At 38.7% G+C, this 107,725-nt stretch overlaps 6 protein-coding genes across 10 annotated transcripts; 4 read left to right on the top strand and 2 right to left on the bottom strand.

The window, feature by feature from the left end:
- The first annotated feature begins 7,756 nt into the window (after positions 1–7,756).
- Positions 7,757–46,664, top strand: LOC127365234 (potassium voltage-gated channel subfamily H member 7-like). Of its 3 annotated transcripts, XM_051403120.1 has the most exons (15): positions 8,182–8,750; positions 9,120–9,350; positions 18,006–18,161; positions 24,679–25,116; positions 26,524–26,735; positions 28,602–29,027; positions 31,827–32,226; positions 32,452–32,651; positions 34,233–34,485; positions 36,912–37,147; positions 37,782–37,869; positions 38,036–38,197; positions 39,718–39,874; positions 42,724–42,904; positions 43,534–46,664. In XM_051403120.1, exons 1-15 carry the CDS (start codon positions 8,675–8,677, stop codon positions 43,840–43,842), a joined length of 3,525 nt encoding a protein of 1,174 aa, XP_051259080.1. In that variant the 5' UTR covers positions 8,182–8,674; the 3' UTR covers positions 43,843–46,664. The 3 variants fall into 3 exon arrangements, with proteins under 3 accessions (XP_051259082.1, XP_051259081.1, XP_051259080.1); XM_051403122.1 differs by lacking the exons at positions 34,233–34,485; positions 36,912–37,147; positions 37,782–37,869; ... (2 more) ...; positions 42,724–42,904; positions 43,534–46,664 and adding an exon at positions 32,817–33,029 and having other exon boundaries at positions 7,757–8,750; XM_051403121.1 differs by lacking the exons at positions 36,912–37,147; positions 37,782–37,869; positions 38,036–38,197; ... (1 more) ...; positions 42,724–42,904; positions 43,534–46,664 and having other exon boundaries at positions 7,758–8,750; positions 34,243–34,442.
- Positions 46,665–47,757: 1,093 nt separating this feature from the next.
- Positions 47,758–58,128, top strand: ifih1 (interferon induced with helicase C domain 1). Its single transcript, XM_051403123.1, has 16 exons — positions 47,758–48,302; positions 48,559–48,733; positions 48,926–49,063; positions 49,526–49,588; positions 51,584–51,810; positions 52,501–52,711; positions 53,791–54,008; positions 54,543–54,644; positions 54,749–54,872; positions 54,984–55,199; positions 55,580–55,836; positions 55,933–56,082; positions 56,193–56,354; positions 56,797–56,990; positions 57,082–57,175; positions 57,573–58,128. The coding sequence occupies exons 1-16, from the start codon at positions 47,868–47,870 to the stop codon at positions 57,774–57,776; spliced, it is 2,970 nt and encodes a 989-aa protein (XP_051259083.1). The 5' UTR covers positions 47,758–47,867; the 3' UTR covers positions 57,777–58,128.
- Positions 58,129–58,637: 509 nt separating this feature from the next.
- fap (fibroblast activation protein, alpha) lies at positions 58,638–67,776 on the top strand. 2 transcript variants are annotated; one of them, XM_051403124.1, is made up of 26 exons: positions 58,643–58,993; positions 59,203–59,281; positions 59,715–59,804; positions 59,915–60,009; positions 60,108–60,182; positions 60,297–60,349; positions 60,487–60,559; positions 60,822–60,942; positions 61,018–61,172; positions 61,282–61,379; positions 61,493–61,622; positions 61,770–61,808; positions 61,897–61,995; positions 62,097–62,167; positions 62,265–62,318; positions 62,596–62,720; positions 62,896–62,946; positions 63,683–63,781; positions 64,173–64,242; positions 64,341–64,535; positions 65,789–65,843; positions 65,918–66,017; positions 66,629–66,687; positions 66,768–66,840; positions 67,042–67,115; positions 67,310–67,776. In XM_051403124.1, exons 1-26 carry the CDS (start codon positions 58,991–58,993, stop codon positions 67,409–67,411), a joined length of 2,238 nt encoding a protein of 745 aa, XP_051259084.1. In that variant the 5' UTR covers positions 58,643–58,990; the 3' UTR covers positions 67,412–67,776. The 2 variants fall into 2 exon arrangements, 1 of the variants encoding a protein (XP_051259084.1); XR_007885158.1 differs by lacking the exons at positions 67,042–67,115; positions 67,310–67,776 and adding an exon at positions 66,239–66,311 and having other exon boundaries at positions 58,638–58,993.
- Positions 67,777–68,348: 572 nt separating this feature from the next.
- On the top strand, positions 68,349–69,931 carry gcgb (glucagon b). The gene is made up of 4 exons (XM_051403993.1): positions 68,349–68,428; positions 68,549–68,654; positions 69,126–69,281; positions 69,584–69,931. Exons 2-4 carry the CDS (start codon positions 68,560–68,562, stop codon positions 69,702–69,704), a joined length of 372 nt encoding a protein of 123 aa, XP_051259953.1. The 5' UTR covers positions 68,349–68,428; positions 68,549–68,559; the 3' UTR covers positions 69,705–69,931.
- Positions 69,932–72,141: 2,210 nt separating this feature from the next.
- slc4a10b (solute carrier family 4 member 10b) lies at positions 72,142–95,512 on the bottom strand. 2 transcript variants are annotated; one of them, XM_051404496.1, is made up of 26 exons: positions 95,138–95,512; positions 93,942–93,983; positions 88,404–88,485; positions 85,882–86,034; positions 85,631–85,769; positions 84,993–85,153; positions 84,600–84,785; positions 82,999–83,087; positions 81,612–81,769; positions 81,385–81,472; positions 80,623–80,769; positions 80,428–80,531; positions 79,755–79,929; positions 79,461–79,594; positions 78,889–79,134; positions 78,633–78,738; positions 78,133–78,294; positions 77,765–77,878; positions 77,463–77,624; positions 77,070–77,321; positions 76,784–76,852; positions 75,767–75,940; positions 75,127–75,246; positions 74,978–75,045; positions 74,767–74,869; positions 72,142–73,321 (listed from the first exon to the last, which is right to left on the bottom strand). In XM_051404496.1, the coding sequence occupies exons 1-25, from the start codon at positions 95,183–95,185 to the stop codon at positions 74,797–74,799; spliced, it is 3,252 nt and encodes a 1,083-aa protein (XP_051260456.1). In that variant the 5' UTR covers positions 95,186–95,512; the 3' UTR covers positions 72,142–73,321; positions 74,767–74,796. The 2 variants fall into 2 exon arrangements, with proteins under 2 accessions (XP_051260456.1, XP_051260457.1); XM_051404497.1 differs by lacking the exons at positions 93,942–93,983; positions 95,138–95,512 and adding an exon at positions 93,458–93,627.
- A 2,425-nt stretch (positions 95,513–97,937) lies between these two features.
- On the bottom strand, positions 97,938–102,690 carry tbr1b (T-box brain transcription factor 1b). The gene is made up of 6 exons (XM_051404498.1): positions 101,879–102,690; positions 101,462–101,616; positions 101,128–101,249; positions 100,661–100,819; positions 100,244–100,305; positions 97,938–99,482 (listed from the first exon to the last, which is right to left on the bottom strand). Exons 1-6 carry the CDS (start codon positions 102,568–102,570, stop codon positions 98,639–98,641), a joined length of 2,034 nt encoding a protein of 677 aa, XP_051260458.1. The 5' UTR covers positions 102,571–102,690; the 3' UTR covers positions 97,938–98,638.
- Positions 102,691–107,725: the final 5,035 nt, after the last annotated feature.

Here is a 107,725-nt window from a genome sequence, read left to right as displayed (position 1 = left end):
CTAAAAGTGCTTGTTTTTGCCACTTACAGGTGTGGAAACGATTTTATATAACTCAGCCATTTAAATCTTACCAAATCTACCAACATGGTAGTTCAACATGGCAGCCCATGGCATCTGTTGATATAAACATCTCATTATAAGACAACAAATACATAACAACTCTTGTTTTTAGGTGAATATACACCAATATAATGAATACATACCTATGAATATTATATTCCATTTCTGCCAATAGATCCTTCTAAATGTTACACACCGAACCTTTAAAGTTATGCATATAATGTCTGCTTTGAGTGACAGGTGGGGGCCGTCACAGGCGGCTGTTTTTAGTAACCGGATATTTATAAATTAATAATTAAAAAATTGAAATACAATAAATACAACAATATCTGCCTTAGAAATTATAGTAGAATAAAACCAACACAACATAAAATGTACGGCTATTGCATTAGATTGTATTACATGGAACAGGTGCTCTTTTAATTGAATTCTACTTAAACATATTTGACTATATATATATATGCATGCATTCAAAATGGTGAAGGCTGTGAGTGACATGCACCCCGAGCTCTTCCTCATCTTTCCTTGGACAAATTTTACATATAACTGCATCTGCATCACTGATACCAGACTGGATGATGGGGAAGATCAGAGAGAAGTACAGTATAGCACAAGGGAATAACCATTAAAAGATGCGTTGACAGGCTGTATAAAAACAAATGTTTCTCCTTTGAGGAAAAAAGCTGATAAGCATAATTCAAAGGTTCAAGCCCCCCCCCCGGTGATTCATGATAGTTACATATACAACAAACATTTGCTTGTGTGGTGGCTGCATAGTGGAAATGCATTCATGTAGCTGCCTGTGTTAATATCTGTATGGACTATGAATCTAAACTTTATAAGAAGTACTCTTATTACTAGTATTTTAATATTAATTTTTAAGCATTTCTGGCTTATAGGTGAAGGAAAATTATCATAGAGGTTCAGTGTAAGGTTTGAATTAGATCTGTGTGATGCATGATGACATCTGTGTTAGTTAGTTAGTTAGTTAGTTAGTTAGTTAGTTAGTTAGTTAGTTAGTTAGTTAGTTAGTTAGTTAGTTTGGGTGTTGAGAAATAAATTTTTTTATTGGCTGCCCTCTGGCTGTGGAGTCAGACTGCTTATAGTGAGAGTCCCTCTTGTGCTCTGCCAAGCAGACAGAGAAGGAAGAGATGGGGCTTTTCTCTGCCTACAGACTAAACATAATACATAGCCTCAAACTACTGTTATCAAGTACACAGTGACATAAAAGGTGACATTTTGTAATACTGAATGGACTTAAAGCTCTGTCAGTCATATTTATACTGTTTATATTTTAGCCAGCTCAACCCGTTGCTCAAAATATGTATGTGTATTTTATAATACCGTGTTCACTTACTGTAATTCACAAGCACAGCTCAGTTATGATCAAAACATTAATAAGGACGACACTGAAAACCCAACATTACCAGGGGGAGAGGGGAAGTGGCACATTGACTGGGGCACACCAGTTTCCATGGTAACCTCTGATCACAGAGGGATAACTGAAATGAGGTAATCACTTCATTGAGCCCTGCCAGCCCTTTGACAACAGTGGTAATGAACTGCTCCTCCTAAAACTTGCCAAGAGGGCGGCAATAGCTGGAGATTTTCCACATCTTGATGACATTTGTTTTACAAGTCTCTCACAGAGATCCAGCGAGGATGCTGTCGCTGTGTCCTTTAAGGATATACTACTGTTGATGATTTGATATTTTAAGTTGTGAGAGGGGTCGTTTTCTGACTACGGACATATTTCCTATTATTCTGTCGACATTAATCTACTCAGCAGAAAACAGAGTGAGAAGCTCCAGAGTAGCAGAGACATCTTCATACTTACCATCAGTATCTGCTGTCAACACAAATGCTATTAATATAAATGTATTAACGCAGCAAATTAGTTAGCCTTTCTAAAATATTTATGGCTTTAAATTCTTCTAACTTTTCACATCTAAAAGATGTGTTTTTGTTTGTTCCTCCGATTGTAGCGGCAGTAGCCAGAAGATATGCAGCAGTGGCTGTCTATTTGCTCTTAAATTATTAATCTGCAGTCGGATCAGAAGGTCAACAAAGTGATTTGGAAAAGCGTTCTTTTAGTCAGCGTCAGATTTTAATTGGCGACATTTAATTATCCATAAAGGTAAACCATTACTGGGAAAAGTCCAGCGACCGTGCCCTTTGCATGTCATCTAGCATTACACTGCCCTGAATAAATGATCTATAATGATGTTTAGCTAGCCTGGAGAGCTATTTCCACTGGAGGAAAAAAAGGATACTGGTGATGACCTCGGTGGAAACTCCTGCTATTAGGAAAAGATGAAATGCTTTAATGTCAAAAAGTGTTTTTTTTTTTTTACATGCAGTCTAATCATTTCAAAGTGTGAAAGAAGATAATCAATTAATGTCAGTTCTGATCCTCATTATCTTTTGTTGAGAGAAATTATCCTTAACTGGAACTAATATTTCCTATATGTTTATTTGCTGGATGCTCCAATGTAATCTGTAGTTTCCTTTAGCAGGATTTGTGTAAGCTTTATGTATCAGGACTAATTCTCCTTCCCCTGTTAGTCTGATAAACAACAATGGATGACCTAAAGAAGATGCCTGGCTTGGTGATGAATCAGCAGTCACAGCCTGGACAAAGGCAAGTGACACTTCATTGTCAGATGACTTTGTAGCCTATTTGTGGGTGACAACATAAGGTGCTTGTGCCTAGAGAGTCTGCAGCTGCATTGACACTGGGCTCTGCACTAGTTCCCTCACACTAGTGACACAAGGGACAGATGCTGCAGTATTTCTGACCCTGCAAATGTAAACATGTGATACAAGGTGGTTCAAAACAATCGTTGCACCCAGAGGCACCATGAGAAAATGAAAAAAAGAACAGTTGATGTTTTATTTTAATGTTTTACATATTTCCATGTAATTTTGACAAACCCTTTCTAAAAGCACATTTTCACCCTATGTGAGTGGTTAAAAAGCTCTGACCTCTGGCAGATTAAATGATATTGTGAATTCACATACTAAGCCAAAAGCGCAGGGTGGCCCTTTTTCCATTTTTTTTCTCTATTTTTTTTTTTTTTTCTCATTGACGGCAGATGGTGGAGAATGTGTGCAGTGGCATATGGGGTAAGGCACAGCAGCAAAAGCAGCAATAGCACTCTAGTGTTTTGCACTAGTGGATTATTCTCAGAGACAGAGCCATAATGGTTTATATGGACAATGAGTAAGCCCTGCAACTGTGCTCCACGGGTGTTTGTGTATGGGCCACAGTAGTGGAGAGAGTAGAAGGGGTGAGGGAGAGGAAAAGAGAGAGACAGGCAGAGAGAGCTATACTGCCGTGAGACCTGGATTAGGCTCTGGACAGTGGATACTGCTGTGGCTGCAGCTGTTTTTCAAATTGCTCTGAATTCTCAGAGATTATGTGGAATGAATGAATGGATGACCGAATGAATGAATGGCGGCATGATCTTCAAAACAACCATACAGTATCCAGAAAGCTAAGTGCTGGAGTGATTTGAAGCTGTACGTTTTACTGTACAGAAACATATCCCATGATTTATTTTCGGGTGAAATGTGGTGCAATGTAATGCAATATGACACAAGGATGATGCAGAAATTATGTTTCCACATAGTTGAGCTCAGCTGAGAAATTACAATCTCTGCTGGAGCAGGTCGACATTCACTTTGCTGCTCAAAAGATGGATGTTTTCTGGCACGTAAGTTTGAATCTGGGTTCTCCTTCTTCACTAAAGCATCGTCCTACCTTTTGGAATCACTCACAGCTGAAAGTATTGTAACACGACAGACCAATTACTAGTCCTTGAGCCACAGAGTGATGGATGTCATCATCTTACTCAGTCACAGTCACTACTACCTATCACTGATGGAAGACTTAATGTATCCGAGCACCTTGTTTGATTTGCACCATTTGTAGATAAAAGATCTGGCAGCACACAACCATTAGAGTAAATGTTCTTTTAACATCATCATAATAAGACCTGTGTGGTATGGGTTTGGGGTTTCACTCACTTTCACTCCGCATAGTTGAGTAGAGTGTTGTCTTTTCATCAGATTGCTGATCCCAACTTGTATCCTCTTTACAGTAAATTGCACAACTGTCATTTCAGATAAAGTATTTAATGCTGCTACTGGACATTACATCATACAGTATAATTCTTTTAACACTCGCAAACCACTTAAAATTCAGCACATGGTAAAATCTTAAAATCGTAGCTAACGAAAGCTAGCTAAAGAATTAGAATCTCTTTGTTAACATCTGTTCTTTTTGTCTCAGTTACGTGAGCTATTGAAGACAGAAACGTAGCTCTGGCAGAATAAGATATCTTTATTTCAAGTGTAACTCACATGCATGGTGCAGATGCACTGTGAGATGAGAGAGCACTCCAGTATATCCTCACCCAAGGGCACACAGCTCTCCATGGGATATTGTTTCCCTTGTGTTCACCTCTCAGTAAGCATCACCCCTCACCCACCCATTGCTACCCTTTGCTTTTACCGGTCAGCATATATGTCAGTATTAATCAAGTATGTTTCTAAAACTGAGATACATACAACAATGATATTTCTCGCATAACTCATAACACTGTAAGTAATAGTTTGGACTCCGGGTCCCAGAATGGACCATCAATCACCTGAACTTTCGTCCTAAGATGCAAAGCTCAACAAACAACAGAAAAAACAGAAGTCATGATTTTCTAACTTAATTGTTATTGAGTAATGGCCGACCTCTGAGAGGTTCAACTGTAGCTGTGTTGTGAGAAATGGATACCAGCTGTAGATTGGCTTAATGCAGCAGTGATTTAATAAAACACAGCAGACCTAGCACTGTGGCCTGGGGAGCTCTGCGTTTATGGGTACAGGAGGAGAAAACACTACAAGAGGATCTTGGTTCTTGAAAAGTCACAAAATTGCTATCTAAGCTGACTTCTAAAGTAAACTTTTTCCTAGAGCAGTGCAAAATAGGAGAACAGATGGTGGCAGAAGCTCTTGCCCCAATCTTCTGAATGTAGGCCAATAATAAAACTGAAAAAAAGAGAATAAGACAAAAAAAGGTTAATTATGTATTGAAAATACTGAACAATAGTGCTTTAACTAAAGTGACAGTTAGATTCAAATTAAATACGCAAGTCATCTTGATATTTATGAAATATGTATGATCTCTGGGAATAATCATGTTTGTATGGTTGCATTCATTCAATGTGTTCTCTCAGTTTGAATTGGCCAGATGGGCTCGAGCTGAAATACTGAGACAGATGTTTAAAGGCTGTTTTGCATGAAGCATACATTTTCATTTTTTCACCACCTGGGTGTTTTCACAGATTAGCTGAACTTTTATTTCTCTGGTTTACAAGCACCCATTCATGGAAATTCCATGAATGACAGACAAAAAATAATTTGGAGAGAAAGTGTGTTTGTTTATGTTTGTTTGACTGCAAACAGGCAATTGCACATCAGTGAACTTTACCAGCTTTTCCCAACCTCCCAGAGGATACACAGAGTGGTACTGAAACTGCAGCACCATGGACAGCGACTCAGTCAAACTCACCTCATGCTCACTTTCTGGAAAGTTGTGTGGAAACATATACACATATATATGTAGGATCCCCAACACAAAAAAAAAAACTGCCAAACATACAGTATGCAACCCATTTCATGAATAAAAAAAATCCAACTCTAAATGTGTCTCAAGTTACGCAAGTATTGTATTGTAACTACTCAGTGCCTAGTGTATTCATACATACTAAAATTGTAGGGAAACCACTAGGTGAAATGACAGTAAAAATGTTCTCAAGAAATGCTTTAACATATTCTACCTTTCATGTATTATGGGATAGTATAGATTTTGCTATTACTTATATAGACTTGTTTGACAAGTCAAGAAAAAACAGTCCCAAAACTTGGCTACCTGCACAGTGTGACTGTAAAATCTAATCGATTCATCCAGTAAAATGACTAAGTGGGTGCCTAACAACATTTATTACAACTTTTAGTGCCCTACATTAAACATTGTGCATACGCTTCCATCAAAAAAGTAATATTTTATATATAGCCTTGAATCAAATGATTGGCTGTAATTTTAGAGTGTTGCTAGTCCTGCTTATATCACTGAGAATCAACAGTCCAGTCTGCCAGTCTGTGTTTTAGACCACCAGATATTTTGGTTCAGTCTGCAACTCGCATCATGTCCCCATATAAAACTGTGGGCAGTTGATTCCAGCACACAAGCTCAGAAGACTGAATTGATGCTCCATAGTAGCTCAGCCTGAAGGACAAGAGCCACTAAAAGCTATTGTATGTATTTTTCTCCTAAGTTGGTGTACCAATGCAGTACTCGAAAAACAGTGAATGCTGGACTAAGCTAAAGCCACCACTGAAAACTGGATTTTATATTTATGTGATTCACAGGGATGACGCATCAGTGCTACAGTGACGACAAGTCTGAACCATCTAAACTGAGCACTAGTTTAAATCTTTAATTCAAGTCGGCCTGCTAAGAAAACACTTCATGCCTGAGCTCTAGACTTGTTGCTTTGCAAAATCTTCTCTGCACAGTTTTAGAAAAAGATGATTGGTGCTGAAAGATTTCAGCCCACATTTGCCAGATATAAATATAATCAGGTTTTCCATCATCACCTGGATCCATCATCATCCTCTTCAGCACCATAGACAGCAACTTTAAGGAACTCTTGGTAGTCATATACCTGAACCGTTTTTCAGTCATTCAGACTGAATAGACCTCTGCTTGGGTTGAAGCTGGGTCATCAACACTATGACGTCATCAAACTACATGTATAATGAACTGTTACGGTGTGATTTTGTAATTTGTGTGCTGCCCTTGCAGGTGTAACAAAACTAACAGGAGAGTGGGGGAAATGCCAATCAAGTACAGTCTGTACCCTCCCACGCAGCCCTGAGAAAAGGCTGTTTCAGGTAACAAATGGAAAACAGTGTACTATAGGTGTATGTACAGGACCTTGGATGGATTTGTTTGGACAATCTGTGTAGAACTTGTATAGCGTGTTCACAGAAATATTCTTTAAAAACATTCAGAAGGAGGCACAGAACATTTCTGATACCGAAACTGATTTTTACTTTAACACATTACTTTAAGCTGTGGGAGGGTGTTTAAATCTCTGATCACCAAATGATTCATGCATAAATGCTACAGATGGTAGTTTAATCATTTTCATATAACAATGGCCATCAAACATAAGCAGCTGGTCCTAATGTTCAGCACATTATGTATGAGCTAACCTAAACTTGCCTTCAAAATAAAACAGTAAAACAGTATTGCCATTGCTAGTAATGTCTTTACATAAGATGTATTCATATTTATGTAGGCCTATATAAATGTTTATAATATGTATAATCTTAATATTTATTTAATTAATGAATCGTTATTATAATTATAAATATTAGATAAAAAAAAAATTCCATTGATTTGTAATTGACCCATTATGAGATGAAATTATTTTTTTAAGAAATAAGCGTATTAGCATTCTTGCTGACAGTTAGATGAGAAGATTGACATGTCTGTCTAACTAACAGCCAGTTAGCTTAGCCTAGCATAAACACTGGAAACGGAGGAAACATCTAGCCTGCCTCTATCAATGGGTAACAAACCCCGCCTACTAACAGCTATAAGGGGACCAACAAGAGTGACCAACTCACTGCTGCCGGCCAAGAAATAGTCCACCACACCCGGTAAAACCATAAATTTAATTATTTTCACACTTTTTTTGTAATGAGATATGTTAAATAGTGAGCTAGGCAAGAAAGCAAATATTTGAATATTATATTAAGTATTCAATATCACATATATATTATAAGAATATCCTTACATTTACCAGTGTGCTTAGACACATACTGAACTCAGTAACCAGAAAAGCAAAACTAAAGAACAAGTTTCTGCATCCTTTTTTTGTATGGTATAGTACTATATTAAAGCACTGTGTGAAAATAGAGTAAAATTACAGATATATGTATATTACTGGTTATAACCAGCGCTTTTATAGCAGGAAACCACACAAGAAGTACCCCTTCATTGTATGTATACTGTACTTTATCAGTCTTTCCTTAAAGGATCCTGTAATACACAGCATATTATAAGGCATACATTCCAAATGTGCGCATATTCCGATAATGCTCAGTGCACAAGGCTGGGACTTATCCTTACCCGTTATCCTTACCCGAGGTGGAAGGGAACTAAGCCCCCTGGGAGCAACGTCACTCCCTTTGGCATATCAACCACTGTCCGCTGCATGCGCCCAAACACACCACCACAGAGGACGTCAGGATCGCACCCATCCTCAACAGCGAAATGCTTTGCGAACTGAATGTAACTCCAGCAATCCTCCCCGATTCCGTGCGTTTCGGCGAGGAGACATTTACATGCTCCGGCATACAAGCAGGCTAAAGAACTCCTCGGCGAAGTGGGAAGGTCATTTGAAGTGGGAAGAGAGCGATCGCGTCGGCTATGGTCTGTGATGAAGGAAACGGCACGAAGAGCCAACATCTGTAACTTCGGGATTTACTTGTAAAGGCGCTTTTTCTTTTTTTCAACGGGAAATCGTGGGATATTCTGTGTATAAACATGCCTGTAAGAAGAGGTCACGTTGCGCCACAAAACACATTCCTTGGATTAATTATTCGGAAATTCGAGGGTCAGAGTAAGTATCTTCTTGATGTGCAATTTCTGGTACGAGAGAGACAATGCTATAAAGTAAATGATTTGACAAAGTAAAATGACGACAAAAAATTAAGTTTATCTTGGGATAAAATTGCATAGAAAAACATGTTAGGATGACTTTCTTCCTTAAAAAAAAATCAAAAGACTGAATTGTTGAGTTTTTTGAATGAAGTTCGGTGAACAGAATCATTAGTAGGTTGCTTATTTTCTATACAGTGCCAGTGAACTTAATCAACTTAATTGATGATTGGTTCTATTTGTGAGGTGAAACCATGGTGCAAGTTCTGGGGGAAGCTGTGCCACAACACGCAAGTACACAGTGCATACTTTTTCTTCTTTTTTCCTACAGACCGCAAATTCTTGATAGCCAATGCCAGGGTGGAGAACTGTGCAATCATATACTGCAACGATGGCTTTTGCGAGATGACGGGCTTCTCGAGACCGGACATCATGCAGAAGCCATGCACCTGTGACTTCCTCCACGGTGACCTGACCGACAAAGAGGCCATCAGCCAGGTGTCCCAGGCTGTGCTCGGGTCCGAGGAGCGCAAGGTGGAGATCACCTACTACCGGAAGGATGGTGAGTCAGTGTCCTGGCACTAAAGTGTGGCTTTTCACAGCAACTCCTGGTTCTTTTTTTGCTCCCGAAAAAGCACCTTCTGCAGCTCTTCACTATGTCTACTTCTTGATGTGGCCTGTCAGTCTGTTACTAACCAGCCTGAGTCAGTTACAAGATGTGCTTCAGACTTTAACCCTGATAGAGGAAAACAGAAAGAGCAGTCAAGTTTATGCAGGTATTGATGTGAAAGTAAAGAGATCCACATAACTTTGATCCCCCTCATGCATCCAGAGGGGTTATGAATAAAGATTTCATAAGACAGTCCAAAACCAAAATATTATTCTAAGAAAAACACATTGCTCCATTTCATATCCACATCTAAACAATAACACATTAGAAAATGGTTGTGGTGTGAATATTCTATCATAGTACTGTCATAATGTTTGGTTGTATACATTACAAAGGAGGTATAATAGTCAATGTGACAGTCTCCATGTGAGAATGTATTGAAAACACAACACATTGAAATCTTTTTGCCACCTGCTTTGATTCATAGCATCATGTGCCTGGTGTGACACAAAAGAAAAAGTGTGGTTGCCAAAATTATGCTGTGCCCCTCTTCTTAGTTTTGATTTTAACACAGAAATAGAAACAGCAGTAGGTGCTATGTCGGTTGGTAACATGATGCACAGTTTTTGTGTTTTGATGGACAGAGTGAGAGATGGTGGTGTAGAGACAGAGCTCACATGCGGTCCTTTTAAAGTTTATTATTCTTTATGTCTTATGGCTTTACACTTGTCAAATAAAATACACTTGCTGTGTATATGAAGATCCATGATTCATTCAGCCATTTTGTGGTTTGCAGCAAAGGTGTACAGCAGATTTAGCAGACGGTGGATCAATCCGCTTATCTGTAAAATTGCTGTACATGTGATAGGCTACAGCTTTGCCAGCTTTGCATAAAAATGCTCTCCTTTTAAAGCTGGACCGGTGTTTGTCATTCATTTTTGGCCAATCCTATGTCCTGGTATGAATGGTGCACTGCAGAGACAGCAATCCTGAGTCAGAGGGAATTAATACGATGTTACCGCTCAGTGGCATAAATCCCCGGATTGACCACCTCCTGCCATGCTCTCACATGAGGTTTTTATGGTCAGCATGACATAGCTGTACAGAGTCAAGCCAACAGTACTCCTGTTACAGAATAGCACAAGAACATGCTTTTTTATATTCATTTTGTGCCAGTGTTTACACCAACAGAGGCCAACATTGGTGTGATATAGGTGCTTTGAATTCCTATTATTTACTCTGTAATAACTTCCAAGGCATGTACAGAAGCAACAGCAGTATATGAGGAGTCCCTACTGGAAAAAACGAGACGTGATGTTTTATTTAATCATAAGGAGCCAGGGCTTTAATTTTTCATTGTGAGTTTGATTAGATTCTAGGCCATGGATACATGTTTAATCTACCATCAGCAGCCATCAGCCAAGGCTGGGTTTTTTTTTTTTTTTGCTTTGTTTTTTTGCTAATCAGGAAGAAACCAAGAGCCAGCTGCTACACTGTTAAAATAGATTGTTTCAGAAACCTGCAAGACAATTACACAAAACACTCAAGGGTCTGTTTGTGAGAGCAGGAACAGCTTGCTTTTTGACAAGCGGGATTTTAACTTTCATTTAGCTTCCCATCCTCCCATCTTATTCGCATGTGCTGTGCTCCATTGAAATTGCATGTGTCCATGTAATGTCTAAAGTATGGTGGATGGGAGCTACAGAAACCTTCAAACATAACCGTTTCTCTCTGTCTCTTCACAATCCTCCCCGGTGTGCATCACGGCTTCAAGACACAACTCTTAATACTCCTCGGAGGAATTTACAGTGAGCGTGTGTGCTCATGAATAAAGATGTCAGGGCTGACAGTGCTGTGACTGGGAATGAGCAGCTTACAGAGTAAATGCATTAAACTGATATGGAGGACACAATACACACGCTCCCACTGCTATAGGGGAATGAAAGATTCATGGCATCCTTTAGAGCGACGGCCATATTGATTCAAGTCGCTCTTCAAAATGAAGCTGATGGGTGGAAAGTGGAAGTATTCAATGTCTTCCCTCCGAACTGTATTTCAAGTTATCAACCCTCATGCAAATCATTTAATCCTTTGTATTAAACCCCTTCCATGTTGCATGCACTGGCTGTACGTCACAAATCACAAAGGAATGTTTAAAAAAAAAACATATAATAAACCAGCTTTAGCTCAGATATGTTACCGGTATTCCCTGTTTCTCTTTCTCCCTGTTCAGTCTAAATATTGGTTGAATTATGATGTGCAGTGTGTGACATAGTATAGTTTGTTTTTGTCCATCAATAACTGCTGTGGGAGATCTTGGGGGAAAAAAAGGAAGGTCAGGATTTGAGGAAGCCGTGTGACATCAGGAGCAACAAAGCTTTGGCTCCTTTCACTGAAAAGGCATAAAGTTAAGCTGCTTATGCGTATGCTTCGAAATTAAAAGTAGTGGAACAAAGGGGACCATGGGAGCACAGCAAAGGCCTTCAGCACAGGGGCCTTTTTCTTTTTTTAATTTTGTGTTCCCCTCTATGTGAACAACCAAGACAGGTTGTGAGAAGAGATACCACACGCGCAGTCTTCCTCCAACGAGGATACATAATCAATGAGTTAAATGCTTTCCCCTGATGGCTTTGCAAAGCTATCCTATTCCACGGGGTGTAATAATACTTTGTACCTGAATGAGTGTTAACAAAAGGAAGCTGACACCGTGCAGAGAGAAGTTAAATGGATAATGGCTACATAACAGCGGCAGCTTAGCTAACCGTGCTGAATGATCCGGGACATGTGGTATGCGTGGGTGCAGGGTTTCATAGGTGACTCCCCACCGAGGGGACTGAAGGGCCGCGTTCCCCCGCTGAGGGTTTAGTGGCAGGGGAGCGAGACGACAGGGGGACGCGGAGTGTCTACAGTGCACAAGGCACAAGGTGTGCTGCAGGACACTTGGATGACTACCCTTCAAAAGAGCACATCCATTTTTCATCATGCTTAGCCCTCTTTGATGTCTTGCAGTATGAAGTGAAACACATACAGAGCTTTCCTCATCAGGTTTCATTTGTTGAAGCTTTTCCAAGTAGATGTAGCAAATTAAAAAGCACACAGTGAAACTTTCCATCTCAAAGAGAAGATATGTATATCACATCCATTACAGGAACATATTTCTTTACGTAATGCATGGTTTGGTAACATTGCTGATCATAATTAAGATGTGAAACAAGTTTATTGGTAAAGGAGGAGCTGATGGATCTTTGAACATTATAACAATACAGGTCTCACTTTGCATTGGATAGGAATGTTCATCCACAGACTATTTTTAACTCATGGGATGCTTGTACTGGAGGTGGTAATCTAATATTCCTCTCCATACCATCTGTGTTTTTCTCTTAATCATCTTACTGTATGCTAAGTGCAAGTTGTACCATCCATTGCTTTCAATCCAGCAAACATTTGTGCCAAATTTAACAGACTAAAGGATCACAGAGCAAAATATCATGAATTGATAAACAAAAATGAAATATAGTTTGAGCAAGAGCTGCTAGTTATCCCTGATGGCTCTGGAGACACTGATTGAAGATGAAATTAGGCCATGCTGCGTAGCTTACAGCGGTCTCGCTGAGGCGAGATATTGCCACAAGACCCAAGGACTCTAAACAAAGGGTTAGCTTGCATGGCCTCTCCCAACATGCCCTAGTCCCGATTGGCTATACCCCAGTAACATTGCGTATTGGCTTAAGCAGAATAGCCTTAAACGAGAAACATGTCAGATTTCATTATACAAGACTTACTACCAGGCAGTAGTCTGGGGCTGTACTGTTTAAAAGCTGCAGTTGTGGATAGTACATTGGTAGGAAGATATAACAACAAAAATCAGCGCTCAACAATATTACTCATGTTTCCCCCTGAAGTAGATCAGCTTATGCAGATTAATACGAATCCTCAATACATCAAATTTAAAAAACGGGGTTCAAATAAGAAATAGCTTCTCTTATTTTGAGATAAGATTTTAAAATGTGTATAGCAGTACTCGTACTACTACATAAACACTTCTACTATATATTTATGTATCTTCAAGACATCTTATACTTTCATCACAACTCTGTTTGACCTGTGAGTCATTGTAAGAGTGGCCAAAGGATCACTTGATTAAGCAGCAATGTTTTAATAATTGATGATGGAAATAGAATCTAGAGTAATGAAATTTCCATCATGAAAAGGGAGCTAGTCTTAATACACTGTCCATTCATTCAAGCAGGTGTAAATAACATTTCTTGGCTAGCAGGGAAACACTCTATATAAAGGTCAGGGAATTAATGGACACACACTGGCACAAACTGCTCTCACTGTCAATGATGTTAACCATGTCCAGCAGCTATGGCTATGTTTGGACAGTATTGTTGTGCTGATTTGAGTGTTGCAAGAGAATAGGAACGTTGGATAGCCTAAAACCAAAACGGTCAGCAGTCTTCGGTAGCACGCATACTGTACACCACAGCTTATTTGTGTTCATATGACAGAGCCTGCTATATGGTACAAGAAAAGACACATTCACGAATTTTGTGTAATAACTCAGTTCTGTATATTTGCTGTGCTTTTCTTTATTCCATGTATGTTCTGCCAAATTAGTGAATGTGTTTCCTAATTTCCCAGATGAGTCCCCATTTTTCACAGTCTAAGAGCAAAGCTGTTACAATGTTAGATTTAATCGCTTGATTTAATTTGATTTAATGAGTTGTATGCATTGTCAAATTGAAGTTTTTTCATTACCATGTGCTTTTTTCCCCCCTACGTTGCAGTGTATGCTTGTCAAACACTAGTTTGTACAAAGTAAGACTAGTACTGTACAAAGAGTATACCCGTTCAAAAAATCCAAAGGTGGGTTGAGGAGTCTGCCATAATGAGGGGCATGAAACATACAAACAAGATGAGGCACACTTTACTCACTTGAAAGCACAACTTGAATGAGTTTAAAATGCCATGCAATTGATGATTAAAAATAAAACACACACTGGAGATGAATCAGTGTATTCCCTGTTGAGTGTTTGTATCTCCAGTGCATGTTGTTTACATCGTCAGTTTCTATTCTGTTGTTTTTTTTTAAGAAAAATGTATTTTCATAAATCCAGTATTATTTCACAGTGAATCTGGAAAAGACCATAGCTTCTCATAAAACTGTCTGACGGTTTTGTTCATCTTGACACTTCAGCTGAGAAGTCATGTCTGCCAAGGCAAGTTGTCAGTCAACAGAGAGTAGCATCGCAGATTTAGAAAGTGGGATCTCTTCCATCTGAATTCAGTTTTTATTCACATAGTATTCAATGGCTTGAGTTTAACTTAAAATGTAAAGATTGATTTTAATTGTATTCACATCACAAAATGTTTGGTAATGACTTATGGTTTAGACACTATGATTTTTACGTGGTACTATATGATGAATCAGTATTTTCACTGGATAAAACAATTAAGATTTTGTTGAATAATTATATATAAGGAGGAAAAAATCACATCAAAGGGTGATCATTTGGGTTCACATCATTTTCCCCAACAAAAGACCTTCATTAGTCTCTTAACCTTTGTTGAAGGTCATAAAGAAGATGAATAACACAGTTGTTCCCAATCAATAAGTGAGTCTTTCTTCAGGTCATGAGAAGCTCTGCTGATCACATGGCTTACTGCCACTGATTTTGGGTGGAGGGAAGAAAAGCTCTCCCTGTTTTATTCGCAAATAGTTCCTTTTGCAGGGTAAGAGCACTGAGGGCAAATATGCAAGTTTACAGAATAATAAAGAACGCAGTGATAAGAATATATCGTCAGATCAAATTTAGAGCTTCCCAGTCTGCTGATTTAAAATAGCAGTTATAAAGAAGCTTTCCTTTGATCCATTTTGGTAGAGGTGACATTCAGCAGGATACCAGATGAGAAGAGACCCCCATGGTTTAGCCTTTAAGCATGACCATTGTTTCCCCATCTGGTGAGGAAAACTCAAGCCCAGAAATGTTTCTGCTGAATTTACCATCTTGGCTGTCCACAGAGACATTAGTATAGATGTTCAGCGTATTACTCCTATTTCTTTCCTTTTACAGATGGGTGATTTTGGTGTTGGCTTTATCAATGATAATTACTTTATCATTTATTCAGCATTTTATTCACATTTTGCATTTCCTTACAAATGTCTTACATTTTCTAAAATACTCTGTCAAGAAAGAAATATGTTTTAGAGAATGCATATATTTACACGTAAGCATACAACCATGTAGCAGGGGACCCCTAATACTGCATTTAGTACACAGGTTATTGCTGCTTTCGCAAAACTTAAAACCTTTGGCAGGCAGCAAAATTTTGATCAAGTGTACTGACAATGGAGTAAAAAGACATAATTTTTTCATATCTACATATAAACAACTCACTTCTGCTCTACATGAGGCTGATGATGTATCAGACAGGGAAGTCTAAATATTTAATAATGTTTAAAAACATGGGATTTGAAAACTACAAAAATGTAATATGCTTCAACATATAATTTCTTCTCTTGAGTGGCTTGTTAGAAAGGTGGAGGTACAGTATCTCAATCTACTTAGACATACTGTTCCCAATATATTGAAAACTCACACCAACTATATAACTATATCATATTCACATTTTGGTTGAAAAAGAATAAAGAATATGTGGTTAGAAATCTGACATTAGATGATGATCATTAATGATAATAATAATCACTCCCTTAATTTCCCTGTCACCACTCCAGTGTTGACTTCTGAATAAAGGAAAAAATGGCCCAAAAATAACATCAATAAGTACACATTTTTGGAGGAAACATTTTAAGGATTTATCACTAACAAATTTAATTCCTGCAGGATTTATCAGATTGTTAAAAGTCGATAGTGAATAACTCTCTCGCTCACTTAGTTTCTCCTTCACTGTGAAAAATAAGCATACTGTTGAATCAAACAGATCAAAGTCAGAACCAAAAACGTTTCCTTTTATAGAAGGGACAATGTAGAATTAAGTGAAGGCTTTCTGGGAAATGCAGGAAAGTGCTTTTTATGAAAAAGGGATTTTCTGGGGAGGACTCACAGTTCCCCAGCCCTCTAAGCACCGCTCTTCTACTTTACAACATAACATAACCAGGCACCCATGACACCAGACAAGATGGGTGTGGAGTGCACACCCGCTGGTCTCATTATCCACATACAGCACACACACAAGCGTTTGCACTACCGTACAGTCCAATACAGTAACATTGAATTCTACCTGTATTCTCAAAGTAATCTCAAATACTGTCCATTCTTATGTTTTCCATTTAATTAAAATCACATTATCATATTGTCAGTGGTGACAGTGCAGCATTACTTCTGGGAGTTTTGATGCAGAAAACCTTCCAACAGAACTCTGGCATGTTGAGGCAGACCGAGCTTGTTATATTTAGTCAGACAGCAAGTCTACTGCTAATGAATGCTGCTGGCAGGGTGTCTGTGAGCCCTGCGGAGATTACAGTGAACACTGGTAATATGTGTCCTCTGTGAGTAGGAGCAACACAACAAGCCAGACAAAAAGACAGACAGACCTACATAGGAAGACAAAGGGACAATTAGCATGTAAGACATTTTGATTTTATGGGCTAGACAAGAAATATCACTATTGGTTTTTTTTTTGGTTTTTTTTAATAATTGAACTTTTTTGGAAAATATGTGATGTGGTTTTTCATTAAGTTCTGAGAATTTGAGTAATTTCAGAGATAGGAAAAACATCAAACAGCTTTCTCCCATACCAGAGATGGTCACTGTGATATTGTATGTCACCCCAGCTGTATAGTAGCTCTTGTGCTGCTGTTTAGGGTCCAGTGAGTAGAAGGTTTCATTGGTGAGCAGTTGTGGCCGCAGGCATCAATAGCTTTCACTAACACAGCTAGAACCAATGCAGTTGAGAAACTGAGGTATTCTTGGCTCAAGACTAAGTTTAGATCACAGATTGTTTGCTGCTCCAGTGCCCCACATGATTCACTGTTCTGGTCATTATTCCTATGAGCACATTGCAATCCTCTAAATTGGCTGTAATCTGTCCTGCCTGTTTGATTTATTCTACTAAACCCTGCTGTCTGCATCGTACTGTGGCTCTTGCATTATATTTGTCCAATTTCTGCAAGCTTTGTCATTTTCATGCAGTGTATTTCTCATTAAAATACAAGTGGTGCATCTGAGTGGGCTCACATAGACATGCAACACACATGAGCGCACACATATACTTTGTTTAACCCCCAGGATTACTTATTGTATCCCAACTATTTCATTTGTTCTGACATGCAAGACTTGACCTTTAAATCGGATCAACTTCTCCTCAGTTTTCCCAACATTCATGTAAAAGCAGAGAGAGGTGTTAGTCATTTTTTATTTTTCTGTTTAATTAACATTCTAAATATTGGTTTCCACAATGACTTGTCTGATTGTGATAGTACTCCAAGTTGATACATTTTGTTTGAGCATAATGTTTTTTTGTATAGTTTTAGGTTGAATAAAGACATCTGGGGACATACTAACCGGTTTAAAGATTACAGGCAGAAGGATAATGTATGATTCTTTTTCTTTTTGACACTTTCTGACACTGTTTCTATTTCAGGGTCCGACTTTCAGTGTACCACGCATATAATCCCAGTGAAAAATGAGGAGGGCGTGGTGATGATGTTTATCTTAAATTTTGATTATGTCGTGGATGAGGAGAGTGACAACTCCACAGAGAAGATAAGCCCAACATCCCCTACAAAGTCAGACCAAAGTGAGTATTTGATATTACATTCTTTCCTTACTATGATATAAAAGTACCTAAAAAGCATTTCTATGTAGCAAAAAAAAGGGACTATTTTAGTCTTTGTTGGCAGGGTATTTTTTTTGTTTCCTTTTCTTAATTGTTTTATGTAGAAAGTTATTCTACGCCAGTATTTTGTAGGCAAAACAAATCATGACATAGTGCATACGCATGGAATTGCATCTGTCATGCATTTGTTACATTTTAATCAAATTTTTTTTTTTCAAATTAAACCTGCACATTTTGTGAGATGGCACCATTCCTTCGAGCAGCAACAAGGACCTTTCATTTTGTGTTGATTCTGGTGGTCCTTGTGGATAAAAGCGGTAGCGTTTCTACCCCCTCATTTCATTTATTTCAAGAGGATCACGACCCAGTGGCTATCTACAAACAGCCAATCTTCTCTCTGATGGTCTCTTGTGCTTGTGTAGGTCATAAAGAGGCATCAGTATTAAATTGAGACTGTTTCATAACGAGTCAAAATGTCCTTGTAGTAGGTAAAAACAACTAATTTCTCACTCCTTTAACAAAGGGCGGTTGCATAAGTGGATGGCTGCAATTGAGATAATTATATAAAATAGCCTCTAGAAATTAAGAAATTAAGCATTAGAGATTTTGATTGGTTGATATGCTCAGTGTAACCTCCAATCATGTTTCCAAAATAGTGTGCAGTTTGCCAGTACAATGCAGTTTGAGTGGTATGCTTACGTAAGCTTATCTTGTGAAATATGTTTAATTCTTAATCGTTATGTCTGTTCTATGTCTTTTTGGGAGAGCAGCATACACTTACACTACATGCATGTACTGCCCCCCTTATTTTTTTATGTGTGATGTGTGTCAGTAGGTGTAAATGTCAATGAGACATTCCAGCTCCTCCCTGATTGGAGGCACTCAGCATCTCTTCTCTGACTGGAGCTCAGCTATCCACTTCACTCAGCATGAATTCCTCCAAGGCACTGGCATTAGGCTTCTGCTGTACTGTGTGTGTATGTGTGTATTTAAGTGTGTGCATGCATGCATATGTGTGTGCACGCGCGTGCATTCATGTGTGTATCTGCTTATGTGTGAGTGAGTTCCTGTGTCCGTTGCTAGCATTGCTAATCAGAGCTGATTGCTTGTGACAGTGCTTCAGCAGGGGGACCTGTGGGTAGATGGGCCAGATAAACATATGATGTGACTTTACATTACAGAGTCTTGACTACATGAACACATCACACATAAAGTATGACGTTACCATTGTCTTTGGTCCTTACATGACACCAGGGAATAAAAGTGTTATTTTAAGCTATATTTGGTTTGATTCAGAATTGCAATATGGCCAAAAGCAATATGCAAATCGCAGAAAATGTAATTCTTTGATAAAAGTAAAATATGTGAGAAAACAGAATTATAATGAAGTACTCTAGTCTGAAGAGATGCCCTGGTATACAAATCTTGTTCTCCAGTTTTAAGAAAACCTGTTTGGTACAGACCCCGTCATCATGATTTTAATATTTTTTTCAGTGAAAATAAAATTTGTGATGTAAAAACTATCAATACCACACTAACTGGGAATCATATCACATTCTCAACGTCGGTTTAAGTAACTGCAATATAATTATTTGATGTTTTTACTATATCACATATCACAACATATTGTCTTTCATATTGTCCACACCACATATTTCGTATTTCTTCAGATGCGTACAGCAAATACATTTATTAGTAGTATTTAACAGCATTTAGACCATAACTCGACACAAAAAATTGGCACTGGCAGCTTTAAAAATTTAATTACTTTCAGGTTATCAGGCCTTTAAAGTAGAGTGACAGAACTAAATAGGACAAACCTCTACATCAGCTCTTTCAAAGTTGTTTATTTAGCATTTTACCTGAAATGATAAGGAAAACATTTCCAAAAAGCCTAGCCATACATTTTAGTGTGGCAGCCTGTAAAAAGTGATTTTTGGACATTGGAGGGCTAATTATGATCCGGTGCTGACAGCAGGCAATAAGCCTGCAGGTGTCAACTAGCACAATATTGAGCCTGGAAGAGAGTAATCCCTCTTTCCCTCAGCTGCCATCTAGAACACACCATTCAGCAACCTCAACATGCCTTCGAGGACCAAAACTAGAGACAATAGTTAGAAATTACTCAGCACAAAGATACACTGTTCAGTGCACAGAAACTTATTTTTACTGTTCAGTACACAACAGGATGCATATCATACATTGTACAATACAATTTACTTTCAGTTAAAACTTTAATTATAAAGGTTCCCCATCACTATGTTTACTCTCTTTTAATTATTTAACTCTAATTTCATACTGAGTGATATTCCAGCTATGTAATTGCTGCTGCACGCAGTGGAAATTATGCTTTTACTGCAGCGACTCCTGAATGGGTTAATTATACATATCAGTAAGAACTAACTAGATGCTGTTGTGGAAGAAACATATTTAAGCCAGAGAGTAAATATAGAAATCTGACATTTACAATCTTGTCAGTGGTTGCCTGAAACTCCATTAGAATCAATGAACATTCAGGATAGAGGCCCAGCCAAGCTATTTTCTTTCAATACTCAAAGATTCAAAGGATCAGAAGGTCCACTCCAAGCTCTCTCCTCATCCTATCCCTAAGGGCAAGCCCAGACACCCTGTGAAGGAAAGTCATTGGAAAGTGACTGCCTATACAATCTAATTGTCTTGAATACTACCCACAGCTCATGAGTATGGCTGACGGCTGGAACATAAGTCAGCTGGTAAAACAAGAACTTCTTCTTCATATTCAGCTCCACTTTTCAACAGTCCCATATAAAGTCCACATCATTGCCACATCGATCGTCCTGTTAATCTTACACTCCATCTTGCCCTCACTTGTGAACAACTCCTTCCCTTGAAGTAGCAACTCACTCTCAGCTCAAATTGCAACAATCCCCTGTTTTCCAGCAGAATACAATGCTGGTGCTGATTTTCATCTTCGCCCATTTACACTCCCAGTAACAAGAACACACATTTATTTTGGGGAGAATAGGTCAACATGTCTTCTTAAGTATTAGGATAAATCAACCCCCCTTGTAAAGCATTCTCAGTCATCCAGGTAATAGCGTATTTGGAAGTACTTTATCATTTCCAGGAGTTGCTGTTTTATTCCGGAAGACATTTCATCACTGAACCAAGAGATTTAATCAGTCCACTCTCTAGTATGGAGTGCCAAGTAGGTAAACCTCTTTAGATCATTTGCACTTAAGTCACACAAGAGTCTTTCTGGCCACATAAGTTGTTAAAATCACATGACAGTTAGCCTATGTGTGAGTCAATCCCATGAATTAGGGTGTGAATTGCTTTTAAATCTTTTTAACACCTCAGAAGAGATGCCAGGACAGCACTGTAAGCTGCTAGTGAGCCTTTTTTTTAGGAAAGCTTTAAGCAAGATCTAGTGAAAAAAACTTAAAATAAAAAGATTAAATAACAGTCATTCTATGCATAGGTGGAGTGTCCATGAAACTAAAGAGGATCTTCCATAAACACAGCATCCCTGAGTTTTACAAACCCAAACCCAGCAAATCCAGTCCACCCTAATGACCATACACCCAGATATAAGCACAACGATGTTTATACACAATCTAATAGACCCTTTTTCACAGCAGCCATTTTGACATGTAATAGGCATTACCATTGATACTAATTCAAGTTTTGTTTCATTTAGTGTAGCAGAGTCTTTTCAGTAAATCAACATGCACGATAGCAGCACCCTGACTCTGTTTGACCTGAATGGAACGGTACCTTAATTAGTTTAATTGGTAACACCTGTGTTTACCCGACTATTTCATGTCAAAATGGCTGCTGTGAAAAAGGTGTGTTCAAGCAGAAATGTACAGACCATTGACAGTATATATAATATACTGGGTACAGACCCATAAATCAGTGAGACAAAACAACCAGTGAACAAACCCAATATGGCCCAATATGAGAGAGCAAATCTTAAATCTCAGCAGTCTACCGTATATAAACAACAATAAGGGACACTCCTTTGAGGACACCAATGTAAATATTTTTGGCAGAGAAGACAAAAGGTTTAAAAGGGGAAAAGCCACCTATGTCAAATTGGAACAACCAACTCTGACCAGAGGAAAGTGAGCAATAACAACTCAGCCACCTTGATGTTCCTTCCTTGGCTGCTGTACTCCTTCATACCTATAACTCTAAAAATTGTCATGACTCTCATGTGATGTGAAGGTGTGAAAAACCAAGAAGTTTAAAATCCTTAGAGACCCCACAAATCAATAGAATTGATGAAGCCTCCTGAATGAGTAGTGACATGTCTTCGAACCTAAAATAGCAACAACTCTGGTTGTCTTTGATTTTGTCTGTGTGGATACCAGATTCACCATTTCTCCCTCAGATATGTACAATGCATGTTTACTCACTTTACATGTTTATAGAATAATTTTTATTATTAATAAGTTTTACTGAAGCTAAAGAATGAGTTGGCTTTGGTTACAAGCACAATTGCCCCTTCACTTGAAACAAGACAGAGTCAGTCAACAGCCATATGCTATCAGCTCAGCAGGTGTAATGTTTACCATGTTCAACATATTAGTTGAATGTTTTAGCTACTTAGCAGTAAATAGAAAGTACAGCTATTACAAAATACAAGCATTGAGCTGATGAAGGTGCACAATTAAAGGACTCACCAAAGTTCTGAGGGGAACATTAATGTGTTTACCAAATGTTATGAAGCATGCATCTAATAGTTGTTGAGAGGCTTCACTCAAAAATACAAATGTCAACCCCATGGTGGCACTAGAGGAAAAGTCAGGGAGCCAAAAAAAAAGTCAGTAGGCTTCATCCTTCAGGGACCATAACTATATGTACAAAATTGAATGCCTCTTCTTTAAAGAGTTGCTGAGATATATTTGTCTGGGCCGAGTACCAACTGACACGTCAACAGACCGTCATTTCCATCCCTAGAGCCATGCCGCTACTGTTACTAAAAATAAAGCTCTTCTCTAAGTTGTTCTCCATTAAATTTCATAAAAAAGAAATGTGACAACACTTTACATTTAACAATTGTATTCCAACTGAAAAAGTCAAATTATTTTAAGTATTAGTAAAATATGGGTAAAGTTTTTATAGTACTGTGTAATGCAAAATGCATCTGTGTAGTATAGTATGACTATATATAGTCATATATATATATAGATACAGTATATTTTTAGGACAGACAGACAATATATGTTCTGGTCATGATGCCGTTATAGAAGGGCTCAGTTGTGATCATTTGTACTACAGTGATTTACATTGCTCAAGGATATTTTCCTTAAGCCACTCTAACAACAAACCACATCTTATTGGGTTGATATAAGCCAGACTTGTCCATACTAAAATATGTTATATGAGTATTATATAAGCATTCAGCCAGAGCAAAAGTACAGATAACGCAGTGTCCCTGCAGAGAAAAGAACAGCATGGTTGTCCATATCTCCTGCCAGCTCAGGATGTCATTACGTTCCTCTCCAGGAAACTTGTTGAGTGTCATGGCTCTATTGTAAGCTGCTATAGTTGTAACATCAGCACATTTGGCCAGGGAATGGAAACAGATGGCAGTGACATTATGTAAGGAGGGTGCTGAGGGATGGGTGCCTCACGAGCGAGGCAGGGTTCACTTTAACTCTCTTTCTATTGTTAATGAGCCAAAAGTTTCACTCTGTCCTGAGAAGTCATTAACATTTGCTTCTGAGTCCATTCTGAAAATGCGCCTTCTGTACAAGAAATGGGTTTCTGTCTCAAATCAATGAGGCATAATAAATCAATGGTGCTATCTTCTCTTTCTGCTTATGGGCACTGAAAGGAGATATGTTGCAATATGGCTAAAACCAAATCTCTTTTGATTTGTCTTCATTTCATAGTTTAGTGCAAAATGTTGAACACAAGGGGATACAATGTTCAGCTAAAGTTTTGTGAAAGATTTGAAGTTACAAAAGATTTGCCCTGTTTGCCTGGGGACGAATACAGTATAGACATCTTATAACAGCTTAAACAGCTAAAAAAAGTAGACACCCAGCACTCCTGAGAAACCAGAATCAAATTGTGTTAATTTTAGTATTCGTAGCAGACGTGTTTTAACACCTGCTGTTCTCAACGTAGGGCCTCTGTGTACTTTTTTCATATCACTTTTGTCACTACAAAAGGGAAGCTGACATACAAAAAGAACGAAGGTAGGCTATACATTATAACATAATAGACCATCATATAGTCAGGGATATTAGTGAGGGGCTCCACTGGTTCCACTATCATGACCTGAGCAATTACTGAAAATTGGTCTGTGATTTGAGTGTTTTATCAGTCTTCACTTACAGACCTATTCATATGTTTTAAGCTGAATAAACCTCTTATCCAGCAACAAATTTCATTTTTCATTCATACAAAAATGATGTTATGCTTTTGAGATGTTTTTATTGTATCAGTGCTGTACACTAAAATTGTATTCTTTCTCAATTTTTAGGGAGGAGTAGATTCTTCCGCTTCCGCCAGGCTGCTTTGAGCTTAATGAATACCAACAAGCAATCTCTTCCACAAGAGGACCCAGATGCTGTGATGGTGGACTCGCCCAAAGAGAATGAGGACTCAGTAGCCCTGCAGAACTTCCCCTCACCCACCAAGAGCCTTTGCAGTCCCATTGAGGCTAATGACACGCATGGCCTCATTGGCTCAAGCCACCACTCTTCCCAGGCTAGCATCGGTCCTGAACCACTTGACCATTCATCCCCTAAACTCCCCTGGGAGAAGCTGTACCAGACAGAGCAACACCAGACCTCTACCACCCTGTCAAACACCTTCCCCAGAGGCAGTATCAACAGCATGAGGCGAGCCTCATCCGTCCATGAAATTGAAGGCTACTCCAATTCCAAAAGCGCATTCAGGGATCGTCATACAAATGAAGGTATGTACTACAGTGACTACTGTTAGTAAAGCTTATAGCTCCAATCTGCAATTAGTGTACACTGGCCCAGACATCACATTATATGAGTTTGCATTAGAATGCAGACCAATGTTAATGAGACCATATAACACTGTAACTTTACTTTTTGCTGTTATCTTTTCCTTACCGTGTATAGGTTTATTAAAATGTTTTTTTTTTTCTTGATTTGCTCTGTCCATATGAGGCTGCATTTAGACAATGGTAGCGATGTCAGAAGTAATCATGTATTTCTGCCCATGATTTCATTGCTCTGTGCTGTTTTGGAGCATGACTTTGAAGCAAGGCAATCAGCATAAATGCTCTTCACAGATCCACTTTTGGTGGACAGGTTGAGTGGGTTTGCTGCACTTAATTATGTAAAATGGTTGTACTTGTACCAATGTAGTGATTTTGTCACATCAGCAGTCTATAAAATCATATAATGTGATAATTTAAGCTTCATATCTGTTCTCATCATATGCTAATCAAAGCATTTTAAAGTAACCTGCATGAATGGATGTTTGTGTTATGTGATACCATGGTAGCTCTGCTAATGTGCTTCAAGCTACACACGCCATTAAGCACACAGTATCTGTGGGAAAATCCAAAACAAATGCATTGCTATCCATAGGCCATCATAGTGTTAGGTTACAGAAATTCTTACTCTGTACTCAGTAGCTTTGTGTTGCCACACATAAAATTTCCTAAAATGATTTTTAGCAAGGAATGCACTTACTCCAGTACCATACTGTTCGCAAATGTGCATTGATGCAAACAGGAGCACTGTGGGTGAAAACTTTGCTTTTAGGAACATGTAGAATTGCAAGGCTTATGTCTCTAAATGAATCACCAGTTCTTCTAAATTGGTAATTGGTTCTAATTCACAGCTAAGTAATCGACCTTATTCTGGAAAACATAAGATAGCTGAGCTGTAGTCCATTTCCCATTTGCAAAAAGTAGGCTAGCTAAATATTCCCTGTAGCTCCTCCACTATCCACTGATGCCAGAATACATTAGTCAGTGGTACTATTTACTTGTAGGCTGCTACTGCACAGCTGGCTACATCAATACAGATCTTATATATTTTATAATCTTACATACAATTATACAGAGCACTATGTATCACTGTTATGTTACCTAAAATACATAAAACATGAAAATTAATCAGTCAAGCTGTCCTTTAATCTTTGTTTAATCTTTGTCCATGTTTGCAAAACCAACAACTGATATCATTATTTCACTAAAATATTAATTGTAATTGCTTAAGCTCTTAAACTGATTTAAAATCTTATCAATGGATAGTTTGAAATATTGTATAAGATTTTGTGAAATGTAAAAATAAGTTTACCAAGGGTACTAACGTGACTGTTCTCTGTTCTAAACCAATAGGCCCTTTTAATCACATGAAGTCCAGCCTGCTTGGCTCTACCTCTGATTCTAACATCAACAAGTATAGCACCATCAGCAAGATCCCTCTGATTGCACTCAACTTCCATGAGGGGACTGATAAGAAGACTCACTCTCCACCAACATCTGAGACAACCATCATAGCACCAAAGGTCAAAGACAGAACTCACAATGTCACCGAAAAAGTCACACAGGTGAGTCAGGAAGTCCCTCTTTGTTTGATATTGGAGTATCTTCTGAAACATATGAACTTTATGCTAGCAGCTTATTGTCATGTGGCATCGGCAAATTGGTCATTTTGAAGGTGGAACTGAGGCAAAATCTTGAGCCACAATCTCGATAATCCTTGGTTTTGAATTTCAAAGATCAAAATTGGTGGGGTGTATGGATGCGAAGCTGGCAAATGGATTATGTCTTTGTCACTGGACTAAGGACTTTGACTGTAGTCATTGGTTGGGGGTGCCTTCTGGGAGGGTTGTGGGATAGCGTGATATACTGATACACAGAACATGATATAGCCTGCAGGTGAAATTTCTTGCTGGCAGGTGAAAATAAGCAGCTGGTGATTCCCTGGCTACCCAGGTCAACAGTGGAGCAGTGGCATTAAGGACAAGAGTGAAGGGTAACTGGACATTCTTAATTGCTGAGAAAGGACATTCCACTGATCCCTCATCAAAAAGAAATTCATCTTTTTACGTGCAACCCCAGATGCATGTTCATAACACCTCTGCTGGGATTCACCAGGGATTCAGTTTTTTTGTTCAAGGACAGTGCAGCAGGACCAACACTTCCTGTCATATGGATGAAACAAGGGCTATCTAGTGGCACAATTACATGTTGACGAGACTAGCAGCGCAGCTGATGCCAGCTTGCCAAGGACGGTTAAGCATGCAGGCATTTGTTGCAGTTTTGATTAGTGAATATAATATAATGTGAATAAGTTTCATCTGATTACATTGAACAGAAAACCAAAATAAATATACCTATATTTTTGGGATAACTTTAATCATTCTGAAAAACTCTAGAGGTAGGTAGAAATAGCCATGCACAGCAAATTTGAAAACTGTGTGTAGGTCAAACTACAACAAGCGAGCAATGTTAACAGTAACCAAGCACAATAGAGGCCTAGAAACCTTATATTGAAAGTTCTTTCAACAATGCTTTCTCATTCATAAATTAAGACAAACTATCATGATTAAATGCTCTCCCCTCCCTGCTGACTTTAGCTTGGAGACACCACTGAGATGTGAACACTGCATCTCCTTCCTGACTGTTAGCATGGGGAAATCTATAATTCATGTGTTGAAGATAGGGGGAATGTGCTGAAATGAATAGAAAGACCTGCTGCTCTCATCTTCAATCCTGTACTATTTTCTGCCATATAGGGACCCCACTCTCTTTGTCTGCCACTGCTTATTAAGCCAAAAAAGGGGACAGCTTGGCCTTCCAGAGCACACTGAATAATTTACAATCCAGTCAGAGTTCATTCATATGAGGAAATTAAAACAAATGTTTGGTCATCAAAATATAAGTTGAAAAATATCTATTGGAAGAGGTTTAGACAGCATTCCTCCACTTTATAATCTATACAGTAAATGCTTACAGTTTTTTACCAAGAGTACAGAATGTGCCTCTTGCAAATGTGGAACAAGTCAGTGGCACATTATTCATGTGGCCAGGACATAGGTGATGTACTTGTCATACTAGGTGACTGCCATTACCTAATACTGTTTGACTGCAGAGCACTTACATTAGTGTCTCCGTTGCTGTCAAGTCAGTCCTTGAAGTGTGTGAGCTGGTCCTGGTGGGCTTCAGTGATAATTATCATAAGAATCGATCAAATTGTCGAAGGGATGATCAACAAAACAGATAGCTTTTTTGACCCACAAAGAGAAATTCAATTTATATCAATTTAGGCAGGTGACAGAAAATCCACTTTTCATATTATCAGTGATCCTATTCAACTAAGAGGTTAACCCCCATTAAAATTAAGTAAAGGTGGAGTGGTCCAATCCGGTGTGTTTCTTTACTGTTCTGATCCTCTCTTAACACTCCTCCAGGTCCTGTCACTCGGAGCTGATGTGCTGCCAGAGTACAAACTCCAGACAGCCCGCATTGACAAGTTCACCATCCTCCACTACAGCCCATTCAAAGCTGTGTGGGACTGGCTGATCCTGCTGTTGGTCATCTACACGGCAATCCTCACTCCCTACTCGGCTGCTTTTCTTCTCAATGACCAAGGGGAGCATAAGAGGCGTGAATGTGGATACTCCTGCAGCCCTCTTAATGTAGTGGATTTAATTGTGGACATCATGTTCATCATTGACATCCTCATAAACTTCAGGACCACTTACGTGAACCAGAACGAGGAGGTGGTCAGTGATCCAGCTAAGATAGCAATCCATTACTTTAAAGGCTGGTTCCTTATAGACATGGTGGCGGCAATCCCCTTTGACCTTCTTATCTTTGGCTCAGGATCAGATGAGGTATGTTATCTCTAATGCATATATATTTTTTACCTGTTTTTTTTTGCTCCCAGGGAGCTTTACTGCATATCAACCCAGCCATGCTTGCACTGTTATCCATTCACTAAGTCCAGACTTGTGCCCCTGGGCCACTACTTAAAGCCTGAATCTTTCTGTCTCGGCTCTGAAGGATTACTTTAAATTGCATGTTTGTTTGTTTTTTTTCTTTTTTTTTTTCTTTTTTTTGAATGGTCCCATTCTAGAATCCATTTACACGGATTAATGGCTTACCAAATGGCAATCAATGATGCATTTATGTGAGGAGCAGGCCAACAGGGCTGTGCGCACAGCTTACATGCAGATGTGAGATGGCCATTGGTAGGCTGGCTGCCAGGCCTGCTGGCTTGTTTGTTGGTAGGATATGTCCCCTCAGGCTCTGGATCCACTTCAGTGCTTTATCGTGCTTTGTAGGCACTCCATTACACCAGAAAAGCTTGTGATTATAAACCATAATCATCTTTTCGACCACCGCTGCTGCTGCTGAGTCAGTTGAGTGAATGACAACAAATCAAAAGGAAGATGGACATTTGTTCCTCTCACAACATAGTGTAACAATCAAATCACAGAACTGGCCTGGCAAATCTGCACAATTAGTTGCAAAAAACATAATTTTTTGACACTATTACACTATTATTTTCATTTCAAACACTCAAAAGGGAAGACTAGTCGTTTCCCTTTCAGGTCCATAAATAGTCATATACCGTGATAACATGCTGATACATTACTGGCAGTCATAGCTTTACAGCTTGGTGTTTACAATTTTCAGACTGAACGTGCAAAGTCCCGCTCAACTGCATTCCCATTCAGAAAATAAAGGAACAGAGACAGTGGCAGATGGTTTTCACAAGGCTCATTTAATTTAGCAGCTTAATAAGACGGTTTTAACCTACAAGCGCTTAAGTAAACCTTTTGATTAGAGCTGGGAACATATTTGAAATAGATTTCAATCAAAGTCTTGTTGCTTTCAAAACGACTTAGTCTTGCCAGAAGATTGAACGTACTGTGAGAGGCATTATGGAAAATTGGTACCATGCAGTGATTTGTTGACAATCATAATTATTATAGAAATAGACAAACAAAAGATTTATTTCAAGCTGTTTCACTGTGAGTGCGGAGGAAAAGAAGTTGAGTGCTTTGTCCCAACTTGAACCCCTTAAATGTTAGAGAGAGTTCCCATTAGAGAGGAACAGAGAGAGAGGGAATTGGGGTTGTAGTGCTGTACAGCTGTGTTACATAATTGCTTGTGCAGGTACATTTAAGACTTAATTGAACTTTCATTTGATTGTAGAGTGCAGTGTGCTTGTAGGTTTATCCAATACGAGATTTTCTAATTAGTTTTTTTTCTGGTGTTTTTAGATAAGTTATATTTGTAAACCCAGCAGTAAAACAGGCATATATTATCATAAGTTAAGAAGCACAAAAGCTACTGGTTTTCCTTCAAACTCTAAATTCAAATTAAGGGCTAACATACCAATAGACAAAAGTACTCATACTGATGGGTATTTTGAGTTTCCAATACATAAAGGCACCAGTCAAACACACTTAAGGCCTTTTTGTGCAAAACCATAGTGCTAACTATCAAAAAAACAGAGACATACATCAAGTTGTGAACACCAATAATTAAAATAAATAGATATTTAATTCTATTTTTGGAAGACCCAATTCATACATAAATGCAGCCTACTGTACATGACATAGCTGTTTTGGTGCTGCCAATTGTGGTAATTCAAAACATTTGCTGAAGGGAATGTTTGTGGTCATGGGAGAATAAAAAAATTTCAGTGGGATTACAAGTACTAGATAGGATACAGACCCAGACCACTAATGTCAAATGCAAAGGCTTAATTTGACACAGGGCAGATTGTCCCAAAACTGATCTTAAAGGCAGTGCAACAGGCAATAATTTAGGCCTTCATCATGGATCTAATTTCAAAAGAAGAAACCTCACAGTATAGTCAAATGCCATATGTTATATTGAAAAAAACATTCTTTCCATGAGTTTTTATTGTACTCCGAGTCATAAAAGGCTATGGAGATGTGTCTCCAAAAGTAACATAATGTAATAATGTAGTTTTGCTGTGCAGAATTATGAATGACAATGCTTAATAATGTCTGGATTCAAAAATAGTGAAACTATTGTTTAAACAAGTTTAACTTAATTCAGTAAAGAAACAGAATGAGGAAAATGTCAGATAGGTTTTGTTTTTAATTTGTCTTAGAAAAAACAAGATTAAATACAAGACTAACTGAGTGGTTAGGAAGGAAAGCCTCTCTCGTGTGCAGACATTAACTACACTTTCAAAGGTCATTCAGTAATTGTCAGGTAGATGAATGACCATGCTAATGGGAATGGTGGTTAGTGTTGCTAAAACCCTTCTTGATGACACAGAAGCAGCAACAAACTCCCAGGGACCCACAGAGTGAGTGTTCCTCCCTGTTCGGTGTTGAATAAATGAGAATTTATCTGTGGGCTGCTTCTGTCTTCACTTCTGTGTTCATTTGCTTTTAACCCAAGAACTGTGGGGAGTTGCCTCAGTAGAGTTAAAGAAACTCATTACCTAAGTTTGTGAACTGACTCTTAGGATTTGTCACAACTTTAGATTTGTCTGCTATGGCAGAAACGCAATAAATATAATAGTTTCTTAGTGAGAAAATTGCATGCCAAATGTCCAATGCTGAAATGAGATGCATGTTATTGTAATACTTCTACAGTATTGTTAGTCATATTAACATTCAAACTACTACTGTACATCTTTTTAGACCACCACTCTGATTGGCCTGTTGAAGACAGCTAGGCTCCTGCGATTGGTGCGTGTAGCCAGGAAGCTGGATCGCTACTCTGAGTACGGTGCTGCAGTCCTCATGCTGCTCATGTGCATCTTCGCCCTTATTGCCCACTGGCTAGCTTGTATATGGTACGCCATCGGCAATGTGGAGAAGCCCTACTTGGAGCACAAGATTGGCTGGCTGGACAATCTGGGCGTGTCCATAGGGAAGAGATACAACTACAGCGATCCTAGCTCGGGTCCCTCTATCAAGGACAAGTATGTCACAGCACTTTACTTCACCTTCAGCAGTCTGACCAGTGTCGGCTTTGGAAATGTTTCCCCAAACACCAACTCAGAGAAGATCTTTTCCATCTGTGTCATGTTGATTGGATGTGAGTATGTTATGGTCTTTTTATTTTCCTTTAGCATAACTTTATTCTGCTTTTATCTGGCACAGCACTTGACATAATTGAAGACATAAACAAACTTCACTGTCTGTCTTTATAGCAGCATTTATCCAAGTTAACAGTGTGTCTCTGTGGGTAAAGGCAATAAACTTGCAAAGCAGTCTGTCGAATGTAACTTACCTTATTAATTGATCATTGCCTGTATTTCAGCTCTCATGTATGCCAGTATTTTTGGAAACGTCTCCGCCATCATCCAGAGGTTGTACTCCGGTACGGCCCGCTATCATGCTCAAATGCTACGGGTGAAGGAGTTCATACGCTTTCACCAGATTCCCAACCCACTGAGGCAAAGGCTGGAGGAGTACTTCCAGCACTCGTGGACCTACACCAATGGCATCGACATGAACACGGTAAATAAAAAGGACCGCCATCATTAACCTACTGCTGTAACTGGATAGGATACCCAAAAAAATGAACTGATCGTGGAAATACTGTACATGCAAGATTCTAAAAAGCGCTTTCTCTCTCTTCTCTGCTTTTCATCTGGATTAACATCTCTCCATTGGTAAGAGCAGGAGGTACATATTTTTATTTCTTGTCATTTAAATGGCTAAATTCTGCACTGTTTAAAATAACAACCTCATCATCCTGACGGTGTCAACATTAAAAATTTAAAAAGTATGATTCCTGTGTGAATTCATCTCATTATTATAGTTTCATATGTTTATAAAGCAAATAAATTATATATTTGGGCAAAATATGTCAGTGTAAAACTACTAACATGCACTAAAAATGGCACTAATATTGTCACAATATAATATAATTTTGTCTTATTTCAATTCCATCTGAAATTGTATTTGCAATAGTTTTATCATCAACATCTGTTTGCAATCAACAAACTTCGTGCCTTGCCAAAAAATGTGTTCACCTGTGTCTTGTGTTCTTATTTATTAGTTTTATGCTCATTCTCGCTGTCACGTTAATTCTCAAGTAATTTTGTGGATTTTGGTAGAAACTCTTTCTCAATTTCCCATTAGTTCAAGAAACAAAGGTTTAGGCATTTAGGAGATAACCCAAGAATAAATGTTGTGCTGTGTGTCAATCATATAAATTAAAGCATAACATTCCCATAAATTAGCTTCTTACCCATTGCTGTGATTTATGGATCTACCTACTTAAAAGAATTGTTTTAATTAGCCATAATCTCATAATGATGAAATGGCATAACAATGTGATATACAGTAGCCTATAAAGGAGTGGGATAAAGCATAAAAGTTGTGATATTAAATGTGGTTAGTGGTCAGAAGAGTCTGTTTTTCTACTTTAACAAGTTATGTAAAAATAATAATGCATGCAGTTAATTCTTTTTTTTAAGCTGGATGTGCACATCAAAAGACTGAATTTAATCCTTGGCTCCTACAAATGAAAGGATTTAGGGTATAAAAACAGCGTCTTTGTTTGTTTGCATTTATTACACAATTCACTTTATCCTCACTTTAATATTATGTGTTACCAGCTCAAGAAAAGAAAGAGACGTAGCCAAAACTGAGCGGGCATGCTGCTGTGTCTTTAGCTCAGGGGGCGGTTACATAAATCCAGGTGGCAGTTATTTTTACATTCAACATTTGTTATGAAAACCCCACAAAAAAGCAATTAATACATCTTGATATCATTCATATCAATGCATCTTTATCAAGAGACAGTTTCTGCTCTATTACACTTGAGGTTTCTCACGATACACTAAAGATGTGATGTATATGCATCCGGCTGTGTTTAATAGTCTGTGACTCTGTAATGTGTTTATCATCCCATTCCCCTATAGCTGTGCTATTGTCAGGCTTCATAACAACTTCTCTTTGCAAAAGTGCATTCATCTTAACACATTTGCTGCTTCCACCAGGTCACAGAACGATTATCTAAATGCATCTTTTTGAGGATATCAAACCAATATTTTATAGCATTTTACTCACAAATTTATGTTTGCATCACAGGTATTAAAAGGTTTTCCTGAGTGCCTGCAGGCGGATATCTGCCTTCACCTCAACCGGAATCTTCTTCAAAACTGCAAAGCGTTCGAAGGAGCCACCAAAGGCTGCCTGAGGGCCTTGGCCATGCACTTCAAAACCACTCATGCCCCTCCTGGAGACACCCTGGTCCACAGCGGTGATGTGCTCACCGCTCTCTACTTTCTGTCCCGTGGCTCTATTGAGATCCTGAAAGATGACATTGTGGTAGCCATCCTGGGTAAATACAATCCCTTATTGTTCATGTATAATAATGTGCAACCTGAGTATTAGGTGCTAAATGAATAGAAGAAGAGACTGTTGTGCATATGCTATGAAAGCTGAAATTGTTATAGGTGGCGAAAGCTCCAGAGTTTCTTATTTGAGCCAAGATAGATCGCTTTTTTATTTGACCTTTTGCCAGTGCCCATCATCTGTATCATGGATGTAGCAACAGTGTCTATTGCTCTCAAAACCTCACCCTATCACAGGGAGGTGTGAACAACGGTAAAAGTCACCTCCCTATTGTACCGACGATCTCTCAGCTGAATGTCAGCATCAAATCTGTTGAGACAAAGACAAAACCGTTGTTCCACTGCTTTGGGTCTGATCTTGAAAATAACTCAGAGATGGTTTTATCAGTTTGCATTATATTGTTAGTGCTATCAGTATGCTAAGATTTAGCTTTTTGTTTATCGTCAAAGAGGAAGCACTTACAGAAAGGTTTATATCCACATGTGAATTGAAAGTGGATTCGATGTATAATGTCATGTCATTTCATTTTGCAGGAACTACTGTGCAAAGTAATGTTTTAGACAGAGAATGTGGCTTTAATACACACATGGATTACCACTGTTGACTTTTGTGAAGAGTATTAATTATGCCGTTTGTTATGATTGATCGAAAAATATTGAATTATTGATCAAGCTAAGCTCCTACTCTGCCCAGGATGCTTGATATTTTCAAAAATGTGATGAGCCTGCTGTCATAAGCTCAGGAAAGGATAGGTAGTGCTGTTCCCCAATGGACACGCATTATTTTAACATAGTAATACTTATAATGGAGCTAAGCATGACATCAAAGAATTAACTGTTATAATGTGAATCCTTACGTGAATAATTTTCAAGTCATTACAGCAGCTAAACCACATCATGTTCACACATTTTGACAAGAATGGCAAGGTGTGCTTGCCGCCCCCCATTTCTGTCCTCTGGGCAACAGGGCTGTGCATGTGGCAGGTTTGAGACTCTGACATTTCTATTAAGTGGCTCCATGAAAGGTTGTTTGGCAATTTCAAAGAACATGGTGAAATAGCTGCCACTTTTTTGACAGCAAAGGGAAATGAGTTAAAGCTGCAAAATATAGATTATTAAAAAAGGGCAGTAAACTGACAAAAACAATTGCCAGCTCTAAATGTATTAATAAAATTTTTCCTTAGTAATATAGTAATACTGAATACTCATTACTCTTATTTGAATAAAGAGTATTTATCTTTTTCCTCACGGGTGAACCACAACCAGGTGCTACAGGCCAAGCCTGGATTAAACTTGCCATTATTCATGAGATGAATGCTCTCCAAAGCTGCACCTGACAGAATGGGGTTTAAGCTTAGCAAAAGCTGCTGCATCACACAAAACCCATTATTAACAAACACACTGGAAAAGTCAGTGATCTCATAGATCAGCCCAGTTATATTTCATACAAAAATAACGCTCTATCAGCACCATTTGGCTCCAGTTTGTTTGAAAAAACTTGTATGTTGCTCAGGGTGTTATCACCTCCCAAATTACCAGAGCCTCTAACAAGGTAGCGGTCAGCTGATAGTGCTAAAGCTTTTTTCCCTCTCTAATGATAGCGAATCCAACAAGGCTACTAGCATTGTTCCACAGGTGAGGAATTAGTGTCTTGCACTGCCATCCAGGCTAATGACTATCTAAATCCTTGTGTTGAAAGCTGTATGTGGGGGGAGAGATACACCACTCTGTGTGAGGCTGTCCTCTGTGGTAGAAAGGTGTCCGGTGCATGCTGTGAAAGGCACACTGGCAGCCAACATATCATATCTCTTTCTCCTGAACCCCTGCTTACAGTGTTGGCATTTAGTGAACCCCGGGACCAACAAAGGGATTTTTCATCACAGCCTTTAAACCAGACCTCTAGTGCTTTTTTTTATACAAACTTGACCCTTATTACAGTTTTTATTCCCCAGTTTGAAAACTAAGCCTGTGGTAGATTTCATGACTTCCTAGATGTTTGCAGAGGAACTGGCTTCATTACGCGATAGCATTTATCAACATAAAAGTCCACAACAAGTGTGTCAATCACAATCTAACCCTCCTTTCCCTCCACATCAAAGTTGCTTTGAGTTAGCAGTTATTCCTCAGCGTGAATAATGGATCAAAGATAGAAAGACAACTGATGCACAGGCCTTGGGAGAACATCTACACCGAGAGGAAAGGCTGTTTGATTTTTATTATCCACAAAAACAAACACGTCTGGTTCCCTTTACTGAGAGCCTGAGGAACAGCAAGATAAGTCCCCCTAGGAAACATGACATAAATTCTTCCTTTCAACGGGCATGACTACTTGTAGAAGTAAAGCTGACATCTTTTCCCCCATCCCAGCGAGCCTTTCAAGAAGATTCATTGTCTCTGTGTGTGTTGATGCCAGGAAAAAATGACATCTTTGGAGAAATGATCCACCTCTCTGCCAAGCCTGGGAAGTCCAATGCTGATGTGCGAGCTCTGAGTTACTGTGACCTGAGCACCATTCAGAGAGAAGATCTGCTGGAGGTGATAGACATGTACCCAGAGTTTGCTGACTACTTCTTCAACAACCTGGAGCTTACCTTCAACCTCAGAGATGAGTCTGCAAAGGTAGACGATGATGTAGACCTACATGTGAAGGTAGTTAATGCTTTTTAACAAGTGTGGCTGCCCGATCCTGCCCAACAGAGATAAGAAGGAAACTTGTTTGCTACTTTTATCATCAATTCTGGGGGATATTCTGTGTTTAATTCAGAATTTTATTGATTAAGACTTTCTCCAAACAAGTTTTAACATCTTTTGGTTGCAGTCTAATGAAGTATGCAATATGGTGATTCATATGTACATCACACCTATAAGCATGTGTGAGACATGCATGGATATGGTCCATGTATGTACATATATAGCAACAACAAGCACGATTTTCAGATAACTTGAAAATGTAAAAAAAAAAAGTATAATGTTACAATAGCTAATACTGAGAAGTAAGGAATTTTTAAATAAAAGAAAATGTAATAATCCATCGTAACATTTCATTTTTTCCAGACCTGGTAGTTAGTAGCTAACAAGTGAGACATCCTGTTTCCTTCTCATCTCTGTTGAGAGTTGCCCAATACACAGAACGGATCGGGCAGCAACAACAAGTATTCACACTGACTATGGGGATTCACATAAATACTTAAAATTAGATTAGATTGTATTAATCTTATAGCAATGAGTAATATTGACCACTAATTGTTTTAACGAATCGATTCTAATGCTCACATTGCTGCAGCCTTCAAGTTCCCAAGATTGTGATTCAGATGGTGAGGGCACTAAGAGCACTAAAAGAAGGATCTCTTTCACACCAGATGTATCTAAAGGTAAATTAATCTGCACAGGTCCAGTACAGCCTCTTTCCACATGCTTTGTGGTTACAAATTTGTTCTTTGTTATTGTATACTGAGTGGTGTTCCCTGAGGACATCTATTCCATACGGAATACAGTACAGTGTTATTCCACTGACTCCTGTTGATTGCCGTTCTACAGGGGAAAACAAGGAAGTGGGGAGAGATGTGGAGAGGGAGAGGGAGTCTAACTCGTGCCTAAAGAGATCTACAGAAGTCCTGGGTACCTCTCCACTCAATGCCGCAGTCCTGGACTCAAATTTTGTTGTCAGAGACAACGTGGAGAGAAGACCATCTTTTGAGGGTAATATATTTTCTTTAACAAATGAATTATTTTGTGATATTCTTTACTGTTTTGACAAGAACTCTTAAATAAAGTGTTGCTAGGGGATCCTGGGTGGTGCAGGGCAATAGCATAATTGGTGGATCATGTCCTCATGTATTGCTGCAATAGCGATTCCTGTTGGATGGTTGGAACAAATGTGTGGAGTGGGTTTAGTAAGAGATCCATGAGGTTAAAGGCATATCTTACTCCAAAACAGACAATTATAGTCTCCCTCAACAGGTCAAGGTAAATGGTTGAATTACACTGTTCCCATTACTAAGTAATCAACCAGGAATGTGCACTTGCATAGACAAAGCAGTGATCTCATGAAAATTAAGGAGAAAGATGCTTTTTCACATAGTGCTAATGTTGGTCTGACAAGTACCACAGTACTGGGACATTAGCCATTCAGAAGAGGGAGAAAAAAATGAAACATTTAATGGTTGAGTTGAATCACATCAACAGCTTAATATAATTATCATCCAATTATTATACACAGTCAATACAAGTCAAGCATTACAAGCTTGACAAAGGCATTTTTTATTTCATGGCTATTGAAATGCATAGCGTCATATTTTTTTGTGTCCACTCTTTTACATATCAACAACAGCCAATCCACTGACCTATTTTATACAATAGAGACACAACTATGACACAGGGGTCAGACAGAGATGTGATTCAACTCTCTTGTAATTTAGGAGGTCTTTGCTGTGCAGTTTCATGTGTCTAATATTCACAGCTGTATAAGGGGGGGTCAAGCTTTAAATCTAAATACATAGATCTGCAATAATAAGTATCTACCTTAAGCAGTATGATTGCTATCAATCTGCAAACTCAGTCGTTCCAATGAAACAGAAGTGAGTCTGGGGAGTCTGGCAGAGATCTAAAATACACTACAATAACTGACTATGATAACTTGATATAGAAATCGCAGGACTTTGTGTGGGCATAGCACATCCCACTGACAAGAATGGCAAGCCAAGTAGTACAAGACAGACAGTTGGAGATATTGAGGGAAATAACTGAGTGACACACTGGAGGTGTTGTTAATCTCTACTGCTGGAAGGATAGAGAAAATAAGGTGGCATGAGGGCAGGGGTAAGTGCCATCGTAGTGAAGGCACACACAACCTATCTATATGACACATCACACCACAGTAGTGCAAACCCACCTGCTGGACCAGATAGTGTAATCAGAGAACTAACCATCTCTGTGTTTAAAATCACAAAAGAGGCTCCATACATATCACTGAACTGCCAGCTGAGCACTAACATGTGTCTAGGAGAGATAACAGCAAGGTTAGTTTGCTACTGGAAAACACTGCATTAACAATTCTCCCAGCACAAGGGCATGATGAATTACAACAAAGAACCTACACGCAGCTCTCCTGTAGAGATTAATTACATTCTATTTTAGTGGGGTGTTTTTTTGTGCAGTGATGACGTTGTTCTGACCCACATGTTAGGATGTAAAGCATGCGTGTTGGTTTGGCTCTCCAGATCTGTGCTGTGATAAATGGGCCTGTAAGAAGCCTACGGACTTCCTGGATGAGTCAGCACAGTTCCAGGAGCTGAGAGAGGACGATAATTCAGCCAGCGAAATCACGTATGGAGAGGTGGAACAGCGCTTAGGTCAACTTCAAGAGCACTTGAACAGGTATTTCCAGAGTCAGCACACAGATGGTTGATCCTCATTTTAGTGTTATAAACTACAAATTACCCCAGAATGTGATTTCTACCACTTTAAACCAGTATATGATGAAAGTAATTCTGTTCAAAGGCGTATAAAGTGTTTGACTTTTTTTCTTTATCATAGCTTTATCATCATTTGAGTCTGACAACTCATTATTTGAAATTGCATCATACTGGGTTGCTACCCTTGCCGTTAGGACCCAGTGTAACACTTTATCAGACACAGGATAATTGTATACAGATAAAGAAAGAGCACAGTGCTTAGACATTAATACATGAGTACTAATAATTCAATAATATAATAATTTAACACAGGGGGCCGTTCAGCACTTTAATTACATTTAAGTCCAGTATTGTATTTTTACTTTTATGATCTACATTTATTTAAGTAAATAATCTAAATGCTTCTTTCACTACTTTTTGTCTGACAAAGTAGCCTACTGGTGTGTAATCGGCTAAAACAGTTGAAACTTTGACTTTATTGATTCTTTATTTTTACAACTCCATTTTTGTTAAAAAACAAAACATGTTGACTGTTCTCAAGGAATAAAACTTTTTCCTCAAAATCAATGTTTTACTGAAGTGGGTGGTGCATTTGTTGTCTTTACCTGAATGGACACAAATAGATGCACCTGTATTGTGTAATAATGTTTCGTAAACTCCATCAACTACAACCTACAACACAGAGAGCCAGGAGGCACAGTTGACTCCATAAACCTGGAGTCTTGCACCTCTGCTGTAGCCTGCTGTGACTGGACACAGTTCAGTTTGTGCATGGTTGTAATAATACAAAGTAATATACTCTGACTGCCTGTCTTTGTTGTTTGTCATTCAAACACAGACGTTTATTTCTAATTCAATGGGAATTCCCAGAGTTACCAAAGACACTAAATATGTGAGGCTGAATTTTGGGAAAATGTGTATAAAATGCCTTAAAAAAAAATAAAAACATGGAGTTGGAACTGCATATTATTCAATTTATAAACAAACAGAATAACTTCACTTTTCTTTTCACACCAATTAAGGGCGTGAAAAAAAAGTTAAATATAGGGTTCCCCCATCGTTCACATGTAAACATTCACATTATAACTGCTGATCTGAAGATTGACATAGCAGCAGCTGGTGTACACTACCACCGAGTACGCTAAAGTCGCACATTTTCACATTTGACACACAGTGGTTTAAGTCTGTTTTTGAATTGTGTTATTAATTCAGACTTTGTCACTACTTCATGTCTTCTGAAGTTGGCTTATTAAGGCTTAAAGGCAATATATACAAAATTTGCTTGCCACTAGATGTCGCACTAGATCCGAGCATCCGTGCTCACGGACAAATCAAATAAATGCTCAGACAGGTGCGACACAGTCTGTGTAGAAATTTGTAAAAGCACCTTTTTAGGCGCAAGGACATGGCATTTTTATAGTTTATGATCATATTCTGAGGAAGTAAATTTGTGATTAATCTTATTAATTATCTTACCATTACATTTTCAGTTGGTGACTTAATGATTATGGAGTGCTTTATTTTTTTAAGTTGTCACCTCCCACACTGTTAAAAGTAAGCTACACTTCCCAGTGCGATCACTGGCAATGTGTAGTTCAATTGCCAATGTACATGAGTAGGTGGAGGAAGGCAACTAGCTGGCAGAAGCTGTTGTCGGACTCAGAGTGGGTGGCTGGATCTAGTGGAAGCAGGATGTACCACTGTAGAACCAAAACATATCAAACTTAAGAATGGTTTGTTACAAAATGTTTGTTTCAGTTTGCAGTTACTCAAAACCCAAAGACCGATCTAAGTATATCTAAAACATCTTGGAACAAACTCGAAAACTCTATAGATTGACTCACTGTGATACCTTTTCAGAATAAATACATTGGATTTTAGTCTCATTATTTTCTGTAGCAGAGAACCACATTGGCCATAACAACACACCTGCACCCAGCAGGCCACCTGAAATAGACACACAAATGAACAGCAGGTGGTATTTTTAGCTGGAATTATCACAGAGAACGAGAAACAGCTTAAGGGTGCCTGAAATACTGGACTGGCTCATTTTATTTAGCACAAATAAGACATTTTATCCAGTGCACTCTACCTGACCTTGTTTTTCCCCCTAATGCTAGCTGGCTGCAGGATGAGCAGCACTTCTCTGTCATTTTGTGTTTTTGTGGCTTTGACTTGTCTGAAAGGATATGACAGGAAAAAAATGTTGGTGCAGCATTCTCTTCAACAAATCCATATAAATAGCCAAGAAAAATTCAGTTTGGTGCACCTGCAGTGTCTACTGTGTGACTGCTTTTACTTTATCCCTCATCACTCACAACCTGGAAAACAAATGCTGCCTCACTACAGTAGAGCAGCACAGTAACCCAGGAACATAACACGTGACCATGTCTATGTGTATTAGAAGGAATACAGGTAATTAAAAGGTTATTCAGCATTACCCGATTTTGCCTGATGCCCTAAATATAGTGCTTGGATGGAATCTACTCATAATTAGATTGACCAAATGAGTGTGATACAGTCATTTCCACAGTAAACGCTGCATTCACACCTCCCACACAAAGCTCATTATCACTCCTAGCAAGAGCAGCGTCTTTTCGTCTACTACTCTGGCAGAATGTGTGTCCATGCCTTAAGCAGCTCTTAATTTGTCCACCATGGAGCACAAGCTCCATCTAGTGCTCAGTGAGGCACAACTGAGTGTGTTTTCAGCCATTACATGATCAGACTTTTCAGCATTCAGCTCCTTTTTTTTGTGATTGCCTGTCTGTCTGTCTTCCTCACTGTGTTCCCTTTTCTGTTCTTTTTTAGGCTTGAGTCTCAGCTGATGTCAGATATTCACACCATCCTGCAGCTGCTGCAAAGACAGCCGACACTGGGACCTCCAGCCTACAGCACTGTGACTGCCAGTCCGGACTATCACAGACCTGCCGTGAAGGTCCAGCCAGTTGCTCTGACTACAAGCCATTTCTTTAGCCATACAGGAACTCAAGTAAGGAGGTTTTAGGAGGTAGAGACTGTTTTACACACACACACACATACACACAATGAGTTATTTTTGCACATATGAACATGAAGCATTGCATTATTTCTGGCAGAGCACTGATGCCGTGCATCAGCTGGTTTTTACAATCACCAATCACATTCTCACCAGTGATGTTCGAGGAGACAATGAGGCAGTTTCTATAATCTTACAAGCTCCCACTGTTTCATAATGCTTTGCTCCTACCTGCCTCACACTGTTACTGCTGAATGTTGTGATTGATTGGTTTGTCTGGCACAGTATTTGCCAGAAAGTCTGAACTATCAGAGCAAATAAACACTGAGCCATTGTCACATGTTTTCTCTGACTGATCTCGTAACTGACACCATCTGGTGCCATATGGCTCACCTGGTAGAGCTGGTGCCCCATGTACCAACGCTGAGTCCTTTCTGCAGCGGTTAAGGGTTCAATTATAACCTACATTTTGACAATTCCTTTTACTACAAATAGGTTACACATTTGAAATGTACTGAATGACTATAAAATGTTGGATGAGATGAATAGACCTGCTAAATACAGGTCAGTTTACCTCAGTTTGGGCAACTAAGTTGTATATATTCTGCCACTTTTCTTCTTAGGGCCCCAATCTCAAACTGGAGAGGACCATTCAGGAATCCAAAGACTCCCTGTCGAGCTTGGCCAACATGAATGCACCCATAGAGGACAGCCTTACAGCATTGCTTGTACAAAGACATACAGAGCCACAACAACAACAGCAGCAGCAACAACAACAGATCACAGGGCATCAACAATCTGCATTGATCCTTCTTCCAACTGAAACCTCATCCACCTCCTCCTCCTCTTCATCCCCATCCCCTTCTGACTCCAACCTCAACACCACTGGACTCCACAGACCTGTCTCAGACCCAGAGTTTCCAAGGCCATAAACCTTACGTCTGCACAGTGTTCTAATATCTGGGTTGTAATGCTGTAATTACTAAGTAGCAGCTATTTATCAGCATGTTGGCACAGACATCTGTATTGTTAATTTGTAATGGCTTGGTAATAGAAGTAAGATGTGTTTTTTTTCATTATGCATGTGGATAAAATACTGTTTGCTGCAGTTAACAGTGTGTTAACAAACTGTTTTCTGCGGTTATCAGTGTAATAACAATGGTTACATATTGTAACAGTAGTTCTATCAATACAGAAGCCCTCTGATGGACTCTTTTAGCATCATCACTCATCTTTACAGATAGATTCATATGCTCAAAATGTACATGCCCCAACCAATCAGGATGAACCTGTTCAACCACACATGGAGTGTCCCTGTAGGAGATTTCCTCATTCACTAAGTCTACAGCTTCTTAACTAAATTCTGCTTAATCGGCAGGGATGATGGTTAAAGGGCTCCACCTGGTTGTGATAACTAGCACTACAACACCTAACTTTCTGTCTCACCAAGGCTTTGTTCTCTAATGGGCTCTAGTGGGCTCTGTACCTCTTCTTGTGACTCTGTTGCAACATTTTATGTCCCAGCACACAACTGGTCACACCAACAATAGAGTCAGCGGTAAAGACCACCACATCTGTCCTACTGTTTGCAAATCTGGTCTCCGTACATTACACTGTAACACAGGCACCTGTGCACCAGTCGACCTACATTCAAAGCTTTATTAATGGACCCAGGCAGGAAAAAGTCCTGACAACTTTGTCCCTCCCTCCATCATTACTTGCTAAGCAAGAAGAGCTGACTGACCTACCTCACAAATGACGGGCCCCAATGTCCCGTACTCGAGGCATCACTTCATCACAACATGTGGGTTTCTTCCTGGTGTTAGACTGGCTCCCGAACATCCAGGCCCTACCCATCACAGCTCACCAGTCTGTGCACCAGATGGAGGATGGAGAAACAAACCAGGAAGTGCATGCACTGTATGACTCAAGCCAACTGCTCCTCAACATCCCCAGATAAGGTACCTATGGGTGCTGAGCGTGCTTGGCAAGGATCCGGGGAGAGACCAAAAACACAGACTTACGGCAAAGACAGACACTAAGTCAAACAACTTTTCCTTGGTACTGAGCGAAGAGAAAGACGAAAGTAAGCAGAAAGCAAGGTAGAGGGGGCATTAAAAGGCCACACACATAGGTCACCCCACTGTACATAAGAGAGCTGGGGCGTCCAGGATAAACACTGCCAGGAGAATTCCTGTCCATCGACTAATATAATTGTGAAATGCGTTTTGCATAGTTAACAGTGATCATTTCTTTGGACAGGAATTTGCCACAACCCTGTCAAGCTTTTTCCCACCCTTCCATGCCTGTAGTCAGCAAAGAGAAAGGTTATCCCTCCAAAAAACGTGTCAACAGAGAGCAGCTACTGTACCACTCACTGCCAAAGTGGCCCTAGAGAACGGGCAATGTAATTAATCACTCAGCTTCCTATACTCCCGTGTAACAGCAAGTAGAGATGGAGGCCACGTCTAAAGATTGTAAATGCTGCCACCAAGGCAGTCTGGCAGCTGGTGGACAAATACATGTTGTCCAGGCATTTTGCAAGTGCAACCTGAGACTTGGAAGCAAGAATGTGAGCCAAAGCAAAGAGCTCGTACTCCGTGTCCTCATTTCCATTGTGCATGTATGAATACCTAAAGCATTAGGAAAATGATGGGACAGTGGCTGAAATCTTTGCATAGCACCTGACTGTGAGACACTGACAACGCCATAGGTGGAAACACATTCTGTAAATTTCCTCCACTGGGACAGAAGATCTTGCCGGATACTGACCACATGGACATCCTCAACAGTCACTGATGAACCTATAAAAGCCTGTTAGAGTATAAAGCCTGAGAGCAATACATATCCAGACTACCACAGGGACTGAGCCTGCATATAAATTGATTATACAAACGATTTCCTGCAGCTAGTGTTGTGTAATACAGCATTATTACAAAGGTGTGAGAACAGTTTACTTATCCTTAGTTGTATGCCTGTTTTCTCTGAAGTGTGACTCAGGGGTTATGGACAATTGCACTGCAATACACAGCACAGTATCAAGTATACTGTAGTTTTCTTCTTTAAACAATGTGCATTATTACTGCGGTCACTGACTTGCACCTACTGTACAACATTAAGCCAACAGAAGACACCATACATGCTTGTCCAGGCATATCATAACATGCAGATTTAATTCTGTTCTAATTTATTCTGCTGTTATCCCAGAGCTAGGCCTCTGACAAACAAGTATGATGTAGGTATTTCTACAAGGCAGTGCATGCATTATATATATGTGTGTGTGTGTATATATATATATATATATACTGTTTTGCACTGCTTATGAGTCCAAAGTAGCACATTACAGTATAAAATGATGTCAGCATACTTGTTTCTTTTAGGATGCACTGAGAGGGTGGGTTGGGGGAGGGAGGATTGGGGAACACATGGGAAGTTAGCACTTGCGCATAAACAGGCCCCAGAGAGGGTCTTGTGCCTATACAACCAATCCAAATGCTAAGTCAGCATCTTCATGTATAACTGACATAACATCAACGATTCATATCGTTTCCCCGTACTGTTTTTGTTGGCAATGTAAATTAAAGATAAAATGTTGTTAGACCATTGTTAGAAAATAAATACATCATATTGCCAGATGTAAAAAAAAAAAATGTATTTTTTTTAACTGAGTAAATTATATGAGAAAATATTTAGCAAAACAGTAGTACATATGTTTGATTTGAAGCTGTGGGAGCAATAAATGAAAACACACTCATAGCTGTGTCACTGGTTTTCCCTTTTCTTTAAAGACCATATAACTGTCTTTACAATGAAAATACTGCTGTTACTTATACCGTGTGAATTACCCAGGGGGCTCGGGATGAGAAGATGAAAGGCCATGGATTATTGATTTGTGCATGCTTTGTTGTGCTTGTTGCTAGCAGAATTGTTGGGTGGAGGATGATCTGTTGTCAGAGAGCCCAGACCGCCACCACTAGAATGAAACTAACTAGTATAAATTGAGAGGATACTCATGTAAAGAAAATGAGCTATACATTTGGCTGTGGGTTGTATTATATAAATAAAATAACACATTTTATACATTTCAGTTTCATTGTGTATAGAATTGACTGGCAAATATGTCATTGTTGCCTTTGTAAAAACAGAACTAGGCATGCTGTACACAACACTAAGCGTTGTTGAAAGGAAGATTTAGAGCCCAGTGGCAAAACCACAATCAAGTACTTCAATATTACTCAGATTCTTGCACTAAAACTTTTAGTAAAAAAATAAATAAATATGTATTTATCAAAAGTTCTGCTTCTTCCCTTTCATAGTCTTAAATTATTGATTATTGAAGATAACCTGCAGTGTAACACAGTAGGGTTCCATGTCTGACTACTGCCTTACGTTGCTGGGTATCCATAGCAATATATCATTATTCATGAGTTTTAAGTTTGTCTTATAGGTCAGTGTTGGTCGGCTAAGTTACTAGTGGGCCTAACTACAGTTGTTGAGTATTGCAGTGAGAAAAATATGTCCCTTACAATTAATATTTCCGCTTCTAAATAAAAATACTCAGGTAAGCCTTTAGAGGTGAGAGTAAAGGAGAAGTCAATCAAACAGTAAAGTTCCTAAAATCATTTTATAATATTATATTGATATAAATAAAGATACACAAATACCTCAGTCATTATAGGTCACTGTTAGAATGATATAAAACAGTTAAATATCTCAGCCAGGTTCTTTAAAACTGCCTGCAGGCCTTGGTGTGCATGCAAAGACCTTCCTACTATAGTCCCATACTGACACCTAGAGGCCAGTTTCATTCTGGGGAGTTTTGGGAGAAACGAAAGTGAAAGAGCTGACATTTCCTCGACTCAGTGAATCATCATTTGTGTTTCTGCCAGTAGTTCTTTGACCGATCTGGAGCTGTTGTACAGTGTTGTGATCAGTCTTATCGGTTAGGAGGGTCGTAATGGCATCTGATAACGATGAGGTGAACGTGACTGTCATTGAAGAGTTCAGGCCGAGGTTGCGACAGTATATTGTGGTGCAGCGGGTTCTGGATTACATTGACTTTATCGAAAACGACCAAAAGGAGCGGATCAGACAGAAAGACAGGACCGAGGGTAACGGGGCGGCTGTGGATCTCCTCATTAGCTCGGTCACAAAGAAGCCACATTCACCCGGCTGGTTCAGGGCATTTGTCGACGCCTTGGTACATGCAGGTTGCGAACATGCAGCGAACTACGTACAGGCCAAACTCCCAGACCCTGAAGTGGAGGCAGAGAATGATTGCTGCGTCCGGCTTATACAATTACTGTTACCCAGTCTTGTGGATATGGACAGTAAAACTGTGTGCACACAATGTTACTCTGCGGAGCTACTCACCCAAGATGACACTGAGATTGTAAGTACTCAGATTCCCACCTTTCCAAGAGAATAATGAGTCTGAAAGAGTCACAATGTTGCATTTACAGTTTAGTGTGTTCACAACTTCAGTGTGTGTACTTATTCCTGTTCGACTTGCTTAAATAGAAAGTTAAGAATAGATGTCTTTGCGGTCACTGACCACAAGATGGCAGACAAATGCACTCATCTGTTTTTGCAGAGGACTGAACTTCACTCTCATTGCATAACTCCAGTCATAATGCTCATGTTTCTAGATTACAGCTACAATAGAAAACCAAGGAGGACAGAGTGGAGCCAGTGAACTTCTGAGAAGAATCGTGAGATGTCCACCAGGATGGTTTTCTAAATTTCTCAATGTTCTGCGTAATACTGATCACAAGCGCCTGTACAATGAGCTGAGTGGAGTCTCACCTGACTGTGACATGCAAGGTGACTAACTCTGCTGGAGCACACACCCATTACAGGAAATAGCATTATTCAGTCTTGTGTTGGATAGAGAGAGATCTGTGCATGAGTGACTACAGCGCTAGATATACTTATTCCAACTTTGTTATACATTATTAACTTAGAGGTTATCAATTATAATAACTTCCTGTGTCTGATTTATTTATTTCTTACCAGGCTCAGATGAGAAAATGCTTTCACAGAAAATTGGAAGTGAAGCTTGCACAGAGGAGATGTCAGCAGGAGAGGAAAGCTGTGATAGCATACAGTATATGGAGACCAGCACGACCGAGAACCCTCAGGATGAAGCCACAGGTGTGACAGATCAACTCTGTTCAAGCATCAGTGAATCTATGGATGTCAGTAATAACAGCTGACACAGTAGTCAGTGCATTTTGAACAAATTAAGTGAAATAACTGAATTTGGACACTCATACAGTCCAGTAGGCAGTTTATGGTTCAGTTCACCCAAATCACACAAAGCACATATCTTTTCACTTAACCCTCAGTGGTGTTTGTTTCATTTTATTGTATGGTTTTGTGGAGACATGAAAACTGTTTGTTAAGTCAACACAAAACATAAACGAGTCAGACATCAAATGTAATTTAACAATTCTTTAAGGACCACACACAAATTCAATCCCCTCTTTTGCATTCCAGAGGCAGGAATGGATATCTCAAAGCCTTAGCAACTAAATCTGAAACTATCTGTATGTTTAGACACCACTAGGGTACTTATCCAAGATTTATCTCCTGCCTTCTTTGATATCTTTTCAGACCTGTACGAGGGAGCAAGCGTTGAATCAGAACTGCCTAAGAGCTTGGAGCCTTCACAAGCAGGTGGGACTGATTCACTCTCATTCACCCTTGATACTGTTGATGATGTTGAAGTATTTAAAGTATGTTAGTAATCTAAAAAGCTTGTTACTGTCCTGCCTCAGTAGGCCACACATGAAAATATCATGCTCATCCATTCTGGATCTGTAGATGCCCTTTTCGTTTCATAAAGGCAGATTGAGTGTGTTTGGAATGTGTTGTAGGTGGAAAAATTTCTCCGTCCTCCCTGCCTGACACCAAAGAATATGTTTCATGTGTGTACCATGATGAACCACGTAGAGGTCAAAGAGGACAGAGCATAGCCAGCGCTTCAAATGAAAACCACATGCAGCCTCTATATTGTAATGTAAAGGAAAGGTTTAATTCAAGACTCTGTGGAGTGGGGCCTTCCTTTACACCTCTAGGCTTATATCATGCTTAATTTGTTTATGTCAATGGCTACTGCAGCAGCAGCATCTCTCATGCGCTGTACTCATATAAAGCGCCTCTCTGACATTCACATAAAAAATGATCGCTTTAGGGATAATCAGCCCAGAGCAGAGAGACGCTGCACAAAAGCAGAGACATGTGGACTAATGAGGCAGTGGAAATTATTTTATGAAATGAAGTAACAGCGGAAGTGTCTTTTATTTTCTTAATATGAGGTTACAGCACAGTTTGTCTCATTAATTTGAGTAATGCCATGAGCCTGACTAGTTGGCCACAGTGCATGGTTTCAACAGATTACATTTGCTGTTCCACCAGCCTGTGAAATGAGTTGCATGTGCAGAACTATTTGTGGGCCTTCTGAAATTAGCTGAGTAGCACTGAATCAAGTTGAAAAATAAGCCTAAGGGTTTCCTTTTCTTATTGCAGTGGTATTAAACATAGCTGATTGTTGACTTTCCTTTTCTAATAAGTTTAATGTCTGGGAACTGCTGGTAAAAATTCAGTGGGCTACACAGGCCACTGTTTACTTCTTATTGTTGTTAAAGCTCTATCTCACCATCGGCACAGACCTGTATTTATTTCCATGCAGTGGCTTGAAACAGCACATTTAACCTCTGGCATACCAAGTCTGAGAAGGAAAATTAAAAGCTGTCTGCACTGAGAAAAAGAGAACTTTCTGGGGGTTTGAACTCATAACTGGGGGGTAAATGTAGAACTCCAAGTTGAGGGGAAAGCGTAGCCGAGAGGGGGGTACATGTGCATTGTGCACGGCGCCTTAGTCATGTTTTATCCCCAGCCTAGACAGGGTAAATGAGTCATAGCCTGCCAGCGACTTAAAGTCTGACTGAAGTGGATCATAGTAAGTCTGCTGTCCTTGCAAACAGGAACTTAAGACAAAATGGTGCCACAATAGACATCAGGAACAGGGAAAACATTACTGACATGTGAAATCATGCACTCAGAAGCAATTTGAGAAAATCTTGATGATGACTGATAAATACCTGCAGATGTTAGCTTGTGCAGCGAAATGCACTGCCTGACGTTTGATTATTTATTTTAGGAAATTTTTTTTCTTTTTCAGGTTTAGATTTGTAATGAGGTACTAAAAGGCCAAATTACATTGTATTTGTACTCGAACACTAACATCTGTTGCACACATTGCCCTGCTTCTGGCACAGTTTTTGAATCTTTGGACTTTATGGTTTGGATTAAGCAAATAGGATACAAAGGTGTCTCTCAGTGACATGATAGTGTTCATATCTTCATTACCTAAGACTTGTGGTTCATAATGTGCTCCATTGTGGTTTAAAATCAGTGGGTTAGCAATGAAAGTGCAAAATCAGTCTGAATGCTTGGTGTTTATGTTTTAAATTTAGAACATATTCCACAAATTCAGCACATACATAATGCTTCTCCTTTTTAATAGCAGCATTAAGAAAACATTATATTACAGGACTTTAACCACAAACAATGACCAGCACTGTCTTTTCCTGCTGGTAATGCCTGTAATAGTGGGTTGCTGACTTGGACACAAGTTTTATCTGTGTGAACCTCTGTTCTGTTTTACAGATGGAGCTGACTCAGAAGCAGCAGCCAGAGTCCCAGAAAAAGCTGATATTGTTCTTCGAGATTATCAGATGGAGGTCGCCAGACCTGCCTTGGAGGGGAAAAACATCATCATATGCCTCCCGACAGGAAGTGGTAAAACCAGAGTTGCAGTTTATATTACCAAAAAACATTTGGACGGCAGGAGAGCAGAGGGGAAATCAGGGAAAGTAGTCGTCCTGGTGAACAAGGTACTGCAACCCAAGTCGGCTACACCTGACTCACTGTATGGCTTTTTACTATTATGATAACCTACTTGTGTCCCATTCAAATCCAAAGAAAACATTCTGTCTTTCAGTCAATTTGCACATATGGGTCAGCTCGCCACTAATTACATGGCATACGGTTTAGATATAGCCCCTGCACTTTGTTACGATTTGGCCCTGCATGTGATCTGCTCCGCACTGGGAAAAAAAAATCTCTTCTGAATTAAAGCTTTTCCAGCTATAAAACGATTGTGTGTTCAGTTTTAAAACAACTTGAGAAATAGTGATTGTATGTGACTGAAACTGAGCCTAGTGGTTCATTCTTCAACACTGGAAAGAACAGAATAATAACTTCGGTTAGTTGTGTGTCTGCTGAAAAAGGAGTGTCTTTTTCTCATCCTCAAACAATGAACAACAACATCTTCTAAATCATTCCACAAGTAATTTGAAACCCTGCCTTAACCAAAGCGAGAAGAAAAAAAAGTCCCAGACATATTTATCTGTGCCAGACTGTTGTCAACAAATTCATAACACTGTAGTTACTGTGATCATAAACAAACAAACTCAAATCATTGGTAGTTTTGTAGTAGTATAAATAATGCAGACATATGTTTATTTTTATTTTTCATTTCTATTCATACATAATGAAATTGAATGTGCTCTTGTGCCCTGCAGATTCCTCTTGTTGAGCAGCATTATCTTGCAGAGTTCTTGCCATTTTTGAAGCATGCGTATGTAGTGGAAAGAGTCAGTGGAGACTCGCAGCTCAAAATCTCCTTCACAGAGATTGTGAAGAAAAATGACGTCATCATTTGCACAGCCCAGATTCTGGAGAACTACTTGGAGAGGTCTAACAAAGGAGATGACGAAGGGGTGAACTTAAGCGGTATGATTTTAGTTAACAGAATCCAGCATGACACAAGAACATAAAAAAAACTTTTTCCTGCCTCAGTTATTTCCTCTGGTTTCAGCAAACCTAAAAAAAAACAACCATAAAAATGAAATAAGGTCACAACATATTTACATTTTTTGAAAAAACCTTTAGTTAAAATCTGTCTAGGCTCAAACCATAGATACTGACAGGTATTGGAATAGAAAGCCACCCGGAGGACTCATAACATTTCCCCTGATAAAACCTGACAGGATCTTGTCAAAGTCTTCCAGCTCTGCTGTTCACTCTTGTTGGCACTCACCAGTCCAAGGTGGAATAGCCACCTCAGTGGAACATATGCTGTTTGTTGAAAACGCCTGAGAGCGTGTCCTTTTTTTTTTTCCTATCTCCTAGCTTTCCAGGCCACACGTCTGTTCAAGCCATCAGCGTGTGGCTGTTCAAATTCACATGAGAGTTTCTATCACCCACAGTACATCAAGCTGCCACTCTCCATACTCTTTCCCTCCAGGGACAAATTTGTATCACTCTGGTTAAACTTGTTGATTATTATAATTCACCTTGTTTACACATTTGTAAAAATGAAAAAAACAATACATATATAGTTGAATCTATTTTTGAAGTAGACAGTTTTCTAGCGTATGCTATTGTGTGGCTTAAACTGCAGTGTCAGGTTCCTAGAAAAGAGCTGGTTTGTGTGGGAGGATCTCTCATACAGAAAGATGTTATAATCTGTGAGTGAAAATCATCTCTATTTACTTGAGAGACGTAAATAAATGACACAAAGATAGCTCTGCTTGGTTGAGAAAATTGTAGTGTTTCTTATGATGTATGCAATTTTGTCCCTGGATGATAATGGTAGAGTGAGAAATGCAGAAATGTAAATGTTATTGTTTTAAAAGAGCAAGCCAAGAATCTCTGAAAACACAATTTAGTCTGCTTGTTGTGATCCTGCAACCCTGGCACTGCAATAAAATGTATCTTTTGTTCCTCCGTGTTGCTTTTTACAACTAGCATATTATCCAGACGACTACCATGTACAATACATTAGTTGATATGTCTGTTGTCTTTTGTAGATCTGACACTGATCGTAATAGATGAGTGTCACCACACTCAGAAAGGAGGAGTCTATAACCACATAATGATGCGCTACCTGAAGCAGAAGAATAAGAACATGAGGCTGAAGAAGGAGCAGAAGCAGCCCGTCCCCCTCCCTCAGATCCTGGGCCTGACTGCCTCACCAGGGGTCGGGGGAGCCACGAAAATGGAGAAAGCTGAGGAGCACATACTGCGTGTAAATACCATTCTCAGCATTGTGTCTGCACCTGTGTAGACAAGAATGTTAGCACATATTAGCCTGTGTGCCCAAAGTAGTAGCTACACTTTACAATCAAATGCTACTATAACAACACTAGAGACTGTGGCTTTAAAAATCACTGAAGATTTGAACTTATTTTGACATCAGATTGGATTACATTTTACAGCTGTTTTAATTATGTCATGACGGATTATATTCACATGCCACCATAGACCACCTCATCTTCCTTTTAGTTTCACTTTTTCATTTTGTGTTCATTTAACTCCCAGTTTCTCTGCCTTCTGAGTCATCTAGGATCCTGTTCATCCAGCCAAGCTGTTTCCAATGTTCCACACTGCCCCTGCACACAAGGGCAGCCGTAAAGTTTCCTACTGCTACAAAAGAAAAAATTAAAAACAGCCCTTTGGCTTTAACTGTCAGGCATGCAGAAATGTATTAGAAATAGTGTGTATTACTAAGAGGTATGGTTTTGATTAATTCTAACACTGTAAATCTGTGTCTCTGTCGTAGATTTGTGCAAACTTGGATGCTTCCAAAATCATGACACGGAGCCTTGGGGAGTTCACAAAGGAACAAAGGAAAATAGTTGTAACTGTTGAAGACAGAAAAGAGGTACTTGTGTTTACCAGGAGGATGTTTTTTTTATTTAATCTTGTAGTCTAGTTCTCTCTAAGCAGTACCCATAAGAGTGTTATATAACCAAATATCCATTTCAGGATCCCTTTGGTGACGTAATCAAGAAAATTATGAATGCCATTCATAATCATGCTGAGCTGAGCCCCAACTGTGACCTTGGCTCTCAGAGTTATGAACAGTGGGTTGTTCAGAAAGAGAGAAAAGGTGAGCAACATGTTTATCTTCACAGATATTTACCCTTTGTTCAGTGTCCCTTTTTGATAACAAATTACCTGTCTTGTAGGGATCTAAAAACTTTGTCTTGATCTATTTTAGCTGCAACAGAGGAAAATCAGAAAGTGCGGGTTTGCGCAGAGCACCTTCGTCAGTACAGCGAGGGCCTCAATCTCAGCAACACCATTCGCATGCGTGATTCGTTCGGCTTCCTGAACAAATTCTACGACGAGGAGATAAAGAAAAAGACAACACCAGACGAGGAGCAGACCATACAAATCACAGATACTGAGAGATTCCTCTTCAATTTATTTAAAGGTACTGGCTTGATGTATTACCAAAGAATTGAAACAATGACGTTCTTGAATAATGTTATATGTTACAGAATTTAACGCTATTTGCTTTCTTGCCGAGAGATGAAAGGATTGATATCACTCTACTATCTGTTTGGTAAATGTACTGTAAGGCTAGCTGCTGGTTAGCTTAGCTAAGCATAAAGATTGGAAACAGAGGAAAATGGCTATCCTGGCTCTGTTCAAAGGTAACAAGAATCAGCTTGCGGTATGCGAATGCGGTATAGTCCTTCTCATCTAACTCTATGCAAGACAGCGAGTAAGTGTATTTCTCAGAATGCTGAATGAATCTTTTAATCTTTTAAACATCATTTACCAAAATTCCTTGAAATCTATGTCTCGCAGACAACAAAGAAGAGCTGCAGAAGCTTGCAGAGAATCCAGAGTATGAAAATGATAGCCTGTCAAAACTAAGAGCAAAAATTCTGCAAGAGTTCAGCACTAGGGATGCGGCCAGAGGGATCATTTTCACCAAAACACGTCGCAGTGCCATTGCTCTAAGTCAGTGGATTCAGGAAAACCCCAAGTTTGCTGACATTGGAGTGAAAGCCTCATATGTCATTGGAGGAGGAGACCAGAGCGTTGTCAAACCTATGACCTCTGTGAGTGCACTTTACATTGCAAACTGCAGTACATTTGCTTCTAGCATCAAATCCAATTTACATTTAACCTTATCAAAACAAATTTGTGTTAATCAGGCAGAGCAAAAGGATGTGTTGACCAAATTCGGCAATGGTGAAGTCAACTTGCTGATTGCTACAACAGTGGCAGAGGAAGGTCTGGACATACCAGAGTGCAATTTTGTTATCCGATATGGCCTTGTGACCAATGAGATTGCTATGATTCAGGTCAGTGATTTCAGTCGTCAAATGTATGTCACTTCTGTGTCCAGTAATTAAGGCATCATTATACTATTACAGTAAAATATTAAAGTGGTTACCACCTTTACCTTTTGCAGGCTCAGGGCAGAGGAAGAGCTGAGGACAGCAGTTACACTCTGGTCGAGGTGAAGAACTCCGGGGTGGCTGAAAAGGAGTGCGTCAATGAGTACCGCAAGACCATGATGAACAAAGCCATTGACAAAATCAGAGCCTTAAATCAAGCGGACTATGACAAACGGGTATGTTCACTTCAAACTGTTTTTAAAGGGTAAGGGTGGAGTAACAGCCAGGAGGACCAGCATGGAAGTTAAACAATGCACTGTTGTGGACGGGGACAGCAGAAAATCTTATTTTAGCCCCCTAAAAAAAGCCCCAACTAAAAACTAACAACTATCAGTTTAAGTGCACACTATATTTAGATAATTTTCACCGCTTTCCCTTGCCGTCAGACAGCTCTTTCCAACGGGAAACCAAAGTCGCTCTCTCCAAAGACACCATACTCCTTTGACAGTTGAAAGCAGTTATTTTACCTTGCAGAACACAAGTTCCTTCTGCAAGGTAGAATTACTCTTAATACACTGACAATGGATAAAGACCTCATTCACACCCACTTGAAAGATCAGAACTAACCCTTTAAACTGAAACCCATACTGTTCTCAGTGATGTTTTTCCTTTAATCAGATCATAGAGTTTCAGATGCAGTCTATAATGGAGGAGAAGGTGAGAATGACAAAGAAGAAGCAGAAGGGCGTAAAGAACGAGAACCCGTCGGAAGTGAAGTTCAGCTGCCGAGGCTGCAGCAAACATGTCTGCACCGGCGAAGACATCGAGATCATCGAAAATATGCACAGAGTCAATCTTACACCAGAGTTTTGGTACAAATTACTTGACTTTTACATTATGCTCTGATGATAAATTGATCCAGAATCAAATCAAACACTTATTTTCTTTTTTTCTTTTTTACAGTGAACTTTTCATTCAGAGAGAAAACACCACTCTTCAAGAGCGACTTCTTGATTATGAGACCAATGGCTTCATAGCATGCAAAGACTGTGGGCAGGTAAACGTATTTCAGGATTTTCAGTTGTTTTGGGAAATATGCTTATTTTCTTTCTTGCTGAGAGGACTGATACCACTTTTTGTGTGTGTCCATTCAATATGAAGCCAAGTGCACCATGGCAGAGAGACTAGATTGTCTTTTTAAACAGAATAAAAGAAAAGGGGAAAATAACTCAAGACCAGTCAGAGAAAATGAGTCAGAAAATCATGAGATAAAACTTCCTAATCTTTTTATTTAAGCCCATGACTCCCACATGTAATTAGTTTCTGGTTTATTTTTTGTTTTGTTTGTTGAAATTATATTTCAGATATGTAAACATTAATTTGTGTTGCCATTGAACAAGCCTTTGCTTACTCGATGCAGGCTTTTATGTTTTAACATCTGATTCCCGTTGCAGAGATGGGGTTCCATGATGCTCTATCGCGGGATCGAATGCCCATGTCTCCACGTGAAAAACTTTGTGGTGACACTCAGTGGAAAGAAGATAAGCAAATGCACCAAGTGGAGTGAGCTCGCCATCAAGTTTTCCGCCTTTGACTACGCCGAACACGCAAGCAAAATAGCAGAGAGCTCCGATGAAGAAGACTCTATGACCTGCTGATAATCTCCTAAACACTGATTTCTGTTCTTATCTCAACAAAGTGTCTTGCACTGCGTGAATTACTGCACCTATTCACCCATTTACCCCTGGTTAATGCAATGTTTCCTTTTGAGTGCTACACTGTCAAGATAACTGGAGTCACTGGTGGATGTAAATGTGTGCTGCAAACAATTTTGTCCAGTGCATGTACAATATTTCTATAATTTTATTGGTAAATGGCTTATTTCATAAATATGTAAAATTGTCTAAATGTAAATTTGCCCTGGGATTGTTGGTGTATCGGCCCTCTACAAATTGAATTTACAGCTGAAATTCTGTAAAAATCATTTAATAAAAAAAACATCCTCTCAAACCCCTGTGGTCTCGTGAGATTGGAGCCACTGAGCCTGTGATAGCCCCTCAGAGTCCACCTGTCAACACACATGCAGACAAACAAGGGCTGGTGAGTTTCCATTAAATCCAACTGGTAATGAGTCACTACAGTGCCAGTCAGAGCAGTTATTTATAGAACTATTTTTTTAAAGATTAGTTTCCTCATACAGATAGATACCTGTGTGACAGCCTATGGCTCTGACTGTCTGGGACATACAAACAGGGTGCAAGTTGTACAAATCCTAGAAACATAAAAGTGTGCCCATTATCTGTCTTTGTATTATTATTATTATTTTACTGCATTTATATTCTAATTAATTCATCTACAATATAATAAAAACTGCCCCTTCCTTGAGAGTGAAGTGAGAAAAACACTATTATTATGGTTATTTTCACAACTGGAAAATATGAATAAAAACACACACTTGAATTAAACTGGGAGGTAAAGCTCTTGCCGAGTTTTTCCTGCTTTGTCACATTTGCTGAGAGTGAATGACTTGCGCCGTCTGTGAAAAAGCCACTTCCTAAATACCAGTAAGTTGTGCGCTCTTGGAAAGTGGAAAGTTGTGCAGGCTGCTGACTTCAGGGAGTCATCTCTGTCTGGTGTCGGACTCCTCTCAGGAATGCAGCGGGAAGTGTGAGAAGCACTAAAGTAAGACGGAGCTTTAGTGTAAAGCCACTGTTAGGCTTGTTTGGTTTTTTTTATTGTTTTTTTTTTTGTATTGAGAGCCTTTGTTAACGATGGGCTGCTTGACCAAGAAGTCACTTTAAACTTCACATCGTCCCTTCAAGGATTATTCAAGGGCTGAGAGCTTCACGACGACTACTTCTTCTTCTGCACCATGGTCAGTAATCGATTTACCATCAGCTTCAGTAGTTGGGGGGGGGGGGTAAACTTTAAATAAAAAGAACAACATTTGTAAATGCAGGATGACTTACTGTGGACTGCGGTGGTGAAGCTCGTTGTCGGGAGAAATGAATAGACCTTGAGCAGATTTCTGTTGTGTGATTTCTGTGAGGATTTCTTTTGCAACTTTTGTGTCACCTTTCACAGGGCTGCAGCAAGGTGCTGTGGGGGGTGGTAGGGGCTGTCGTCATCACGTTAATAACAATCCCAGCAGTTTATTTCAGCAGTAAGTTATAGCTCAGGCCTGTTTGTGCATGTCTTTATCTCTGTGTCTGTGCTTCCTGTTCGAGTCCAGTGCGTAAATAACCCTAAAGCAGCTGCAACTTAAAACCATTTTATTCATGAATTAAATTCCAACATACTTTTTTTTTTTGTAAGTAGCTTGCATTTTTATTATACTTTTTTTTTTTTTGCATCTTATTGCATTGATTTGATTCATAACCAGCTTGTGAATGAAAGGAGAATGACGATATGATGAATAAATTCCTCTTATGTGAGTTATCACTGTAAAAGTAGGCAGCTGGTTGCAATTCTTATAGCGCCACCGCGTGACGCACTGATGCATTTTATTTTACATTTTACATTTGCAAACTTTTAGTTTTTCTAATACAGTCAACAAGCACTGGTGCCAACTAAATTAACTGTGTGCATCATTTCAGAATCTGATGGTATCAAAAGGCCATACACCTTTGAGGATTACTTCAATGACACCATTAGGTGGAAATCCTACAATTTGTATTGGATATCAGGTATCACTAATATTGTACAGGTTGTTCCTTTGTCCCAGATGATATATGAATCTTCATATTGTGTGCAAATCTCTCAATACAGGTGTATTGATTTTCTTTTATATCTGCAGACAAGGAGTATCTACACAAAGAAAGAGATGGAAATGTCTTCCTCCACAATGCTGAAACAAAAGAGGAGTCACTATATTTGAGCAATTCAACCTTTGTAATATAGCTTACATATATTTTCACATTCTGTAATAATAAACACTATTTTCTGAATCCTGAATAACTCATATTTTACACTAATATTTAATCATTTAGGCTCAAGTGGATGCCAGTGATTACATGTTGTCAGGTGATTATAAATACATTGCTTTTGAAAGCAATTACACAAAGGTGAGAAACTCCCAGTGAATGAAACGTTTTGACTTTTTGTTCACCGATAAGTTTGATCGTAGAAAAACCTAATAACAAAAGTCTGAAACAAGTTTTGTGTTTGCAATCCGACAGAAATGGAGGCATTCATTCACGGCCTCTTACTCCATCTTTGACAGGGAGAGATCGTAAGTTGACATGTTTTATTCTGATAGTATTACTAATGAACTGCAGGATATAACGGACATTATCTATGATTATATGGACAGACATGTCATACTAGTAGGCATTGATCACCATAAATTATTTTAATATTTCTTTCCAGAACATTTGTTATGCCTGTGAGTCTTCCGACTGTTGTGCAGTACTTTGCCTGGGCCCCAACAGGAAACAAATATGTAAGTTTATCACAAATCATCACGTAGCCTTGTCTTCGCATTCAGTTGAAGTGAACAATATCACAGCTACTTCAACATTACTGGCTTTGAAATATGCTGCCCTGGTATGTGAGGAAACACAGGACTTGTTTCATTTTGCAAAATAAATATCAGGTCCAGCAAGACTTCTGTAGAACGTGTATTTGATGAGGCAAAGTTATGAATCTGAGGTGTGGATTTATACTAAAATCATCAAAAACTATAACTACATTTTGTTTTGAAGGCTTACGTCTCAGACTTCAACATATTTTTCAAATCCGATGTCACTGCTGAAGCTGTACAAGTGACCTACAATGGGAAAAAGAATGAGATCCTTAATGGTGTCCCTGACTGGGTATATGAGGGTAAGTAACGTTCAGTTTTTCAGGTGTGCGTCTATTGAAGATGGTTACAGATTTTTTTTTCTCCAACAATTTCAGAGGAAGTGTTTGCATCAAACGGGGCAATATGGTGGTCAACAACCGGAAAATTCTTGGCTTATGCAGAGTTTAATGATACAGACGTCCACAGAGTGGAGTTCTCTTGGTATGGATCTGAGCAGTATCCTCAAACAGTGGCTGTTCCTTACCCAAAGGTGGGGAAAAAGGAGATTAAATGCAATATTATGCACTGATATTTATTTATATAGCACACATTATATGGGCATCATATAATATTATTTATTATGAATGTATTTGGTGCAGGCTGGATCACCCCTTACCAAGGTGAAACTGTTTGTGGTTGATACCACAGATCCATCCCGCCGCACACAAGTGGTTGCCCCAGCTTCTGTTGCTTCTGGGTCTGTATATTCTTTAGTTGATAGCATCACTTCAATCAAACACAGGCAAATGCAATGTTGTCATGTTCTGTCTTATCTGAAAACCTTGTCACTCTCTATTGCCTTTTGCTCAGTGATCACATTTTGTGCTCAGTGAACTGGCTTACAGACGAACGCGTCACTGTGCAGTGGCTCACAAGAAAACAGAATTACGTGGTTGTACAGACGTATGAATTTGATGGAAGCCGCTGGAAAGAAACACAGGTAGATGGGACTTCTTGTGGTTACCTGTCTGGTCAGGAACTCATGAATGTCTCCAATCAGATTATCTCAAGGCATAGACATATGTATTGACTTAATGTCCATGTGAGTAAATGCTAATTAACTTTAATAAATGTCTCTACTCTGTAGAAATTTGAGCAAACAAGCAAGACAGGATGGGTCGGCCATGTAAGTTCCAAAAAGTTCCCATCATAGATTGTTAACTGTCAATTAATTGTTTAATGGTGTGTGACTATAAAATATCACCTTCTTTCAGTACGTGCCCTTACCTCTTTTCTTTGCTGAAGATAAACTCAGTTTCTACAAAGTGATGAGTGACTCTCAGGGCTACAAACATATTCATTATGTGAAAGATGTAAGTATTTTTCATTTATATTTGTGGATAATATACTGCACGGCAGCTTTCCTCATGTCTTTGGTGTTGGGTGTTATACTCACTAAGGGCATTTCGTTAAGGGCAAAGCAACACCTATTACCTCTGGGAAGTGGGAAGTCATCTACATATCCAAATTAACCAGAGATGCCATGTGAGTGATGATACCATACATATCTGGGAGAAATCTACATAAAGAATATTAGAAAGTAAAGACATGTAAATCTGACTTGTGAAATTCTTTTCAACAGATATTATGTGAGTAATGAGTACCAAGGAATACCTGTGAAGAGAAATCTTTACAAGTAAGAAATTCTTCTTATCTGTGTGATGGTTAAACTAATTTGTTATATTGCTTCTTTTTTAATTTTATTCACTCAGCATTTTACATTCCTAATTAGTTTTCATTTTGTACCAGTTAATTTCCATGTACGTGTGTATCTGTGGACCCCAGTAAGACTAGCAAACACATTAGTTGAAGCTAATTGGGATCCTATCAACAAGAGCAAATTGTATTACAATATTACAACGTTAGCATGAACTGGCATAAATTGAATGAGTTGCTACTTGTTTGCTTATCAGGATTATGATTGGAAGCAGCCCTTCTGCGCCTCAGTGCCTCACCTGCGGCCTGAATGAGGACAGGTGTCAGTACAACTCTGCTTACTTCAGCTTTGATGCCTCTTACTTCCGAATGGACTGCTACGGTCAGTTACCCATCTACATTTCCTCTTAAGCAATGAGTCATCCACGGTCTGTGTGTTGGGATTTTCTGTGGTGGGGAGCATCTGTGAACAATAATCTGAGCTAAAACAGTCACTTCTGAAGTTGTACAGAAGACTTGATGTATAATCAACAATTTTCTATTTTTGTTTTTATCAGGACCTGGGTTTCCCCGCTACGCACTAATGGACAACAGGGGCCCAGGTGCAGGTCTGTCTACTTGAACAACAACATTTTAATTAAACTTGCATAATTTTACAGTTAGTTTATATTATCATCTCACTTTGTGTGTGATATAAATGTACACAAATGCAGTGTTGTTTTTTTTATTCAGTTCTGTACTGACTGTCATTTGTAACACATAATTAAATGTACACCAGACTTTCTGTTCTTGTAATCAGAAATAATAATAATAATAATTACACAACGGTTAGGGACTGATACACCTCTCAGTGTCAGGTAAAGGCCATCATGTGTTTATGATGATATTTTAAACAAAACCTCCTCTCTTTGGCTCTATTTCAAATTGTTGTTTGTTGTTATTTTTCATATTTTCACACATTAAAAGGCTCATAAAGCTTAACAAATCTGCGAAAATGCACATTTTCAAACCATACTAGAATGCTGAATGTTTAACATTGTGCATTACAGGCTGTCCCTCATGTTATTTTCATGCACTGGTCATAGTTTGTAAGCACATGTTCAGTTCTGTATAGATTGACTTGAACATACAGATACAGAAAAAAAAAAAAAAAAAAACATTGTCTCATGAGAGCCCCAACGAATGGAATGGCCCAACTCCTATTTTGTGTTCGCCACAAGCGACAGCCCGGCCCTGCTGCATACAGTGTATATATATCAGGGAGGTTTAAGTTCTTAAAGGTTACAAACAGTCTTTGTGCACATCAGTAATTTCCAGTTGTTATTCTATTACCTTGTTTTTCAGAGCTCTCCGTTCTTGAGGACAACAAGGATCTGGAAAATATTCTGTCACAATTCCTAATGCCAACAATGAAGTATGGCACAATAAAGGTTGCAGGATTTGGTGAGACAATACATGTTTAAATATCCCCTCCAGAATCGTTGAAGACATATAAAAACTGCTTTGAATAATAATCTATGATTTATATGTTATACATATTTATGCAGATAAATATATGAAAACAGCATTCTAGTGTTAAACTCTGTCTATACATCATTCTGCACAGTGAAAATCAAACATACATGTGAAGTAACAGATACATTTAGATACACATTTGTCATGTAGGGAGCTTTAAATTAGGTTTTACTTTGGTGGATTCGTGTTGAGGCATCTTGTCCTCTTATTGTAGGACATCTTAGAACAGAAACAGTAATATTTATCTGATGTTGGAATGAAACCTTTGACATAAATATAAACGTCTTTTTAACATTTAATAACTTTTTTTTGCCAACAGATCTTTGGTATCAAATGATGTTACCTCCAAATTTCAAGAAGTCTAAAAAATATCCTCTTCTTATTGATGTGTAAGTAAACAAAACTCCTCAGTGCTGCATCCAAGTTAGTTAGTTAGTTAGTTAGTTAGTTAACATTTAATAATACATGCTGTTGCTGACCTGTGCAGGTATGGTGGCCCCTGTAGTCAGCGGGTCGACTATCGCTTCAAGCTGAACTGGGGCACGTACCTCTCCAGCTCACACGGGATCATCACAGCCAGCTTTGATGGAAGGGGAAGTGGTTACCAAGGTGATGAAATATTGCACGCAATCTACAAGCGCCTTGGAACGTTTGAAGTTGAAGATCAGATAACAGCTGTGAGGTAAAGTGTGTCTGAACATTCAATCGGCTGTGCGATATCACATGCACCCAACTGTATGATAAGCAGTAGGCAGTTTGAGGGGGGATTGCCTCGCCCTGGTTAATCTTCTATTCCCCCTCTCCATCCCCTAGTAGCAGAGAGTGTGCTGAGGGTTGGTTTAGTTGATTATTATTATTATTATTATTATTATTTAGTCTAGTCTGCCTAACTCACTGATCCTTGAGGTTTTTGTTGTACAAGTGTACAATAACCAGCACCAATGGGTAGACATACAAGCATACTTACATTGAGTGTATCCCCCATGCTTTCCCTCAGTCCGCATACACCCAAGAAAAACAAAAAGCAATAAACAAAACAACAAAACATTATTTATTATAGTATACCTCATATATAATATATTCAAAAGGTAACAACTTAAGTGTGTTAAAAGTTGTATTCTGGATGTGCATAAATATAATAAAATGCTATTATTGATGTGCCCTTGAATACTCTTGTCTACCAAAATAGTACACTTGTGCGAGTAAGAATCTATGGCCCCAGCTGTGGCTCTGAAATATCAATAGCCTAACTGAGCTGTGTATTGATAAATACAGTACAATACAATGGACGGATTTGTTGTTTCTCTCATTCACACACTCTTGTCAGTTCGTCTTGGAACTAAAATTGGCAATGGCGGCGCGCATGGTTGCATCGGCTTACGGCTCTCCATTTCACTGTATATAGCACCGTATTTATTTTGCAAATGTACATACTCCTCAGGACTGTGCACCTTCCCATCCTTTTTTGTACTATTTATGTCCTATGTTTATATTGTGTATTTTTTATACTGTTTTTGCACTGCTATTGGAGTTGGCTTTTTAATCTCATCGTACATGTGTATAATGACAATAAAGGTATTCTCTATTCTCTATAATATTCTCTATACTATATACTATAAATACTCACCCACCTCACACTTCACCTTCATGATCAAAGTACCAATGTGTAGAAGAGTAAGAGCAAGAGCATCATAGAGACACACTGCTGCTTGTACTATTCCTATTATATTACTTCAATGTTTTTATGATCATTCAGTAGCGTCTGTGCTGCAAAAAAATACCACCCCCGAAACCCTGTTTAAGGTCAACATATCACTGACTGATAAAGAGCTAAGTTAATGCCTCCTGTTCATAAGAAATTATAAAAGAAAAAGGCAAATATCTGATTTAGTGGATATCCAAGCTAACAACTAATAACTTATTTCTGTGTTGTAGGAAATTCATTGACATGGGTTTTATCGACAAAGACAGAATAGCAATATGGGGCTGGGTAAGTTGTTGATCTTTTTATTCAGTGTTTTTCATTCAGTGCATTTACTAAATTTAGCCTATTCTGATCTTCAGTCTTATGGTGGTTACGTCACCTCAATGGCCTTGGGTGCAGGAACTGGACTCTTCAAGTGTGGAATAGCAGTTGCCCCAGTAGCCAAGTGGGAATATTATGGTGGGTGTACATACTTTCCTCCTTACACATCTTTTCCACAGTGTACTTTAAAGAGAACTCCACCGATTTGTCATTGAACTTTGACAGTTTGTTTTTTAAGTATCAAAATTGATGCAGCAGAACCAGAGATATCTTTTTTATTCCATGCATTTGTCTTCCTTTTCAAAACCTGGTGCCTACATTACCCACAATGCAACTCAACCACCAACTGTCCAATTCAGGTATGCTAGTAGCAGCTAATGTAGCCTTGATCCTTTAGCCTCAAGCAGATGAGGAGCAGGCTACAGGAGTCTGGTAATCACACTTCTTTCTAACGCCACATCCCCAGATTTTGTTTTGAACTTGTAGTCTTCTTTCCCCCACCGACTTGAGGCAGTTCATCAGACTACAGAACTCCCTCTGTCTCTTTTTTCACATATGCAGTAGTTACTCCTCAAGACCTGTAATCAGACTTTGATGTGTAAAATCAGTGGAGTCCCCTTTGAGGATTCAAATCCTTATTTAATTATTGTCAACTTTGAAAACCTTTTTCCTTCTGTTGAATGACTGTGAGTGTTTGTTTAGTATGTACTGTACAATTGTGGTATCAAAGTTTAAGTGCTCTTTTGCAGATGCTGTGTACACTGAACGCTACATGGGCAAACCCACGGAGAATTCAGACGCTTACAAAGTAAAAATTATACAATATTTTCAGTATACTGCACAATTCAGACTTGAAACATACAGTTAAATGTATCTTTTATTCAACAGAATTCCTCTGTGACGGCCAGAGCAAAGAACTTCAAAACAGTAGACTATCTACTGGTTCATGGCACAGCAGATGGTACGTTCAGTCCGTTCAGTCCGTTCAGTCCGTTCATCCAAATAGTCTTCTTTTCAGTTTTTGAGCATGTGCTAGCCCTGCTTCACAACAGTGTACCAGGTAATGCAGTAAAGCCTTGCGCAAATAGACTCTGTTTGCCTTGATGGAAGACTTGAGCTTTGATGTTCAGTCACGTACTGAAAGTACTGCTTTTTCCTGTAGACAATGTCCATTTCCAGCAGGCGGCACAGATCTCCAAAGCTCTGGTGGACGAGCAAGTGGACTTTGAGGCGATGGTAAATATTGGCTCAGGGAAGTGGGACTAATATTGGCCTTGATGGTGTTGATTTAATGAACGTTTCAAATGGGAAAAAAACGGCCATGTCTTATTTTTCACTCTCTAAAATATGTATACTTTTAAATGTGTATAATTTGATAATGTTACATGGAATAATAATTAATTATAATCTGATTTTGCTGTTAATTTCAGTGGTACACTGACAAGGACCACGCTCTCAGGGGATCAGCTTCTCGTCACACATACACCCTCATGAGTCACTTCCTGCAGAAATGCCTCCTTAATCCCAAATAGATGTGAAGAATGTGACAGCATTTATAGTGAACATTACCACAGTTTTGTTTAATTTGTGTATATTTTATCTTACTGATATTCTGAAGTGTCAGGTTGAACTCTGTTTTTATGTGCAATGGATGTTCGATTGCTCGTACAAATGAGTATTTGTATTTTATATGAAATTATGGAACATTTGTCAAAATATGTGACATTTAAAATATTCTAAAAGCCACTGCATGCATTAATGGTTGAAAACATTCTTTATGTGAATATGACGACATACAGAAGCTGAGTTGCACTGCACTGATTTGTTGTGGAGTGTTATCATTTGTGTTGCTGTCATGTTCTAATGAAAGTGAAATAAACATTGTTTTGAAATATAACAGTTTCATTATTCATTAAGTATATTATATATATCCTAACTGCATAAACATAGATTACAGTTCAAAATTATTACATTATCAGAATCAGAATTAGAAATACTTTATTAATCCGCGGGGGGAAATTTGTATATTATATTCATCCAACATGGTCATACAGAGAAAACTGGAAAATAGTATTAAAAATAAAATGAAAATATACAGTAGCTTTATTGTTTATTCTTGTTTAACTATACTTTAAACAAAAATATTTCAAATATCTGACAGTTATTGTTTAATGACACCGGGACACAGTATTTGAACACATATGGGTGCCTGCTTTTGTCAGTATTTATTTAGAGGTCATGTTTGATTGTTAACACCTAAAGCAGCAGCTTTTAGCTCTCAGATATTGCTTCTTCTTTTTTCTTTTTTTCGAACAAAGTCAAATACATTTAGTTGACTGAGACGGAAGCTGACTAATGGGTTGAGAGTAACAGAAGATATGCTGAGGGTTTCTGTGACGGGGTAGTCACCTGGGAGAAAGCTCTTCAGCTCCTCTATATAAAACTGAGCACATCAAGAAGGGACCATGAAACAGCTTCAGAAGCCAAGAGAGAGCCAATCAACGCACTTTACAATCCTTCTTTCAGACGCTCGACAGAAAGGAGCACAGGTGGGTTTATTTTTCCTCCTCCTTTCATCCAGGATGTCAAACTAAGTTTTTCTTTTAACATCTTTTATTACGCTTTATTGAAATATTTTCTCTCTCTTTCTCTCTTTGCTCATATTTCAGAAGCTCAAACAATGAAAAGCGCTCACTCCTTGGCTGGACTCTTGCTCCTCATCATCATCCAAAGCAGCTGGCAGGTGCCTGACCAGGATACAGATCGAAACTCCATGTAAGATCAACTCAACTTATTTTTCCTTTTTGTTTGTCTTTCGTTTTGTGTTTGTTTTAGTATTATTTCATGTATGGGCATTCTAGTGTTTATGTTTTAGTTATAACGTGGTGCTTATTGGGAACTGTAGCACTTGTTGATGCTAAACTAAATTTACAAAAGTATTGCATAGTGCAATTGAATCTTTTGAACAAGGATCACAGCATCAATGAGATTTTTTTAAAATACTACTAGATATGTATATTGTATGTAGTGATTGGTAGATGAGAATGATGAAGCAGTGAAGACTTCAGCAAGTAGAAACCCTCTTGTGGGACCCTGCAAGAGAGGGGAGGGGCAGAGAGGCTAGGGCACGGAAAATTAGAACAAAAAAGTATGCAGGTCAGGTAGGCATTTACAAACATATGACAGGAACAGGAGTGTTTGAGATGAGATTGTGTGACCTTAAGCTTAATTATCTATCATTTCTAGGCTATTGCCTGACAACTCTATGCTGACCGAACCTATTGAGCTCCCAAACATGAAGAGACATTCAGAGGGAACGTTTTCCAACGACTACAGTAAATACCTGGAGACAAGAAGAGCACAAGACTTTGTCCAGTGGCTAAAGAACTCAAAAAGGAACGGGTGAGTCTGTCCTTTTTTTATCAGATCTCTTCAACTTGGTGTCATGCCGTGAAATTATATTAAATATAGAGTAAGTCAAGTCTGTAATATATTGAGAAAACCAAGAGTTTAGCTTTAATTCCATTAATACTGATTGATGTATGCCTCTTGTATTGGATCAGAACCATTGCTGTGATTTTAAATCAAATCAAATTAATTCCAAAGCCATGTTTTTGTCAAAATAATATGAATGGGACTCAGCCTTTTGCAACACAATTACAAATACAGTTGACCATATCATCTAAATGTGTCCCTTCCTACAGGAGTCTATTTAGACGCCATGCAGACGGCACCTACACCAGCGATGTGAGCTCCTACCTGCAGGACCAGGCAGCCAAAGAGTTTGTGTCCTGGCTGAAGACTGGCCGAGGCAGAAGAGAGTAAACTCAACCAGAGCGCCCCAACAGCTCCCTGAATAATGCAACAATTCACACTGACTCTGTGCTATTATATGTTTCATAATCTGTACTAGGCTTTTTCTTGGTCATGCTATTAAATTCCCCTCATCAGAAGCTAATTTTGCCTTCAGTGGTTGAAGGAAATGTTGTCAAAATGCAGAAAAGTTAGTATGTTTGAAATGTGTCCCAATCATAAATGCTTTGTGAAATTTTTATCAAGCATTCACATCATGATTCATTCTTTTCACACTTCACATTTTGGCATTTTCATCCTCACATAAATTTGTAAGAATATGTTACGATCACATTATTGATCTAAATTGCAACTTCGATAATTACGTCTGTAGATAGTCTCAATTTTCTTATTATTCAGATAAAAGTCATATTTAGTTTTCAATAAAGAAATGTGTACAATCAATGAGTTCCCTCTTTAAAAAATCAATTTTGATATATTGTTTTAACAAGAATCTAGATCCCAGTGTATACATGTACATCTACATACATAAATCTACATGAAGATGATGTTTTTGGCACAGTATCCACCTGTTTTTTAATCAATAGTAGTTTCACAGAATTTATTTTTTACACAGTCGACTGGTAAATGGGATTTTAAAGATTTATCCAATATAATTGTTAACATCAGTCTTAATTTCTGGCCAAGAAACGCGGTCTGACAGTTGGCACCACTGGTTTTTCTGTCATGCTCTCTAAATCCTTCTGTTTATGCAGGCAGAACAAAAATCAATAAACACATCACTCTCCAGGGAGAAATGTGCTGTGGGATTTATAACAGGTAACAGGATGATGTGTGTCACTTGTCAGCTGTTCACTGGAGAGGGATTTCTCAGTGATGCTCTGACAGCACGCCAAGGAGGGTTATGCTAAATGAAAGAACATGCAATCATGTCAATCAACTCGGACTCGTTGGGAACACTGACTGGGTCGACACTCTTGAGTTCCTCCTGGCACTGAGACAAAACAGTAATTCACATGAGCCAGCAGCTTGACATGCTTTGGGATGTGCCACCTCTCTAAGCTGTCATCTGTAGCACATCAAACCATCTGTTGATTTCAAGAACCTCTGCCCACTTCAGTCTATTTGTAGGCCAAATCTCTGAGGGTTATAAATTGGATATTTATGCTTAGCAGCATTGATAATGGATGTTTCTATCATGTCAATGCATGTGCAACCCCCTTAATCATTTGACTGTTCATCTGAAATGTAATTTAAGCCTAAATAATCCCTGTTGAGTCTTGTGGATACAATGAAAGAAGTTGTATCAAGGGTACAAAAACATGCTTTACTATTGCGTAAGTCGATTGCATTTAATGCATGAATTAGTGTCATATCAAGATGTGTCATGAATTTATGTTGCTCACCATTAAAGGCACTGTGAGTTTATGTGATTAGTTAATGCTTAGGGACAGGACAGAGCAGGAACAGCCATAGGCGCCAACCTTCCTTCCATTCAGGACTTATACATATCTGTCAGGAAAAGTCAGGAAACGGGCAGGAAACATCACTGCAGGCCCATCATACCCTGGACACAACCTGTTCCAACTTGTCCCCTCTGGTAGGCGCTACAGAGAACAGTCTTTCCACAGACCATCACTCTGATGAACAGCTAAATCAGTCATGTAGTGTCCTGTAACACTAAAACATCCACTTACCCACAAATAATACATTTTACGGTTAAAAAAATACACACTGTGCTTTAAGATAGCCTACATATCATCCATCATCATCAACACAAATCCTGTAAGCTGCGTATACTGTATATAAACATGTATGTACCACACACTTCAAATGTTTTTATTTTTTTGCACTATTTGTATTGTTTAGAATCTACTTATATATAGACATTGTCGTTGGTGATTGTGGCTTTTTACATATATTACAACTGTTTTTTACCTACTTCTATCTATAGAATAGTTCAATGTTTACGTTTTATCTTTGCTCAGCTAGGTCAAACATTAATCTATATGCCATCCAATTACCTGGACTCCAGTTACATAGGGATTTTCAGAGCCAGAGACAGTCTTTGTTTATGCCAAGGAGCATTGTTGTTGAAAGAAGTGGAGTATAACACGGGAGAGACTGGTGAACTGAAACCATTTTGTTTGATGAAATGTTTCTAAGAGAAGAGACATTTGACAGATCAGTTGAGAACAGACAGACATGTTTAAGCAAACATAGCCATAGGTCTTCAAAATAAAGTAATAGTGGGTGTAAATGAGACACGTTTTCAGTTACCTGGTTGACTTGTGTCCCCTGACAAGTCTTGTCAATTTAGTAATTGATAAATTGTTACTTAATGTACAAAATTCATAAAATTTAGTCATGATGCATAAATAACCCTTATCATAAAATGTTACCCATCTATGACTGAGTGTATGTGTAACAATGACAGGACACACAAGAGTGCTCATAGAAATGTATTACATTAAAATAACATTGACAAGATATACATAATATAACATTTTGTTTCTTTAGTATCTTTAAAAATAAACCATTCATTGGAATCCTCAGATGTATAACAGATTTGGGAAATTTTGAGGGTTAAATGTCTTTATGGTTTAATTTAAGATTCACTAAAATGTATACAAACATTAAAACTAATTATGTTGTTTTTTTTAAATTTACAATATTGTAATATGTTTATATATTTACAATATAAGCAATGCACTGACACCAGGAGGCAAAATATCGCAAGTGTCTCTTCGGCTACAAAGTATTCTGTAGCAAACGTAATCATTTTATTGCACAAAATAAAGCTAGATAAATAATTTCTCATATAAATAGAGTACTGAGATTCTGGCAGAAAGTGCTATTGTATTTGGTTCTTAAGAGATGTATGTATATTGCCCTTGTATCGATCACTTTAAAGCACTCATTCCCGTCAGTCAAAATCATTACATAAGATTCAAAATGGTCCTAACTGATAAACAGACATCAGAAATGTGTATTTTGCAAGCTTTTCATGTTATAATGTTCTAGGGATTTGTACAAATGTATGGCTTTTCAGGGGGTTTATATATAATAGGCTTTTAAAATACTTACTAGATGTTTACATTTAACTTAGCATCATATTTAAAGTCTACAGAGAAGTTAATAGAGAAGTTTAGGGAATCAGTATATAAATAGATAAAGAATCCAAGGATATGTTGATATGACGGTACTTCAAAATACAAAGTATATAACAAAATAAATACAAATTGATCCGAAGACAAAAACTTGAAAACAGTCTCTTAGCAAGACCAACCAATTACATTTCTGTTGTTTACATTCAGTGTGAGCAATACAGTATCTACATTTAGAAAGTAGAAATTTGACATTAACAACAGAAGAAAATAGTGGGTTTCACTGGTTCATGAAGAGGCAGAATATTTGTGACACATTAAATAATAGTTATTCACTTACACACAGAGATTTACAGGACTAAAGTTTAAGGATTAATAAACTGCAACATACAATACGTATTTTGTTTACAAGCACACAGAAGAGACAGTGACAAACACTCACAGACACACTGTCCTCCATCTTCTTCGTTTCAAATTCCTCATCTTGCACTCCAGTGTTGTGAAATACTGCATTGTAGTGAACTGTCAAGAAAGAAAAGACAGTGTACAAGTAGTAGGTGGAAGAAGTACTCAGACTCTTTACTTAGTGTTAAACCTACTAAAAGGAGTCTTTAGCTGGTTAATACTGATGCCTCTATATGACCTAACGAAACAAATAAGATCAGTAAGAAGATTGGCTATTTCTAGATAGTTATTCTTAATACCAGGTCCAGGTGATTAGGTCCTCTTGAAATCAATGAAATGAGGCAGTAGAAATGTCCTTCCTTGGCTTCAAAGGTCCAGTGTGTAGGGTTTAGTGGAATTTTGCAGTGTAGTTACTGATTGAAAAAATGCAAAAAGCCTGGCAATAGATCCTCCTAAATGTTGCACACTGGAACTTTAAGTATAAAATGGTAATATATGAGTGAAAAAACACTGGAGTTTTATCAGCACAATGTACTTAAAGCATCAAAAGTCAAAGAACTTGTGCATTAGTGAGTGTTATATTATTAAATACTGTATATATTACTTATTACATCACATGTTATGAATGAAAACTCTCTAAAGTAACTAATAATTATAGTTGTTAAAAAAAAAAAAATAACTAAAGCACAAGTACCTGAAAATTGTAGGCTACTTGAGAACCGTAAAAATAATGTATGTACTGTGTTTCTTTCCCCCACTGGACGCCTGTTGCATTTCATTTTGTGGCAACTGTTGGTGTTGCAGCTGGTGATGAGTTACAGTTTCACTTACTGAACTCTGCTGCAGATCTGTTTTGCATATAGATTACATTTATACCCCATGTTATCTTCTTCAATTTGCAAATTCCCTTTATCACGTTTTAGAGCTGAGCATGCGAATGTTAAGAGGTCCTAGTTGAGAGGAAACAGTTCTACATTTTGAGAAATGTGATTACTCACTTTTTTGCGAAGAGTTACAGGAGAAGATTGATACCACTCTCATGACTTTACGGTAAAATTCCCCAAATTGTCAAACAATTCCTTTAAACCTTTTCAGTGCATTAAAGACACATGAATGGACATGTTCTTTAAAACATGCACATAGTTTTTTACTTGTATTTCACACAAAAAAGATGTGCCTGACTTGGAATGACTCATAATGCTTCCTATACAGATTTCTGTAAATTAAAACAGATAGATACACAGATAAATATAAAGCATCACAAGACTAAGCCAAATATTTAATGAGTTAATGGCAACCAACCTTGGAGATAAATACTACTGTAGCACCATTTCTTTATTGAAATGTTTACCTAAGCGTATTAGTGCCCACACATAGTGTCTAATTGAATTATCATATATTTTCATGTTTCTTTTTTTAGTTTTTGAGTTGAAGTTGTCAGTATTTGAGTCAAAAAGATGCTGCTTTTATAATTCGCCATAAGAACTCTATTTTCATCTCGGTCAGTGTCAACACAACATTATCCAGATAAACTGTATATTCAACACAGCAAAAAGTCTTACCATAATGTTTTGAGGTCTTTCTCAAATGTCTTAGGTTGCTGTCCAGGTATTTCCAAAAGAACCCTTTGACATTTCATCTGTGATATTGATGATGGGTATTCCTCTTTGAAAAGAGAAACCAGGTAACAATTTACATCTTTATGTAACAAAGTAATATGTGCTGTACATGAAATGGCATTTAGAAAAACCTTGCAAGTATAAAGTAACTTACTTGTACCCTTCTAATGGCACTTGCACTACTGCCTCATCTTCCGCCAGTATACTCTGCTCCTCCTCCTCCTGGAGGTGGAATAAAATAAAGTTTAAATGTAAAGAATTGCATGCTGTTCTATAGCTGTTTGTTTATGAGAGAAATAGTACCTCTTCAGCGTCCTCAAGCTTCTTTTTCTTACTCTCTGGCATGAGGTCATCCAGCCAGCTCATCTCTCTCTTGGTAAAGAAACAGTCCATTAGCTTCCGGATGAACACCAGAGCCAGTACCTGCAGAATAGAGACACAGATCTGAAACATCTAAGCACACAAAAAATGGCCAAATAAAGGAGTAATGCTGTGCTGAAGAGGTAGATGGATTTAAACTAATAGGAAACAGACATTACTGGTAGCATGAAAGACAAATCAGTTTAAATGGACTCCCTTATTGTTTAAATAAGGTCAGTATGTTCCATGTGTTATTTTGGGAGTAATATGAAATAACTAACAAAGCCATAACAACAAACAAACAAACTGCTTTGGTAAACAGGAACTGCTTTCACAAAATGAAATAAACCCACAGAGCGATGATCCTGAAAAAATTAAGTCTTTTTGAGTTTACATTATTATAAGGCTTATATATTATCATATAAGGCCTGCATTAATCCCAGTGTATATGGAAGGAGCCCTACTAACCCCAGTAGCATACCTGTACTCACACACTGAGCCCTGCTAACACTTAGATGTGTGGTGAAAGGTATGCTGCCTGTGTAATGGTCCTGCAGGAGCTATAATTGGACTGTTTACACACCATCATGGGAAAAACAATGGCAGCCTTGGAGGTCTTGATGACCCAGAGCATAATCAAACAGCTGAGCTGGATGATGGTGAAGAGGTGCACCTTCCTCAGGGGTACATGTCGTAGATAGATGAAGTCTGGCTGGTGCTTAGCTGGCATACCAAACAGTGTCAGGCGGTCAAAGAACTGGAGGGGATAAATGATAAACAGTTATTAAACCTGCAATAACTGGCTTTTTTTGGGCCACTTGGGAGTAGGAAGGGTCTCCCCAGCATCAAACAGCAATCGTTATTGACTAGCTGGTGGATAAAATCCATTTATCAAGCTAAAAGTTGCTCTGCGTCTGCTAGATGTGTAACTACAAAAGGCTGGAGCTCCTGAAAAGCATAGAAGGACACCTGTGCAATAAAGATCTTTTTTTCCCCAAACACATTTGTCTTAATTTAAAAATAATTTTCCAAACCAATAATAGAAAGTACTTCAAAATGAAGAAAAAAAGAAGTAAACAGGGCAATTAAATAACAGTCAGGTGTTCTGTGAATGCTCGGAACACACTAGAGGCCAATTAACACTTTTTATCTGGGCAACCAGACAATATGGAGGCGATTCCCTATCATGGCTTAATGAGAATTAACAGTCTACACAGATTATCCGGAGCGTCTACAAATTAAAACTTAACCACACAGACCAACTGTCTGTCTAATCTAAGCCATGCAGATAATCTAAAAAAAAAGTTTAATATTTACAACAGTAATTCTGCACAGGTCCTTAAGTGTTTGATAATCACATTTTAATTTTGTGAGTGCAGAGCACTGTTTTCAATCCTAATGTGAGCATTAAGAAAATGTATGTGATACAAAATTTTGTGTGATTCAATTTACTTTCAACATCAGTTAATTACATTTAATCGACTAAAACCAAAGACAATACCAGAGTCAGTCATATGAGGCAAGTGTTGTATCACCATGTAGTCATACAGTATAATGTGAGTGAAAAAAGATGCATACATTAAATACAAAATAATTTTACCTGAATGCCTTTGAGAGAAGATGCTCCCATGTACAGGAACACTCCATACAACACGGGCATAGGAATAAACTGAATTGCAATAAAAATGTCAGTAACAGCTCTATTTCAGCAGACCAACTGTACTATAGTCAATAATTAACCAAGGAGCATTAAATGGCTTCAGGATGAAGCAATGAAAAATGCATAGAGCAAATACAGAGGGATGCTTTACATCAGATTCAATAATACTGGGAGAATAACTGCACACAAATCAAAATGCACAAATAACAAAAAGACAGTGTCTGACCTTCAGCACAGACGTCATGAAGACAGAGCACCCCATGAGGGTGAAGATCATGAGGCCGGTGAAGCGTTGCTCTCTGATGCCGAGGAACTTGGGCTGTTCCCCGGGAGCCGAGCACTCTGACTCAAGCTTCAGGCTGTTGACGTGGCTGATAGACAAAACGGTGGCTGCTACGAACCAGGGCAAGCCCATCAAAGAGCACACACCGAGCATCACCCCCACCATGAACAGATCCAGGTGGTACCCACAACCTTTCTGAAAGGGGAAAGCCCCAGTAAATAAACTGTAAGTCAAGCAATTTTGCAGCACTTTCAGACATGCTGCATTCAGATGCTGCACAAGCCATTTTACTAATGCAGTCTGCAACGGGAGTTCAAAGCTGGGACAGGAAAGTACCTTGAGTTTGTGTTCTTTCCTGTTGATGATGACAGCTGTGATCTGCTGGTCCATGAAGATGAGGATGGTACAAAGCAGAGCTGGGACCACCGTAATGACGGCGGTCCACCAGGGGTTTGGCCCCAGTGGGTTGATGAACCAACCTCGATCATCTCTGGTTGGCTGATTTTTTATTTTTTTTAAAAAGGTTGTTGTTGGTTAGAGATAAATATTAGTAATTAGCAGATAGTTGAAATTATGATGTTAGATAGCAATTTGTTGATACAAATCTGGCAAACAGTTTCTTTTGAGGAGTGGCTCACCTTAAACACACTGGGAACCTTTAGTTTTGGAGAGGGGATCCCTAAGGCATAGTCGACTAAGACCATGGTAAGGATGGTGAAGCAAACAGCAAAGTCACTGATGATGGACCTCACCTGATGAAGAGGAAAACATGTACAAATGCAGCTAAATCATTCAGTTTTATTTATTTTACCTAATGTATTCAGAAACAAAAGGGTTACAGGAAACAGGACACCTTGTTTCTAGTGTGCAGTACCTATATTTGACCACTAGAGTGTACCACTGCACTGCACTATGCTTCATAACCACAGCCATGTTCAGCAGCTGTAGCAACTTTGTCTACATGCTTGGATCATCTAATGTAATGATAATGTATAAAGCATAATACCTTTGTGGGAAAGTAATTACTGAACTTGAAGTCCTTGAGGAAAGCGGACATGATGACGGTGGAAAAGAAGAGAATGACACACCAGAAGAGGACATCAGGAACGTAGGGTCCATGAGGGCCGCAGGCACTGCCCACAAACTCCCCGCGCTTCTCAATACAATCCTGCAACAACAGGTAGAGGGTAGGTATTTATCCTTACCATATAATTAGCAATAAACCAGCATCGGCAGACTACATTTCCAGAAACAGGATTTATGTCCACAAAAAACTTAACTGAGTATGAAAAAAATGTGCTTTCATAGTGATTTGCAGCGAGTAATCCAATATAATCCAGCCCACATGCCCTTAATCTCCTCTGTTCAGCTTCCTCCATCTGGGAGAGCATGCCACTTTAAGGTGGAAAACCTAAATGTAATCTTTTCAGTCTGTCTTTGTGTAACGCAAAAATTCATGACCGACAGATTTGTTTTTGGTTTTTTAAAAGCCGGTGTGGGTTGTACCTTGGCCTCCAGTGCTTCCCAGTAAATTTCTGAGGCAGTGACATTGTTGAGCTCCCAAAATTTCAGGGTACCGTTGGTGGGGTCAGAAGGCTCAACGCATGAACATCTGTGGAAGCAAATGAACATCTGGATGACTAAATAATCCCTGTAACCATACAGGATTAACAGTACCTACAACAAATGTATTTATTCTTCTTTTTAACTACTTTCAAAAATATACTGTGTGAGAGTATAGTAATAATAAGTGTCCACATACGAGTACATGGTGAGTTTGTCCAGGTTGTTGTTCTTGTTGAAGGGATAGTGGTCTCCAAGGTGGATGAGTTTCTCCAAGGCCTCGTAGATGAAGATGATGCAGATAAGTGAGGCGAAGGCTTCCTCTGTGAAACGGGTGATGTAACAAACGAGGGAACTGGCATCTGTTGCCACCAGTAGGATACAGAGGAAAGCTGTCCACAGACCAATACAGGTTCTGAGTGACAGATAGGACAAGCCATACTCCCTAAGTGGAGATAAAAGGGTGAAAATCACTGTGGGACATATCAGAGAACAAACCATGTTATGTATTGATTATTTACTCTTGGTAATGTGGAGGATTGGAGGAATTCATTATTACAAATTAAATGTCAATACATTAAGAGTATTTAATGGTCTATAAGAAGCCAGATGTTTGAAAGACTCGTGTCCACATATCCCGCAGAAAAGCCGATAAATGTCAGACAATGTAATCATAAAATTATGCAATGTGTAGATTAAACAAACCTGAAATCATTGGTCATTCAGAGTGATTATTTATACAGGGTACAGTCAAATAAAAAGACAACATACTTGCAGAATTTGAACAATATCTTTTCAAATACAAGCACTGGCCCGGTGCTGCCCAGAATGGTGAGGGGCTGCCCGGCAAACAGGGAATAAGCTATTCCAGTCAGCGAGGCTCCAAACAGTGACTCAATTGCACTCTGGGGAATGAGAAAAGACAGAGAGATAACTGATGGACGGTTACTTTAAAAATCATCACCATATTGAACTACAACTGTTGTCTAGTACAGTGTACAACGGTGCAAGAGCCAGTCTTGACAGAACACTGTGAACATTTAGAGGAAAGGCCATGTGATTTACTATGCGTCCTTCTGTTGCCTCGCCCAGTAGCCCTCCAAAGGTGATGACAGGGGACATGCAGGCACAGTAGAGGAAGAGGAAAGAGGCCACACACTGTAAGCTTAAAGCATCAGTGTAGTCGGACAGGTAGTGGGGTGCCTTGCGCTTGATGTCTAGAAAGAGACCACCGAACCACCTGGAAATATACAAAGAATTTATTCACATGTGAAACCTTCTTTAAATAAGAGATACCGTAATAACATTTCTCAGTATAAATTCATCTTAATTTTGACTGCATTGAAAAAAAATATATATATACTACAATTACTTTTTTTCTTTTTCCCTAACTTGCTTTACCTACATTCCCCTTTTCCCAAGTATGGCTTAGTGTGATAGGCCTCTGTGATAGAAAAGTCTAGCTGCAAATAAACATCTCAAGACAGGATGTTTCTATGGAAACCACTTTATGACTACAACTACAGACCAAGTTTATCCACAAGTAGCCAATCCACTTTGCATTGTACATTTTGTAGAAAAGTGATATTTTTCAGTTTATTGGCTTGATTTTAGAAAAGTCTATGTACATTTTAGAAAACTATAAGGAAAGAGTGAATTATGTCATTTATATACATAAAATTCTTCCACATCTGGTATCACTTAGAGAGAACACTTCTTTCCCTTTGTGATTCCCCACCTTCCTGTACGTTGCAGTTCCGGACCCCCATGGCCACCTTCCTCCTCTTGGTCATCACCTTCTACTAATCCGTTTGGTAAAATGTTACTTTTCTTCCTCTTCTCCTGTTTAACAAACAATCCACAGCAGTTAGGTTGTTTTTCACATGCAATTTTAAAGAAAAGAAGACAACCAGCTTACTGAATTCTTACCAACCTGAGAAGGTACATTTTTTGGAGGCTCTATTCGTATGGATGGGTCCCATTCTCCTGGAGGCAGGACTGTCACTTGATCGAGGAATTCATCAATCCCAGCAATCAGATCATTGCGGTCTTTAGCTTTATAGGCAACATCATGGAAAACCTGGAAAAAGAAACATAGGAGGTTGATTATGGCTGCACTCCTGACTCAAACTTTGACTAAGTGCAGTGCATATGCTGCACTCTATGTGCAAGCCTCACCACTCCTATTGCATCTGACATCCTTAAAGATACATGCACATATATATAAACATGTGCAACGGAAAACATAACACACAGCCAAGGTTAAGCTAATCAAACCTAGGACCTGCTCACTATGAAACCACAGCATTAACCACTGACTCACAATGATCCCTTATAAAACATGCAGTTTCATCAAACCGACTGATTCCAAAGAGAGTATAACAAAGTTTGGAATTCGTCAAAGCCCATCTTTTCCTCAGTGATAATGGACGGCAGCCTAAATCCCGGACAAAAAGGAGGACATGAGGGCTGACTAATCGCCAAAACATGTCATAAAAGCTCTGTGCTGTGTCTCATGCTGAGAAATGTTCTATCACTTCAGGAATTTGTTTAGTTCTGCTGGACTGTGAATTTATGCAAACGTGCCTGCAGAAAATCGACATCTGGTTGACATTCAAAACAATTCATCCTCCTCTAAACATTAATTAATAATAAACCCTACAGGTGCTAAAACTATAAGGCGGTGAATTCTTACATCATCTGTCATAAGTGTTGCAATGGACCTTCCAATCTCATGATACTGAGGCGCTCTCCCCATTGGGCCTAAAAGAATAAACAAAAACCTGAGAGCAAAAACATTTATTCTTTAATACACTGTCAAATTAAATCTGAATCAGAACTAACTTAGATGCATATTTACTTAATGTTAAGGTTAATAAAGAGATATGTATAGCAAATTTAGTTGAATCAGCCTGCAGGAACCTTGTGGCGATGGGGACTTCAGTCAGCCCACTGAGCAGGACCGCCGGTGAAAGGCGGACAAATGCCACCACCGGCTTGTTCAGACATTCCAGCTCTCCCACTAAGACATTACACGCCTCAGCCCCCGGGGGGATCTTTTTCATGAAATGAAGGTCTATCTGAAAGAGGACACAAAGTACAGTTAGTAGTGTTAAGAGTAACATATAAAAGACCTTGACACCCTTTCCCGTTAGCTTAACGTCTAAGCTGCTTTGACTGAGAGCATGCTTTGAAAAGATAAACAGATCATTCATGTTTGAAAAAGCAGTCTATAAATAAATCATTGTATCCTCACATTAAATCCCAAATGAAATGGTTTGACTGGATTCTAGTCGAAATTGAGTGCGCATGTCCAGGCTTTGTGTGTCATAGGACATAATATTAGATAAGTCACAGATGTGTTCAAATAAAATACTACAAAAGATCATTTAAACATAGATGTTACCCTGACCTGTTGCATAATAACCTATAAGGATGAGATATATTTCATTCCCCACAACTGTGATGCCTAAAAGCATGTAAAAGTTGACCCTGACCATGAAACTGATCCTCTTACAGTAGCTAAATCTGATTTCCAGTCTTTTTGATGCAGTGGAGCTCCATTGTACAGAATATTTTGGAATATTAAAGGTGTTGATTTTTCAGCGATAATTATGTGGAGTTGACAAGTGTTGACTGGAGTGTTGTTTGTTCCTTCATAGAGTTCATGTGGCTCTAGGGCGGCTGTTCAGAACCATCCAAGAATTATTATTTTCTTGATATATTGATGGGTCGTGACTTACATAAACACTGGTAGAGTGCTGTTTTGCTGATTATTCCTTGCTGTGTGTATACTCCATATACGTCGGGTACACTTTGTTCCAGTGAACAGGACAAAAGCACATAAAAGCACATACATTACGCCGGAGGATTTTATCTTTGTCTGTGTTTTGAGGGGTTGTGATGTTCAGATCATCAGAGCCGAATTACTTTTATACTTACTTAACATGGTTATAATCCTAATCCCTTACTAGATGACTGTAGGAGCAAGAGATGCATTTGAGCATTTGGGCTGCACGCCTGTCATTCAGTCACTCATTCAGTAGTTGTGTGTGTATGTGAAGGTGTCAATCATCCTATTTACTGTATATGAGGACCTATTTCTTGCATGTAAAATTAATTAGTAACTATACCTGACAAATGAATACAGTAAAAACTACAGTGTTTCCTTCTAAAATGTGGAAAGTAGAATAAAGCAGTATAATATCGAAATACCTAAGTAAAGCACAAGTTTTCTTATATTACACACATAACTTGAGAAACACAGTACTGTCTGTATTACAGTGCAACTGCACAGTGTGTACTGTACCTTGCTGAAGTCCACAGAACTGTTCTCTCGACTGGGATCGACTTTCCCATCTGAACACGCTAAATGAGACTGGGAGGATGACATCTGACCTGGATAATCCAGACGGGAGAATTATTAGTCAATTCCAAAATGGTGTCAACATTTCAGCAACTGATGATCTCCCGATATACAATGAGAATGAAATGGTATAGAGGATATCTCTAGAAAGGGAAACAAGAGTGAGGTTCACACACAGATCACAGAGGGCAGTTTTACGAGTGCTGTTGTGGATAAAACCACCCAGATTTTTATCACTATTGTTGTCTCAATAAATCCAGGCTCACGTTAACGTGATTACTGCCAAGCTGCCTGACAGGTCTGGCCTAATTTCTGTATGCATTAAACAACGGGGTCAAAAATTCACACTAATTATACTGTTTAATATGCTCACAAAGCATGACGTGGAGCTTATCCGAGATTGTTTCTTTGAAATTAGCTAGAAAATGCCACACCAGTGAAATTAAATTGCTCATGATGGGCCACCAAGATTTCTAGTAAACTAGAAAATGATTTGCTGCGTTCTGCGTAACTAATTTTGTCATGTGGAGTGTTGGCAAACCTGATGCTTACAAATTGTAGTTGGCAATGATATAGAGAAGTAATTCTTCCAACTACAAGCCTGTCTTGGACTAAATTTAGCCCAAATTTGAACCAAATAGTTCTTCTACTGCGAAGATCAACAGAAAACAAATGTGTATATTTATATAATTTACTTTTGAAGTTTGTTTTTTAATCTTGTTTTTTGCTCAACCACTTAAACCCAATAAAAGCAAGCTATTTTGAGTTGCCACACAAATCATGAGGATACTCTCCACAATATGTTATTTAAGTATAAGCTGGTGAAAGGTGTATAAACCAGCACCTGCTGACTTTAGTAAGGCTATGGCATGTGGGTGGGCAGATGGTGGGTGGTAGATAGAACCAAAAAAGATGGGAATATATGCAAGTTAAGAGCATATGCTTATAACACACACACACCCACATTGCACACAAAGTATCCCACACTTAAACACTACAAACCAGATTCATTAAAGCAGTGGTTTGACCTGTGACCCCTTAAAACAAATTAAATTATAAAGGCCTGAAGAAGAAGAATTTTCCAAATATTGTCGAACAATTCACAAGAAAAACAATACAAATTTAGAAAGAAGATCATCTAAGACGGTACCCAAGGTTGGGAACCACTGCAATATAGCAGCAGCCTTTACTATCACAGAGCCATTTTGGCCAATAAAAAACAAAAAACTCTGGAGTCACAACATATAGTTGAGCTTTATTATGCAAATTTCTTACCACAGATCAAGCACACCAGTGACCCAGCAGTGTTGATGGTGAAAGCATCAGGATGTAAAGTATGATATTACATCTCACATTTTAGTTAAAACATTGTTGTCTTTTCTGTGTGTAATGGCTATACGGCTTTACATTTATTCATTTTCATTTAATTTTTATCTAAGCCAATGGGAACCACTAGAGAGGGGTTAAAAGAGTTGCATACGGCTCCAGAGCTGCAGGTTGTCTACCCCTGCAATAGAGGAACCACAGCTTTTCGGTTTTCTCACCATTCTTGTCCAGGTGGAGCTCCGACGTCCGTCGACCCATGTCAGCAATGGAGCGCACAATTGGCAGGCGATTAGCCAGCTTCTTCTGGTTCTGGTGATGGTGCTGCTTCAGCAGTGTTTCACGCACTTTCTTTCTAAGCTCATCTCCCAGTGGTGAGTACAGCTCCTGGTGGTCCAAGATCATGTCTAAGGCGGACACATAAAAGCATGTTTCATTCATGTTTCATGGTTCTAGCTGAGGCTTCTGTCCAGTGCAACTTGATCTTAACGCAAAGAATAAGTACACTAATATTCCTTTATTACAAACAGTGCATCAAACAAATGTAAGGAGCAGAAAATCCCAGCATTAAGAAAACAGATAACATTAACTTTGTGTCTCATAACAGTAGTTACCTGCAATCTCTTCTATGGTATTAGCCCTCATGTCGAGCAACACAGTGCTGTTGATAATGCAGCTTCGCAGCTCAAACAGGCTGTGCAGAGACAGAGTGGCTACATAGGGCTTACTCCATCGCTCCCCTCCGTCCTCAACATCCTCCTCGAACTTCAGCCACCTGTAACAGGAGTTTGACTATCAGTCAGAAGAGGCCAGCAGACGGCAAAACCGGACAGCCATCTGTTCTAGCTGCAAAAACAGCACCCATACATTCTGGGTCCCTCTCTGCTCATATTTAGCTCCAATATGTCTTTCTCTCTTTCTCAGTTTTACTAATTTACATGTCACCTGTATACATGTATAAATAAAATGTATAATTTATCATTTTAACAGAATACCATAATTCAGGCGATGAATAAAGTCTACATCTCGATTACACTGACTATTATCAGAGAAAGTAACAAAAAGTTAATGTCCCTTTAGTTATAACAATGAATTGCAATTACTTACTGTAATGGGAATACAAACATTAGACACACAGCTACATCTTTCATCAGTATAAGTGGGATCATGTGTATGGCCGCTCCATTCAATCAGAGCTTTCAATAATGGCATGTAGGTCATTAATGTGTGTAGACGCTACGTTACAGTCTACCTAGCACTTTCCCTCCACTCAGGATCCTCTCCATCCTTCACACAGATTTCATCCATCTCAGTGAAGAGGTCATGAGGAATATGCTCCTCATCATCATCCTCAGTGCCCAGCAGGAACTGCACTCTCTGGGAGGGAGTGTCTGGGAACACAAGGAATTGCACAATTGAGTGGTTCGAACTGAAATCCTTCAGTTAGTAAGATATATCTGTCTGTGCTATAATGCATGCAAGTCTATGACTGTGGAGAAATACCATAAACAGGAGATTCTCTACCCTCCACCAAGGTGAGGCCCCGGTCACTGGTCCTCTTCTTGTGTTTGTTTCCATGGTGACGGTGCCTGCGATGGCTGCGGTGCCTGGTACTGCCCAAGGGGACATGAACCCCGATGTAGAGAGTCCTGTGGCCTGGAGACACACCCACACTGGTTAGAGGAGGATCAAATGCAACGTGCCTGTCTGAGTGTGCCTGAGTCTGTCTGTCTGTCCGCGTGTGTGTGTGTGTGTGTGTGTGTGTGTGTGTGTGTGTGTGTGTGTGTGTGTGTGTGTGTGTGCTTTCAGAAGCTTTACAGATAATCATTATGATTTCACTGATCATGGTTTAGCACTACTTCTTTGTGTTAAGCTTTATTTTTATTGTGATGAAGTGCATCATAGATATTATGTAATAATATAATGCTTACTGCTGCTATATAATGTACCCTCCCACATTGAGCATCAAATTAATACCACCTGTTATCGATGTACAATAATGCATTATCAAAATTATCTCAAATTAATAACAATAAAGAACGTGAAGTGTTTACTAGAAGTCACATTTGGTTCTGTATAAAGAGAAAAGTGACTGTTGTTGGAAAACATTATTTTGGAGTATAAAAGGTTTTTATCTTTTAGCACCTCCTTTTGCTCAAAGATTCATTGAAAAGATACTTTATTTTGAGCTGTTCCTTTCTAAAAAGAGCCACACTAAACCACCACACCACCTTCATGAAAAAAAAAAAAAACTCTTTAGTAGTCTACATCATAATCATTTTGTCCCTAAATATGTATGAAATAAAACAGGACATATCATGCTCTCCTCGATGAAAATAATAGTTTGGTTATTATAAAGTATATGTTTACTTCATACTTAGTACATAAAAGATCCTGAATTATTGATCTTTAACCAACAAACAATTCATATGTGAATCAATTTGTGTTCAAATGAGCGCTAAACTAAACCAAGTGTGACAGAAAACACACTTCTAAATAGAGTTTTTGGTGATGAATGAAAAATATGAAAAAGTTGCAGCACAAGTGATCTGATATACAAACATACAAAAAATTATCACTATTTGTGTGATCTAGGGAGGTTATAGTCTATATAGTATAGTATAGTATGTATATACGTATAGTATACTTTAGGCAATACATGAAAGCATATTGCATAACGTGTGACAAGAAAAGTGTGAATTTACGGTTCAAATACGTGACGTGTAAAATGGAATGCTACAATTATCTACTAATGAGAGATTTCTTTTTTTATCTACCGTCTTCTATGAACATGCATATACTCTGATATAATTTGTGTTGCCTGGTTGTTAATTTATGCATCCATTCTTCTACCTTGCACAACTATGTTTGCATGCCCATGTTTGTTTTTTGTGCAGGTATGAGACAGCGTGAGTGAGAGAAAAAGAGAGCATGTCTGTGTTTGCACTTGTAAGTCAGCCCACTCAGCTCACTGCAGTATGACATGAAAATTCACCTCATACAGCACATACAGTGCTCTCCAGAATGTTTGGTACAGCTCTGCCAAAATGCTGGGCACAAGTAATTAACCAACATATTCTGTATTTGGTATTTTGGATTTAAAACTATGGGCATAGGGTGTTGTTTAATATTGACAATTAAAAAGCCCTGTATTAGTTATTGACACCTGTTTAACATCATTTTATTTATTAGGTCAAATCAACTTGGGTTTAATATAGCTTCATTCTTTAAATAAATGCCACACATTTTTTTCACAACTGCTTACACTTATGTATGTATTTTGCAGCATCTCAATAGCTCAGCTCAACTCAAAGATCATTGACAACTTTTTATTTTACAGTTTTGTGGAGGAGCTCTGGGAAGAAATTGCAAAGAGGAGCCGTAACAATGTGCCTGATAACTACTATTTAAAGCACTGAAGTCTTACTGATGAGTAAAAGTTCAGTTCAGTTGAGTGCTATCAAATATGCAAAGGCAAGTTGTTTACAAACCTACTGAAGCAATGTGATTAGCGCACACACACACACACACACACACACACACACACACACACACACACACACACACACACACACACACACACACACAATAGGCATGCATGACATACACACTATTCACACTTACAGTAGTGTCAGGCTTTACATAAAGTCCATCTGCATTATGGCAATATTTAGTATTTATACACTTTTAATGTGAGTGTAGCTGAAAAGCTGTGTATTGTTGACTGTGTCTGCATATATAGATGGGGAAAGCTGTTGGCCTTTAGTTACCCAAAGTTACTCAATCTTACTGTTTGTATCTTTGTTTTGATTGTCCATGTTTTTCACTGGTTATGAAATTACTGATGCGAACTCAGCTCACCCACAGTTTTCTACCTCCCACTCTGCTCTTATCTTTTAACTATGAAAAAGCTGTCAAGAGGAAAGCAGCAGTTGCAAGTACAGAGTAGGCGGACTCTGCTGCAGCAGCCTTTCACTGCTTGAAGCTTTTTGTATTCCAGATGCATTGGGTGTCCGTCCAGGTACCTTCTAGATCTTCCTTCTCAAAGTTGGTTCCCTGTTGGGATCGGGTTCCTCCTCTGTCCACCACAGCCTCGTCATCATTCCTCTGTTGGAAACATATTGGCAAACAGACACACACACACACAAACATATATTCAACGTTATAAACATTATTCAAGAGCACAGTCATACAGTATTTTATCAGATGGAAGTGGAACATAAGACAACATTACTACACTAATGTGTCCTGAACATAGCATGAAATTCAAGGATTCAACATTATTTTATTGTCATTTAGAAAGCAAGGCTGTCGATGAAATTTAAATATAGTTCCCTTTATGCCACTTAAAAAAGAAATTAGATTAACGAGTCATAAAAATAATGTTGAGGACATTGTGAACAAACACATTTTCCAACCAAATGGATACTAATTGCACATCTAATCTTGAAAAGCATCAAACAAAAAAGCTTTTCAAAATGGGAATCATAAATTACCCAACTACATTTAAAGTTTTACTTCTGTTTTGAGGAGCTTCCTTTGCAGTGACCTGTACAGTTTTGTTAATGAGACCCAAGCTCAAAAAGTGACTCACTGCTTGACTTGATTTACAAAAAGTTTGGTAAAGTAAATTCAGTATCATTGATTTATCCATCTTCTTCTACCCACCACCCACACTAGACCAGTTACAACCACAAGATACACACAATTTGAGGAAAGAAATAAAATTATTTATCAGGCTATATTCCAAATAAATAAACCAGTGTGTGATTGTCAGCTTTGATATTATGCTACTAATTCTCAGTACAGAAGACACGCAAGTTATGAAATCAGGTGGAGGTTATCCAAACTTTCACATGTTGACAGGCCACACAAGTGCAGAGTTTTTGTCCAGTTACAAAAGAGAATACTGAATGGCTGCTAAAAATGTCATTAAGGCCGTCTGAGCACAAGAGATTTCCCACAGATCATCCTGTTCTACTGAACAAACAGGATTTTACCTCCTCATAAGTACTGCAGCTGTTTCACATGTGACAAAGGTTAATTAGCAGTTAACCACAACCACTTAAATTCTGTGAAAGCTCTACAAGAGACCTGCAGTCATTGCCTTGGCAGGAGATGGCCTAGAGCACATGGATCTACTTGATTAGCGTCAGATCACTGAGACAACCAGCATTCTGTGGTGTGAATGTCAGTCTGCTTATGTAATACAGAAAGAAGATGAGAGGGAGTAGGTGGTAAGAGAGAATCGGTAAAACCAACAGAAATCATTATTTGTCACTTAGCAGTGCAGGCAAGAACAAAAACTCAACTTTCCAACATTACACAGATTAATTTTTAAAATCTGAACACCACCACACAATCACAACTTGGCATGAGCATTCGCAGCTAAACTGTGCAGCCTCAAACAGGCACGCATGAACAGGAGAGGAATGGAGAAGTACAAAAAGAGGCTGAGATGGGGTACAGAGAGGTCACTGCAGTCTCTATAGGAACAAAACAAACAGCCCGCCCACTGCCTGTGAAATGAATGTGTCATCATGGTTGCAGGGAAAGTCTGGGAGGATGTTGGCAAAATATTAATACATACCTTTTTTTTTATCTAGGGTAAAACATTTCTAAATCCTTGGTAGGCTGAATTTCACCTTTGACATGCATGACCCATTTCAGAATAATGTATATCATTATAATTACTGATATACTGTGCACATCACTTTGATGTTGCAGCTGCTAAATGTGGAACTCATTTCATCAACTTCATATACTGCCATGTAGCTTAATCCATAATAATACATCATAATTGTATAGGTGATTTATGTTATACTACTAATTTTAATCTACAAAGTAATTAATGTTGTCAAATAAATCTGGAGTAAAAGTACAAAATTGTCTTTCAAAATATATGAACTATTAAAATAGAGTAGTATAAACTGGAAATACTCAACTAAAGCACATAGAAATTGCACTAAAGTACAGTACTTGAGTAATAGATAGATATTCAGGCCCAACAAAATGTGACTGTAAAGGGGGGTTGAAGGGCTGATGATAGCTGACATTAGGGGGGCTGAGTGGTAATTCTCTTTCATTGCAAGCAAACTTTCAAATTACATGTAGTCGCGCGCTTCAAAATATGGATGAGTGGAGGACCAAATGTCTACAGGCAGGCTGGTGGCTCAAATACATGTTCCACAAGAAAAATTTAAATTGTTTGGTGAATGAAAAATGAAAAGATACCTATGTGCCGTTTCTGGGTGAGGGGGGAATTTGACATTTTGGGAAATTCACTTGTTCGTTTTCTTGTTTGATAAGAAGATTTATACCTCTGGCGTTGGTTGTTCTGTAAGTTATCTTAGCTTAGCATAAAGACTGGAAACAGCTCTGTCCCAAAGGTGACAAAAAATGTGCCAACTAATTAATATCACTTATCCTGTTGGTTTAATCAGTGCAAAAGCCTTAGTGCAAATACAACAATGTGTATTATATTCCGTTTACTTAACCAACTTGCTAATGGTAGCAAGCTAACAGGAATTCAGTTGCTTATGTTGTTATACACAATAATTGACACATGCAACTGTGATCAATTGGTGGTGCTTGGTTAAAGGTAAGGGGTTCAACTATTGATCCTCTTTGGACTATGAATGCCTTCACTAATTCTCAATTTTCACTCTGGATGAACATGTTGGACTGTTAATGCAGAGCAACACAGGCAGTGTAGTTGAAAACAGTTTCATCACATTTTACACTGTAGCTGAGAAAATAAACGCATACACAAAATAAAAAAGAAAAACCATTACTACTGCAAACAATCATCAAACAACTGATTTTCTGCAATGTTTGCTGAACGATCTGTGGAATGTGTGACTTATAAACACTGTAAATATTTAGACACGATTACTTATCGGAGTTGGGCACCATGCTGGTGTTGATTAGTGCGCCAGTGGTATGGATTTAAGAGTAAAACTCATTTGTCACTGTCATTTACTGTAAGTCCAAGCAACAACAACTGGGATTGAGAATGCAAAACAAACATACAACTGCTTTTACTGCTGGAGTGGCTTCTGCAGGATCAATCCTTTCTCCTGGAAATTACAAACAGATTCAAAGCACTTATTACAGTAGGTATTTGTATCCTGAAAGCTTGATATCGGCTTTTCCCTGAACCATCTTGGCCGGCAGTTGACCATCGAAGCATTATGATAATGAAGGGCACTGCTGCTCACAGCTGCAGTGCCACATGGGCTAGCCAGGCCACAAGGCTGATGTTGATAATCTGTCTACAAATATACAGGGCATGGATCAACATCCCTGCTCAGATTAAACTGCCAGTATTTGTTACCAACACACCAGCCACATAAGCCCACATTAACCTGCACTGTGCTCACATACAGTGGTTACATTTCTAAAAAAACAATATCATAGTTTTTGTGTAATTGGTTACACGCATTTATTAAAAGTTCACTTCACAACAAAGGTCAGTGTGGATGGAGGATCATTTTTCATTTGTTTGACACAAAATGGATTTAATGACCTCATCTTTAAAAATTCATAAACTTTTTTCCACCATGAGAGCTCTGTAGTCACACTCCAGTTAGTGTCACTTTTCCTTCCACCTTACTCTCCATTCCTTAACCCCGTATAGAGGAATTCTTTTCCTCATGAAGGTGGAAGGTTTATGCCCACCAGTCACATAAGATGTGCTTCTTAGATGCAATTAATGATGGGTGTCTGGACAATTGTGAGGGATCAGACATGCAAAAAGATTATTTGCCAGTTGTATTGCAGAGGATTTAAGGTGAGATGTGGATGAGAACTTGTGGCCAAATGCAGGAGAAAGTGTTGTATTCCTACATTTGTAGATATCCTGTACAAGTATAATAAATAGGTATAGTTTGGTATTGCATTACTGGAATACTTTAGTTTCATTTAGTGCATTTGTAAATACTCTATAGGAAAACAATAGCTAAACAAATAAAGCATATTGTGGCATTTCTGACTCATTCCTGGTCACTCTGTAAAGTAACATAATCCATAAAGAAATGCCCTTCTTCTTGTAATGGCATGGTTTATGTTGAATAAATACATAAAAGATACTGCAAAGACAATAGTGATACTCACTGCAATCCTTCCTGTTGTTAGTGTTGTTGTGTGCTAAGTGACACAGTGTTACTGTTGTCAGACAAATGTTGTCAGTGTTCTGGTACAAGAGCATTTTGGATGTGAGATTAACTGTTGGGCTAAGCTGCATGTCAGTAAAGAGAACTTGAAGAGATATGTTACCAATTCTAAAACAACTATAATGTCCCCTATGGAGGATATTTTACCCTCATATTCCTTAATAAGTGCACTGCACTCACTTAATGTAAGCCCTCTGGAAACAAAGGTCCACTTGAAGCAACTTTCATGATGGTTCTGTGTATGAACAGACTCATGCACAAAGCTGTTTGGTGGGTTCACTCTGTTTTTTGCCATTTAAAGGGGTTGATTGGACAAAGAGATGTCAGGATTTAACATTAACACATAACCATGACAGATCTACTCACCAGAAAAATCATGTTAAAGGACTGGCAAACCACACAGCTGAAGTGATATCACAGGATGTGGCACATATTTGGATCTGATCCCTACAGATGGCTGTGGCAATTTTGGAACCATCAGTGGCAGCAATATCATTAGCTGCACAGGCTTTCATGTGGCACTGTAATCCTTAAATGTTTCTGCCATAAACTTCAACATCCTGTAAGAGGACACATTAGTACCACTTTTTTTTCATAAATGTTATTTAGGTGTTTTACAGCTTTGAGTTCTCATTCTGGCAGCCTTTATATCTGCATCCATCTCCAAGCAGCATGATGGATCAGTAGTGGTTAGCAGGAAAAAAGCTCTTTTGCATTTTGCCAGGATTTTACTCTCATTTTGGTCCATCTACAAAATGTCCACAAATTCTGTCCTGTGAAACACACCTTGCCCTCAGTTAGACACAAAAAAGAAATCCTCAAAGATGTACTTAACATCAATAAACCAGTGAGTACATTAGCCATGCTGTCACAATATTGAAGATGACGAGCAAGTGTCGTCCTACCTGATATTTGAAGCCCCAAGGAGCCTCCAAGTTCTCAGAATTCATGAGCTTTCCCTTCTGTGTCGTCTGCTTTCAGTTTAGACCGAGTGCAACACGCTGAGCTCTGCAGTGCAAACTCCTGCTGCCCTGCTCACACCATGCCTGGTAGCTGCTGATGCCCCTCTGCTGTGTCAAACAACTGTAATTTCTGATTGAGCATCTATCGGCAGAGTCACCAGTCTCTCATTGTGAGATTACAGCTGTGACATCATCGCCGCCGCCCAGCAGCGTCTTATTAAAGACAAAGCTTGATTCATAAAGTAAGGCTATAGATGAGCTTGCTACGTCACATCAAATCAACTTGGTCACTACAAGAGTGTTTCTGCAGCTCCACCAGTGAGTCTTTATTCTATGTAGGATCTTAAAGAAATCCTCAGTGCAACATAACTTTACATTTTATATGCTAGTTTTTAACTGTGAACCTCGTAAAAGGATTGTAACTCACCAAACTCCTACGTCCAACTGACGAGCCAAGGAAAGAGTTGACCTGAAAGATCAAAAATCATATCTTCAGTTTAGCAGGTTGAAGGGTTCATATACATGTATAAATAAATGTAAAAGTGTAATTTAGAAAGGAATCAACCCCTCCAGACATTTTTTTCTCCAGATCAGATAAAGATTTACTCTGAAATGTTATTTTTAAACTCTTAAATGTTCAGTGATTTTTAAGGTCAGGTTGTAACCAAGGCCATGTGGCTTTCAAAGTATCGTACAAGGGCAAAGAAACTCTCAGTCTAAAAGCCTGTTCGTCTAAAACCTCTTCAGCTAAATGGAAAAATCTGTTTTGATGAAAACAGCAAATGGATAATGACAACAAATCTCCTCCAAAATGATCAGCAAAGACCAGTGGGGATGGGCCCACGTGTCTCTGAGAACATCCCCTGAGAGACTTTATTTTCTTTTATATGAATAGGATTTAAATTTGTCCAAAAAAGACTTAGTGAATAGAGTTTGTTTGTGAAAGGATATCTGTGTGTGTGCGATAGCTGCCTGAGCATGCACTCGTACAGCATCACCCAACCATACATTTACTGCACTACATATACATCAACCTTAATATGTCACAATTTCATTACAGCATGATGACACAGGGTCACTTCCTCTGAATTTACTATATTAATAGGACATCTGTCAAAACAGGGATTTGTCATATATAAAAATTATATAGCACAGTGTAATTGGACATCACTTAATCACTCCAACAGTGGACTTGTTACTCTGAGAAAAAAAGCATCATAATTAAACATGAATAACTTGTGAAAGCCTCCTGGTAGTGCCAGTCTCCATTCTGGAGGTAACTTTTACATCATGCTTTTTTAAGATTATGTCACATTGTGGCTCACTGAAGAATTGATTAGACTAAAAGAAAATGATGGAAAATAATCCGAGCTAGCTGTCAAACCTTTTGAGTCAGTTCTGTAAGTTTCTGCAGGTGAGCTCACACAGGTGCTTTATCCCCTATGGAAACTTAAACATTTTTGCATCTGCCGCCTGAAGAAATTGTTGCATTTTTAATAACATTTTAGCATTAGTCTTCCACTATTATAGCACATAGATTAAACCTGACAGTCAAAAAAAAAAAAACGACTTCCTGACATATTAATCAGTAAATATTTGTCCCCAGAGATCAGTGCTCTTTACCGTCGGTAGCAGCGGCTCTATCTGAGCACCTTGGTCCGTGGTATCCATCTTCCTTCCCTCAGCAGTTATCAGGGAGCTGGAGCAGAGACGTCCGCTGTGTACAGTATATTATCCCGGCAGGTGAAGCAGTAAGTGAGCGGCCACACATGCAGTCACATGTTTATAATCATCGTCGGTCAGCAGCTCGGGGATGATTTGCGCCTCTTCGTGCTGTCCTCGTTCATAAAACACATGCGCATCTCTGCTTCCTGACGTGGACGCGTCACTGTTGCAATGTTTAACCTTTGTTTCAGACGCAGAGCTGAGAGGAGACTGAACATCTAATCGATATGAAAACAGCAGAGACCATATTTTCTGCGTAAAGTGTTCTGTGAGGTGTGCGCTTATCTGTCATCCCAAGTTATGTAACAGTTTCATTGTGGTTTTTATTAGACCCAGTGGGCTCACGAGGAACATTCTCTCTCTGCTCTGCAATATGTGTTTAAGTGTTTTGCTATGAGTAAAAGTATATTTCCAATTCCTTACAATTTCTCACTCATACATGGAACCAAAAAGCCAAGTAAGAAATTGAGTATTGATAAAAAAATTTAAAAAATCATCTGGTCATATTTACAAACTCCCTGTAGGAAATGACTTTGTGTTATAATGATGTCTGTCCCATTAAATGAAGATGGTTCTCTGAGACATCTTGTAATGTTAAAACGAACTTGTAAAGATGGAAAGCAGATATATTGCTATTGAATTTAGCAGCACACTGTGGATAAAACTCAGAGCAAATGCACAAAGTAAGGGATTCTCATAAGAAGTGACAAAAAAGTCAGAGAAAGACATTTTTCCCATTTTATTGTTTTTGGGGTGTTATGGTGGAACAATAAGAGGATGCATGTGATTTACAATAACAAGCACAGAGGCAGGTTTAGATGATGTGCCTCTTCAACTTTAGGCCCCTGAAATTGTCACATTTAACCAAACTGCAAAGGCAGCTGTGAGTGTGTTGTTGGCACCCTGCTGTATATTCAAAGGTGCTGTTCTACATCTTAGAATCAATATCAATTGATTAAATTAAAGCCTTAATTTCATAGATCTATCAAATTATTGCTATAAGGCTTTGGGGCCTTTACCTAGTATAGAGGGTCCCACTTGGTCCATATGGGTGCAGGGTGTGTTCACACCACCCATGCCAACACATAAAGTTTATCAGGATATAGTGAAATATATATAAATGTGACATATAAACACATATCTGTGTTATTTGAGTCACAATCAATGTAACTTTAGTTAGTTGTCAGGGTGTGTGTATGCATTTTTGTCACCACAGTGCTTTTCATCATCAGGGATTCCTTCCACTGATATAATAATAGTAAAGTATCGCCATCTGGTGTAGATCTCATTCCATGTGTGGTTGAATCCACGGGCAAACCGCTGTATGGCTTTTAATTGAGTCATAAATAGAAGTTCTTTTATTAATAAATCCTTAGATTTGTCATTGCTGCTGCTGGACTGCACTCACCTCTGAGCCACATAATGAAGAGCTGTTTGATTACAGGACCTGCATTCAGTTATCGCCATCTGCTGTTTATCCCTGGGAAGGCCTATCACTGACTGTCACACACACACACACACACACACACATACACACGCACACACACACACACACACTTTATGACAAGCTAAATGCCACATGTCTTAACTGACAGCTGTGTGCATCTCCTTCACACTGAAATTCCAATTAAGTGCATATTGAGCTTCTAACGTATCACTTTTAATTATATTTCTTAACTTCGTTAATTTGATAGCAGTGTTCAATGACGTTTCAAAATGACGCAATTAAAAATCGGATCATTCGAGAACCATTCAATCAGCAATTAAGCAATCAATCTGCAATCAATTGAAGTTTTAAAACATCTTTAACCCCATATTTTATTTAGGTGTATATCCTTACACCTTTCTTTTGCGCGTTTGTTCTGGTTCACATTTTCCCACAGGCAAGACTTTCTTTAGATGTGTCACTTCCTTTGGCTGCCGAACAGAAAACTTGTCAACTTCACAGTTCGTTTTTTTTTTTTTTTTTTTTTTGGTGGGGGGGGTTTTTTTTCAGTGCGACTATGACAAAAAAAACTTTTCGCCCTCTTAGATTGGCAAACAAAGTAATTCCAACCAAATGCTGCTGCAACAATCCTTACTGTTGAGTCAGACAAAAATATCTAATCCATTCAGTCAGGTATTTCATAATTAATAACCACCTGGATCACTTTGAATGGAGACGAATATAAAAGTTACACATTGGCATATAACACTCTGGCTCCATTCACAGGGTTCCCGCTATTAGGCAGCTATTATTTTTGTGCCCTCTTTAATTTACCTTTTTTTTTTTTTTTTTTACACTGTGCCGTTTTTGCCACGTGGAAATCTCATTAAATTGGCTTTGATATATATTTTTTCTCCTTCATATTCTGAACCAATCAGTGTAGACACAAGAGGGCACGGACTCCAATTTAAAGAAAGTGTCTCTGGGAGCCTCATAAGAGATAGGATTGTCTCTCTTGAGCGTCATCTAATTGGGATCATTTCTAATTGATCCGAGTGAGATTCAAATAATTCTTGATTTTTGTTCACTTTACTTTGGAGCGCCTTCACAGAGTCCTGATGTGACCGCTATAAAATGACTGGAAAGATGCTCCACGTGATGCGTTCACGGGGAAAAAAACAGTAAACACATCATTTGTCTGGTTTAAAGACATTTTAAATGCAAACTGGAGCATGACATTAATATATAAGAAAAAATTACTTAGCTACTTACCCCATGATAACATCATTTATTACGTTTCAATCACATTACAGCAGATACAGAGATTTTCACAACAGCATAGCATACAGGCTATGAAAAATAAGCGGCTGAAGGGAAATAAATAAATAAAAAAGACTAAGTCTACATTACCAACATGTATAACTTATTTAACCACAGTTGTTTCATGAATGTAGCAGTGATCAATAACGTCATAAACTTTTGGTAGCCTTCAGCCTTGATAAAGTACAAAATACATATTTTTTTCACTGACAGGGATTATTATGCCAGCATATGCTACACAAGAACGTTTAATGTACATATTCTCAATATCTTTCTTTACTAACAGTTTAGGCTACTTAACAGAAGAGGTTCCCCTTTTTAAAACACTACTTATGAATCAGATTTAATCTATTTTGTGTACATCCAATCACTATCACCAATTGTATGTACATTATATTCATAATTACAGTGTTTTCTTACTTAACAGTGTGGAAACAAGGCGCCCGACCCATGACAGAAGAGAGGAGTGGAAGAATTTACACTTTGGCCATTAACTGTGGAGGTGACAGTCCTTTTTATCTTTTTTTTTTTTATTGGTTAACCTGTAGATAGATAGATAGATAGATAGATAGATAGATAGATAGATAGATAGATAGATAGATAGATAGATAGATAGATAGATAGATAGATAGATAGATTTTTTTTTCACTGTTTTAACTGTGTGGGTAGAAACTGTAATAACCAATGTCCTTTGTGCAGTTTTTCTCACACTCTCTCGGTGTCAGAAGCTCAGATTTTAATGGGGACACTGTCTCTGAAACCGGCGTGGCAGAAGGTGAGATTCTTCTCCTCTTGGCCTGTTCAAAGATACCAGAATCGCTTGAATCAATTGACTTAATGGAGGACGGCGTCTCTATCCAGTTCGACTCTGATGTCATGTCTTTGGGTTTGGCCTCCTCCGAGCCGCCGATCGGTGACCTCTCTGTCGGGATGGAGTCTCCCTCCTCAGCCAGGTAGTTGGTGCCCGCTCTGCCACCGAGAGTGTTAGCGGGCCAGCAGGAAAAGACCGAGCTGGATTTGCTATTTACACCACAGTACTGCGGCGGCGTGCGTCCTCCCCAGCCCGACGGGTCTGCGTAATAGCCAAGAGGCCGGTTGGAGCAGCCTGCAGTCGGCAGGGGAAGAGCCTTCACTCCGGCCGCTGCGTAGGACAGCAAGGTGGCCGCGTTACCGGCGAAATCAGCAGCGTCGTATGCCGAGGCAGCAAAGTCCAGTCGGTTGTTGGCAGGGGTGACAAACCATCGCTGCGGGGGGGTGGCAACAGTGGGCTCCTCGGTTTGCTGCGGGGATAGCAAGCTGTTGCCGAGTGGGACGCTGCGCTCCGTGCCAGGACCAGTCCCCATGCCAGGGTGAAAGCGAGATTTGGCATAAGTGCTGACAAATTGGTCCTGCAGGAAAGAGCTAGGCATGGCATATCTCGCACCCGGCACGATCTGTGAACGCGGAGAGTCACCCGGTGATGGAGTTAGGCGGTCGATGTCGCAGCCTGTGTAGACACTGAAAAGATGGAGAGAAAAACAGAGAAACAATTCGGTTACTAAACTGCGCGCTATGGCCGGTTCTCTAAAAAGTGAAGTGGGTTTAGGTCAATATCTATTTCACCAGTTGCTTTCTTTAGTAGATTCTCACATCTCACTAATGCAGCATTTTCTAGAGATAATCGCAGAGTTTCAGAAGGCATCAAATATAATCTTTACGCAAGGGGAGTTCTTCGAAATAGGCCTACTGCCTTATAGAAAGGAAAAGGAACTATCGATACAAAGTTGCATTACCAGGAAAGGTTATCGCTTTGTTCAGCTGTTTTACACCTTATTTTTATTGATCAATATTAAAATTGCTCGTCAATTGGCAATTATTTTTATGGCCAAACTCACTTGAGCGAGGAATACTGTCATCAATAGACTATAAATGTTCTAACGAATATATTGTATGAATATAAATGTGGGGTTGCTTGTTAATTTTTTACATCATTTCTGGCTTTTAAATTGAAAATATCTTGCTTCAGTTGCAGTCAAAACCACTCATTTTTTAGGCCCATGCTCGATTTATTTTGGAAATCTTCCGAGCATCCTCTAATTTGGAGAGCAAATATTAAATACTCAGCAGAATTATTGTATTTAAACTCTTTAATAAGAGTTAACTTGGTCATTTGTATGTATTCAGATCACAGCAGCATGTAGTAAAAACACAGAGGCTACAAATAAGAAAATTACAATCGAATAAAAGTTAATAAATATTAAGAAGAAAGAAAATCTTACGTGTCATAGTTGTCCCGAAATCCTTTAGCAAACGGATTGTGGTCAATTTTCAGTTGCGTAATCTGTGGGGAAATAATGCACTGGTTAGAAAACGAAGCCGTGTGTTTGCAGCGCACTGCAGCCATATTCTCAAAAATAGTATTTCTTATTTAGTTTTTAATTTGTGTGAGAAATGGTGCCAATAGGATGAGATAATTCCCACTCGACGTCTTGACAGAGTTTAAGCCTTTTTTTATGAATCCCATTGAAATCCGCACCGTTTTACTTTGTTTCAAAATAAAATAAAATAAAAAGTACAATAAATAATATTTTAAAATGCAGAAAACTCTGTCTCTTTTTCCAATAATAACAAATTTGTTTTAAAAAAATGAAAGAGACTTCTTTGGGTGGGTAGTGTTAAATATGAAGTGCTCGTACATCGGTATTCTGGTAAGCTGTGACTGCGATGAATTGCGTTTCTGTGAAGGTGAAAGTCTGGACTCTTCCTGGTTGGCTGGTGTCCTCTGTCCCATCCTCGTTTACTTCCACCACATGGAGCCTGGGCTGGTACTTGTGGAGAGACTGGAGAACCACCATCTGGAGATTCAATTAAAGACGAAAAGTCAGAAACTCAGCTTCAAACTTTGGATAGATGATTAAAGATACTAAATTCATTTAGTTCGATATTATCATTATTTTATGATTATTGGAATAAGACTGAGCTGCTCTTGTTACGGTGTAAATGATACAGCCAGTAACACAGTAAACCAGCCCTGTTCTAACTGTAAGCTTAGCAATGGACAAGAAAGCAACGTAAAAGGGAAAAAATTTCCCATCTGCATCATATAAATCATGATAATTATAACTATAATAATTGAAGCTTTGGATATGATGTGTTGCATTACCTGGCCCGTGTTGTTGGAGGCACCTTTGTTGTTTGTAAGCTTTAGCTTTCCAAATGATATTTCTTGACGCATCCAGTGCGCACCGGTATTTGGTGAGTCCGGGTGCATATAAACCCTATTTCCTTAAAAAGAAAACAGAAAAAGAAAAAAAGAATTGGCAAAAATACAGATGAATAAAACACACAATCCATGGTTCATTATTTAATATAAATTAGTTTGCCACGATTTTTTAAATTTGAATTTTTAACCACATACATTGGTCAAACTTTTTCCAAACAAAAAACGTAAAATTGTTAATCTTGCATTAAATGTAGGAATAATTAAATTATAATACCTATTACATTTGTGTCTGCTTTTCCACATGGCACCCACTTGCCTCCTTGAAATCGCCAGTGATTTGGATCAGCAAGTATTACATCCACAAATATATTGTAGTGAGCAGTTGGGTCAAGGCCAGAAATGTTGAAGCTTAAAAATGGGAACATTCGTCTGTGGAAAATAAAGGAACACAGATTTAGAAAACGCCTCTCGTGACAAAAGAAGGCACAAAAATCAGATTAGATCCCCTGTTTTTTTTCTCACGAGCTTGCCTTGGTGTAAGGCCAAGTCCGTTATCCTTTTTATTTGAGGGAAAATAGCGATTCGGTGTTACAATTTTGCTCTTTGGAAACAAAAGCTTCACAGTGGTGTAGCCAACAAATCGACAAATTCTGCAGGTGTGTGCGAGATAAGCCCGTGTGCGCGCACTTACCGTCCTTGCTTTGTGATGATCATCTCTGTTTGGTGTCTGTGAAACTTCAGCCACAGGGCCCTGTTGCACAGATACACCTGCGCTTTCCCCGGAACCAGTCCTGCTTGCGCCGTGGAGAACTGGTAAAAAGCCCCTCCTTGGTAAGTGTGTCCATACTGTTGCGCGTAAGGGTAGCCCGCTGCCGGGTAGCCTTGCGGAGAAGTGTTGGTCAGAAGGCTGTTGTAAGCTCCATTAGTTATGACCGGGTGATGGGCCATATAACGGCTGGGACTTCCAATAGAGAAAGCTGGGTGCGCTGGTCCATGCTGGCTCGGGTAAGGGAACATGGCACTGGGAGCTGCTGAGACTGACTGTGGCTGGGTAGATGGAGAAAAGATGCACCTTTCTCCTGCAGATCCATCGAAATTATGACGGATGTCAGAGACTCCGTGAAGATCAGGAGAGAGTTTGCCCCTCTGGACGTCCCCTGATGCGTCCTTGGAGTCGGGAAAATTCTCTGCCTCTGACTGATTCGTCATCTCCCTGGAGTTTTTTTTCAGAGGTGAACTTCTCTCCAGGTTGTCACTTGCACATATAATAGGATGGTCCTGCAGCGAAAGCTCTGATCCATCGGAGCTCGAAAAGCCACTGCCCACATTCATAAATTTCTTGGAGAGATCACTCGCGGGCGAGATGCAATTCTCGACCTGCATAGCTCAATAGGAAGCCACTATTAGCTCAACCTATATCACAAGCGTTTGCACACGCCTTTCCTAATCTAACACTATGAAAACGCCTTGCTATGACTTGAGGTACCGAAGGCAGCAAATTAGCCAATTGACACCATCCTGCAATCAGGAAGGATTTTCTTTCCATCACTCTCCCTGCTTTGCTAATGAAACAAGTATTGTCATTGGTTAACTCAAGGCTGTAATTTAATTAGACAGATCTTAATTAGGACAATCTGTGGAGCGCTGTGAGCAAAGTGATTTGTTTGTAGTGTGACATGGGCCTATATTTGATTAAAACATATGGACTCCGACTCTTTTTTTCTAATATATATGAACAAAAACAAACAAAAAAGTAAAGATAAAAAGAATAATAGCTATACATGTTGTTCTCTGCTGTCAGCTCTAACGTCAACTGCGTTATTTACCTATTTATCCGCGTTATTTACCTATTTATGTGCTATGAGTGCCAAAGTATGTCTGCCGAAGGAACCAAGATATATTATTAACACACCAAAAATGACAGTCCATGACAGGCAGTGCATCTGATGCCTTAAAATGTTTGTGATATAGCGTGAAATCATGGCGTCCCACTGAAGATGTGTTTATGAGTCCCAGTGCTGGTTAATATTTTATGCCCTAAAGTTATGAACCAGCGGACTGATAGCAGGGCTGCTGTGACAAATGCATCTCACAGGAGGTAAAGGGAAATCTGAAAACACCAAACATGTTTGGGACTGTTGATTTAAGATTATTTTGATGTAATTTAATAAAACCACAAATCTTTTGAAGAAATAAAGAGTTAGTGCCCTATAAAATACATATTAAGGAAGCATTTTCCACAAAATTATTTTCAAATAAAGATCAAATTTGATGTCAGCAGGTCTCTCTAGGAAAAGAAGTTTATTGTAATTTAGTATATAATTAAAGCAGAGAAGAACATGAAGAATGTTCTGTCATTTAATTAGACTTTTGAAGCCCTCACTGCAGTGTAATGAAACTTTGTCAGGATGATGTTGATTCAGAAGATGAAATAAAGTGTCTGAGTCCCAAGCAGCTGCAGCCAATATAAACACCTCCCTGCTTAACTTACTAACAAGGTTATTGCCAAGTTAACACAAACTGCTCTTCAAGGGCAGTGGTTTGATATACAGTCCATCCAGTGATTGTAAGAAGACCTTTTTAAATTGCACTGGATCAATATATTTCTATTACATTGGGTACACCTGGACAATTCCATGCAACCTTAATGGAGCCTTCTTAAGCTGTAGTTTATGGAGATGTATTCAATTGCATTATATTAAGAGGTGTTTCTAAATATCCGTGTTCGTGTATATAAAATATACAAAATACTAGAAACACCTCTCAATATAAAGCAGTACAATAACATTACTGACTACGGCCTCAAAAGCGGGTAATTTCCTCTTCACTGAAAAGCTTTTGGTTTAGTTATACTGCGGTGTCATTAACCAGCAAGTGTGTATTGCACAATCTGAACTAGACAAGGTTAAGAGAAGGCCGATCGAGACCTATTTCACTGGTGGGTACATTCACGAGTTTGTATCTCTAATGAAGAGCCATGAATCTCTGAAGCTAACAAGAGGGGTCATTACAGTAGGGCTATAGGGTCCAGCAATCTATTCCTGTGAAACATGCAAGCACAGGCTTGTCTGTGCCCAAGCAAAAGAGGCCACTCTCTGCTCTCCTCATTACAGGATTATGGTTCACTTCCATCACTGATCTTTAATAAGCAAAATAGACATGTGTTTTTTTTCCCCCTGAACAAACCAATTGTTGAGCACCCGTGCAGCAACTCAGTTTGTTTCCCCAGGTGCTTTATTTAACAGACTAAGTCCTATCTTTCTATTGGCTCAGCTAGCTAGTGGACATAACCAAACAGGAGGGGGGGGGGCTGATTTGTTATGCCCGTGGCCAGGCTTGTCCCTCGGGGAGATAGCATAGTGCAGGTTAGGATCTCTGCCACCAGCCTTGTTCCCCCCATTGACAGGCTGAGCTTAATGCACTGGGTCCCTATGAACATTATTTATGTTATTTCTTTCTTCTTCTTTTTTTTTTTTTTTTTTTTACTAAATTGTTAATAAATGCATGCATAAATCTAATAATTATTAGTGCAGTCGTAGTATAAAAATAGATGCTAACCTCAATAGACATATCCTTCAATAATCTGTGAAAATACAAAAATATATATTTAAATTTTTTTTTTTTCTTCATAAAGCCAGCTCTGGTTTGCAATGTTCAGTTGAGCATAAAACAATGTCCTTTTTTTTTTTTTTTTTTTTTTTAAAGCGCTGTATCACCATTTTTTATTGTTGTGCCAAAGAAATCTGCTTGCCACCTGGGTCTAATCTAATCAATGTGAATGACAAGGAGAGAAAAAGCCTGAAAGTGAGCACCAGCTTAGGGACTTTACCTAATGCCCAGTACTGTCACTTCAATGATATGATCACAGCACACAAAATGACAACAAAATTATAGCCAGCAAGGATATGGGGACATAGTGTGCTACTCCAGTCAGGTGAAATTGCTTTTTCCGACTATGAAATGGCTTGTCTCTTGTCGGATGGGTAAACATTTCCTTGTCAGGGCAGTAATAAGGAATGAGGCACACTGGGCTGAACTAAGAGGATAGAGCCAAGGTTATTTGGGATTCATGACAGGTAGTGGCTTATATTACAGCGGCACTAAAAATTTCATGGGAATGCATTTAAGATGGCCTTTAAGTTATTTATATGTTGTTTGCCAGACGTCACATTGCAATTTCCATCAATAAATCAAAGTGAAGTATTTCTTCCCTTCCTCATGGCTCTTTGATTAAAAAAAAAAAAAAAAAAAAAAAAAAGGCAAAACCTGTATTTACCTTAAGTCTTTAATTACTAGCATGAATAATCTGTTCAAGTGTGGTGGTGCTTTGTGCTATGCTAACATAACTATCGCCCCCTGTGGTTTCCTGCCATCAGTGATCTGCTCTGTCAGAGGGAATCAGGGTGCTCTCTGACAGAAAAGACAGCTGGAGGCCTGCTAAGGGGCGGAGTGGACAGTTGTGGCTTTTAAACCCTTATTAGCCGTCCTCCCTGGACACACCAAGACACGCGTCTACGCAGAAGTGCACTCCTACACCTGCTCATTATTGATGTCCTTTAAGGGTCTCCAAGCCAGACCAGACCCAAACCGTGATTCTTTACCACAAAGCTCACAGCAAATTAACCTCAAGACAGGTGATCATGATGTTCAGTGGAAATACAAGGGACATGGCTCCTGTGCTGATATCATACCTGAGCCTAGAGATGATTCACTCAAAACACATGTTCATACATGTGCTTTTTTATCTAGTGCAGAGCACAATAATAAAAAGCTTATTAAGAGCCAACATTTTACTTTTCTATTGCAGTATTTAACCATTTAAACACATCCTCCAATTACTTTCTGATTGAACAAAGTTACACTGTTCTGCAGTTTGCAGAAATATAAATGGCAGAATAACACATAAAGATTTTTTGTAGAATACATTTTTGATCCCATTTGTTTCACAGTGAATTTATTCACAGTTGTTGTTTTGTGATCTCACTGCATACTACTCAAATTTATCACATTGTTTTTTTTAATTATTCAATATGCAGTTGGTTGCGAGGTCCTAACCACAGTCCTGTGCGAGAGATCATTAATTTGATATTCCTGCACCGGGGTAAAAGCGTGTGTTGTTGTAAGTTATTTTTAGCTTTCCGTCTTTCTATTCCTGTCAGTTGTTTCTACATCACAGGACAATGACAGTATGGTAATTAACACACTCCTATGGAAATAATAAATCTATGGGAGAATGAACCATGAGCCATCCACACTGCTCAATTCAGTTCCCCCCTTTCAAAAAACTAACTAATAACTTGAATACAGATGATGCTATGTAAAATTCACGCATAATTATAAATGTGTGAATTTTATTTCATACCAATTCTGTAGCAAAGTAACACTACTGTAATCCTCTGGGTACTACATTCTCTGGGAGTAATGCCTACAACTGCTCCATGCACTCTGATGTTTATTATTTGGCTGAACAAATGTTGAGGATATAATGTCAGGAATCACAAAGTTAGTGGAAAGGCTAATCTCCCCACGAAAACTTCTTTTATCACCTGCTTCTGACCTGTTATCAACTGTTTGGTTTGATGCTAGTCCCTTTAAAATTTAAAGAGCCTGTGTGACCCGGGGAGTGCAGTTGGGGTTTGTGACCATTTTGTTATTTCTGCTGCCATGCACTGTCAGACGTCTGCAAGTGAAGAACATGGCCACTGTCCCCAGTAAGCCCATGGCATGAAAAATTCAGACTAACTCTACTTTTTAAGCCATTTCTGATGAAAAGCACACAGAAATGAAACTGACTTATGCCAAATGAATATCATTGAATCGCTGTGATTGTGAGGCTGATGTTTGTAACTTTGAAATTATTTATAAAACATCAGTTCCATTTTAAGAGTGGCCGTGCCATGAAGTGTGCACTTACTCCTTTGGGAATTCTCTGAGGTTTTCCCAAGCACTATCAGCCTAAACCTGAACAATAGAAAATAGAAGGCACTGATCCAGTAACTTAAGCTTTGTCTATTTCATGCGAGCCTTACATTGCTTAGACAGGATGAAAATAAGCACTAATTACCGAGTCACAGCTGTGTATTGTTTAATCGATAACTGGGTTGACATGATGGTGAATGTTTAATTTGAAAACAACAACTCAGAAAACCTGTTATCTGATTATCCAACATCCAAATAATGGTTTAATTACATCCATGATAAACTGGTGATTGACCTGCAACAGAAATACTTTTAAAATAAAAGATAAATGCTGCACAGATCCCTTGAAAGAAAACAAAAATTCTCCTTTTGAAGAGAAAATATTTAGGGTAGAATAGGAGCAAACAGGCGACTGTCGTGTTACAAGAATAATCTTCATTAAAATCACAGGCAACAACACCAGGCCAACACACAGCTCATTGGGAATGCAGTGTGAAAAGAGAGGCCCACAGATTATCACTCTACGTAACTCATGTTTAATTTATCCAGGAGCAATATTGTCAAGAGCTCTACCAGTCCAAAGAACTAGACGTTGATAAAAGCTGGAATAAGACCTAGG

The sequence above is a fragment of the Dicentrarchus labrax genome, unplaced genomic scaffold (genome assembly GCF_905237075.1).
Source record: "Dicentrarchus labrax unplaced genomic scaffold, dlabrax2021, whole genome shotgun sequence".
Lineage (NCBI taxonomy): Eukaryota > Metazoa > Chordata > Actinopteri > Moronidae > Dicentrarchus > Dicentrarchus labrax.
The sequence above is the reverse complement of the archived record's forward strand: the minus strand, read 5'-3'. Positions and strand labels throughout refer to the sequence as shown.

What these genes read in the sequence shown, in the direction of transcription:
- LOC127365234 (XM_051403120.1), top strand. Translation starts at nt 8,675, where the DNA reads ATGCCTGTAAGAAGAGGTCACGTTGCGCCACAAAACACATTCCTTGGA. An exon ending in CACCTACTACCGGAAGGATG is followed by an intron (nt 9,351 to 18,005) that starts GTGAGTCAGTGT and finishes TTTCTATTTCAG; the next exon opens with GGTCCGACTTTCAGTGTACC. An exon ending in ATGTAGACCTACATGTGAAG is followed by an intron (nt 37,148 to 37,781) that starts GTAGTTAATGCT and finishes ACATTGCTGCAG; the next exon opens with CCTTCAAGTTCCCAAGATTG.
- ifih1 (XM_051403123.1), top strand. Translation starts at nt 47,868, where the DNA reads ATGGCATCTGATAACGATGAGGTGAACGTGACTGTCATTGAAGAGTTC. An exon ending in CTTGGAGCCTTCACAAGCAG is followed by an intron (nt 49,589 to 51,583) that starts GTGGGACTGATT and finishes TCTGTTTTACAG; the next exon opens with ATGGAGCTGACTCAGAAGCA. An exon ending in TGTTCAGAAAGAGAGAAAAG is followed by an intron (nt 54,873 to 54,983) that starts GTGAGCAACATG and finishes GATCTATTTTAG; the next exon opens with CTGCAACAGAGGAAAATCAG.
- fap (XM_051403124.1), top strand. An exon ending in CCCAGCAGTTTATTTCAGCA is followed by an intron (nt 59,282 to 59,714) that starts GTAAGTTATAGC and finishes GCATCATTTCAG; the next exon opens with AATCTGATGGTATCAAAAGG. An exon ending in CTTCCGAATGGACTGCTACG is followed by an intron (nt 62,721 to 62,895) that starts GTCAGTTACCCA and finishes TGTTTTTATCAG; the next exon opens with GACCTGGGTTTCCCCGCTAC.
- gcgb (XM_051403993.1), top strand. Translation starts at nt 68,560, where the DNA reads ATGAAAAGCGCTCACTCCTTGGCTGGACTCTTGCTCCTCATCATCATC. An exon ending in GATACAGATCGAAACTCCAT is followed by an intron (nt 68,655 to 69,125) that starts GTAAGATCAACT and finishes TATCATTTCTAG; the next exon opens with GCTATTGCCTGACAACTCTA. An exon ending in AAGAACTCAAAAAGGAACGG is followed by an intron (nt 69,282 to 69,583) that starts GTGAGTCTGTCC and finishes CCCTTCCTACAG; the next exon opens with GAGTCTATTTAGACGCCATG.
- slc4a10b (XM_051404496.1), bottom strand. Translation starts at nt 95,185, where the DNA reads ATGGATACCACGGACCAAGGTGCTCAGATAGAGCCGCTGCTACCGACG. An exon ending in CAGTTGGACGTAGGAGTTTG is followed by an intron (nt 88,486 to 93,941) that starts GTGAGTTACAAT and finishes TGTTTCCAACAG; the next exon opens with AGGAATGATGACGAGGCTGT. An exon ending in ATATTGTTCAAATTCTGCAA is followed by an intron (nt 79,135 to 79,460) that starts GTATGTTGTCTT and finishes ATCTCCACTTAG; the next exon opens with GGAGTATGGCTTGTCCTATC.
- tbr1b (XM_051404498.1), bottom strand. Translation starts at nt 102,570, where the DNA reads ATGCAGGTCGAGAATTGCATCTCGCCCGCGAGTGATCTCTCCAAGAAA. An exon ending in AGCAGACACAAATGTAATAG is followed by an intron (nt 101,250 to 101,461) that starts GTATTATAATTT and finishes TTTCTTTTTAAG; the next exon opens with GAAATAGGGTTTATATGCAC. An exon ending in CAGCTTACCAGAATACCGAT is followed by an intron (nt 100,306 to 100,660) that starts GTACGAGCACTT and finishes ATTTCCCCACAG; the next exon opens with ATTACGCAACTGAAAATTGA.